The 144,179-nt window shown below is 39.5% G+C and overlaps 4 protein-coding genes across 4 annotated transcripts; 2 read left to right on the forward strand and 2 right to left on the reverse strand.

The window, feature by feature from the left end:
• Positions 1-13,117: 13,117 nt before the first annotated feature.
• mlycd (malonyl-CoA decarboxylase) lies at positions 13,118-27,091 on the reverse strand. Its single transcript, XM_086163702.1, has 5 exons — positions 26,515-27,091; positions 21,117-21,229; positions 19,782-19,938; positions 18,921-19,073; positions 13,118-15,958 (listed from the first exon to the last, which is right to left on the reverse strand). The coding sequence occupies exons 1-5, from the start codon at positions 27,073-27,075 to the stop codon at positions 15,413-15,415; spliced, it is 1,530 nt and encodes a 509-aa protein (XP_086019828.1). The 5' UTR covers positions 27,076-27,091; the 3' UTR covers positions 13,118-15,412.
• A 14,451-nt stretch (positions 27,092-41,542) lies between these two features.
• LOC147224783 (DNA topoisomerase I, mitochondrial) lies at positions 41,543-57,637 on the forward strand. The gene is made up of 19 exons (XM_086163643.1): positions 41,543-41,594; positions 43,601-43,638; positions 44,717-44,821; positions 46,099-46,203; positions 46,868-46,955; positions 47,071-47,192; positions 47,298-47,413; positions 47,947-48,068; positions 49,439-49,561; positions 49,638-49,825; positions 50,306-50,450; positions 50,744-50,887; positions 52,782-52,967; positions 54,132-54,200; positions 55,341-55,455; positions 55,909-56,036; positions 56,150-56,250; positions 56,650-56,799; positions 57,535-57,637. The coding sequence occupies exons 1-19, from the start codon at positions 41,580-41,582 to the stop codon at positions 57,635-57,637; spliced, it is 2,163 nt and encodes a 720-aa protein (XP_086019769.1). The 5' UTR covers positions 41,543-41,579.
• On the reverse strand, positions 56,506-60,612 carry hsbp1b (heat shock factor binding protein 1b). Its single transcript, XM_086163642.1, has 4 exons — positions 60,427-60,612; positions 59,203-59,269; positions 58,928-59,054; positions 56,506-58,623 (listed from the first exon to the last, which is right to left on the reverse strand). Exons 1-3 carry the CDS (start codon positions 60,469-60,471, stop codon positions 58,933-58,935), a joined length of 234 nt encoding a protein of 77 aa, XP_086019768.1. The 5' UTR covers positions 60,472-60,612; the 3' UTR covers positions 56,506-58,623; positions 58,928-58,932.
• A 284-nt stretch (positions 60,613-60,896) lies between these two features.
• On the forward strand, positions 60,897-104,706 carry LOC147224785 (solute carrier family 66 member 2). The gene is made up of 5 exons (XM_086163438.1): positions 60,897-61,005; positions 62,552-62,808; positions 62,949-63,082; positions 89,408-89,624; positions 104,463-104,706. Exons 2-5 carry the CDS (start codon positions 62,600-62,602, stop codon positions 104,635-104,637), a joined length of 735 nt encoding a protein of 244 aa, XP_086019564.1. The 5' UTR covers positions 60,897-61,005; positions 62,552-62,599; the 3' UTR covers positions 104,638-104,706.
• The last annotated feature ends 39,473 nt before the right edge of the window (positions 104,707-144,179 follow it).

Raw genomic sequence — 144,179 nt, forward strand, 5'->3', positions numbered from 1 at the left:
TGACACAAAATGACACTAACACAGTCCATATGATACATACAGTTAATAATATAGTTTTTAATATATTTATACTCGCTTAGTGTGAAACCTAGGTCTGTTTCAATGAACACAAATTGGATATCCTGGCAGTTATGGTAGAAAGATACACACAAAGCTCTTAAGCTCTTGCTCAAGCTTTACAAGCTGCCAATACTGATGTTTCTTCCACAGTATGGGACTTTTTTGATTTTGCTAGGAGTTCAGCAACAAGGTAGCAAGCTTTGAGGGCTCTCTCATTTACCTCTGTGGTTTTTCAACAAAAAAATTGCCCGTTTCTCATTAATCATACGTAAGCGTACAAAATTGTCCATCGGCTTGTTTTGAATAGAGCTTTGAATAGAGCATCGGCTTGTTTTGTTTTGATAGAGAATATATTGGTAGACGGATGCTGGAATTGGAGCTGCCAGGCAAGAGGTCTCGAGGAAGACCAAAGAGAAGATTTATGGACGTAGTGAGAGAGGATATGAAGGTAGTTGGTGTGAGAGGAAGATACAGACAATAGGGTTAGATGGAGACGGTTGATTTGCCGTGGCGACCCCTGAAGGGAAAAGCCGAAAGAAGACGATTGTTTTTGTATATCTATATGTTCATGTTTTAGGGACTTGGATGTACAAATGATTTCTTGCCAATAGCTGAGGATAGGAACAGAGATAGACTGGTAAATCAAGAGCAACACTTTTTGGCTTAGCTCTTTCTTTTCTACCACAGACCAATACAGATACTGCATCATTGCTGGCGCCACATCGATCCACCTGGTGAGGCACTGCTCCATTCTTGCCCCACATGTGAAAAAGACCCTGAGAAATTCGATCCCCTCCACTTAGAGCAGGATCTCATCCCTGAATTAGAGGGGACAATCCACCTTTAAACGGCCAATGAGCATGTCCTCAGCTTTGGAGGTAGTGGTTCTCATCCCAGCTGCTTCACATTCAACTCCAAACCATACCAGTAAGAGTTGAAGACCAAGGTTGGATGAAGGCAACAGCCCCACACCATCTACAAAAAGGAAGAGACCTAATCCTGTGGCCACCAAAACCACAGATCCTCAATGCCCTGACTGAGCCTATAACTTCTGTCCATAAAGGTTATTAACAGAATTAGTGACAAAGGGTGGCTCTGGCTGAGTCCAATGTCAACAGAAACAAATCTGTCTTGCTGTTGGCAATGCAAACCAATCTTTGACACCAGTTGTACAAGGAATAAGAGAGTCTGGAACCCCGTCCCCTTCAACACCCTCCAAAGTAGTCCCCGACATCCTTCAATGATTTCTTCAAGCCGACACAGCACACGTATAGAATAGTTGGATGATCTCCACAAACCCACCAGAAACCTGCCTAAGGTGCAGAGTTGGTCCTGTGTTCTGTGGCCAGAGAGAAAACCTCACTGCCGCTCCTGAATCTTAGGTTCAGCTTTCTGACGGACTCTCCTCTCCAGGACTCCTCTGAAAAGAACGGATCCCTGGTAAGTGAAGTGAGATCCCCTGTAGTCTGAGCACACCTTCCAGTTTCCCTTCTTAAAGAGCCAGACTATCATCCTGTGGTAGACGATAAGGGGCTTGTCACGCACCAAGCAAGACGATAGGTTTGGGTTGTGGATCGGCGACCAGATTTTGGTGCCCTGCTGTTCCTGAATTAGTTCTGTTGTTGGGTGTTATAGAATAAATGTCAAACTCAACTTCGGCCCTTGTATATGTCTTAACCCTCTTATTATGTTAAGGATCAAATTTGACCCATTGGGTCAATGGGTGAAATGGGTCAAATTGACCCTTAACATAATAAGAGGGTTAAACACAGCCACATATCTGACCCAATGTGATCATGTTTGAAGAGACAGATTATGTCTCTTTTTGGCCGTATTGCCCCAACTTTAACGGCTGTTTATTTTCAGTGCCCTGTTCCACCTGCCTTGATTTACTGCAGACACCTTTGAAACTACTTAGTCGTCGCTGCTCTGGACAAGCAGTCCACACTAAATTTCATGCAGTTGTTGCACGTGCTCCTGCAAGACGGAAAATATGCTGACTTGACAAGCTTCTGGTTTAGAGGCAAAGTCTATCTGCTGCAGATATGGCAGATAGAAACCTTTCCCCAACCAATTTTTATGAACAGTATGCTATTGCTGTAAGGTTGAGACAAGAGTGGATTTATTTTTCCACACATATACTTATGCCAGCTCCGGTCTCCTGTATGGTACTTTGAATAACTCCCAACATCTGGCCACTGGTGACCGACGGTTTAGCTGAAGATGCAGACCGGCTCCTGCTGGCTATCAAAACAATTTACTATATAAACGGTGAAATCCAATCCCAAGTGTTTCCTCAACACTGCCATTAACCCAGTCTGCCAAACCAGAGGCAGATTGGGGAGCACAAGCCTGAGTACCCAGACCACCTTTCCTTCTTGGAAAGCATGTTGATGGTATTCAGAAGTATTCCCTCCATGATCTACATCTGAATTCAAGGTCAGCAGTCCACCATGCCAACTATACACAGTGTTGCCAGTGTTCCCCAACCCAAATCTTCTTGTCCACCAGATTAAACTCCAATGTATAGGTGCCAAGAAAGAGGGCAATCAGTATGTCCAAATCTGTTTGGTGCCACTCACTGAAGGGACCTGGAGAGTAGAAAAAAATATATAACATGTAACACACACACACACACACACACACACACACACACACACACACACACACATATACATGTATGTATACATATATATATACTGAACATAGACAAACAAACAAACACAATACAATGCAACACATGAACAAATACACAGACAGCATCCTGTAAATCAATATCTGGTCGCCTAAAGTTGTTGAAAGAGAATAGTTTGCTTTAAGAATGTGAAAGAAAACACATGGCAAAATTACAGGACAGTGGATAATTTCCTTGTTGTTGAATATTATGCAGCACTATGTGTTGAAATGCATTTAACAATCGGAACAGCAGCTTCTCAAGAGTGAATTAACGTCTTGCCAGCCGATGCTGAAAAAAAGCACACTTTCAATCAATCATGTGTTTTGTGACAGCTACCACGACCTCGCTCTGAGACGTCTATCTTTGTATCTTATCTGCAGGAAATAGCACAGGCCAAGATTGTACTCTTGGGTAGGGGTTTTAAAGGAATGGCATAGCTAAAGCCACCATTAGTACTGTCTCCTGACATGTGTCCTGTCTCTTATCTAAAGCCAGGGATGGGCACAAAGGACGAAGGTGGGCATAAGACAGTTGGCAGCTCTGGGTGGGCTCCTCCATTTGGGCCTTGTTAATAGCCCTGCAACAATCAGCCTGGTATGTCGGTATGTTGGCTGCTACTGCTCATGCCAATGTCAGGGGAGTTTAATGCAACTCGAGCAAGTTGTTACAAAACAAGGGTAGCTCCCCGTCTAACTTCTAGATGAAATAGCATTTACCTCTCATCTCCCCATTTTTGAATGAAAGGAAGCCTGTGGAGCTGAAACTGTGGTGAGTTAATATGTTTAAGCTAATATTTTTCAGGTATCACAGTTTTGAGAGCTTGTCTTGGAAAGTCCAACAATCAAATCCACTGAAAGTGAAAACAGAAGTCTTCAAAAATATGCTTCTTTGATTTATTTCTTTTATTTGTGTACCAGAATTCCTCACTAGCATAACTCATTAATTGACCGTAGTTTTACTGGTCTTTTTTATCATAATGTTCTAGCACAATGTGTTGAAACACTGACTAAACAGACAGTTAAACCTTACCCGGAAAAATGATGACAACGATTGCTGTAGAGGACACTTTTACTTGAAAACTTCTTCACTTGTGCTTGGCATGGGGTTAGAAACTGAAAATAAACAATACAGACATTCACTTATTGGCTACAAATCAATTCACATTCATGAGGGTGCAGCAAGCGGCCATTATAACTTTTCTCTTGCGCACCTATGACATGTACGTAACTGTAAGCACAGCTAGACCTTTTTGATTCTGTTTCTCAATGTTGCCATAGATTTATTTTTAAGTTGATTAAGTTGATGACAACAGATGAATCCAGAGCATGGAACGCATCTACCACACTTCTCCGCAGTAACAACAGAGCAAACCCAAAGGCTACCAAACAGCTGTGATGCCACCAGATGATAGACTTCATGTAAAATGCCAACCTCCACAGATCGAACCTTTGCAGTCGTTACACCAATCTTTTGATCAATCAAGTAACAAATTCCTAAAACAAGAAACATGCTAAATACATGGACAAACACATGTTCATGACAACACAATTGGAAAAAATGATGAAAAGTTACAGTAAATGTCTATATTGCCAGTTTCTTTTTTGACCTTGAGAACTCAGGGAGTTACAAAAGAAGTAAAATATGAACTTAAGCATGCAAAAACCAAATGTAAAAATAAGGTACAAAACCAACTACCTCCTGGAAACTCCCGGGCCACATGGGAGGAGGTCATATCCATTCAGGGACCATAGTCCAGGAAGAGCCCCATCTCCTTTACTATTATGCTTGTCTCAGAGCATGCTGATGTTTGAAATGGTTTCTAAAATTGTTTTCCGATTTTAGCAATGAGCAGTTGGTACTTGGAAATGCTCTCCTGCATGAATAGACAGCTGTTGAGCTTTACATACCTCCATCCTAAATCTGTACCTTGCCTGTTTGAACATGACTCTGCCTCGACTGCTAAATGCAGCTTCCTCCTCTCACCTTAACTTTTGGAGTTTTTTCTATGAACCAGAGTTTGTCGTTATCCTATATCAACCTGGTGTATGATGGAACATGGATGTCCTCACAAAGGCTGATATATGAGGTTACACCTTCTATGTACGACATCCCAGTCGAGGCAAACACACCAGGAGGTTCTCCACGGCTTCGCTGGTCCACTTCTTTGATATCCTCACAACAGGTTCACAAAGTTTTAATTTTTGCCTATGTGCAGGAATTAGCTGGACCATGACATTGTTAGAGAGTCCCAGTGCAGCATGGGGGTGACAAGCGCTGCTTACTGTGTTGTAACAGTGATCCAGAATGTTGTTCTCTGGTCTGGCATTTAATAACCTGTCTGTATTTTGAGAGTTCATGGTTGAGGTTCTCCTTGTTTAATTTACCGAGGACAATAACTAGAGAGTCAAGGTGTGTCTGCTCTACACTCGGTATCTGGTTGGTTAGCATGCACCATGTCTCCTGCATGTTGGTCTGCTGTGGAATGTAAACACCAACCGGGATGAATGAGCTAAACTCACAGGGGGAATAAAACGGTTTGTAGATATTGAAAAAAAAGCACAAAACTCCATCTTTTGTCTTGCTGGAAAATTCTGTGTCATGAAACCCTTTGAAGAGTTGGAATCCTGCCAACGGCGGTGCAGACTCTGGCACTGATCTGCACAGCTACGTCTCTATGATGCACAAAACAGAAGATGAAGAAAGGTCATCTCCAACAGCAGCCGAAGTTCATCCAGCTTGTCAAAGTCAGTTCTGCCGTATGTTTCACACATCGAGGACTGAAATAGCGTTTTATTTCTATTTCTACTTCTCCAGGACCCACGGTGCAAAACAACAAAAACTGCAAAACTCTGCATCAACAGTTTCTGTGTGTGTGTGTGAGGACGGTCTGTAGCCCCTGCTACAGGCTGTCATTAAATGACAGATTCAGGAGGAACAGTGCAGTTTTTCCTCCTGAACAGTGGACCAGCTCTACACCCTCATCAGGGTTCTCCAGTTTAGTGCAAGGAAGTTTGCCAAACCAGTCTACATGTGTTTTGTGGACTCTGAGAAGGCATTCAAGAGTGAGAGGGAGTCCTGTTGGGGAGACTCTGAGTCTATGGGGTACCCAATCACATGATATCAGCCTCTCAGTCCTTGTATGATTGTGTCGTAGCTCAGTCCGCATTGGTCGGAGATGAGAGTTGAAATTCCTAACAGGAAAGTCTGCCAGACCTCCTCCTCCACCATTGGAGCCAGCTCACCACCACTCTTCATCCGAGTGTCCAGGACACACAGCTGCAAGTCTGACAACGCAACCACAAGGTTGATCAAGTAGGAGCGCCCCAGTAGGAGAGCTCTCTAGCAGCCCCACTAGGGACCACAAGAAGCGTAGGTAAACTTAACTGCTGTTGGGTGCATAGCCACAAACAACAGTTAGATCCCTTCCCCCCACCTGAAGGCAGAGGGAGGCTACGCTTTCGTCCACAAGGCTGAACTCCAACGAGCCGGCACCGAGTTTGGGGCAATCAATATGCCCGCACCTGCCCAGCGCCTCTCACCAGGGACAACAGAATAAAAAAAAAAAAAAAAAAAGAGTCCAGTACCTCTCAAGGGACCTGATTCCAGACCCCACACTGTGCCTCGAGGTGGGTAAAATTATATCTAGTTGGAATCTCTCAGCCTTGCGCACCAGCTCTGGCTCATTCCCAGCCAAAGAGGTGACATTCCATGTCTTCTGGCTTCTGTAGCCGAGGGTTGGACCACCAAGGTCCCCCTGTTCTGGCCACTGCCCAGCTCACACTGCACCATACCCCACTGACCCTTCCTATGGGTGGTGAGGACAGGGGAAGAGGGACCCATGACATCTCTTCGGGCTATACTTGGCCCAATCGGTGCAGGCCCAGCCACCGGGCACTCGCCATCGAGCCCTGCCCCTGAGCCTGGCTCCGGAGGGGCCCTGGTGACCCATGTACGAATTCTTTGGTCATCATGGGTGGTCTTATGAACTGCGCTTTGTCTGGGATTTAATATTTAGACCATAATCATATAGACCTTCATACAGCTTCTTAGCTTGCTTTGAAACAGCTGGTCTCATCTCATTGTATGGAAAAGGATTCACAGAAGCTTCAGACAATTTACTTGGTCCGGTGTACATGATAACAAAGCCGGCCTTGTTTACCTGGCCAGCAGAGCAGCTACCTTTACAGGGCAGTTTGCTCTCAGGTGCTATACAGGACCTCCCGATATAATGAGGAGGTTATGTGGCCAGTTGCTTTTTCAGCTGTTTTTAAATTAACTTTTTTGAAGTCAACTTTAAAAAATAACCTAATATGCCCTTAATACATGACTTTATAATACTGACTTAAGTAGGCACAGATCTTAAAAGTTTGTCTCTCTGCAATGGCTGCTAATGGAGCCATTGGTTTACATTACGAATCTCCATCTAAGCCTTGGATTTAAAGACCTTTGTTTTCCTTCTTCTTCTAAATGGCAACAGGGAGGTTGAATACATTTCCGTAATTACGGGGATTCCATGGAATCTTATATAGTCTCAACCAAAAATGGCTAAAGTTCAAGTACGATTCTTGATTGATTTTTTTTGTTTGTTTTGTTTTGCTTCATTAACGTAGTTGTTATCACAACCCCATTTGTAAAATTGTGTTTTTTTTTAATGAAAAATAATCAAAATATCTTCTTCAACTGTAGCAGTTAGTTTTGAATTAATCAGTCATTACTTAAATATTATATCTAACTCTTTTTCAAAGAAATTTAGACACAAGTAGGGAAAATGTATCTGGATTTTGTGGGAGAGTGATGGTCTACAGTTGATTGGCTGCTAAAACTGTGTTGTAGAGTCTGTTTGTAGTTGGAAGCAGCATAATGTTTTGGTTGTTGCAAGCTAATTTAGTGTCTTGGAGACAGAAAGAATATCCTGTATATGGAGTGAGTGAAATTATCAATGATGAGTCAGAGGTAGGGTGGTTTTAGTGATGGCTGTTTGGAATTCTATTCATGCCATAGCATAAAGCTTACATGTGGCTTTATTATCTAATTTCTTGCAGTGTTTCAAATGAATGACTGTGGAATTTAATTCCATTTGATTATTTCAGTAAAAATTTAAACTGATTTCACAATGCCAGAATGACAGACAGTTTGAGAATATCAAATGTAGGAGTCCATTATTTTCTGTTGTCATAGCAGTGATTGACTGCACACATCCTCCAAACTGAAATCACTTTCATCTAGACTTACTTGACTTTGACCTTAGTCGATCGGTGTTTCTGCTCTTGATGTGGCTCAAGCAGTACAATTAACTCTTGAGAGAAATCTAATGGTCATAATGCTGTTAGGTGGGAGTGTTAGAAGCATCTCTTCCACAGTGCTCTGCTCTAGCATGGCACTCTCTAGTTTGCTTTTTCAAAGGGATGCTGGGCCTATTCTTACAATGCTAAGTTACACAGCACTAAAAGCTTATCTCTAATGCACTGGGTACATTTGGGTCTCCAGTTTTAGGTGTAAAGAGTTCAGAACTTGAAAAAGGAAGGAAAAACAACAACTACTCTATTTGTCATGGTATTGCAGTGGTCAAAGGAAAAGAAAAACTTAGAAATTAAATGAAAGCTTAAATAGACCCGCAAGCTGTGAAAAAGGGACCAATCCTCTGTCATATCGTCCTCAATTTGTTAAATTTGGTGCCGACAGAGGATGCAAGATCGAAGTTGGAATTAAGCCTCCACCTCGGTATGCGACTTTTCCTCCAAATGTGATTGTAATATGAATGACTGACTGTGAAATAGCGCCACCTAGAGGTTATCTGGTGCCAAATTCACCGTAGTTTGGGGAGCATTTGGCAAATACCCCCCAAATGTTAGTAGTGTTAGAAATTATTGAGTTAAGCAATATATCCTGGTTTGGCCGCAAGCAAAAGCAGTAGGTTTTTTTTTTTTTTTTTTACATATATTTAATGTATTAACGTTTTTGGACATAATTCATGAAAAGTCTAATACGGTTCATTTACCACCTTTTGGGTAGATTAAATGTATAACCTAAATATTCTGAAGCAAAACAGTTCTGAAGCTCATCTTTTACTTGTTTTGTGTAGAAAAATTATTGCCACAAATGAATCTCACTTACACAACAACTTTTAATTTAAATAAGTCAATGTAAGAATGTGAGACTTCTAGAACACAACGTTCGTTGGTGTGAAAGAATACAGAGCATAGGGTTAGATGGAGGAGGCTGATTTGCTATGGCGACCCCTGATGGGAGTAGCTAAAAGTAATGGAATAAGATGAATGGGAGACTTTTAATGCAGAAAAGCTATATGTGGAAAAAAAGGACCAAATATATTTACTATTATTATAGCACCACCTGCTGGGGGACATTGATGCACGACGTTTGTCCAGAAATTTAGCATACTTAAAATATTTCTGTAATTGATTGATAAAAAAAAACATAAATAAGGACAGCAGAAGTTTAATTTTGTAGGAGATGATATCTTATATTAAAGTCTGATATCTCATGAAATCGCATCCATTCAGTCATTTGTCTGTTCATCCTGCCAATTACTACTGAGAGGTGTGGCAGATACAGTAGGTTCCCTACAGAACTGCCATTCACCCTGGAACATTGTAGAGCTAACCCTGCAGTTTAATTAGTTTGATGGTAGGAATGTTAAAATTAATATACGGACATACACACACGCGCACACACACACACACGGCTATGTTACAAAATAAAATTTTAAAGGGGGGTTTGAAGGAACTGTCAACAGTTACATATATAATAGATATTCCAGAGCAAGGTTATAACTGACTTTTGTGCATATAGATGTTAATTTTTGTGTAGCAAATGACCATATCATTTATTTTTATTTTTTTTTAACCACACGTCAAGCGCACGTCAGGACACGTCTAATCGATGAAGAAGTCTTCCAGTAAAGGTTCATCTTACACCAACAATGTTTTTTTTGGCTGCGGTTTAACTTGGTGTTGAGTCAGTGTTCAAAGAAACATGGGCATACTATGGTTAAAAAAAAATCTTGATGTTTATTACAGTTGTTGCTATGGCAACATAGCTGTGTCCTGTGCCGGAAGCAGTACGACTACTGCGTCGAAGGCAAATGAAGCACACAGCAGAGTTTAAGCAGAAGCCGCCAAGGTGCAAGCATTTCACACTAGCCGGGAAGATAAGCAAAGAATGGAAAACGTTGTTAAAATGCTCAGAATCAAGAATAAATACAGAGTGAGAAGGGCTAACGCTGCCGAGCACCGAACATGTTCGATCACAGACTGAATTTCACAATAAGACTTATTCCCTGATCTTCCCCAGTGGACCCATTGGTAAAAATCCCATTAGATGCACAAGAATTCAACAGAATTCAGACCTGGCATCAGCCTTAGAACCCTTCGGACTCATTAACAATACATTCAACAACAAAAACGATCATAGAACTCATCCACCTCCACCAAATTTAACCCAACCAATTAAAATTGAGGCTAAAAGAACAAATGCGATTCCAAAAAGATATGCTGCTCCAGCTAGCACACTACATCCGGTCAAACTCTTGCCCCTATATTTGGGAAGACGAGACGTTGTTGCTACAGGCCTGTACCAGTTTGTTAATAAGTCAGAAAATGACCGTGCATGTTAGCCCTCATTCACTATCGTAACTGCTGAAGATAACCTAATAAGTGGACTTCATGATCATGTCAAGAACATGAAAACACATATGCTCATGACATGTAAACAACCCTAAACTGGCTTGATACAAAGCATAGGTAAGGTTATGTTAATGCTACGCTGCACTTGGTACAATAGAAAATTTCCTGTACAGTGGCTGCACAGCTTTCAAAGGTTTTGGGGCTTGGAGATCCATGGTGCCAAGGTGGACGGCTATCTCATCGGCCTAGCATATTTCGATACATCTCAAGGAATAAGACCGATCCTGGATAAGAACGGACTTCAAGAGAAGGCTATGTCTTCTGGGTCATGCTATAAACAAGGGAACAACACTTGCTTTCCTCCAGGGGTTTGATAAACCACAAAAAGTAGTTCCCTGTAACGCTCACACGAGCCTCAGTTCATGCGATCCAACAGGTTTCACTCCTTCGTTTAGCTTTACCTTTTAACATTCAAATCCAGATAATCCCACAAAAGTTGCTCCTTTGTCCCAACGAACGACACCCTCATTATCATAACAACCCCTTTAGACCTAGTTTCTGCAGATCAACTCTTACATTTACATAAGCCGGCATAACCTTGACCCGCCCAAAGCCCTGACAGTTGTATTCGGAAACTCCCCACAGGTCACTAGAACTAAAGAAACCTCTTGAATGAGGGGTGAAACGTCTTCAAGTGAGGAAATTCAAGTCCAGTTGACCGTGAAGAAAACTGTCTTTACACAATAAACCACATCCTCATCGGAAATGTAGAACATTGAAACAAACCCATGGATGATAGAATGGCCTTCCTCAAGGAGAAAGGAATGTTTCAAATGGTGTTCCTCCATTTTCTATCCCACCAAAGGTCGTATATCTCTTATGAAACAGCTACGTACCCATCACCTTGAACTCTCGAGGCTCCTCTATCCCCACAAGAGAACAGCAGGGAGAGAGAAGCTAGGAGAAAGTTAATTAAGTTAATTTCCTTACCAACAGAGAACTTGTTCTGGCATTATGGAGACATATGGCAGGAAGGTTAAAAGATTCAAGATTGAGGCCCCGGATGGTTAAATCCTCATCTCTCATCCTTCAATGTCAGGAGATCACAAACAATTGGGCTGAGATTCCAATACCAAGTGCAGCTCTGCACCAGTGCTATCTGCACCTTGCAAGGCAAGAAGGTCAGTAAATGGAACACACAACGCTTCTTAATACATCTCGACCTGGGCTGGGATGTGATAGGGGAAGTTTGCTTGGGCAATGCATGTATCCGTAAGCAGAAAGTTAACAAACTAAATGGGATACCGTCCGTCATTCAACCCTGCATGAGCTTCATGCATGTGAAAGAAATGATGTTTCTGCAACAAAGGCTTGCATGACCCATAAGATACTTTTATACTGATGGCAAAGGTCACTGCTATCATGAATTGCAGACCCCTTCTACCCATAACTTGGGTTCCACAACAACCTCTTTCCTAATGGAGAAGTCAGGAGTTTCCCCTCCACCAGAAGAGTTCACAGATAAAAGACCTCTCTCTCTACACAAAACAATGGCAACTAGAACAGGCTCTTGAAAACAAGTTCTGGAAACTCTGGAGCCGTGATCACTCGCCTTCTTTGCAACAAAGACAGAAATGGACTGCATCACCTAGGAATCTTCAAGAGACAAGTAGGTAACCCGTACTAGCTGGAGAATAGCAATCACACATTCCCTGGGAAAGACAGTCTTGTAAGAAAGGTTGAGGTTAGGACTTTTGACCAAGGGACTACAAAAATCTCTCTGTTACAAGTTGTTTTGCTTTTGCCAAAAGAACCATTTGGAGGCCGGTGTTCATAATGGCCCCACATAGGCGAGGAGGAGAGTGTTTTGCATTCTTCAATCAAGAATTTGTCTTACATGATTGATGTGACAACAGCAGAGGCTCTTTTTGGAGGAAAATGGCTTCTTATTTTGAAGTCTGACATCTAGGAACATCATATTAATTCATTTGGAATATATATTCATGGCAATGTTTTTAAGAAACATAATTTATTAAGTATTTAAAAGAGTTGTTTACAGTAACGTTCATAACATTGATGCGAAAGAGCAAAAGTTCAACAGCTGTTGGTGATGCATATATACGTTTTAATTCATTTGTTGCAAATGATTGTCTCTATCATTTATTTTCGCTTTTTTTAACCACGTGTCAAGTACATGTCATGTCACATCCTGTCACATCATGTTACATTGTGTCAATGAAGAAGTGTTAAAGTAAAGTTCTATTTTACAACTACATTTGTCATCTTGTTTTGGCTGCGGTTTGACTAGTTGTTAAGTCAGTGTTTCAACTCAATGCACAAGGGCAAAATACTTTGAGCATAGGTGTGTTCACTGAACCTAGAACTCCAATTTCCTTTTACGTCTGACTAAATTTTATCCCAAGAGGTTTGGTTAAACTGCATTAATTATATGTATCTAATTTTCTGTAGCTATCACGGAAAACAGGTTTCATATGGTTCTGTTTTAGTAATTGATTTTACCCTGAAAGAAGTGCTTTATAGGGGCTACAGAGGGATGATAGTTAATCATGAACATATTCTTAATGAATTTATTTTCAAATCGCAACACCTGAATGAAACGATAAACGAAGCTACAAAACACCTCAGTCACATCATAAACCAAGGCAACCTCTCTAATGTTTTTCCAAGATCTACCAAAACACGCACGCAGAGAGGAGAGGCAGATTGCTTTAAGTTTTTGTTACATTTAATAGCTCAAATGAAAACAAAAATGGAGGGAAGGACTACAATGGGCATTACACATTCCTACATTTAGAGAATGGGGTTGCAACATCTCATTCATTTGATGAGTAGCATAGCCATCATTAGACTTTATTATATTTAAAGGTGTCTGACTGTTCCTTCAGAAACAGTTTGCAAAAAAGCGATCAGTCTTTACCTAAGACTCGAAATAACTCTGGAATGAATGCCGTTCAAATTTCAATTAATGCTAAAGTTTTTAAGTCACAATGGTGGAGGAGTCACCTTATTGTGGTGAAAGACTTTGCATGTCTTCATGATCATGGGAAGTGTGCTGTCAAAAGAATCAATCCCTGGTAGATTCTCCCAAGGCAAAGTTGTTCTAGATGAAAGTCAGGTCTAACAAAAAAAAAAAAAAAAATCAAGAACCCTGATGATGGCCACAGTCTCAGAAACAACACGGAGCAATCACCCCATGAGCTCTCTATCCACAGAGAGCGATATCTGGGTTGAGTGCAATACAGGCAGAAGACAAAGGTGGAGATCTTTAGCCATGTATGTATGCCCATAGCACGGTAAACACACTTCTAGAATGTTGGGTTGTTACCCCTCTGCCAGTTATTTGTACGAAGCGTTGAAGAGGATGAAGAGTGGAAAGGCAGTTTATCCTGATGACCTACCTGTGGAGGTATGGGGGTGTCAAGGAGCGGTGGCTGTAGAGTTTTTGTAAACATTATTCAACGGGATGTTAGAGAGTGAGAGGATGCCTGGGAAATAGTGAAGTGTGCTGTTGCTGATTTTTAAGAGCAAGCTAGATTTGCAGAATTGTGGTAATAGTAGCAAAATAAACTTGACGGGCCACACAATGAAGTTTTGTGAAGTAGTCGAACCTAGACTGAGGAGTTAGCATTTGTGACCAGCAGTACAGGTTTATGCCAAGAAAGAGTACTACATATACAGAATATACACTGCTCAAAAAAATACAGGGAACACTTAAAAACACATCCTAGATCTAAATGAATGAAAAGTTCTTATGAAATACTTTGCTCTTTACACAGTTGAATGTGCTGACAACAAAATCACACAAAAATGATCAATGGAAATCAATTGTATAAAACCCATGGAGGTCTGGATTAGGAATCACACTCAAAATTAAAGTGTAAAAACACACTCCAGGTTGATCCAACTTTGATGTAATGTCCTTAAAACAAGTCAAAATGAATCTGTGTTGCTTCCTGAGTGGACACTATGATTTCACAGAAGTGTGATTGACTTGGAGTCACATTGTGTTGTTCAAGTGTTCCCTTTATTTTTTTGAGCAGTATACTTTGAGCTTGTTGATAAAGAAGTAGAGAAGATGAGGTGCAGAGCTGCAGTGTAGTTGGAGAAAACATATAAGACAGTGTGACAACGGTGGGACCACTGTACCAGATGAGGAGGTCTGGAGCAGTATTTAAATATGTTAGGTGTTCAGGCCATGTATGAAAGGAGGGATAGTGAGTATATGGGAAAAAGGATGCTGAGGTTGGAACTGCCAGGATGGGAGGCCTAACAGGAAACCAAATAGGAGATTAATGGATGTAGTGAAAGAAGACACCGAGTGCGTCATTGTGAGAAGAGGATTCAGAGAGTAGGGTTAGATGGCCCCAAATTATTTGCTGTGGCGATCCCTGAATAGAGCAACCAAAAGTAAAAGAAGATTGAGGCTGTACTGTGTTCACATAAAGAAAATTATCCCCCGTGACAAAAATGTAACTGTATACAACTGCTCTAGTCATGGCATATTCTCTTCAAGATTTTCCAAATTCACTTTTATTTGTTATGCAATAGTTCTCTTTTTTTGCACATTATTCAGACATCTGGTTGAACTTATTATGACAATATAAATATAAAGTTCTAATACTTCCGAATGATTTGTATTTCAGTCCTCTGTCAAAACACAATGTAGTTCAGATTTTCACTGATGTAATACTTTTAACTTTTACATCCCGAACATGTTACTTCATATAAATGGCAAATGTACAATAATCAGAATATCGCGATCAGTCACTGTGGTCTGAGTCTTTCCGAAAACAATGTATAGATAAATTGTACTATAACCCAAAAAGTTTTTTTTTTTGCTTTGCAATAGCATGAAGGCAAAAAAGTGAAATGGTTTAAGAACACCCACCTTGCTAATGTAACAGTGATAATTGTCACTAATATCCAATCCAGACAAACATGACATTCAGAATTACAGTTGTGACAAATTTTAACGCACCTCGCTGAATAATGAGTATTTCTTTAATCTCTGTCACAATTTGCTGTTCATCTGCGACTGGGCCACCAGTCCCAGCACTTGTTCTGATGCGGTGATAACTTTACTCTGCAGGTAAAGTGTGCTGTTTTTAGACGTGTCCTTCAAGAAGTAACGATAGTTTACCATGATACCGAAGGAATTTGTCACACCCCTTGGGCTTGTATCAGCATGCCAATTGAGCCTCCACAACGTTGCCCCATTTTGCAGGTGGAAATTTGCAACTGGGTTCAAGGCATAGCCTCTCCTCTTCTCTCCATAGAGGTACCAGGCGCAGAGACGCATTAAAATAGGCTCCATGACACAACACAGATGCTCAGAACGCATCCACTCCCTGTTGCTTATCAGCTTTTGAAGCTCATCCACTGACATACTGCCAGGGGCTGAATCAGTGACTTGCTCCAGCTTCCCCCACTCATGTTCAGAGAGCAGTTCAGTCCCACGGCCCTCCTTCCGGTACTGGCTAAGAAGTCCTTGGACCCAGGAGGAAAACCCAGGGATCGGTGAAAGACTGGAGAACTGAGCCATATGAGGGAACTCACTCTGGAAGACAAAAGGGATTTTAAAAAATAAATAAATAACAGTCATGGGGCCTTTTAAAAACAAAATAAAAAAAACAAACAAATTGCCACAAATGAACAACTCCCAATTAATAAACTGCATAATTAAATCATGCATTGAAATCTCATTGAACTTAATCTGAATTATGACTGATGATATAAGAGCACATCATTTCTTTGTATTTTTGCATTTCTGATTTGATTGTTCTGAAACGGCGTTCATCATGTTACAGTGGTATATTTTGAGTATTTCCTTCAGAAATTCACTGAAAAGACACTGAGGTTGCAAAGCACACTTAGTGCTCAGACTTGGGAGAATAAGGAGTTGACTCGATGCACTGCAAGCTCTTGAATAATACAAAACTCCAAAAGGATTTGGCAGTTGAGTCCGAAGAACATATATAGAAACTGCCTACTGTTTTTATACAGCACTTTTATACTGAACTTTAAGGGAAAAAGCTTTATAAATATATTTATATCATCTTGTACGCCACCTAATTTCATTGGCTGATATTTACCTTTAGGTGGCATGGTGGCGCAGTGGTTAGAACTACACAGCATAAAGGACCCTGGTTTCAATTCTGGCCAGGGGACCTTTCTGTGTGGAGTTTGCACATTGTCCCCGTGTTTGCGTGGATGTTCTTTGGTTTCCTTTCACAGTCCAAAAACATGCAGGTTAATTGGACAAAAATGGGGAAATTACCCTGAATGAGTGAGTGAATGATTGTTTGTCTATATATGTGGCCCTGCGATTGACTGGTGACCAGTAAAATGTGCTGGGATAGGGTCCAGCATCCCCCGCGCAGGATAAGTGGAAGAAGACGGACAGATTATTGCCGTTAGCTAATTAAAAAATATAAATGGACATTTTACAAATCAATACTGTAAAAGAAAGAAATGATTGTTAGTTATACACTACCAGCAGGAATCTCTGACAAACCAGTTGAAGGCTAGCCCCTAGTTATGCAGCCATAGGCTTTCTCTGCCCAGGGATGTCCCATGGTGCTCTTCTCTCTTTCTGACCACTCTTCCTATCCTGTCTGCACATGCAGTATGTACCTTCATCAATGCATGATAGCAACTTCATATATTTTCCCAAGTCTCTGGACTCACATTTTCCAGGGTCCCGTGGGTCGTACATTAGCCTACTGCAATAGTCTTGCAAGGCAAGCTATTAATGTATCATGTAACATTTCAGCTTTTGCGATGTAACTGTTACGAGTGTTAGCACTACTGTTATCGGTAATCATTGTGCCTGTTCATTCTGGCCCCCATGGACTTCTGTCATACTCTTATGTCCTTCTCTCTCACCCTTTCTCTCTCCCCAACCAGAATCGGAAGAAGGCCGCCCACATTGAGCTTGGATCTGTCCAAGGCAGTTTTTCCTTGCCACTGTCAACAGGTACTTCCTCATGGGGGAGTGTTGAGTGTCTGTAAATTTTAAACAGTGTGGTCCAGACCTACTCTACAGGCAAAGTATCGTGAGACAACTGTGTTGTGATTTGGCGCGTCCTTCTTCTTTCGGCTTTTCCCTTCAGGGGTCGCCATAGCGAATCAACTTTCTCCATCTAACCCTATTATCTGTATCCTCCTCTCTCACACCAACTACCTTCATATACATGCATACATGTCCTGCACCAGTCTAACATACTTCTCGGCCACTCCAGATTTCCTCATAGAATACCAGAGTTCCTCTCTAGGCACCCTGTCATATGTTTTCTCAAGATCTACCAAAACATAATGCAGCTCCCTCTGGCCTTCTCTGTACTTCTCTGTTAGCATTCTCAAAGCAAATACTGCATCTGTAGTACTCTTTCTAGGCATGAAGCCATACTGCCGTTCACAAATGCTGACTTCTGCTCTCAGTCTAGTTTCCACAACACTCTCCCATAGCTTCATTGTATTGCTCATCAACTTTATCCCTCCATAGCTGCCACAATTCTGCACATTCCCCTTATTCTTAAAAATGGGCACCATCACACTTCATCTCCATTCCTCCGGGAACCTTCTCATTCTCAAAGATCCTGTTGAATAATCTAGTCAGAAACTTTACCGCTGCCTCTCCTAGACACTTCCACACCTCCACAGGTATATCATCAGGACCAACAGCCTTTCCACTCTTCATCCTCTTCCTCTCAGTGCCCATTTCTTCTTTGCTAACCGCTTTCTCTGTATATACTCCTGCACTTCCTCATTCCACCACCAAGTCTCCTTATCTACTTTCCTTCCAGATGACACACCAAGTACTCTCCTACCTGTCTCTCTGATAACACTAGTTGTAGTTGTCTAATCATCTGGAAGCTCTCCCTGACCACCCAGAGCCTTTCTCAACTCCTCCTTGAAAGCCATACAAATCTCCTCCCTTTTCAGCTTCCATCACTTTATCCTCTACTCTGCCTTTGTCCTCTTGATCTTCCTTGTCACCAGAGTCATCCTACAAACCACCATCCTATGTTGTCTGGTTACGCTCTCACCTAAAAATCAATTTAATATTAGCTGGAAAAAAAAAAATCTGATATCTGTGCAACTCATACCAACCATTTGATTTAGAATACTAAAATTTGCTCAGCTTTGTATTTTAGTTTTTGTATTATATACATTATATTATCCAAAAAAGTCCTTCATCTTCTATGCCTGCAATTTGTATTAGTCCAAAATACATTTCTGTGGTTTGCCATAGTTTGCTTGTTTAACGTTGAACTTGGACCAAAATGTTCCTGAACAGTTTTTCAGGTTTGACAGGGTACAATACAAATGATCAGCATTTTGAAATAGTTTCCGAGGGATTACTTGGTTTGCAACACTGCTTACGTAGCTGGTATGCGCAAAAGTTAATCCCAATAAATGGCAGAATCAGAGATTACACATCGGCGCACAGCAAAGTTCTGGCGTTGTGTCTGACACCTCTCTGTTATCGTAACATTCATGACCCCCAACTCACAAACCTGCAGTTCTCGCACCACTCTTTTGATAAGGTAGTTGCCCAGCTCAACCCCCTGCAGTCCAGTTTGGGTGGAGGAAATGGAGTAGAATACAGCTGCATTTATTTTATTCACGTCCTCTTCACAGTCAAGGGTGGCGAATTCACGAACAATGCTCTAAAAGAACACATACACACACACACACACACACATGGATGAATGTATATATATATACATATATATATATATACAGGACTGTCTCAGAAAATTAGAATATTGTGATAAAGTTCTTTATTAAAGTTCTTTTTCCATGATGCAATTAAAAACACAAAAATTACTTTTTCATGATATTCTAATATTTTGAGATAGGATTTTGGAGTTTTCTTAAGATGTAAGCTATAATCAGCAATATCAAAATAATAAAAGGTTTGCAATATTTCAGTTGATTTGTAATGAATCCAAAATATGACATTTTTGTTTTTGTAATTGCGTTACAGAAGATAAAGAACTTTATCACAATATTCTAATTTTCTGAGACCGTCCTGTATATATATATATATATATGACTCACAAAGACAACAGTACATGATTCTGACCAGTTTAGAAGCAATGTTTTCACTGCAGCCATTCTGGGCAGTGAGTCTAAAGAAAACACCAGTACAAAGATATAGGGAGAATGTGGAAAATTTCCCACCATAATGTCCCACGATAAAAAAAAAAAGCATAAATATCATATTGTCAACAGCAAGTCGTCCTTTGTAAGTCAAGTCTGTATTGTCACAAAACAATTATGTCAGTAAGAAGAGGAAGCACTTGTTTAACTATCATCACAGGCAGTGGATATGGAGACAAACATTACACCAGACTGTAGCGGTTATGTCTAACCTGTATATTGTCAGAGATGCCTTCAGTTAGAGCCACGTGGAGCACAACCAGAGGTTCACCTGGCATGGCAGAATGGGTGAAGGCATAGCAACGACGGTATGGCCCCACTCTGCACTTGAGATCAGCCCAATTCCTTACTGGATGCACAGCTTCATATCTGTAACACAGCTATTTGTAGGTCTTCCTTTTTACCATACATAAGAGAGCCAAAATAACATACAGATAAATCGGTTTTATCACCAACAGTTGAGATTTTGGTGACAGCATTTTAAAATCTCTGACAAGTATATGGAATAGCAATACATTTATATCTAATGTTTTTAATAAAACATATTTTGCCTCAAATACTACACTCTTTAGTTTGTGGTTCATAAAACGAAGTAAGAAAGAATTCTTGTCAAAATCTTTTTTTCATAGAAACTGGACTTGACTTTCCTTTGAAGACGTTTTACCTGTCATACGACAGGCTTCTTCAGTACGAAGGAACTGTGGGAAGTTTCTGAATGTAACCCTGCTGGTTACATTTAGTCTAAGTTACGATGGCTTGTTACAATGGCTTCTTATACAAATGGAAGAGTTGTGTAGACACTAGGTTGCTGTGTTGTGTAGACAGATACTTGGTCGAAGGGGGTTGTTGTACTAATTGGGGTGTCGTTAAGAGTGACCAAAGGTACACCTCGGGACATATCTGGATTCAAATTTGTAAGGGTGTAGCCAACATTCTCAGAAACAATGGGGAGAAACCTGTTGGATCACATGGACTGAGTCTCAGATGGTAGTTACCTGGGTCTGGCTCTGGTGTTGGATCTTTCCGGATGATTTGGACGGAGCAGATAGCTCCGGTCTGTGTGAGCTAATCTGCCTTGAGGTGAATCCCAGTCCAGCGTTGTATATAAGCAAAAGGACAAACTGCAAATCAAAACAACCTCTGGACAAATGGATGGCCCAACACAGGAGAGCCACCACTTCAGGACCGGACTCCACGGTCCATCTACACCTGAAGGGCAAGGGCCGCTCCTTCGAAGTTTGAGAGAGGAGTCAAAGAAGCCATCTTTGTCAAAACGGAAAAAAAAACACCTTTGAACACAGTAAGGGGCCTTAAGCACAACCTTTCACCTACATACAACACTGTAATGGGATACATCACCACTTAGACCAGACCCCAACTGTCCATTCGAACTAAAGAATCCTCTCGGATGAGAGGTGAAAGGTCTTCAAGAGAAGAAAATCAAGTCCAGTTGTGACGACAAGAAGATTTTGACAAGAATTGACCATGACATGGATGATTGAAAACTTCCACAGACAAAAAAAAAAGGACATATTGATGGCCCTCACTGGCTGATCTTCTGAAGGATTTCACAGGGGGACTGCCAGGTAATTCGTTCCAGGCGGAGCAGACCTACAGAGAACCACTCAGACAGCAAGCTCTTAAGTGTTGCACTCAGGTCCTGGCAGGAAAAAAGGTGAAACGTTACATTTTACACTCTCTGAATTATAGCTGAAAATAACGGCTCCTTGAATGTTACCAAAGAGTTAGATACACAATACAAAGAAAATAAAATCATCTTTTTTTTATATTTGATGATATAACAGAATACTCTTTCTATTATATAAATGCATGTAAATATCAAAAGGGCATCAGAAAAAAGTTTTTCCTGACAACAAAAAAGACGGACAATCTCAGACTGATAGTGAGCTGATGTAGGCTGTTTGAAGGACCTTTGCTACCTTAACTAGCATAGCACAGCATTGAGTGCAGATTCTGCAAAAGTTTATAGACAGTCAAACCCAGTATCATTCAAATCCCTTGACATTAAATCACTTTTATTCATTTTTTTATGTTTAGAAATGACACAGGATTCTCCAAAATGTAATACAATACACAATACGTATCATTGCCTTTCTCAACTTTTATTTCCGTTTGAACAAAAAGTGGCATGTCCAAAATCGTTCCTAACCTTTACAATAATCATTAGAAAAGCCTTTATTTGCTCAAACAGCACTTAACACTTCCGATAATTGCTGACCAGCTTTTGCATCTCTCCACTGTTCTTTTTTGGCCCACTGAGCTTTTGTGATGGAGGCCAACTATTTCAGTTGGTGGGGTTCTTACCACTCTTATGTTTAGCGTCCACCACAGGTTCTACATTGGATTCAAGATAGGACCTAAGCTGTGCCACTCCAAAACATGGATGCTTTTGTCTTTTAAGCATTTCTTCCCCCAATTTTGCTGCATGTTTTGGGTTGTTGTCTTGCTGGAATGTCCAATGGAGCCCAAGACTAACACTTTATGCAGACTACCAGATGTTGCTGAGAATCTTGATGTATTCATCTTTTGTCATGCTGACATGGTTTACTCTAATTAGATCTGATTGAACACACCTAGAGCATTAGGTTCCCACCTCCTTGTTCGACAATGGGGATGGTGTTCTCAGGGTTGAGGGTTATGGCAAATCAGTTACATTTTTGTTTCATCCAACCACAAAGCAGAAGACCAGAAGTCTTCTTTGTCCAGGTGAGCTTTTGCAAAGGCCAAGTGGCATCCACCCAGCAGGGTGCAGTGTCAGTTAGACAGGCTTCCTTGAAAATATACTGCCAACAAGGCCCAAGTTCTTCAGGACGGCCTTGGGGGTGATCCTTGGATTCTTTTTCACCCCTCTCACTATCTGCCAGGAGGAATGTCTTATTTTTTAATAATACTTGATGGAACTTGAAAACATTGAGAATATGGCCTTATAGCCATTTGCTGACTTGTGATAAGTGATTTGATTTGAAGGATACTCATAAGAGTAAACATCAGGCCCTTTGGGGCAAGATTATATAATTACTTCAAGATTTTTTTTTTAAATCAAACACAGCAAAAATGATAATGTAATGAGGCATTTTGAAATAGAACTTTTTTAGTGTTTGAACCAGGGGTGTCCAAAGTTTTTTTTAGTGAGGGCCAAATACAGAAAAATATATACACAGGGCTGGGCCACACACTAAGGGTGACATAGTGACAAATGAATTCTGTGTGTATTTCTAACTCACCTATAATGTGAAGAACATTGCACTCAGTGAGAGCAGTGATACTGTCCTTTGGATTGAAGGATGGCTGATGTGTCAGAAGAAAGTTTGGTGGTTGAGGCACGAAGGACTTCACAAAGATGGCTATCAGTCATTCTGGTTCTCAGTCTGCTTTTGTTCTGATTTAACAGAGAAAATGTTTGTCTGCATATGTATGTTGAGTTCTAACTGCAGACTCTCTTCCACTTCTTCTGCATCCACCAGGAAGGGGGTCGACAACAGCTTGATTTGTTTTTCAATGACAGAAAAATCTTGGAAACGTTAGTTGAATTCAGTCGCGAGAGATGCAATCACGGACACATATTTCTCCTTTTTAGCATAGAGGTCGGCCTTTTGGAAAAGCAGACTTGATTTTTGACAGCTTAGGGAAGTGTACAGCAATTAAGCTCCGTTGTTGTTTCTCAAACAGGCGGAGCTTTACACAGAAGGCTTTCACGTGCACATACAGGTGTGACATCAACTGTTTGCAGTGTAACTGCTTGTTCAGTGTATTCAGATGATGAGTATGATCGACTAAAAATGCCAGGTCCGCCAGCCGCAGAGGTTCACTCAGTTCACGAAAAGGTCAGCCCTTCTCTTTCAAAAACCCGTCGATTTCTGATCTCAGCGAATGAATTGCTGTTGCACAGAGCCACTGCTGAGCCAGCGCACATCAGAGTGGTAGAATACACCCCCGTATTCAGCATCCATGTCAGATAACAAAGCTTGAAATTCTCCGTGGTACAGCCCTCTAGCTCGAATTATGTTGACAGTTTTTACAACGGTGTTCATCACATCGCCCAGCTGGACAGTCTTGGCAAACAGTGATTCTTGGTGGATTGTACAGTTCATCCCAACAGCCTCACCTCTGCTCTCTTTTACCTTGGCACACACCATTTATTCCATTCTTTTGCGCTTGCCCGTCATGACCGGAGCTCCATCCGTCGTTACTCCACAGAGCTTGTCCCATTTAAGTCACGACTTTTCAACTGCCTCTGAAAAATGTCTCGACTCGTCGTTGTGCCTCTTTGCCTCATCATATCAAGAGGCTTCTCCGTACGGCAAAAATGATCATCTATTCCCGGCCAAAAACGTAACAGCTGCTGGTGTCTTTGGCATCTGTGCTCTCATCGCATGCTATTGAGTAAAAATCAAAAGCACAACCTTTGTCTCTCAGCTGAAGTTTCAAGTTAGCTGACAAGTCCTCAATTATCTGCATCACTGTATTTATGGATAGGATCATGTTGTTGAATTCCTGCACTTTTTCTGGGTACATTATTTCTTTGACTTTGATTTGGCACTGCTTTATGAAATCACGGTTTGAGAACGGTTTGCCGTGTTGGGCAATAAGTTTAATGACTTCATAGCTTGCTGTTGTGACATTTCCCTGTACTGTTAGCACAAAATAAGAACTGTTGTTGAGCTTGCAGGCAAGCTGCCATCTGCTTGAATTTCTGTGTTCATTCAGCAGTGGTGTAGATGTGTAGCTCTGATGTTTGGACATTATATTATTATATTATATTATTTGGACTCTTTCATCACAGCAACATCTTCATTGCAAATCAAACAGACACACTTTCCATTGACTTCTTTGAAGAAATATTCATTTTCCCGTCATGTTTGAAATGCTTCTTTGCTTAATTTTTTTCAGTGGAGAAACAGTTACAATGACAAAAAGACAGGAGGCAGAGCTAGAGATTGCAGAGATGAAGATGTTGAGGTTCTCTTTGGGAGTGACCAGGATGGATAGGATCAGGAATGAGTCTATCAGAGGAACAGCACATGTTAGACAGTTTAGAGAGAAGCTAGAGAAGCCAGACTGAGATGGTTCGTTCATGTGCAGAGGAGGGATAGTGAATATATTGGTAGATGCATGCTGGAACTGGAGCTGCCAGGCAGGAGGTTTAGAGGAAGACCAAACAGAAGATTTATGGACATAGTGAGAGAGAATATGAAGGTAGCTGGTGTGAGAGAGGATGATACAGAGAATAGGGTTAGATGGAGACGTTTTTTTCCACTGTGGCAACCCCTGAAGGGAAAATCCAAAGGGAGAAGAAGAAGAAGAAGAAGAAGGAGAAAAACCATTTCTGTGGCTGGCTCCATCTAGTGTTGGCACTGAGAAAGTCAACCGGGTTGAGCTCAAACTTCTTGTGTTGGCTATATTATATGTTCAGAATTTCCTGACGGCCAATAAAAACTGTCTGTAGTTTGGGCACCCCTGGTTTAAACCTTTAAATAAACATGTGTTCTGATTTGAATTAATGTCGACATATGAGTCATTTGTAAGTGAAACTGCTGAGTATTCCCAAAAACAATTTTATCAGGTTTGTGGGGGGGTGGGGGGACCCTTCCGCTTGTAGATTTCATGTACACAGACCTAAGTAAAACATACCTTATCTGGTATAAAAGTGCATATATCAGACAACACTTTTGATTTAAATACGAAGACTGAAGAAAGTTCACAGAGATGCAGCTTGAAAGCAGGCTCTGTTTAGACAGCTATTGTGCTTGCAAAATGTCTTTCTTATTCCACTACTCTGTATTTATTATAATTCATACTATTCAGGTGTGTTTTTGATGGTTTCTCTTTCTCTGTCTCTCCCAATGAACTTGCATCTTAATATCCTGTTTTGGATTTTTTTTGGTGATGTTTTGATCAACCCCAGCAGCCAAATCGCTAATGACAACAGTGAGAACTGGATTTGTGTCACATAAGACCAGAGTTGTATTCATCACACTGAGCTTTTTTAATGACCATTGTGAAATTAGGCTTAAGAAACTTGCCATGCCAACACCTGTGGCTAAAAACTATGCTCAAAAATCCCATCAGAATGAATGGTAAGTGGATTTGTAAAAAAATAACCCACTAAAAATGGGTTATTTTGGACAATTCTGATTACTCAATGTAATTCAATCATACATGCAAGTGTCCATCTATTCCCTTGCATAGCTAAAGTTAAGAAAATGCCAAAACAATATTCACAGGTTGTACTTTAGTTGACACTTTCCAAAAATAGAGCATGAAATATAAACTGGGGTGGACTGCCTTTGGCTAGCCACAGCACTGAAATACTGAGTATACATCAAGTATCCAAACATCAAATCTCTAGAAATGCCTGAGAAAAACCCAAAGTGTATACTTTGTGTGTATTCAGGATGTGGCTAACAAATAAACAAATAAATCTGAAACATTAAAGTTTACTATATTAAAATGTATAGAATCCTTTACCAGACATTGTTCCCTTGCATCTTTCTGCATAAACTATTACATTGCAAAAAAGGGGGTGGGTAAAGATGCCAGCATTACTGATCATTATTATAAATCAAAGAGAAAAAAATAAACAAGTTATTGTGGACCAATATAAAAATGTGTCCAACAGCTTCAAAACATCTTGTCAAGCACATAATACAACCGTGGTAATGGAAAGTGGGTTAAAGGTTATTGGCACTGCCATGAATGTGAATCATGTTTAAGAGCGAATCTTTGGTCATACTTGGGTCTCTCTTTCTGCGAGATTTAAACAGTATATTTTAGCATTGTCCTGAATCTATTTCACTCAATGACTATTTTTATATGTGCACTCTTTAACATTAACGCTTACATCCGATTGCTAACGCGAATAGCACCACTTGACCCATGTGAGCACCCGTACGAAAAAAAAAAAACAACAAGAAACGGTTTTACCTTAATATCCGGGCTTTCCGTAGTTCTGGACGAAATTATTTCGAGCACGTCTGCTCTCAGATCCACCAAAAACTTCACTCCTCCCTCGACTCTGCTTACATGATTTAGCATCTGTTTGTAGCGGGGAGTCAAACTGTACCGCAGCCTGTCTTCCGCTTGCAGTATGGTCGCTAGGTCACGTAACTGAGTATCAAGTAGCTTCCCAGCAAATTCCGCGACACTTTTGTGATCCACCCCAAAGTCCTGTGATAACTTCACTAGAAACTCAGGCTTTTCCTTCTTGTTGAGCGATCTGTAAAACTGCATGAACTCCAAGCTGTTTGATTCTGGTGGAAGGGGACTCTTGTCTCTTGTTTCATACGTGGGAACCGGAGCAACAACACGAGCCAGTATATCCTCCATGGCTGTGACCCCACCTCGAACTGGGCGAGAGTAACAACGCCAGCCGCAGGGGTCCGGAGAAACTCTTGCGGCAATCTGAGTTCGCCAAAGCCTCACAGGTGTACGGACCACTCTGACAACAGTATGAGATATCATTGCACGGGACGGAGCTCCACTCATCCGTCTGTTTGGAAAGTGAAACCATGAACATGTGACACGGAAGCGTTTCCGAGTTTCTTAAAGAGACAGTGCAGCTTCACAAGATATTGCTGGGCCCTTGTCTCGGCGGTTTCTCGTTTGTAAGTTCTCGCGATAGCGATGACACAAATGAAAGAAAAAAAATTACAAAAAAAAATAAACAAGAGAAAAAAATAAACGTTTTCTTATTTATTGAAAACAATATGTGTTTAAATAGTATTTTTCCTGTTCCTTCCTGATTTGCTCGATTTCATCTGTTCTGTTTTCTCTCGTACATTTCAATTTTCTTCACAGTTGTTTTATTGTTAATAATCATAACAGGAAGAAGAAGAAGAAGAAGAAAAAGACCAATTGTGCTGATAAAAGAGAATATCTTTGCACACCTTCCAAGTGAAAAAAATATGGAGATGAGCCATGCTTCTTTGTCTAACATTTGTGTACGCCCCCCAGTTGTTATCAAGTCAGCCCTTACCTGTCTAGGTATATAATCCACATGAGTTTTGAAGGTAATCATTTACGGTATCTAAAAACTACACTAACACTGTAACTTACTGGAGCATACACACAACCCAGATTCTGAACTGCTTCTTCCTTTAACCGTCCAGAACTCTTTACAGTACACCTAAATGCCGCTGCAATAATCTGTAGAATCGGCATCAGAATCAGAATATCCTCTATTGCCAAATATACAATGTACACAGGAATTTGACATGGTATGACAGGGTCTTATCGCAGGAAATTTAAGATCAAGAGTCACAAGGTATAAGAAAAGAAGCATTAACTTAGCAACAAAAACAGGGTGGGCTTAGGAAAAATAAACAATGTAAGGTAGATGTATACCCAATGAGAAAGGGCAAATGTCTTTGGGAATCCTGGAGATGCGGGATTATGAGAATATGTTGAGGAGCGTGATGGCCTGCATGAAAAAAAAAGTTCAAATGTCAGGATGTTCTTGTGCTGATGGACCTGAACCTGCTGTCTGATAGGAGGCTTGAAAACAGGGAGTGAGCTGGGTGTGATGCGTTCCCAACCATCCCTCTAGCCCGCTGCTTGCATCTGCCATCATGCAGAACACTCACAGATTCCTGTTTGTGGCCCATGGGATGACTGGCTGTTCACGGGATGCGTTCCAATTTGCGTTTGGTGCGGCAAGAGGATGCAGGGTACCACACACTGATAGAGGAGGTGAGGACTCAATGGTGGCTCTGCAGAACTGGTCGCAAACTTTGGAGGACACAGTCATCATTAAAGTCTTCTCTCGGCTGAAGCCTAGGATCAATTCTCCACATAAATCCATGAGCCTGCGCTGTTTGTGAGCCAATTACCTTTGGAGTACCTTTATTATCCATGTTTTGAGAGGAACTGATCGCTGCACACTGGAAACTTAACTGCCCTGACAGTTCAGCCTTTGCACACATTCTTGTCCTCACATGTTCATTCTGAACCCCAAAAGAATTAGTAATACACTTGTTATCATGCATCTTATGGCGCTAAGATCTCATTTCAGTTACAAATGCATCCAGAGGAGATGGGATAGATACAAATCTATCTATCTATCTATCTATCTATCTATCTATCTATCTATCTATCTATCTATCTATCTATCTATCTATCTATCTATCTATCTATCTATCTATCTATCTATCTATCTATCTATCTATCTATCTATCTATCTATCTATCTATCTATCTATCCATCCATCCCTCCGTCCGTCCGTCCGTCCGTCCGTCCGTCCGTCTGTCTGTCTGCCTGTCTATCTGTCCGTCCATCTGTCTATTTATTTTGTTGCTTTTTCATTGACCTCTTGCCTCAACCCTTTAAGAAAAATTAATTCATGTAGAAACCCCTAAAGAAAAATGAATGCAGCTAAAAAAGTTAATACAGCAACCTCCTCTCAAAAAATGATTGGATTTTGGAGAAAAACGTGAATTAAACAATTTCCCAAGCATGGAATCATTAAAGTACATCTCATCATCAGTATTCTCATCAAAAATGTCAGTTTATCTGAAAGTGCATACATTTGTTTAAGAAATCTAAAAATCCGAATACTGAATTTGATTTTTAGTCAGATTCCAGCTTTGCCGTGTCATGTTTCTTAAACATGTGTGTGTATAAAGTCATTTGAGGACACTATATCAGCAAAACTTAAAGTCTATTGATAGAATGGTTCAGAAGAAAACATCTCAGATACGCCACAGTTCTGGGGGTTCCTGAGTACAACATTGAAAAACAAAATACCTTTCATTAACCTGGTATTTTGCATGAGGCAACCCTGATTTTCCAGGAAGCAAGGTTAGAAATCACCCCTTATTGCCCTTAGACATTTATAAAATTGTGGCAGTTGCTGTATCATCAACCTTGCACTTTCCGGAAAATAAGATAAGATAAGAGAAGAACATTTTTTTTGTCCCGAAGAAAATTGTTGTGCCAGAGTTTCAAGTAAAAAATAACAGAGACACTGAGCTTCTACCAAAAAGTACCAACTGCCTAAATAAAGGCAACAGAGTCGAGCCACAGGTTAAATGTAACTAATCTGGCAACCTGGGAAAATTTCCAAACCAATCAGAAGCCACATAAACTGTACACATTTACTCAAAACTGACAAGACTAAGTCGAAAGTATTCCACCAACTTGATCGTTGTTGCGGGTGGTGAGCGGACTGCAAGACTTTATTTACAGAAGCCGTTATCCTAAATTTGATAATTGTCTTCCTTGACAGGCGGGATATGAAGAATTAGCTAGAAGCTAATTATCAACTCGCTAGTGTGATGTAACCGTCAGAATTAAAACGTGCTGTTTGAGTATGCACTTTTAGAATATCAACTGACACCTCCCATTTATACCACTGCTTAGTTAATTTATCCTTTTTATTACATGAGCCATGGGAAAACAGACGAACGACGAAAACCAGGGGAAGAACAACCGCAGAGAATCAAAACGGAAAAAGATTACTGATAATGAAGATACAAGTACCGAGGGGCCTAAAGCGATTCATAAAAGGTGAGTATGGCGCTTGTATGAGAAAAACAGAAATATGTTATTTGAAAAGCAAATAAACTAAACAAAAAAACCCAACATTTTCCGATGTAGTCAATTTGTTAGACACCAAATAAATCATAAATGATTATAAACGTATTCCTACCTAACGAAATCAAGGGCAATTTTAGAAACAAATGTTGTGAATATCTTCTGGCAAAAGCTAATTTTTTTCTTCTAGCTAGCTATCATTGTTGTCATTCAGTTTGTTGAAGTTGATGCAGCACTTCATTGACACAAAAACTAAAAGATTGCAGATGTAACACAAGATTTTGATAAAACCCTGACTTGGTTTCTTCCAAGAATCATGTCATGAACAAACAGAAAAGTGCGACTGTCCCCTGCAAAGTGTGACTTTGTAAAGTAATAAGAGACTTGTAGCTTGCTCTTGATTTTGAAACCAGAAATACTCAACTTGATTTTGGATATCATCCCTGAGGCCAAATTGGGTCTAAAGTTAAAACTGTACTATTTTGAGACATTCAGGAAGTATATTGAATATTTTGTCAATTTGCTCATAAAAACTGACATAGAGAAGAAACTTGCACATACTTTTTAAAGACTTTTGACTTGCTTGAGAGTTGCATGTTTTGACCTGTTACTAAAATTAGCCTGGACACGTGAATCCAAAAAATCAGGAAAAAAATGGTTCTCTAAAAAGGATGATAAATCTGTTTCTTGTCTAATTAAAGTAGGCATTAAATGGTTAGGCCAAAGGTGACACACAATGCTTTCTGTACTGTGGACATTGGGGAATTACCATATCTGAATTTATCAATGTGCTTTGGAAACTATTATTAATGACTAGACATACAATTGTATCCAGTGATAATTGTGTTTTTTTTTTTTAATTTAATGTTTTTCATGTCCCTCTTTATGGTAGATTTGTTCATTAATTCTATAATTGCTTAATTAATATTCAAGACTCCTCTTTGTCTCATCCTGATTTATCAACATACAGTGCAAAGTCAGCTCAGTCCGCAGAAGAATCACACGATGGAATGGATCAGATTAAGGCAAGTAATTTATCTTCTTCTTCGTAGTTTTTATTAACCCTCGTGCGATCTTAACATTGTGTTTACTCCCCTTGTCCTACGGGTTAAAAATGACAATCTTTGTACCCTAGTGGTTTACAGCCCACATGGAAACATAAACAAAAAAGAAGTATCACTTTTTCTAATTATGGGGTCTCTTTAGGAAAAGTCATAAAATTTCAAGTTGAAAAAAAAATAGGTTAAGGTGTTTTTTCGACAGCTAAACATGGTAGTGGGTCACTTTTGACCCGCAAGATAACACAAGGGTTAAACAAGCTCAGATGGGGAATTGGTAGGGGAAATGGGAGCAATTTAAGAGTAATGATTATTTAAGCAGACACTGTCTGCAACAGTAAATCAAGCTTTGGTCGTGAAGTCCTCGTATAAATCATGCACATCATTATTCAAACAACCATTTGAATTGAGTCACTAATAATGAAACAAGGTTTTATAGTTACTATTCATATGGGGACAGGCTACTTTTCAAACAAACAAACAAACAAACAAACAAACAAAAACAAGTGATATGAAGTATATACAGGAGAGGAGAGGCAGTTAAAAGTAAAATTAGAGAAGTATACATTTAAGTATTTTGTATTACTGCCCCATTGACCCTAGCTCACAAAATAATAGCTGCAATTTATGGAACAGCATGCTCTAGTCGTTGTCTATACAGGTAGTTGCTCTCGTAGCTGCTATTTGAGTCTGACATCATAGACAAAGTATGTTAACCTTGTAACAGTTAGAAATTAAAATCTGTGATTTTCATTCTTCTCTTTTTAAAATAAAATTACAATTAAAAATGGTCTCTCTGCTGTGGGTTTTTACAATATGGCATATTCAGTATTTAGAGCCAGTACCTATGATTTTCACCATCTCTGAATACCATCACAAATAGCACAAATAATGCTTTTAAAATAATCTCTCTAAAGAATCTGATTGGTGGCACAGTAGTGATGGGATGATGAGGACAAAGTTTCATTTGGAAGGAGAGCAGATAAAAGGAGATTTGGTAGCAGAATGAGTAAATACAAGACTGTATACAGAGAAAGGTTGGCTAAGAGGAAGAGGGACACTGATTGAACTAAAGAGAGTAGGCTGGAGTTCAGGAAGAGACGGCTATGGCCAAATGAAGGGTATTCAATGACTTGGCAGTAAGGAGGGAGAGACTGATTTAGGTTGGGGAAGCAGATGCCAGAATTGTGATAGGAAGATATAAAGAGTACTTTGAAGAGTTGATCAATTAGGGAATGAGAAAAATTAGTTGGAACGAAGAGTAAAATAGGGTATCGTTATGTACCATGAAGTAGCAAACATTACCAAAGAAAAAGGGAGCATGAAGAGTGAAAAGGCAGTTCGTCCTGAGGTATGGAATACACCTTTGAAGGCTTGGAAGTTTCTCATTGTCAAGGAGATGTGCCTGTTGAGTTTTGGTTATTCCACACTTAGTGAGAGGATACCTGAGAGAAGTGTGCTGGTGCAGTTCTTTGAGAACGAGGGAGACATGCAGAGTTTGTGTCACTATAAAGCAGTAATTGATGAGCCCATTCAGTTATGGGAACTGTGGTTTCATGCCACAAAAGAGTACATAGGGAGCTGCATTGTTCCTTTATAGATCCAGATAAAGCATATGACTGGATCCCAAGAGATGAATTGTGGTATTTTATGAGGGAGTCTGAAGTGAAAGACAAGCTTGTATGTTAAGAGTGTTGCAGGGCATGTATGAGAATTACAACACAGAGATAACGTGTGCTGTAGGTGTGACAAAGGTGGAGTTCAAAGTGGAGGTGGGACTGCATCAAGGATCAGATCTGAGCCCCTTCTTTTTGTGGCGATGATGGATAGGCTGACACATGGGGTTAGACTGGAATCTGAATGGACTGTTGTGTTTGCAGATGACATTGTGATCTGTAGTGAGAACAGCGAGGATATGGAGAAAAATCAAGAGACACAGAGGTGCGCTCTGCAAAAGACAGGAACAAAGGTTAGCTGCAGCATGACAGAACATGTGTATGAATGAGTTACGCAATGGTAATGTTACAGTGAGTACAAATAAAGAAGACAGAGTATTGGTAGTACTTAAGGGTCAACAGTTCAGAGAAACAGAGTGTAGAACAGAGGCGAAAAAATGCGTGCAAGATGGTGAGAATGGGTGGCAAAAAGTTGTCGTGTGTGTGTGTGTGTGTGCGTGTGCGTGTGTGCCTGCGTGTGTGTTGGGGGGTATTGGCAAGATCGAAAGGAAGGTGTGAAAGATGGTGGTGAGACCAGTCAGGATAAGGCAGGAGGCAGAGCTGGAAGTAGCTGAGATGAAAATGTTGAGGTTCCCTTTGAGCTTGACAAGGCTTTACTAGGTTCGGCAATGAATTAATGAGCACATGTTAGATGTTTTTGAGATGAAGACATATAGGCCAGACTGAGATGAGACATGTATAGAGGAGGGATTGTGAATATAAGGGTAGATGGATGGTGAGGTTGGAACCTGCAGACAGGAGGCCTCGAAGAAGACTAAATAGGAGATTTATGGATATAGTGAAAGAGGACGGAAGAGCATGTAGAAGAGTGGGTTAGCTGGAAGCAGATGATTTCTTGATTGCAAACCCTGTGGGGAACAGCTGAGTGGGAACAGAACGCGGTTCTAAAAACCATTCTTGACAGGGTTTTATTCTCTGTGTTTCAACCTATTTCAGTCACATAATATGCAATAGTACAAATATTCAGGTTTAATTGTTTTTGCTCATGTTATCTATCTTTGCTGATTTTACATTCTCCTACTAGATCAGAACACTGGAGACAGAGACAGTGGAGTCAGCCAGGTAGGCACGAGTTATTTCTGCAAGTATATAGTATCCTTTTTAAAGGTCAAAATGAGTGGTGCATTGCATTGCATAATGCATGGATTTCGTTACATAATGCCCTGTTCCTCAAATATTGTTCTAATCTTGACTAATATGAGTAGACATATCAATTGAGATGCCAGCTGGAAAACCCCTTTTTTTTTAAATTATTTTAGCTTTCATGTTTCCCTTCAGGGTTCAGAAAGGCTTTTTGTGGGGATCTCAGAAAGTTTAATTCGGTAACTATTAGTTGGGGTGACTTTGTGCGGGGAGAAAATTTTCATGTAGCATTGTTTATTTTGAATGAATTACTAAAGCTCTCAAACCATGAATGCTAATGCTCTCACCCAACCATTTTTGCTTAGTATTTTAAGGATTTTACTCAGTGGTGCACTTTGCAAGCTAAATCCGTACAAAATTTAAACATACAAAACTATCTGTGAATTCCCTTCCCGTTGAGCAGCTAAACTTACATTCCAAATGACTATCCCCAAGAAAATGGTTGTCATAACATTTCAGCATGCTATTTTTGTGAGTGTTTAAGCAGCAGCATCTTTACATATTAATTTTTGATCAAAGTCGATGGAGCTGAAACAGTATTGCAGGGAATACATACAAGATTTCCTCTAGTTTGTTTTTTATACAGTGTTACTCTCTGTTACATAATGACTGACTTGTCTGCCAAAATAATGTGTATTTTGCTAAACAATGGATAAACAATGTAAATAAACAATGGAAAATGAGCTTTAAAGCTTTTATATTCACTTTGATTGGCTTATATTGAGAAAGAAAGCTAAAACAAAAATGTATATTTTGATCTTTGCTTAGAACTACAGTGCTCAAAATTTTGTCTCTTGAAAATGCCCAATAACTAGTTACTGACTAAGTATATAGCTCATGCAAAGGGTTTACAGATAAGAAAACAAGTATCTCACTAGGGGGCAACAAAAATACAAGTTAGCCAAACTCAACATATATAATGTGTACTGTGCGATTTAGGCAGCCAGAAAATGATGACTTCATCCCAAAGAAGAAAGGACCGAAAAGAAAAAGAATTAAAGATGAATCCACAGATGCTCCTTCAGATCCTGCCGTAATGCCCACGTAAGTATTAAGTGTTATTTTTTTTGTATATGTTAATCAAGCCTATTTAAAATGCAGCCATTTTGATTCTTTTCTCTGCCTTTTTTTCATTTTTGTTAAGTGATTTGCGTCTCCTGGACTGGACACATAATCTTTAAAATTGTTTTTTAAATTTAAAATACAAAAATACAAGTCAAACATCAGTGATTATTTCAAAATACGACGAGAACTATTTTCTGGCAAATGCGATACACAGAAGTGAATGATGCAAAATTTTCAACATAATGAACTTGGTGACCATTATGTATTTCCAATTAACATTTGACTGAAAATGCCTATCTGGTTGTCAGGCTTAGCCAGTCACATTTGCTGAAACGGCTGAAGCATCTTGCCTGTTGATTGAAGGTGAACCCAAAGCACAATGACTGCTGATGGATCAACAATCTATGGTTCACCCACATCCATGATTGCTCAGATCTTTCGAGGCCCTAGAGTTAAATGAAAACACCTGTTAGGGGAATTTCCTTATCCATTAAATTATCACTGTTGTCTGTTCAACAGTAGTCTTTTCCCTGGGATTTCTTGACAGTAAGAAAACTGTCTCTAAAATGTGTTTAACAAAGGTTCAAGTACCGAGGGGCCTAATACGATTCATACATTGTGAGTATGGCGCTCGTATGAGAAAAACAGAAATATGTTATTTGAAAAGCAAATAAACTAAACAAAAAAAACAACAAATAAATCATAAATGATTATAAACGTATTCCTACCTAATGAAATCAAGGGCAATTTCAGAAACAAATGTTGTGAATATCATCTGGCAAAAGCTAATTTTTTCTTCTTGCTAGCTAACATTGTTGTCATTCAGTTTGTTGAAGTTGATGCAGCACTTCATTGACACAAAAACTAAAAGATTGCAGATGTAACACAAGATTTTGATAAAACCCTGACTTGGTTTCTTCCAAGAATCATGTCATGAACAAACAGAAAAGTGCGACTGTCCCCTGCAAAGTGTGACTTTGTAAAGTAATAAGAGACTTGTAGCTTGCTCTTGATTTTGAAACCAGAAATACTCAACTTGATTTTGGATATCATCCCTGAGGCCAAATTGGGTCTGAAGTTAAAACTGTACTGTTTTGAGACATTCAGGAAGTATATTGAATATTTTGTCAATTTGCTCATAAAAACTGACATAGAGAAGAAACTTGCACATACTTTTTAAAAGACTTTTGACTTGCTTGAGAGTCGCATGTTTTGACCTGTTACTAAAATTAGCCTGGACACGTGAATCCAAAATATCAGAAAATCAGGAAAAAAATGGTTCTCTAAAAAGGATGATAAATCTGTTTCTCGTATAATTAAAGTAGGCATTAAATGGTTTGGCCAAAAGTGACACACAATGCTTTCTGTACTGTGGACATTGGGGAATTACCATATCTGAATTTATCAATGTACTTTGGAAACTATTATTAATGACTAGACATACAATTGTATCCAGTGATAATTGTGTTTTTTTCTTAAATTTAATGTTTTTCATGTCCCTCTTTATGGTAGATTTGTTCATTAATGTATTCTATAATTGCTTAATTAATATTCAAGACTCCTCTTTGTCTCATCCTGATTTATCGGCATACAGTGCAAAGTCAGCTCAGTCTGCAGAAAAATCGCATGATGGGATGGATCAGATTAAGGCAAGTTATTTATTTTCTTCTTCGTAGTTTTTATTTAACAAGCTCAGATGGGGAATTGGTAGGGGACATGGGAGCAATTTAAGAATAATGATTATTTAAGCAGATACTGTCTGCAACAGCAAATCAAGCTTTGGTTGTGAAGTCCTCGTATAAATCATGCACATCATTATTCAAACAACCATTTGAATTGAGTCACTAATAATGAAACCAGGTTTTATAGTTACTATTCATATAGGTACAGGCTACTTTTCAAAAAAACAAACAAACAAACAAACAGAAACAAGTGATAGGAAGTATATACAGGAGAGGAGAGGCAGTTAAAGGTAAAATGAGAGAAGTATACATTTAAGTATACTTCTGATTTAGGTTGATTTAGGTTGGGGAAGCAGATGCCAGAATTGTGATAGGACAATATAAAGAGTACTTTGAAGAGTTGATCAATTAGGGAATGAGAAAAATTAGTTGGAACGAAGAGAAAAATAGGGTATTGTTATGTACCATGAAGTAGCAAACATTACAAAAGAAAAAGGGAGCATGAGGAGTGAAAAGGCAGTTCGTCCTGAGCTATGGAATACACCTTTGAAGGCTTGGAAGTTTCTCATTGTCTAGGAGACATGCCTGTTGAGTTTTGGTTATTCCACACTTAGTGAGAGGATACCTGAGAGAAGTGTGCTGGTGCAGTTCTTTGAGAACGAGGGAGACATGCAGAGTTTGTGTTACTACAAAACAATAATTGATGAGCCCATTCAGTTATGGGAACTGTGGTTTCATGCCACAAAAGAGTACTACAGAGGTAGAGTTTGCTTCGAGCATTATGATAGAGGTCTTAAGGAGCTGCATTGTTCCTTTGTAGATCCAGATAAAGCATATGACTGGATGCCAAGAGAGGAATTGTGGTATTTTATGAGGAAGTCTGAAGTGGCAGACAAGCTTGTATGTTAAGAGTGTTGCAGGGCATGTATGAGAATTACAACACAGAGATAACGTGTGCTGTAGGTGTGACAAAGGGGGAGTTCAAAGTGGAGGTGGAGCTGCATCAAGGATCAGATCTGAGCCCCTTCTTTTTGTGGTGGTGATGGATAGGCTGACAGATGGGATCTGAATGGACTGTTGTGTTTGCAGATGACATTGTGATCTGTAGTGAGAGGAGTGAGGAGGTGAAGAAAAATCAAGAGACACAGAGGTGTGCTCTGCAAAAGACAGGAACGAAGGTTAGCTGCAACATGACAGAACATGTGTATGAATGAGTTACGCGATGGTAATGTTACAGTGAGTACAAATAAAGAAGACAGAGTATTGGTAGTACTTAAGGGTCAACAGTTCAGAGAAACAGAGTGTAGAACAGAGGCGAAAAAATGTGTGCAAGATGGTGAGAATGGGTGGCAAAAAGTTGTTGTGTGTGTGTGTGTGTGTGTGCCTGCGTGTGTGTTGGGGGGTATTGGCAAGATCGAAAGGAAGGTGTGAAAGATGGTGGTGAGACCAGTCAGGATAAGGCAGGAGGCAGAGCTGGAAGTAGCCGAGATGAAAATGTTGAGGTTCCCTTTGAGCTTGACAAGGCTTTACTAGGTTCGGCAATGAATTAATGAGCACATGTTAGATGTTTTTGAGATGAAGACATATAGGCCAGACTGAGATGAGACATGTATAGAGGAGGGATTGTGAATATAAGGGTAGATGGATGGTGAGGTTGGAACCTGCAGACAGGAGGCCTCGAAGAAGACTAAATAGGAGATTTATGGATATAGTGAAAGAGGACGGAAGAGTATGTAGAAGAGTGGGTTAGCTGGAAGCAGATGATTTCTTGATTGCAAACCCTGTGGGGAACAGCTGAGTGGGAACAGAACGCGGTTCTAAAAACCATTCTTGACAGGGTTTTATTCTCTGTGTTTCAACCTATTTCAGTTACATAATATGCAATAGTACAAATATTCAGGTTTAATTGTTTTTGCTCATGTTATCTATCTTTGCTGATTTTACATTCTCCTACTAGATCAGAACACTGGAGACAGAGACAGTGGAGTCAGCCAGGTAGGCACGAGTTATTTCTGCAAGTATATAGTATCCTTTTTAAAGGTCAAAATGAGTGGTGCATTGCATTGCATAATGCATGGATTTCGTTACATAATGCCCTGTTCCTCAAATATTGTTCTAATCTTGACTAATACGAGTAGACATATCAATTGAGATGGCAGCTGGAAAACCCCTTTTTTTTTAAATTATTTTAGCTTTCATGTTTCCCTTCAGGGTTCAGAAAGGCTTTTTGTGGGGATCTCAGAAAGTTTAATTTGGTAACTATTAGTTGGGGTGACTTTGTGCAGGGAGAAAATTTTCATGTAGCATTGTTTATTTTGAATGAATTACTAAAGCTCTCAAACCATGAATGCTAATGCTCTCACCCAACCATTTTTGCTTAGTATTTTAAGGATTTTACTCAGTGGTGCACTTTGCAAGCTAAATCCGTACAAAATTTAAACATACAAAACTATCTGTGAATTCCCTTCCCGTTGAGCAGCTAAACTTACATTCCAAATGACTATCCCCAAGAAAATGGTTGTCATAACATTTCAGCATGCTGTTTTTGTGAGTGTTTAAGCAGCAGCATCTTTACATATTAATTTTTGATCAAAGTCGATGGAGCTGAAACAGTATTGCAGGGAATACATACAAGATTTCCTCTAGTTTGTTTTTTATACAGTGTTACTCTCTGTTACATAATGACTGACTTGTCTGCCAAAATAATGTGTATTTTGCTAAACAATGGATAAACAATGTAAATAAACAATGGAAAATGAGCTTTAAAGCTTTTATATTCACTTTGATTGGCTTATATTGAGAAAGAAAGCTAAAACAAAAATGTGTATTTTGATCTTTGCTTAGAACTACAGTGCTCAAAATTTTGTCTCTTGAAAATGCCCAATAACTAGTTACTGACTAAGTATATAGCTCATGCAAAGGGTTTACAGATAAGAAAACAAGTATCTCACTAGGGGGCAACAAAAATACAAGTTAGCCAAACTCAACATATATAATGTGTACTGTGCGATTTAGGCAGCCAGAAAATGATGACTTCATCCCAAAGAAGAAAGGGCCGAAAAGAAAAAGAATTAAAGATGAATCCACAGATGCTCCTTCAGATCCTGCCGTAATGCCCACGTAAGTATTAAGTGTTATTTTTTTTGTATATGTTAATCAAGCCTATTTAAAATGCAGCCATTTTGATTCTTTTCTCTGCCTTTTTTTCATTTTTGTTAAGTGATTTGCGTCTCCTGGACTGGACACATAATCTTTAAAATTGTTTTTTAAATTTAAAATACAAAAATACAAGTCAAACATCAGTGATTATTTCAAAATACGACGAGAACTATTTTCTGGCAAATGCGATACACAGAAGTGAATAATGCAAAATTTTCAACATAATGAACTTGGTGACCATTATGTATTTCCAATTAACATTTGACTGAAAATGTCTATCTGGTTGTCAGGCTTAGCCAGTCACATTTGCTGAAACGGCTGAAGCATCTTGCCTGTTGATTGAAGGTGAACCCAAAGCACAATGACTGCTGATGGATCAACAATCTATGGTTCACCCACATCCATGATTGCTCAGCTCTTTCGAGGCCCTAGAGTTAAATGAAAACACCTGTTAGGGGAATTTCCTTATCCATTAAATTATCACTGTTGTCTGTTCAACAGTAGTCTTTTCCCTGGGATTTCTTGACAGTAAGAAAACTGTCTCTAAAATGTGTTTAACAAAGGTTCAAGTACCGAGGGGCCTAATACGATTCATACATTGTGAGTATGGCGCTCGTATGAGAAAAACAGAAATATGTTATTTGAAAAGCAAATAAACTAAACAAAAAAAACAACAAATAAATCATAAATGATTATAAACGTATTCCTACCTAATGAAATCAAGGGCAATTTCAGAAACAAATGTTGTGAATATCATCTGGCAAAAGCTAATTTTTTCTTCTTGCTAGCTAACATTGTTGTCATTCAGTTTGTTGAAGTTGATGCAGCACTTCATTGACACAAAAACTAAAAGATTGCAGATGTAACACAAGATTTTGATAAAACCCTGACTTGGTTTCTTCCAAGAATCATGTCATGAACAAACAGAAAAGTGCGACTGTCCCCTGCAAAGTGTGACTTTGTAAAGTAATAAGAGACTTGTAGCTTGCTCTTGATTTTGAAACCAGAAATACTCAACTTGATTTTGGATATCATCCCTGAGGCCAAATTGGGTCTGAAGTTAAAACTGTACTGTTTTGAGACATTCAGGAAGTATATTGAATATTTTGTCAATTTGCTCATAAAAACTGACATAGAGAAGAAACTTGCACATACTTTTTAAAAGACTTTTGACTTGCTTGAGACTCGCATGTTTTGACCTGTTACTAAAATTAGCCTGGACACGTGAATCCAAAATATCAGAAAATCTGGAAAAAAATGGTTCTCTAAAAAGGATGATAAATCTGTTTCTCGTATAATTAAAGTAGGCATTAAATGGTTTGGCCAAAAGTGACACACAATGCTTTCTGTACTGTGGACATTGGGGAATTACCATATCTGAATTTATCAATGTACTTTGGAAACTATTATTAATGACTAGACATACAATTGTATCCAGTGATAATTGTGTTTTTTTCTTAAATTGAATGTTTTTCATGTCCCTCTTTATGGTAGATTTGTTCATTAATGTATTCTATAATTGCTTAATTAATATTCAAGACTCCTCTTTGTCTCATCCTGATTTATCGACATACAGTGCAAAGTCAGCTCAGTCTGCAGAAAAATCGTATGATGGGATGGATCAGATTAAGGCAAGTTATTTATTTTCTTCTTCGTAGTTTTTATTTAACAAGCTCAGATGGGGAATTGGTAGGGGACATGGGAGCAATTTAAGAGTAATGATTATTTAAGCAGATACTGTCTGCAACAGCAAATCAAGCTTTGGTCGTGAAGTCCTCGTATAAATCATGCACATCATTATTCAAACAACCATTTGAATTGAGTCACTAATAATGAAACCAGGTTTTATAGTTACTATTCATATGGGTACAGGCTACTTTTCAAAAAAACAAACAAACAAACAGAAACAAGTGATAGGAAGTATATACAGGAGAGGAGAGGCAGTTAAAGGTAAAATTAGAGAAGTATACATTTAAGTATACTTCTGATTTAAGTTGATTTAGGTTGATTTAGGTTGGGGAAGCAGATGCCAGAATTGTGATAGGACAATATAAAGAGTACTTTGAAGAGTTGATCAATTAGGGAATGAGAAAAATTAGTTGGAACGAAGAGAAAAATAGGGTATTGTTATGTACCATGAAGTAGCAAACATTACAAAAGAAAAAGGGAGCATGAGGAGTGAAAAGGCAGTTCGTCCTGAGCTATGGAATACACCTTTGAAGGCTTGGAAGTTTCTCATTGTCTAGGAGACATGCCTGTTGAGTTTTGGTTATTCCACACTTAGTGAGAGGATACCTGAGAGAAGTGTGCTGGTGCAGTTCTTTGAGAACAAGGGAGACATGCAGAGTTTGTGTTACTACAAAACAATAATTGATGAGCCCATTCAGTTATGGGAACTGTGGTTTCATGCCACAAAAGAGTACTACAGAGGTAGAGTTTGCTTCGAGCATTATGATAGAGGTCTTAAGGAGCTGCATTGTTCCTTTGTAGATCCAGATAAAGCATATGACTGGATGCCAAGAGAGGAATTGTGGTATTTTATGAGGAAGTCTGAAGTGGCAGACAAGCTTGTATGTTAAGAGTGTTGCAGGGCATGTATGAGAATTACAACACAGAGATAACGTGTGCTGTAGGTGTGACAAAGGGGGAGTTCAAAGTGGAGGTGGAGCTGCATCCAGGATCAGATCTGAGCCCCTTCTTTTTGTGGTGGTGATGGATAGGCTGACAGATGGGATCTGAATGGACTGTTGTGTTTGCAGATGACATTGTGATCTGTAGTGAGAGAAGCGAGGAGGTGAAGAAAAATCAAGAGACACAGAGGTGTGCTCTGCAAAAGACAGGAACAAAGGTTAGCTGCAGCATGACAGAACATGTGTATGAATGAGTTACCCATTGTTAATGTTACAGTGAGTACAAATAAAGAAGGCAGAGTATTGGTAGTACTTAAGGGTCAACAGTTCAGAGAAACAGAGTGTAGAACAGAGGCGAAAAAATGTGTGCAAGATGGTGAGAATGGGTGGCAAAAAGTTGTCGTGTGTGTGTGTGCGTGTGTGTGCGTGTGTGCCTGCGTGTGTGTTGGGGGGTATTGGCAAGATCGAAAGGAAGGTGTGAAAGATGGTGGTGAGACCAGTCAGGATAAGGCAGGAGGCAGAGCTGGAAGTAGCCGAGATGAAAATGTTGAGGTTCCCTTTGAGCTTGACAAGGCTTTACTAGGTTCGGCAATGAATTAATGAGCACATGTTAGATGTTTTTGAGATGAAGACATATAGGCCAGACTGAGATGAGACATGTATAGAGGAGGGATTGTGAATATAAGGGTAGATGGATGGTGAGGTTGGAACCTGCAGACAGGAGGCCTCGAAGAAGACTAAATAGGAGATTTATGGATATAGTGAAAGAGGACGGAAGAGCATGTAGAAGAGTGGGTTAGCTGGAAGCAGATGATTTCTTGATTGCAAACCCTGTGGGGAACAGCTGAGTGGGAACAGAACGCGGTTCTAAAAACCATTCTTGACAGGGTTTTATTCTCTGTGTTTCAACCTATTTCAGTTACATAATATGCAATAGTACAAATATTCAGGTTTAATTGTTTTTGCTCATGTTATCTATCTTTGCTGATTTTACATTCTCCTACTAGATCAGAACACTGGAGACAGAGACAGTGGAGTCAGCCAGGTAGGCACGAGTTATTTCTGCAAGTATATAGTATCCTTTTTAAAGGTCAAAATGAGTGGTGCATTGCATTGCATAATGCATGGATTTTGTTGCATAATGCCCTGTTCCTCAAATATTGTTCTTATCTTGACTAATATGAGTAGACATATCAATTGAGATGGCAGCTGGAAAACCCCTTTTTTTTTAAATTATTTTAGCTTTCATGTTTCCCTTCAGGGTTCAGAAAGGCTTTTTGTGGGGATCTCAGAAAGTTTAATTTGGTAACTATTAGTTGGGGTGACTTTGTGCAGGGAGAAAATTTTCATGTAGCATTGTCTATTTTGAATGAATTACTAAAGCTCTCAAACCATGAATGCTAAGAATAAGAATAAGAATAAGAACAACTTTATTAATCCCGAAGGAAATTGCTGTGAAATGCTCTCACCCAACCATTTTTGCTTAGTATTTTAAGGATTTTACTCAGTGGTGCACTTTGCAAGCTAAATCCATACAAAATTTAAACATACAAAGCTATCTGTGAATTCCCTTCCCGTTGAGCAGCTAAACTTACGTTCCAAATGACTGTCCCCAAGAAAATGGTTGTCATAACATTTCAGCATGCCGTTTTTGTGAGTGTTTAAGCAGCAGCATCTTTACATATTAATTTTTGATCAAAGTCGATGGAGCTGAAACAGCATTGAAGGGAATACATACAAGATTTCCTCTAGTTTGCTTTTTATACAGAGTGTTACTCTCTGTTACATAATGACTGACTTGTCTGCCAAAATAATGTGTATTTTGCTAAACAATGGATAAACAATGTAAATAAACAATGGAAAATGAGCTTTAAAGCTTTTATATTCACTTTGATTGGCTTATATTGAGAAAGAAAGCTAAAACAAAAATGTGTATTTTGATCTTTGCTTAGAACTACAGTGCTCAAAATTTTGTCCCTTGAAAATGCCCAATAACTAGTTACTGACTAAGTATATAGCTCATGCAAAGGGTTTACAGATAAGAAAACAAATATCTCACTAGGGGGCAGCAAAAATACAAGTTAGCCAAACTCAACATATATAATGTGAACTGTGCGATTTAGGCAGCCAGAAAATGATGACTTCATCCCAAAGAAGAAAGGGCCGAAAAGAAAAAGAATTAAAGATGAATCCACAGATGCTCCTTCAGATCCTGCCGTAATGCCCACGTAAGTATTAAGGGCAATTTTAGAAACGAATGTTGTGAATATCTTCTGCCAAATGCTAATTTTTTCTCCTCGCTAGCTAACATTGTTGTCATTCAGTTTGTTGAAGTTGATGCAGCACTTCATTGACACAAAAACTAAAAGATTGCAGATGTAACACAAGATTTTGATAAAATCCTGACTTGGTTTCTTCCAAGAATCATGTCATGAACAAACAGAAAAGTGCGACTGTCCCCTGCAAAGTGTGACTTTGTAAAGTAATAAGAGACTTGTAGCTTGCTCTTGATTTTGAAACCAGAAATACTCAACTTGATTTTGGATATCATCCCTGAGGCCAAATTGGGTCTAAAGTTAAAACTGTACTATTTTGAGACATTCAGGAAGTATATTGAATATTTTGTCAATTTGCTCATAAAAACTGACATAGAGAAGAAACTTGCACATACTTTTTAAAAGACTTTTGACTTGCTTGAGACTCGCATGTTTTGACCTGTTACTAAAATTAGCCTGGACACGTGAATCCAAAATATCAGAAAATCAGGAAAAAGATGGTTCTCTTAAAAAGGATGATAAATCTGTTTCTCATGTAATTAAAGTATGCATTAAATGGTTAGGCCAAAGGTGACACACAATGCTTTCTGTACTGTGGACATTGGGGAATTACCATATCTGAATTTATCAATGTGCTTTGGAAACTATTATTAATGACTAGACATACAATTGTATCCAGTGATAATTGTGTTTTTTTCTTAAATTTAATGTTTTTCATGTCCCTCTTTATGGTAGATTTGTTCATTAATGTATTCTATAATTGCTTAATTAATATTCAAGACTCCTCTTTGTCTCATCCTGATTTATCGGCATACAGTGCAAAGTCAGCTCAATCCGCAGAAAAATCGTATGACGGGATGGATCAGATTAGTTTGCTTTTTATACAGAGTGTTACTATCTGTTACATAATGACTGACTTGTCTGCCAAAATAATGTGTATTTTGCTAAACAATGGAAATAAACAATGGAAAAAGAGCTTTAAAGCTTTTATATTCACTTTGATTGGCTTATATTGAGAAAGAAAGCTAAAACAAAAATGTGTATTTTGATCTTTGCTAAGAACTACAGTGCTCAAAATTTTGTCTCTTGAAAATCCCCAATAACTACTTACTGACTAAGTACATAGCTCATGCAAAGGGTTTACAGATAAGAAAACAAATATCTCACGAGGGGGCAACAAAAATACAAGTTAGCCAAACTCAACATATAATGTGTACTGTGCGATTTAGGCAGCCAGAAAATGATGACCTCATCCCAAAGAAGAAAGGACTGAAAAGAAAAAGAATTAAAGATGAATCCACAGATGCTCCTTCAGATCCTGCTGTAATGCCCACGTAAGTATCAAGTGTTTTTTTTTTGTATATTTTAATTAAGCCTATTTAAAATGCAGCCATTTTGATTCTTTTCTCTGCCTTTTTTTCCTTTTTGTTAAGTGATTTGTGTCTCCTGGACTGGACACATAATCTTTAAAATTGTTTTTTAAATTTAAAATACAAAAATACGAGTCAAACATCAGTGATTATTTCAAAATACGAGGAGAATGTTTTCTGGCAAATGCGATACACAGAAGTGAATGATGCAAAATTTTCAACATAATGAACTTGGTGACCATTATGTATTTCCAATTAACATTTGACTGAAAATGCCTATCTGGTTGTCAGGCTTAGCCAGTCACATTTGCTGAAACGGCTGAAGCATCTTGCCTGTTGATTGAAGGTGAACCCAAAGCACAATGACTGCTGATGGATCAACAATCTATGGTTCACCCACATCCATGATTGCTCAGCTCTTTCGAGGCCCTAGAGTTAAATGAAAACACCTGTTAGGGGAATTTCCTTATCCATTAAATTATCACTGTTGTCTGTTCAACAGTAGTCTTTTCCCTGGGATTTCTTGACAGTAAGAAAACTGTCTCTAAAATGTGTTTAACAAAAAAGTAATGATGAACACTTTAACATAATTTTATACATTTTTTTTTCATCTCCATTTGAATCCCAGCAGTGTAAAAAAACAACGGGGTCAGAAGAAGCAAGAAGAAAGTGATAAAGGAACTCAGGATTCAAAATTGAACAATAAAACTGAAAAGGTAATTATGTGTTGTGGAATAGTCTTGAAATCAAACACTACTGACATGTAAAGTTTGTTTGAAAGCACTATCAGGGGAAGTACTTGAATTACATTCTACTTTGTTGGGGTTAAAGGAAGAAGAGGAAGAACATCCAGTCACAAGTAAACCTACTAAGAAGACAAAGGAAGAGATTACGGAGGCAAGACAGCTAAAAATTAAACAGAAGGAGGAGGAAGAACGGAATCGTTGGCGATGGTTGGGGAAACCTCTATTATAGCCACATCAAGTAGATAAAGAACTTGAACATCAGGGTTAGTATCTCAAAAGTGCTATTTTTCTATTACACCTTTTTTCTGTTAGGTGGGAAGAGGAGAAGTATGAAGATGGGGTAAAATGGAGGTTTCTGGAACACAAAGGACCTTGCTTCCCTCCTGAGTACCAGGCTTTACCAGACAACGTTAATTTCTACTATAACGGTCAGTGGATAATTGAATAGAACATGTATTTTAAAAAAACAAAAAAAATTAAAACCAAAATGAACTATGACTTGAAGAATTTTGCTAAACTATAATTTTTCTTTTTTTTTTCTCTCACAATGATTATTTCATTATCGTCTGTTATTATCGTCTGTTATTATCGTCTGTCAATAACATATAAGCTACATAAGCTAGTTTTGTTACCACCCCTTTTCCCTTGGGCTCATTATTCTGAATTGAGAGGTATGCTTAAGTTATTAAAGAAATTTTAAGCTCTTTGGCATACATGTGTGATGCATTGTACTGATAGATGTTCATCTGGAGCTTGATGGACCATGGGACCTGGGGCAAAGGATGCTCTACCCAACTATCTGCCTGGTCTGTGATTATGTAGCAAACCGAAAGTCTAATTCTATTTTCTGGATAGTCAATGTTAAATCAAGCCTCAAAAAGTTATCTTGTAATTTTTTTTTAAGCTATCAAGTATTAATCAACTTTATAATTGTTTCTGACTTGTATTTGTATTTGTGCAGGTAAGCAGGTCAAACTGAGCCTAGCAGCTGAGGAGGTGGCGGTGTTCTTTGCACAGATGTTAGATCATGAGTACACCACCAAAAAGGTTTTCCGGGAGAACTTTTTCAAAGATTGGAGGAAGGTAAAACTTTACCATGCTCCATTGAGCCTAAAGTGACTTGAAATCTGAAACATAGTTCTCATAAAACACACATACAGTACCTTCTGTCTTACCCATTATATCTTTACCTCGATGATGGTCAGATGAATAGTTGGGATATTATTTCATTTTTTAAAAACATAATTAGAGCCCTGTTTAAAAAAGAATCAAGTATAATGTCAAAAGCCTTGACTATAATATCAGAGATAAAAATAAATAAATAAATAAATAAATATAGAGTAAAACTTCTCTAGTTAATGTTAGTGCAGCATACTTACCACCTGCTGTGTTATCCTTTAGTGCAGTTGTTCTGAAAAGTGTGGCTTTTGTGTGTGCAAAATGGCAATATGTAAGCTGATGGCTATCAAGCTCTAAAGCATACCACTCATCATTAGTTTTGCACCAACTGAGGGTTCAACACACTTGAAAATATATCTGTGAAAGCACTAATGTGCTAAATCATTCAAGACACTCCTTTACACAGGAGCAAATAAAAGAGAAAAAAAATGTGGGTAAGTAATTTTTTTCTTTACTCCACTGCCTTTAATTCCTTTCCATCTTCCAGGATCAGTCATGTTTAAATATATAAACTGACTGCATGTCCCTACTGTTGACAAATGTACAGTTGTCTTTGTGCATGGACTATATGCTGATGTGAATATCGGGAAAACCCCTGTTCAGTACATTGTGTTCCCATAGTACCTCACCTAAAGGTCGAAAGTCCCTAGCATCTCAGCCTTGGAGCAGTTCCATTCTTGCAGAATAGCAGAAGGTCATTGTAAAAGAATGTTTGGTGACATCGAGTACAAAAAAAGCTTGGATGAACAATATACTCAGTTTCACTTTTGTTGTTGTGACCCCTTGTGTAAATAATTTTAAAAAAGCTGATCTGCAACTTTTGCTCTACCAAGTCAATGAAGTACAATTCATGAAAGGGCAGAGGGAAATGTGAGTGCGATGAAAATGTAATATAGAGATATTGCCATAAGTAACAATAGATGCCAGTGATCAATTTTCTCTATCACCCACAATAAAATCAGTTCCACAAGCAAGGACTGTAGCAATTTAAAAAAAACAAGTTTATAAAGCTTGTTTGGCCTTCAGATTATATGTAAATGCATCAATTTTACAACTGGACAATTAAAGCTGCAACCTGAGGCAATCAAAACTTCAGAACTCTTTGTGCAAACTTGTTTTACCGTTTTTTTTCCCCACAGAATGAATTTCGCTTTTCAGTGAAAACTGGTCTCCAAGGGAGTCTCCAATGTAAAAAACTCTAAATCCCTGTGCCTTCAGTGAAGTGTCTTCTGAACTTGTAATACAACTTCCTTCAACTTTTTTCTTTTTTGAAGGTGATGAATAAACGTGAGAAGCTTCTGATTAAAAATCTTGAAAAATGTGACTTTGGAGAGATCCATGCAATGCATAAGGCGAAGACTGAGGAAAGGAAAAACATGAGCAAGGAAGAGAAGCTGGTACGGATTGGGTTTATTTCCATCTGTTTGGCTTTCTATTCTTTCCATGCTTCACAACATTATATTTTGTTTCCAGGCTTTGAAAGAGGCCAGTCAGAAGGTTGTGGATGAGTATGGCTACTGCCTGCTGGACCACCACAAAGAACGTATTGGCAACTTTAAGATTGAGCCTCCAGGGCTGTTCCGGGGTCGAGGTGATCATCCTAAACAGGGCAAGTTGAAGAAAAGAATCCAACCAGAGGATGTCATCATCAATTGCAGCAAGTCAGTGATTCAGATTGGTGACATTAGTTTCAAAAGTAAAGTGGCTGATTTAAAGAAAACTCATGACCCTAGCTTCTGAAGAACAAATTTTCAATGATCTTATGGTGGGGTTACCAGAAAGTAAAGCATAACTTCATTATCCTTAAAGATGAGAAAATATGAATTTATTATTATTACTTATTGTTTCACAAATGTGATTCAATGGATCATACTGTGGAAGGCATGCAGATTTTGAAATCTGCACTAGCATTTTCATGCCCCTTTTAAATACATCAGAATATAAATGCTATTAAATGCTACAAACCTTTAAGAGAGTCATACTGAGCTAGTGCCTTACCATGGTTGAATTTACTTTGTAACTTGATAAATTTAAGTTTGAGTATTTAAGATGCTCTTTCTTATACAATAATTTTAAAATCACGAATGCATATTTTCTTTCATAATTTCTTCATCCATTTTTTCCCCATCTTTATCAAACAGAGAATCCTGTATCCCTGTGCCACCCTCTGGTCACTGCTGGAAGGAAGTTCGCCATGACAATTCTGTGACGTGGTTAGCCAGTTGGACAGAGAATGTCCAGGGTTCCATTAAATACATCATGCTCAATGCCAACTCGAAACTTAAGGTCACTAAATATACATACGATATATTTTATATTCAAGCAGGCACATATGTCCACATTTTTAAGATATGTTCATGATCTTTGTTAAGACAAACAACTTTCTCTTTAGTTTATTATTTACGTTTACGTTTATTATATTACATTTACGAATTTGCCTCTTCTATTATCCTCCTATCTATGGTTGGCATTGCTGTTTAACCCTCTCTCTGCCATTTATACTGACAGTTTTGACTCTTTGCTGAATGCTTGTCTTCATGCTCCATTCATCTTTCATCTATTATTATTGTGTGATTAAGGGAGAAAAAGACTGGGAAAAGTATGAGGTTGCGCGAAAACTAAAGTCACGCGTGGATGACATCCGTAACCAGTACCTAAAGGATCTTAAAGCAAAAGAAATGGCTATTCGCCAGAGAGCTGTGGCCCTCTACTTCATTGACAAGGTCAGGTGTCTCCTTAATTATACCAGGGTTGTACTGATTTCCAATGCACTGAAATATAATACTTGTCATATTTACTTAAACACATCAGTTTGTCTTGTCTATTCTAATATGTCAATTGAAGGAAATACTTTGAGGACAAAGGAGGTTTAATTGTAGATATATACATGCTTGTTATTTAAGATTATTTTAATGTAAATATTAAAGGGGTTGAGTAATTACACGTTCACCATCTTGATGAAACATTTTGAGACAAACCGGAAACTATTCCTTTACTTTAAAACACAGGGATATTTCAAAAGACAGGAATTCTTTATTCTATTTTTTTCTTTTCTGAAAGCTAAATGTAAATTGTATTGCTTGTTAAAATTGCATTGAGTATCCATTCTCTTGCAGTAATGTCAGATAAATTAAACAGTTACAGTTTGGACAGCAAAACTTCTTCTTTCGGCTTTTCCCGTCAGGGGTCACCACAGCGAGTCAACTTTTTCCATCTAACCCTATTCTCTGTATCTTCCTCTCTCACACCAACTACCTTCATATCCTCTCTCACTACGTCCATAAATCTTCTCTTTGGTCTTCCTCGAGACCTCTTGCCTGGCAGCTTCAATTCCAGCATCCGTCTACCAATATATTCTCTATCCCTCCTCTGTACAACCATCTCAGTCTGGCTTCTCTGACCTTCTCTCCAAAACATCTAACATGTGCCGTCCCTCTGACAGACTCATTCCTGATCCTATCCATCCTGGTCACTCCCAAAGAGAACCTCAACATCTTCATCTCTGCAACCTCTAGTTCTGCCTGCTGTCTTTTGGTCATTGTAACAGTTTCTAGTCCATACATCATCGCTGGTCTCACCACTGTCTAGTACACCTTTCCTTTTATTCTATCCGATAGTCTTCTATCACATAGTACCCCTGACACTTTTCTCCACCCATTCCAACCTGCTTGGACCCGTCTCTTCACCTCTTTTCCACACTCACCGTTGCTCTGGACTGTTGACCCCAAGTACCTGAAATCCTCCAGCTTCTTGATCTCCACTCCCTGTAGCCTCACCGTTCCACCTGAGTTCCTCTCATTCACACACATATATTCTGTCTTGCTGCGACTAACTTTCATTCCTCTCCTTTCCAGAGCATACCTCCACCTCTCTAGATTTTCCTCTACCTGTTGTCTGCTCTCACTACAGATCACAATGTCATCTGCAAACATCATGGTCCATGGATTGGACAGCAAAACAAATTTTGACATTTCTTGAACCTTGTTTCGGGTTTGTTTTCATTTCCATAAATGCATGTGTTACTGAGATCACATCATGTGTAAGAACTTAGCTTTTGTCGTTTGCACCTCTTTACATTTAGGAAGATTTCTCGTGATTGTAAACATGATGGTCTTGAATGAATCTACCAAATTGTTTGATTGGATGCTAAGATTAGATTTGAAACCAGACTACAGAATTCTTTCTTTACATTGATCACTGTTTAGCCCCAATTTTGTCTGTTCAGGTGAGCTACTAAGTTAAGTTCAACCCATGAACCAGCCCTTTTATCAACCTAACTAAAAAAAAAGAATAGAGGGAAAGCGAGGAATAGCCAACAAAGTGATAGTTTATGTAGTGTCCTATTACTTAATTTGCATAAAATGGTTAAGTCCTAAATGGTAAATGCAAATACAGCTGACATAAAGGTGAATGTCTCAAATTAAATCATGTCATGCTTAGTTTCAAAACCATCAAGGTTCATCGAAGTAAATTTATGAACAGAATGATGTCATCCAAATATGTACTTAACCTCATTTTCCTTTGAGTTGTTTACTGTGCCATACTATGGTATTTGAAATGAAGATTCGCTGGATATTTGTCTCCCGCGTGTGTGACTTTAATTTTCTTTTTAAAAAGCTGGCATTGAGAGCCGGTAATGAAAAGGAGGAGGGAGAGACTGCAGATACAGTGGGCTGCTGCTCCCTGCGTGTGGAACACCTCATACTTCATGAACAACTGGATGGCAATGATTGTGTGGTGGAATTTGATTTTCTGGGTAAAGACTCCATTCGCTACTACAATAAGGTCCCCGTCATTAAGAAGGTAAAATGAAAAAGAATATAAAATGCTGGATGCTTTCACATTTCACACTAATTTCACAGATTTTATTTAAATAGAAATAACTGTCTTAAAATGTTTTTCAGTTATCATTCAGTTACATGGAAGGGTAAAATCAAAGGACGGAACACAAGGAAAGATGGATATTGTTGGGGACACTGCAGTCGGTGTCTCTAACCCAAAGGGACTGCCGGGGGGTGTGGTTTACATCCTCAGTTAGAGGCACCGCCCCTAGTGTGTGCACAATATCAGAATTTCATGTAATGCTGTGTTTTTCTTTTCAAGAAAGCATACAAAACATTAAGATGATGATTAAAAGTGCATGGGCTAGGCAGATGTAAATAAATATGCCATTCCAATTGAAATTAGCAAACTTTTACTTTGGATCAACAAAACTGTTGTGGCAGATAGGGTCTTGTCTATACCCCAGGGAATCTTAGCAAATTATTTTTCAATACATTTTTCAACTAATCAGTTTTTGGTTACAAGATAATAATACCGGTAATGTGATTGCACAGGCTTTACCATATTATGGTAATCCCAGAAGTTCCTAGAGAGAGCTATTTGTATCAACATACAGATAGTCTTTAGATAGTCTAAAGACTTAACGTCTTCGATGTACTATAGAGGCACTTTAGTTTGTTGGAATGCAAGCGCTTTCATACTTTTATTTAATTGCCAGAAGTTCTCACATGTCTTCTGGATTGCATGCTCATGGTTTAGGTTATTTTTTTCCATAATCACCAATCATAGGACTATCCATTGGATATTATTTTCCAAGTCACAAAAGCTCAAATAACAATGAGCATTGGTCAGCTGGTAAAAGTTTGTGGTTCAAGTGGTAAAAGCAGTCATATTGGAAATCAAAAGTTTGTGATTTGATTCCTGAGCTCCTTCTTTATTTTTATTTAACCTTTATTTAACCAGGAAAAAAGTCCCGTTGAGATTAAAAACCTCTTTTACAAGGGAGTCCTGGCCAAGAGGCAGCAATAATAGCTTCTAGGTTGTTGAACGGTTGTTGAGCAAGACACTAACCCCGTAATTGCTCCCTGGGTGCTTGATGTATTACAATGTTGGATACATTTCATCCGAAATTGTGGGCCAACAAAATGTCTACCAACTGAATAACAAGATGTTTCCCTTTTTTAGGTTTTTAAAAATCTTCAATTGTTTGTTAAGGGTAAGGAACCTGGAGATGACGTCTTTGATCGCCTCAATGTGAGTGCTTTACATCTACATTTCTCTAGCCCTCTGCTGTGTTTCAGAAATCTTAGTCTTTAAATTTTCATGGGAGGTGAAGAGTAAATGTCTAAAGTAAAATTAGCTTACATTTGGATAAATGAAATGTGTTACAAAAAGTGTAATATTTGAAGAAAGACCCTTTAAATATATTTTCAGAGGACACAAGATTACAGTTAATTATGTCTTTGGGAAGTATAAGAGATCACATAGAATAAGAACAAGCTATTGGTGAAATGTTTGTAAGGCTAAAGTGAGAATGCAGGAAAATGAAGAAGCAAGGAGTATTGAACTAAGGGAAATTTGTGAGTGAACTTGCCATACAAATGATTATACACAAATAGGCATCTGTCCTTTCTGCTTCCCCCTATTAGGTGTTAAGAACAAGGACAAACATGTTTACAACTACATTTTGTAGTTGTAAACATGTTTTGTCCAATACAGAATAAGTTAGCCACCTAAGATAATAATGTAATAAAAGACTTCCAAAAGGTCTGCGAAACTATTATGTGGGTGATTAGATTGTGGTTCATAGTCCCTTGTTTTAAGTGGAATCACACATACTGCTGGCTTTATCAACCAAAATCTCTTCTTGTCTCTCCGCTTGTCTTGTCAAGGAAAAAAAAATTGAGATTGACCATTTTGAAGGATGTTGAAAAAAAGTTTGAAGAAGCAGAAAAAAATGCATAGTATAGCAATGAGTATGTCTTCAAGTCAGTCAGGTGTTTCCATCTGTGTTTCATTTCTGCCCCAAAATCCAGCTTTCACCAGCTATGCTTAATGAGCATACCTGTCATTTTCGTATTCGGTGTCTGGTTGAAAGATGTAAGCCTTGGGGCAGTGGCTATTTAACTATTCGACTGTGGTTGCTCTCACTATTTACCCTGACAAGTTACTGAGCAGATATTAACGCGATTATAAAATATCTCCCAGGTTTAATATATGATATCAGTAATGGTAAGGAAAAGTTTACTAATTCTTAAAATGCTGTAGTCATAACATTTGGCAGTGGTGTCTTGAGATTAGCAGACTAAATAGTTCTGTGAACTGCCATGTTCTTATTTTAATGAAATATTGGTCTTTTGTTGGATATTACCTTTTTTCCCCCACTTTTGTTAGACAACCATTCTGAACAAGCATCTAGGTTCCCTCATGGTGGGTTTGTCTGCAAAGGTCTTCAGGACATATAACGCCTCTATTACTCTGCAGCAGCAGCTCAAGGAACTCTCCAACGGTAACTACATGTACACTCCCCACATTAAATTGGCCAAGGGGGGAATCTTAAACTCCCATGATTTAGTTTTTATATTTGCATGCTCTCAGTGATTAAAGGTACCCGTATGTCAGTGTGCCTTTGACGCATACTGTTGGGGCCAGTTTAGCTTTCTTCATGGCTGCCACAGTTTTCCTGTCAGAAAAAATAAAATCATAGCACTCCTAATTTCTGAATGATATTTTGAATATTTAGAGTCTACATTGTGCAAACCCCGGGAAGAATGAATGATGCAGATGAGAATCTAAATGATAGATTTGAACAATAGCTGTTTCAGGTTCTTTGCATTTGGTTTTTGATGCTGATGTTTGCGTTGGTATAATAATGCTGATATCGCTTGATTTGTTTATTGCTGGATATTGTAATTCTCAGTATTATTTCAAGCAAAGTGACTGTTTTTTCTATCCTTGCAAGAGTCTGAAAATGTGGCAGAGAAGCTGCTTTTCTATAACAGGGCTAATCGAGCCGTGGCAATTCTATGCAACCATCAGCGAGCGTTACCAAAGACTTTTGAGCAGACCATGGCTAACCTCCAGGCCAAAGTAAGACAGCTGGGAAAGAACAGAAAAGAAAATATTTTTGTATATTCCTTAGCATAATTGATAATAACTTTAAACCTCATATAAAAATGTCTCTCTAAATTTGCTCCTCCCAGATCGATGCCAGGAAGGAACAACTAGCTCTTGCTAAAACAGAGCTGAAACAGGCCAAGAAGGATGCCAAATCTAAAGGCGGTACTGACACCAAATTGCAGACGTATGTATAACGTAAACTGCCTTGAGGTTGGGATTCATACAATTCGACTGAGTTGACTTGATTACAAGTACACCAAAAATATTATGAGTTAAGCAGCATCGTTTTTTTTCATCTGATTAACAGAGAATCTGCTGTATCATGAAGAATTTGTGATATTGTACTACTGATTTGGTTTTTGTAAGATACAGGCATCCATATTTCTTTTTTAATCATATTAACTTCAAGTTCAATAAAAACATGACAAAGGTCGTATCAACTGGTTAAACATCTTTTATGTTTTACCCATGAAGAGGGAAACATTTCAGAGCAATCAGCCAGGGTGTAAAAGTCCTTCAAAGGATCCAGATTATAAGACTGATTTAATATTGTTGTACTTGCCTCTGGACATTATTCTCTCAGGCTAGTGGAACGGAAGAAGGCAGCAGTAAAGCGCTCTGAGGAACAGCTTCTGAAGCTAGAGGTCCAGGCAACTGACCGTGAGGAAAACAAACAGATTGCATTGGGTACCTCGAAGCTGAACTACTTGGACCCCCGGATCACTGTGGCTTGGTGAGGGAATAAACTAAAATCTGATCTTAGCTGAAAAGCAGTCATTTGTATGACTGTGTATGACTTGATGATTACGCACTTTGCGCGACCATTTCATCGCCGAATCTCAAGCACAGTACGTAAACATGCATTACATGAATAATCTGTGTGGAAAGGCTGGTCTTACCCCACACAACAATTGAATTAGCATTCACAATGCACCAAAAATGGGGGTATTCTGTTAAAAATTGAAAGTTTAACATTTTATGAGCACACCTATCTTGGATAATTTTATTGGTATGAAGTATGAATTATAAGCTAAAATATCCAACTTCACAGGTTTCTAAATTTTTCCAAAAGGCAGAAGAGATATTTATATACAGATTCCCCTGCTGTAGGACTAAGTAAGAATAGTTTTATCTCTTACCTTATACAGCTTGACATAATTCAGATGCCTGTCAGATTCAGTTTGTCACACTTTCTTTTGCTGTTACTATTTTGCCTTCTTCATTAATAGTGTTGCTGTTTTGGGGATATTTTCCCCACTTATAAATCAATGTATGAATAATCTTTACATTTGTCATACCATAACATTTCAAAGATGTTATAAATCCTTTGTACTCTAACTGCATAATTTTTCTGACCTTAAATTAGTTGCCAGTTTATATAAGGGTTGTTTCTTATCCCCGCAGGTTAACTGTAACTGGATCATTTTTAACGTGTTAAATATACCTCATTTCCATGTTTTTTTTTTAGGTGTAAGAATATGAATGTACCAATTGAAAAAATCTACAATAAGAGCCAAAGGGACAAGTTTGCCTGGGCAATTGACATGACTGATGCAGACTTTGAGTTCTGAGTTCTGTTGTTATACTGATATTTCTGGAACCACTGACTTGATATAACTGAGTGCTTTCTTGTTACATTTGCAATAGATTTGCTTATGTTACCACTGATTGCATTTAAGATAGCTTTACCTTTAGTTTTTTTGGTTTCAAGAACTTGTTGGTACCTTGGAAGAAAGCGTCTAGCTTTTGTTTTGTATGACAAGACTTGTGTTTCAATTGATCTCAATAAAGGTTACAGCTCTGCAAGAAAGTGACAAGTTATCTAAATAATACATGTAACAGGACACTAGAGAACTAATCAATAATTCCATAGTCAGCAGAAAAACTGAAAGTACAAAAAGTCCAATGTGTGTAGCTACATTTTTTTTTTCAATAAACAATTAATTTAAATATGTAAATATTTTCTAGATCAGAGAAAAGAAAAAGCACTTTCAGGGTAATTACATCTTCAAAAAAAAACACTCAGGACTTGGCCAAATATTTATTATGTAATACACCAGCTATGTATTAAATACTTTTTTGATAACATAAAATCTGTTGGAATGCATCTCACACCTCAGGAAATAACAGGTAATATTTGTAAAATACAGCAGGCGTCAGATGTCCACTTTGCCCATTTCTGGCTTGTAGAAAGGGGGTTCCTGCTGGCATAATAGTCTGAGTTGTACTTCACTGGCAGCAATGGCCAGGGTTATGTCTCCACCCCACTAAAGGGACCAATCATGACATAGTTGCCAGCATAACAACACTCAGGTCTGTATACATGATCCATAAACTGCACCCTCACAAGAGCATCCTAACTTCTAGAGGGCATATCACACTATTCTAGGTTACAAATAGCGCTTACTTAATCAAGTCATTACACAGAACCGTTCATTACAATATTCAATATATAAAAAGCATATCACACAAACACCAAATCAATGCAATTTTCAAAATGGAAAATTCTGCTGCTCCCAGCCGTAGAATTAGACTCAACAGCTCATTTCCTTTTAACCTGTAAGGGAGAAAAAAACATGTTGGTTTTCCTCGGAACATGCTTTTTGCTACTTGCTCACCTAGGCAAAATTATAAGACCTGTAGCAAATTGAGTTGTGTACAATTATGTAAGAAAAAGCTAAATAAAAAACTTTATCCTGGTTATGAATGTACTGTATATGGATCAGATGTGCAATGCTAATTCCATAGACAAATATATTTTGAAATTCAATACTCTAGACAATAACTGGAAGAAACAAACCCAGCAGAGACATGAAGTGCAACCCTCAGATGTAAAAGTAACATTTATTCCCTGCTCTTACCTTCATTATGAGCCTTGACCCTCTTTAGGCTTTTCAGGTGTTGCCTCACTTTCCTCTACACCAGCTTGGGTCATCAGATCGGCGATATTCTTCTCCAAGTCGTCAATACGTGTGCTCATCTCATCAAGTGAAGGAGTTAAGGTATGTACTTAAATGTCTATAAGGATGGAAGATACTTTCAGAAAAATATGGATCTATTATCAACCCAAATACTAAACATCAACAATTTGTCAAAAAAACTAATAGACTAGAATTCTAAATCATTGCTTGGATATTCCTCCCGATGATCTGGTCTGACATGGTCTGGAACTTGTCTTGCATCTGTTGCAGCAGTGTCTGGACCTGTGAAATAAAATGTTACATAAGTTAAACCATAAGAAACCTCACATATCCATTAGTGTATTACAACTTTCCAATTCCATATAAAAGGAAATTCTTAGTGTTATCTCCATAATTTCTAAATTATCAAATTACCTTTTTGATGACTGTTGGAAATCAGTAGGATTCTAAACTAGTCTGTACACATTTTATGACTGAAACTTACAAAGTGGAGCATAGTAAATGACAGCGACTTAAAGACATTGTTTAGAACATTGTTGGAATATGACAGCAAGCAATCACTGATACCTAGCTACAACAAATTGAAAATAAGAGTGTTACATGAATACTATAAGGGGAGATTAGATACTTTGACATTTAGATGCTTAAATAGGATAAATGTGACATTGTCTTCATAGGTAGGAGTCACATCAAATAACTTCATAATATTTGCTCTATGGATCTGAGAGTTTTCTCTTTCCAAATCTTGAATTCTGTTACCACAATTCTTTGGAGAACAAATGTAAATCAACCATTTTCAAGCAGTTTCCTTGACAACTGACTACTTCCTCTGCTTTATGTGGTTTTGTTTGGACATTGAAAACTGGACAAAATTTCACCTTTTTGATAGGATAAGGCATTGGTCTCATATCATATGGGATATCATATATTATGTCTCATGAGGACATTATGACTGATTAACATGCACTATAATGCCTCTTCAAGGTCCATCATAATGACAACACCGATATACAGATGTCGAGTTACGATTGAAAACATAAAGTGCAACAAATGATCGATTTGAGTCTTAAAATTTGACTGAAAGGATTTAATGGCTCTACTAGGTAAGAAAGTTTAAGTGAAGCTCTACACAATTATCCTTTCCTGTGTTGTGTTAACGTAATGCTAACTGCGCTGATGATTATTAACGTACTAGAAATGTAGAACGCTATACTGAGCTTTTTGCAACGAGCAATTTGAATCAGTTAAGTTCAATTTACTTTACATCTAAGTAAGTATTAAATAATTTATTTTCTGGCAAGTATAACTCGCATTTCTAGCCCTTTTTGATTGTAGACGAATAACCTTAGCTTGCTAACGTGGGCATTATCGTAGCTAATGCTAGCTACGGTACATAAGCTAACGTGGATTGTGAACTGAAAGTAACCATCGAGACTTACCACATTAGTAAGATCCTGCACCGATTTGGGGTCTGTCTCTGCCATTGTTACGTGTGAATGATAATGGGTGTTTTTTGTAAGTAAGAAGTTGACTAATTGTGTGCTATCCCGTCTATAACTGCTCCAAATCCACAGCGATCTGTCGTTCTATCCACAGCGCACACAGTCAGCTGTTCTACAACATAAACTCTCGCGATGGTTCGATTATCGGGAGTTGTGCAGAGAAACGTGGGACATCGAGTTTTCGATGTCAAGCCAGTATAGTGGCTTTACTATATAAAATTATTACCCCCTCTCCTCCAACCCTCTGCGGGCAGAACAGTAACTCATACATTTCAGGAGAACCAGATTGCATTCATGCCAGTGCGTAGGTAAAAAAGTCGGTGTGATTATTATGCACATATGCCTGCCTGCGCGAGTTCGTCAGTCTTTTCCCGTGGGCGGGCCGAGGTCCAGTAGTTGTAGGTGGCGGTGCCTCCTCGACCTACCGCACCTCCGCCTGTCCTTCTTTGGAGAGCGAGGAGAAAAGTTGATTTAAAGAACGGACACAACTGATGAAGCTTGAAATTGCACGTGGAGGTTAGTATTTTTTTGTTAAAATGTACAATAATAGAGCAATGGGCGTGTTTCACCCCAAACTTTTAAAAACAACGCTTAAAAATGCCAAAATTAATATACATCATATTGCAACTCGATCGACACATTTAGACATGTTCACTACATGTTAATATCTTGGACTTGTGTTTGGGGTAAAAAAAGTTGTTTTATGCTCAGAACTTATTATTTTAAGTCTTTTGTGTCAAGTTTTGTTGTTTCTTGCAGCTGAGTTACCTAAAAGAGTAATACCTGGGATTACAGCAGCTATTTGAAATGGAAAGGGTATGTTTTATTGGTAATATATTAATTGACGGGTAAATAGTGCCTTAGTGCTCGCTTCTCAGATTAGGAATTTATTTTCTCATAAAGGTTTAAAATGCAGATCAGTTCGTCTTTTAGTTATATTATTCTTATTCATTCTGGATAAATTACTAAATCACTGGCGTTATCATCACAGTTATAATAACCTCTCAAGTATGATTGTGGACTTTTCATTCCACAAATCAAAGGGGTAACATTATACATAGCAAACTTGTCCTTGCAATACTCTAACCGCTCTCCAGGGCCACTGGCACACACTCGCCTGTGAATCAAATAATCTTCAAGTAAAAGCTTACTATCAACACTGAAAATGAATCTGCCAAATAATATAAAATATGTGAAGACATGAATCACTAAGCATGTCTGATTGTGAAAGTGATGTTCTCATACCTTCAGAGTGCTTGCCCAGACTTATACAGCTCTATTATTGTTGGGATTACAAATCTTACAAATCTTTGAATGCCAAATATAGGATTTCAGCTGACTCAATAGGATGGTTCTAGTATCTGCTGAATTTTGTAAACTTTACGTCTGAAGAACTTTCACTTTGACAGTCAGACATAGAGTTTGATTATTGTCCTTTTATTTCCTTGTTTTGGCAGCATATTAAGGATGTCCTACCCAGGTTAGTGGAGAAAAATCATTTTGATTGAAAAATCAAATTGAAAAATTTGTGTTCTGGTCAACAAATTGCAATTTTCATTATCTAAGAATGAAAGGTTATTATTTTTTTGCAAGACATATTTAAATATTATGATGTAATTTTTCCAAAGTCTGTATTAAAATTGTGAAGAAAATTATTTGTGGCATTATGGTAGAGGAATCGTCTTTGGAACTGAACAATCCTGGTTCAATTCCCAGCTCTTCCTAGTGTGTTGAGGTGTTGTTAAGCTCTGAGCCTCTAAGCCCCCCCCCCCTTGTGGACGGCAGCCAGCTGCTTATGGTTTATTCATGATGGGTTAATTGCAGAGAATGAATTTCTCCACGGGCATTAATAAAGGATAAATTATTATTTATTTTCTTTTGAATATTACATAGGCCCATAGTTCTTTCCTTAGTTATTTGATGAATTTCTAGCTTGACACATCCTATATTATTTAAATGTATCACCTAAGTATAGTTTACCACATTGTGTTATTGTAGGTTTGGGAATATTGTTCAGAAGTGACCTGGAACTGACCTGACCTGAGCATTTTGTGCTTTTCAGCAGCCATCTCTGAAGTCTCAAAACACTCCTTGATCTTGTCTCACTTTGATGGATGCAGAAGTAATACTGCCGCAGGACGACACAGACATCTTGTTGTCTGTGCTATCCTGGCTGGCATCCTGTGTCATGATATTTGGAGGAGCCCTGCCTTATGTGCCCCAGTACCAGGAGATTAAGAGGAGCAGCAATGCTAAGGGTTTTTCCACCAGGGTCTGCTTGGTTCTCCTCATAGCCAACATCCTGCGCATTTTCTTCTGGTGAGTAAGCTGATAAAAATGCTCACAGGATGTTTCTATTTATTCATCTATTCATTCATCCATCGATCAAACATTTCCTCTGATTCAAACTCTAAATTAAAACTTTTATATGCCATTACATTTTGGACACATCTTTGCAGGATTGGGAAACAGTTCGAAGTCACGTTGCTGCTCCAGAGTGTGGTAATGATCCTCACTACTTTTGTGATGCTCCATATCTGCTGCTCTGTCCAAAACACCAACTGTGCAACCTCTAAACAACACAGACTTTCAGGTAATCAGCTTTGTGCCAGTATTCTCCACACAGACAGAATGAATGCACAAAAAATGCTCTGACACAACAAAATAACTGCTATGTTGATTCATGTGTATTAAATGGCTTCAGTGTACATAGTTTTCTATTCAGTTGACCTTTCAGCATTTAGGTGCAAAATTCAGCGCTAATTGCCAAAATCGGGGGGTCATTGGAAAAAAATAAATGTCAGCATGCCCCCTGTCAGAATTCCTCCCATTTGTAATCATTTGTCATCTCTTTACACATTATTATTTCCTTATTTCCTAGATATGTCAATATTTTGTGTGTTTATATTTAGCCATAAAGTAATACAAATGGTTGGCAGATTTGAACTCTTGAAAGAATGTTGAGGGTATAAACTAGACCGGGAGCCAGAAAAGGATGACACATTTGAGCCAGTAAATGAATTATGAATAACAATATTTGGTGCGAATAAGAAATTATTTATTAGCCTTTTTTTCAAACAAACAAACACCATTTTTTTTCTGTAAAAAACAGAATCCAGTAGCTCCAGATCAGATCATTAAGTGAGAACTATGTGGTTCTGAAATAAAGCATGACCCAACTTGTTACGGAAAAGTTTTTTTTTCTTGGGATGGTGGGCCTCGTTTCTGGTTTCAGATAAGGGTGTACAGTTGGGGGGATGGTGGGGTATGGACAAGAATAGCTCAGAGCAATCTTTCATGTAGTCAAGGCCATGCTTCATATGTTCTTTCTGTTTTCTGCCTGCATTATTTCTTAATATGTGATTCTTTGTCCAATCTAAACTCACTCCAATTTTCCTACTGCGTCTTCCTCCGCTATTTATTAATCTTGCCTCCACATAGCTGCACTGCTACTATTTTTCCCCTCTTTCTCCTCATTCATTCATCCTTCATTTGCCCCCTTCATTTGTTCTTTTTATTCTGTTTCCATAAAATGCAAGAGTGCCAACTCCAAGACCTTCCATGACTCTGTCGTCCACTTCTTTCAACGTTACTGCTCTAAATTCACATCAAATCTGTCCCATGCAAATAGTTTATGATTTAAAGGTGAAACAGACAGAAACAACTTTATTACAGTTAACAGTGGCAATTGACAGGCTGACACATGAGATTTGACAGGAATTTCCATGGACCATGATGTTTGAAGATGACATTGTAACCTGTAGTGAGAGCAGGGACCAGGTTAAAGAAAATCTCGAGAGATGGAGGTATGCACTGGAATGGAGAGGAATGAAGGTTAGTCATGGCAAGGCAGATTATATGTGTATGAATGGCAGGTACCCAAGTGGAACAGGGAGCGGAAATAAAGAAGGTGGATGATATTAAGTACTTAAGGTCAGCAGTCCAGAGCAATTGAGAGTGTGGAAAAGAGGTTAAGAAATGTGTTATGGTTGGTTGGGTAGGGGGAGAAAAGTGTCTGGGGTACTATGGGATTGAAGCAAATCAGCCAGAATGAAAGGAGTGGTGTACAAGATAGTGGTGAGATTTAGCGATGCTGTATTGTTTGGAGACAGTGGCATTGAAGAAAAGACAGGAAGCAGAGCTGGAGGTAGCAGAGATGAAGACGATGAGGTTCTTTTTGTGACAAGGACGGACAGAAACAGGAATGACTATCAGAGGCAGAGGATGTTTGATGTTTTGGAGAAAAGGTCAGAGAAGCCAAACTGAGATGGTTTTTAGTCATCTGCCCCCTGTTCTTCTTTCCTTCCACATAAGTGACTAGATGATCTTCTGTCTGCCTGCGATGAGGCTCATGATTGAAACATTTATCGTGTGCTTGCTGTCCAGGTTTTCAAAAAAGAGCACAAGGATGTCAGTTTTAAGGTAATCATTAAATGTGTAAGTCTTGGATAACTTTAATCTTTTAGCTGCAGAAGTGTTCTTTGTGTGTTGAATTACACATGAATTTTAGCAATCTGGGTAGAGCAATGGCAGCTTTTCAGTAAAGGCGAATGTGCATGTATATGTGTATATGCATATATGTATATATGTGAATATATATATATGTCTATTTATAGATATACACACGTTTATATATGAATGTGTATAAATGTGTGTGTGTGTGTGCGTGCATGTATGTATGTATGTGTGTGTGTGTGTGTGTGTGTGCGTGTGCGTGCCTCATATTTACTTTGGAAGGCTTCGTTTAACCCTCATATTATGTTAAGGGTCAATTAAACTTTTTTCATGCAATACTTCATCAGGACCACCAGATGGTGTACCACAACTACAGTCAGCCGTTCTGATGTCAGGTCCCTCCTCTTTCCTTGATCTAATCTCACAAGCGCGTCACCCTGCGCACAAAATAAACAGACAAAAAAAGTTAATCAAAAGCTAGTATTGGGTTTCGACAATGAGTGGACTTCAAAATAACTTTTTAACTGAATTTAACTGAAATATAATACAGGATCCTCTATTACATTGGTAAGATTGGTAAAAAAGCGGCATAAAGATGGAATACAATATACAAACTGTACTAGCATCTCATCAGCTGAAGAAATAGCTGCGTCAGTTATTAATCTACTATTCAAGGCATCTGCACAAAAGTCTATTGGAATATAAATGAGGTAATAAGATATTAAAGCATTTGTTACCAATGAAGCAGGGCAATTAGGATGTTTTGTAACAGCTTGCACTATTTTGAATGGTAGTGGACAGTTAACAATAAACATGAATATTTTGGATTTGCCGCTTTTTGTCAAGAAATTATTTTTTCCCACAATGATGCCTCTTGTGCATTGTCTTATTAACTTTTGGGAGGGGAGAAACCTTTGTCATTTCCTATCTCTCCCAAAAATGTTTGTTCAATAAAGGAAGAAGATTAAATTAATTACAGCTCAGTTGAAGTATAATACTGGATTTTTCGCAGACGTATTTTGCATTTATCTCCAAAGTTGACCCAACACAGTCAAGAGTCATGTAACCATAGAGTGGTGCACTGCACCATATGATTAGACTTCCACTAACTGTTATCTGCAACTCTCAGGCAGCACTGCAGCGTGACAAATCGGGTATGAAAAAACTATGCATGCATATTTGGATTCACATGCAAACACACACAGACACAAAGACAAATGCTCTGCAACCCAGCAAGTTGCTGTTGTATATGAAAGAACATGGGAGAAGGTGCTTTGCCTAAATTTATATTTATATCATAAGTGTTATTAGTGGAACACCAGATAAATGTAGAGCTTTATTAGCAAATCAAACTAAGACAAGAAAGTGTGAGATAGTTTCCCTATGTTTATAGGATTAATTGAGCAAAATAAAACAAGTTAAGTAGAATGCCTCCTATGTTATAGTTTAATTTTTCGAGTGAGCTTTTTCCATATTTTTTGAGATTAAGTTGCTCATGAAATGTTTAAGAAAAAAGCGAGGGTTAAGTATTATATAGGTGAATTGCAATGTATTGCAAATGTCTCGGATGTTATATAGGTGTGTTGGTGTATGTTTGCCTGACCCTGCCAAATTACTTGAGTCAGTCAGTCTTGTTTGTCACATCACATCAGACTCCTATCAAATTAATGTCAGCTATTTGGCCTAAAAGGTGTGCATTTGTGCATTCGCGTGTTTATACTCGTCTATTACATGCATATGTTAAAGTTCACTGTGGGGAGCATCTCCGCTTGCTTTGCATAATTTTTATTGCTTATATACATAACTGTGAGCGAGGGGTGGGGGTGGGGGGTATTTACAGTTTATTGAGAGGTGCCAGAAGAGTGATGGGAAAATGGAAAGAATACAATTATGAGTTGATGAATGAAGGAAATGTGAGATTGAAAGGTGGAAGAGGTGACTATTGTGGACCAAGAAGCAGCAGCGATTATCAAAGGTGAAGTCAGGAGGGTGTTTAAGAGGATGAAGAGTGGAAAAGCAGTCGGTCCTGATGATGTACCTGTGGAGGTAGGAAAGTGACCAGGAGATGCAGTAGTATAGTTACCAACTAGATTATTCAACAGGACCTAACAAAATACACATCAGTGGCCTAAATGACTATAGACCAGTAGTACTAGCATCAGCTCAGTTGTGTTTTGAGAGGCTTGTCTTAGCACATGTTGAAGCAGCAATCCTACCCTCCCTTGATCAACACCAATTTGCATAAAGGGCCAAACAGGTCAACAGAGGATACTATTAACACCACATTGCACTCAGTATTGACTCACCTGAAACACCCAGGCCCATGTGCAAGAATTCTGTTTGCAGACAATCATCCCTAGCAGTCCTGTAAATAAGCTACTCGAACCAGGACCTGCTAGGAGCACAAACAGATGGATCTAGGAGGTCTTCTAAGACTGTCCCCTAAACCAGGGGTCAGGAACCTATGGCTTGCGAGCCATATATGGTTCTTCTGGTGATGCCATATGGCTCCCAGACAATTTTGAGTTGAAAAAGAAAAAATCAGTTTGGAACTGATTTTAAAATACCTGTGATATTTCTTCATAATAATTTTAGGGTTAGATGGAGAAAGTTGATTCGCTGTGGCGACCCCTGAAGGGAAAAGCCAAAAGAAGAAGAAGACTTCTTCATAATACTATGTCATTTTAAAGTAAACAGAAATTAGTTTTGAAGATACATTTCATGGGTCACCTGTCGGTCGGGTTGGGAACCATTGGCTTCCGAGCACGTCTGGGTCATTGTAAAGGTGAAGAAATTAATTTTATCAAACAGCCAACTACTTTGTCCGCATCAACCCTCATAACGGAAAAGATGGCGGCAAAGAAAAAAAAAGACGATGATTACCGTGCATTCCAGGCTGCGTGGACAGAGGAATTTGCATTTGGATCTGCGGTATGTCTAATATGCTATGATAAAATTGCATAGATGAAACGGTCAAATATAAAGCGGCACTTCGAGCAAATCCATGCAGCACCAGAGGTCGCATTAAAAGTAAGACGTATTTCATTTTTTGTGTGTTAAAAATACTACATGGCTCTCGATGAAATATATCAAGAAATATTTAGCTTTTGTGGCTCTCCCAGTGAAAAAGGTTCCCAACCCCTGGACTGAACTATTATACAACACTAACAAAATTATCAAAAACGCGGATGATACAACAGTGGAGGGACTGATTCAAGATGATGATGAAGTCCCCAATCTCACAGTTTGGTGCCTTAAAAAGAGCCTGCCACTGAACTCTAACAAAACGAAAGAACTGATATTGGACTTCAGGAGGAGGATCGTGGAGGATCCCAGGCACACACATCTCCCAGGACCTCTCACGGACCTCAAACACCAATGCTTTTGTAAAGAAGGCACAGCAGAAACTCTATTTGCTGAGGTTTTTAAAGTGGTCACCCTCTCTTGAGAACTGCTGCTGTCTTTCTATAGATGCTCTGTAAAAAGAATCCACCGCATCCTGGTGAGGTTTGCGTACTGCACCAAGGCTGACAAAAGACACAAAACTGTATAAACACACACAATTAAACCATTAACACAATTATATCACACCACAAAAGACAAAAAAAGATGGTAAAAAAGAAACAGTTTCATTCAAGATACTGTTGCTTGCTTTTCGACTTGCATTTCTGAAGAAGAAGAAGAAGAAGAAGAAGCTTGATATTACTTTTCTTTACTGCAACCACTTTTCTTGACTAGCCTCTGCGCTACCCTTTCAGAAAAAATATCTTTAAAATTACATTTCTGCTTGAGGTAAACTTGATGAATCATAATAAACGTGTTGTATCTTTGTGCTATGCTACACCGTTTCACAGCCTTCATTTTATTGTAGTTCACACTATGTTGCTTTTGTTAGCACACCTTAAAGCAGGAAATAATGTTAACAATTGTACTTTTAAGATTTCTTCTTTCATTATTTGCATGCTTAGCTCTGCTTAAAGAAGATTTAAGACACTGCAAATTAGATCACTCTTTATTTAGTTCAAGTTCTGATTGATAGATTGGGTTTAACCTTGAGTAAAAAGCTCCAGTTGATTTTCATCGTGGAGTGTCAGGGTTGCACAGAGCTTAGCGCTGCCTGCTTTGGCCCAGTGACAGCTGAGATAGGCTTCAGCATCCCCACGACCCTTAGTGTAGGAAAAGCGTTAGGCGGTGGATGGATGGACTTACAATGGTGCATTTGCTATTATTTACATTTGTCTTTCCTAGCTGAGGCTATCAGACTTTTTAATTCCTCTTCCCTCAGCCGCAGGGAATCTTCAAATCTTTGTACTTAAGACCTTAAAACACTTGATAGACTTGATAGCCTTAACCTTGACCATTTATATTTTATTGTATTCCTTCTTCTCCCTCCTTCCTACTATTATCTATTATTGTTATGTTTTTGCTTGAAACTCTGGCACAACAATTTCCTTCGGGACAAATAAAGTTGTTCTTATCTTATCTTATCTTATCTTAGCTTAGCTTAGCTTAGCTTATCTTATCTTACACTTGTACAGAGACACTCTGTGTGAACAGCTTTCTTTAGACTCCAGCTCTTCTCAGAGTCAATGTGTGTTAATCTTTGGCGCCACAATGTCAAGCATGCAATATGATAAATATTAGATGCTGTAGGGTTTAAACGTATTATTCCCTTTGGATGAAACTGAAAACAACAAGGGCTCAAGCCTCTGCTGATTTTCTCATGACCGACCCAGTCTGGAGGAATATAATAGAATTAAATCATACAGCTCTGTGTAAATTTGTAATAAGTTGAGGCATGGCTAATTCGTCTGCTGTTATTTTAAATCACACTACATCATCACTGCATCAGACATGTTTTTCAGAGGGATTTTCTTCATAGCATGATAGAAAATAGAGGGCTGAATTTCTACATATGTCTTTCCTAAATTCCTCTGCCGTTTCTTCCGTTTCTTCAACTTTTCATGTTTGAAAAATTTGAAGCGTATCTAATGAAAGGATTAGATTTCCTTGTGTAAGTCAAAACAGTTGGCATTACTGTTAAAGAGTCATCTAATTACCAGAGAGACCCAAAGGTCTTGCGATGGCTCAGAAAACTGTCAAACTGTTCAACTCTTTGAAGAAATACATATGGCAATTTTTGTCATCGCTTGTTTAACGGATTCCCCAAGAACATCTCTGGTGATTTGATACGGCAGCTCCTGGCATCGAAAACTTGAGGAGGGGCCCAGTCCGAGATGGGCGGCCTGGAGGAGGCGCTGGCATGAATGAACCAGCAACCAGTGAGGCTAAGATTCTCCTTTTCAAGGAGATTGCCCGTAATTTATGATAAGTAGATACAAGTAGACCTGTTATACTGTACTCGCATTTCCTTTATTTTGTGCACCCCTCAGCTTGGACTTCTGGGAGTAACTTTGCTCAAGCAATAGTCTGGGACTGAGAGTAGGGACTTTGAATAGTGGGACGATGACAGCTAAAGCTAGAGAGTTGGATGACATGATGCAGAGGAGGAAGGTCAATATACTGTGAGCCCAGGGGACCAGGTGGGAAGGTAGCGAGGCTTTCATTTTCCACAATCATCAGCTCTTCTAAGTACTCTTTCCATCTTCCCATCACTCTTCTGGCATCTATCCATACGTTTCCTTTTCTATCCTTAATCATCCGAGCCTGCTGTACATCCTTTCCATCTCTAGCTCTGTTTTGCCAACCTGTATAAATAATTATCTCCCTCCCTTCAAGTCAGCGTATGCCCTTTGTTTTGCCTTTGCTACCTCTGTCCTTGCCTTACGCTGTATCTCCCTGTACTCCTGTCTTTTCTCTTCAGTCCCCTCAGTATCCCACTTCTTCTTTTCTAACCACTTTCTATGTATACACTCCCGCACTTCATTCCCCCACCAAGTCTCTTTATCTACTCTCCTTTCAGATGATACACCAAGTACTCTCCTACCTGTCTCCCAGTCACATTAGCTGTAGTTGTCTAGTCATCTGGAAGCTCTTACTGGCTACCCAGAGCCTTTCTCAGCTCCTTCCTGAAAACCATACAACACTCCTCCCTTTTCAGCTCCCACCACTTTTGTCCTCTCCTCTGTCTTTGTCTTCTTGATCTTCTTTGTCAACAGAGTCATCCTACAAACCACCACCCTATGCTGTCTGGCTACAATCTCACCTACCACTACTTCGCAGTCACTGATCTCTTTCAGGTTACCTTGATGTCGTCTGCCTGTGCGGTCCGACCTCTGCTCTTATATGTTACCCCTATATTCCTGTCTTGTCTGGAAAAAGTGTTCACTTCAGCCATTTCTATCCTTATTCCAAAGTCTACCACAATCTGTCCCTCTGCGTTCCTATCCCAGATACCAAACCAATCTATCACCTATTCATCACATCCACTGCCTGAACAAACATGTCCATTGAAGTCTGCACCAATTACTACTCTCTCATCTCTGGGTATATTTTGCATTCCTTCATGTAACTCATTCCAGAACTTCTCCTTCTCCTTTACTCACATCCCACCTATGGGGCATAGCCACTAACAACATTGTGCATCACACCTTCAATTTCCAGTTTCAGACTCATAAGTCTATCTGACATTATTTTCACCTCCCGAACATTCCTAACAATCTCCTCCTTTAAGCTAACTCCTACTCTACTCCCTTTTTCTTCCTGTCAGTACCATGATAGTACAACTTAAAATCTGCTCCTAAGCTTCTAGCCTTACTACCTTTCCACCCAGTCTCCTGGATACACATTATATCCACCTTCCTTCTCTGCATCATGTCAACCAACTCTACTCTCAGTCCCAGAGTCTTGCCTTTCCTTTTGTCTCTCTGTTTCTGAATATGCCTTCCTCCTCTCCAACCCACAGTAGCCCAATTTCCACTGGTACCCTGTCAGTCATCGGTACCAATAGCGGTCGTTGTTAACCCAGGCCTCGACCAATCCGGTATGAGATTGTTAGGTTTGATTTGCGTGTTTGGTTTTGGCAAAAGTTTCATGGCGGATGCCCTCCCTGACCCAACCCTCTGCATTTAGTCGGGCTCAGGGATACACTGGCCTGTCCTACCCTGAGGCTGCATTACCATTTGTAATTTAGATTACAATTAACAGATCCAGTTGCTGACACAATGTTAGTGGCTGGTTTGTTCCGCAGCTAAAGAAGGAGTTTGCAAAATAGTAGATAGTTTAAGAAGTCCAAAACAAAAAACATTTTTCCACATAAATTTATATTCTAAGAGAGTAACCATGTATAGATGTTTTTCACCACCACATAAGGCTTTTTACTACATGTAAATGCAGTAAAAACACACATAAATACATGCTTAGGAAGGTCAATTGACACTTTATCTGAATAGCAACTTTTAATCAGGTGCTATTGTGCTAATTAATGATAGCTCTGACTGGGAGACAAAGTCATTTTTCCTCAATTAAGGAGATGAGCGTCTTGTGGGTTTGTTTGTGTGCATGTGTGTGTGTGTGTGTGTTTATAAGCATGTCTCTTTGTGTTTCTATGCATTCCTCATGCAGAAAATTACACAGCTATTTTCTATGTAAATTTATGTACGTGGTTGCTGACAACTATGTGCAACCAATAGTGTTTTTCTCTGTCTGCAATTCAAGTTCTTAAAGGAATGTTTTTGTCTTTTTTGAACCAAGGATTCACAATGCTTTGCAAATATTCGTCATTTTACAATTATTTTCATTCTATATTGAATCCTAAAGCTAACGTTGCTGTTCATTCATTGTCAAATCTTTCAGCGCCTGATGGACTTGATTTTCTGGGAGATTTCTTCAGTTCCAAAAGACTGTGAGGAGTTTTCGGTAGGGATTAGGAGTTGGGCTAAGTTTAGATGGCTTGTTATGTTACTGGGTGATTATTTTTTGCACTAGGTGGACTGAGATTGTTGTTAATGTGGGCGTTGTTCGGGGGAATTAAGGGATTTGACTAAGGGTCACCTGAGTTAGAATTTTAAACCTGGTTTTGGTTTTGGATCTCTCTGTTTGGTTTGGGGTGTGTCAATGGATCTGGTGTGTTTGTTGATATGTCAGTGTTATACTGACTGTGTGAAAGGTTACTTACAGGTCCCCTCTTCTGTTCCGATGCAGATTTTCTCTTTTGACAGGGATGGCTTCTTTGAATTCCTCTCAAACTATCTGTCGCTGGCCAGAATGCAGACATTGCTGTCTTCTAATCTAGGTACAAACTCCGTTCAAACAGATACTCTAAAACAGGAGAGTCACCACTTCCGGACAAGATACTGCAGCTCACCTACACCTGAAGGGCAGGATTTACAATGACCTGGGTGAATGAGAACCTCCCTTGACACTATTGCTTAAAAGCTGAAAAACTCACGAATAACACTATTTTGCATCAATCACATATGTACTTTCGGAACAGTGGTTAGTACTTATACCATACAACACGAAGGACCATCTGAGCAACCTGGTCTGATTCTGACAGGGGACATTCCTGCATGGAGTTTGCATGTTCTCCTGTGTCTGCATGGGTTTCGTCTGGGTTCTACAGTTTCCCCCGAAAACATGCATCAGGTTAATTGGGATAATCGCCCAATGTAAATAAGGTCGTGCATGGTTGTCTTGTCTCTATAAGTGACTCTACGATTGACTGGTGACAAGTCCACGTCGGCAACTGGGATAGGCTATAGAATCTTCCGTAATCCTAAGGAGGATAATTGATGGATAGACAAGTGTTCTTTAAACCATTCTTCAGGAGTCAAGGTTAATATACATAAAAAGAGTACCAACCAGAATGAAAGATAAGATCCACAAGATAGTGGAGATCAGCGATGCTATATGTGCAGTGGCACTGACAAAAATACAGGAGGCAGAGCTGGAGGTAGCAGCGATGATGTTCAGGCTCTCTTTGGAAGTGACAAGGATGGATAGGATCAGGAATGAGTCCATCTGAGGGACAGCACATGTTACATGATAGTGTCAGGGATGCCAAACTGAGATTAGAAATGGTAAACTAGTATATCTATACAAACCCCAGTCCCAATGAAGTTGGGACGTTGTGTAAAACATAGATGAAAACAGAATACTTTGATTTGCAAATGATTTTCACTCAATATTCAGTTGAATACACTATAAAGACAAAATATTTAATATTAAAATTGTTCCATTTGACGTTTTTTTGCAATTACTCATTCATTAATGAATTTGATGCCTGCAACACATTCCAAAAGAGTTGTCATTTTTACAATTTTTACATCACTTTTACTTTTAACGCACTCAATAAGCATTTTGGAACTGAGGACCGTAGTTGTTTAAGCTTTTTAAATGGAATGCTTTCCCATTGTTGCTTCATGTACAACTTCATATGCTCAACAGTCTGGGGTCTCTGTTGTTGTATTTTGCGCTTCATAATGCACCACACACTTTTAATAGGAGAAAAATCTGGACTGCAGGTCCGACAGTCAAGTACCCGCAATCTTTAACTTCCAAGCCATACTGTTAGAATGTGTACAGAATGTGACCTGGCATTGTTTTGCTAACATAAGCAGGGATGGTGCTGAAAAAGATGCCTCTTAGAACACAGCATATTCTTCCAAAATCTGTATGTATCTTTCAGCATTGGTTCCTTAACAGATGTGCAAGTTTCCCATGACCTGGTCACTAACACACCCCCATATACCGTCCCAGACGCTGGCTTTTGAACTTTGTGATAATAACAATTCAGGTTGGTCCTTTGCTTCAGAGGACATGACGTAAATTATTTCCAAAAACAGTTTGAAATGTAGACTCATGAGGTCACAGCACACTTTTCCAATTCGCCTCAGTCCATTTCAGATGAGCTTGGGGCCAGAGAAGCCGGTGGTGTTTCTGAGTATTGTTTATGTATGGCTTTCGCAGTGCATGGTACAGTTTTATGGTTTCCTGAAGGGTACCTGAGCCCATGTGGCAATATCCTTTTCACAAAGATGCTGTTTTTTAATGCAGAACTGTCTGAGGTATCATAGGTCACAGGCATTCAATATTGGTTTTCGGCCGTGCCGCCTGCACACAGAGATTTCTCCAGATTCTCTGAATATTTTGATGATATTATGGACTGTAGATAAATAAATTCCTTGCGATTGCGAAAATGTTGTTAAACTGTTGGACTATTTGCTCATGCAGTTGTTCACAAAGTGGTGAGCATGCTTTGCTTGAGAACAACAGAGCCTTTCAGAGATGCTCCTTTTATACCCAATACAACACTCACCTGTTTTCAATTCACCTGTAGAATGTTCCAAACAGGTGTTTTTGAGCATTCCTCAACTTCCCCAGTCCTTTGTTGCCTCTGTCCAACCTTTTTTAGAATGTTATATAGGCATCAAATTCAAAATGACTGACTAGTCCCTCAGTTAACATCAATTTGAACATTGAATATAATGTACTTGAAGTGTATTCAACTGAATATAGGTTAAATTTGATTTGCAAATCATTGCATTCTGTTTTTATTTACCTATTACATTGAATTGGGGTTGGTATACAGTACTTGCTGTATATATACACATATATTTATATATATATATATATATATATAATTATATATATGTGTGTGTGTATGTATATATATATGCATAAATATATATAATTATATATATGTGTGTGTGTATGTATATGTATATATATGTATACGTATGTATATATGTATACATATATACACATATATGTATACATAGATATATATATGCATATATATACGCATATATATACGCTTATATATATACGCTTATATATATATGTATATATACATATATATATATATATGTATATATTAGACACACGCATACAGAGCATATACACAACTGTCTCTTACAATTAAAATTTTGTGATAAAATTCTTTATCTTCTGTAATGCAATTACAAAAACAAATATGTCATACATTCTGGATTCATTACAGATCAACTGAAATATTGCAAGCCTTTTATCATTTTAATATTGCTGATTATGGCTTACATCTTAAGAAAACTCAAAGAGCCTATCTCAAAATATTAGAATATCATGAAAAAGTAATTTTTGTGTTTTTAATTGCATTGCAGAAGATAAAGAACTTTATCACAATATTCTAATTTTCTGAGACAGTCCTGTACATAGACAAAGGTATATGTAGATTGACTTTGTTTTTTCAGATACCATTGTTATACAAGTTAATCCCAACTGTCTGTAAAGGAAATTTGGGCTGATAACAAGTAGTAGATGAGAGCAGGGACATCCAGATAAAGACGACAAGGCTCTTAACATTTTTTTGGTCTAATATTGTGGACAAACTATCAATTGTAAGCTTTCATCTTACCCTGTTAAGCAGGTACAGTATATCAAGCAAATGTATTGTAATTTGAAAACTAAGAAGCATCGTTTGGACTATTATTAGCACTGCATTAACATGTTATAATGAATCGAACTTTTTCAATCAAGCCATTATTAGAAAAATGTAACTGTGTCTGCGTGTATTATAAAATGTTGGCTATTGGCCAGTGATTAATAGTTCATGTGTTGTTTCAACATAGCCATCGACATCCAAGGAAATATATTCAAGACCCATGCTTTGTAGTAGACCGATTGTCGTTAATTGAAAGCAGTTTTCACAAATGATTACTTTTGTGCATGATATAATGGGACTGCAGGGTATGATGACATATCTGTTAAGGGTTGAAAGCAACCAACTTAACCTCGCAGAAGAATGACGTTAAATGTATGAATAACCAATTTAATTTGATTTCATATGACAATTAGCCTCACCATATAAGGAGAATGTTGAATAATTAGAACATTTAATAGTTAAAGAGGTTACTTGATAAGCATCATTAGTATTATGATTGAAAGGCTCAATAACTTGTAAGCAGGGATAGACTGATTTACCATTTTCTGAAAAATTGCACGTGCAAGTCGTCACTACAGATATCACAACTGTGATCTCAAGCTCACGTTAGATGAAATGTAAAATTGATGACTGGTTGTCTTCATGACGAAACAAGAGAAGGACTAATGTTATTGTTCAAAAGAGTCATCTGTAATGGTTTGAGAAGTGGTTTTATTCACAGCAGGGGAAACTTTTATTACTGTGAAAGGATGATTAATGCTAAGAAGCACATGCAGGTGTTGCCTGTCTGTCTGTCTGTCCGGATGTGAATGTATCTGCTTTTAAAGTAGCAGCAATGATGCACTCTTTCAAAGTAGCAGTGGGGATGCAGTTCCGTTTGTGCTCGGTTTTCTTCAACTTTTTAGTTTGAAACCACATTACTCACAGCACATTTGCATATTGTCTTTTCTATGCCGTTGGTATAAGAAAGTATATGAGGCAGACCGAATGAGTCAAATCTGACAAGCATATTGTAGTTCATCATATCACCTTCTCTTCTGTCCTACATACTCTTCTAGCATGTGTCAGGATGTTCAGAGTATTCCAGTGATCCACTAATTGAATTCTGCCCTCTCGATTCATCTACTCACTCATCGTCAGCACCATGGTCCTATCAACCTACAGTACCTCTGTGAGATATGCTTTTGTTACAGCTCAGGCCCTCGGGACCAAGGAGCAGCAGATATAGTTAAAGCAAGATGACAATAATCTACAGTATGACAGCAACTTCAATTTCTATGCTTTTCGGCTTTTCCCCTCAGGGGTCGTCAAAGCAAATCAACCTCCTTTAACTATCCATATTCTCTGTGTCCTTTGCTCTCACACCAACTAACTTCATGTCTTCTTTCATTACATCCAAAAAGCCTCTCAGTTCCAACCTCATCGTCCGTCTACCAACATATTCACTAGCCTGCCACTGTACATGATGAAACCATCAGTCTGGCCTCTCTGACTTTATCTCCAAAACATTTAACATGTGCTGTTCCTCTGATGGACTCATTCCTGATCCTTTTCATCCTAGTCACTCCCAAAGGGAACTTCGATGTCATCCTACCTTCGCTCTGCTTCCTGTCTCTTCCTCAATGCCACTGTCTCTAAACTATACAGCATCGTTGATCTCACCACTATCTTGTATACTTTTCCTTTCATTCGGGCTGATATCACACATTACTCTTAACACTTTTTTCCAGCCATTCAAATCAGCCTGAATGTATTTCTTCACCTCTTGTCCACCCTCTCCATTTTGCCAATCTGTTGACCTTAAGTACTTGAAATCCTTTCTTTGGATCCACTCCCTGTAACCTTGCGATTCCACTTTGGTTCCTCTCAGTCACGCACCTACAGTATATTCCGTTTTGCCGAGACAAACCTTTATTCCACTGCGAACTTTATTCTCCGCTTCTTGCCTTATGACAGCTGGGATAGGCTCTAGCATCCCCCCGATAGATGGATGGATTTAGCCTCACAACAAGAGGTGTATAAGAGATGGTTTTGATCAAAATGAAATCTGCCCAGAACCAGTATTTTTTTGTCCATTCAAATTAAACACGTTCATAAAATTGACCACCTGCTGACACCAGACACATGCTTGTCAAGAAGTTAATCATTGTCAATCAAAATGAGAAGGATGTGCATTAAATATGACAATTACACTGCCTGTATTTTTCCATGAAGTGCAATTCATTGAATTATGTTGTTTTTAAATTGACTAGATATCATATATTAGATGATAGATATAATTTGCACCGTATGACAAAACAGACATTATGAATTCTTATGTATGCGGCTTACTAAAAATAGCATTGTTGTAAACTGTCACAAGAGGGGTTATCATTTTGTTTATATTCCTTCAAGTAAACAGGTAAGTTGAATGTTTCCATAAGATCCAAGTTATTACTTTTTCCTCGTCAAATGAATAACAGTTAACATTATTGCAAGTTGTAGTAAAAGAAATAAACACATAGATTTGATCAATTAGTCAGCTGTCCCTCAATATTTGTATATATTTAGAAATTGTGAAAATATATAGGGTATAGTTTTGGTTGTCTCGCATATTTGGTTTTGGCAAAAGTTTTACGCCGGATGCCCTTCCTGCCGCAACCCTCTGCATTTATCCGGGCTTGGGACCGGCACAGGGAGACACTGCTCCGTGCCCCCCCAAGGCAGGCTTGGAGAGGCACGGGCCAGTGCCGCCCTGAAGCTGCATTCGTGAAAATATATAGGGTAAACATCAGAATTTGCTAGAACTTGATTTGCTTCACAAAAATCACACTTTCAAAACCAGATCTGTCTATCCACACACTCAGCTCATAAGGCTGTGAGAGGACATCAACTCCAGTATTAGATTAGCATGGTGATAAAGATAGTTTCTTATGTTGACAGTCAGTTATGGGGACAAATTGCAAAATGAATATCTATTTTCCACAGTTTTAGAAAAAATATTCTAGCATTATTAAGTAATGAAAACGACTCCTCTGAGGTTTGATTTGCCCAATTTGCTAAGCCGTGTGGGTATGCACTACATGATAAATCAAACTAGAAGATTCATACAGTTCCGCATCTGTGCCATTCTACTAGATGATGTACAGTGCTGAGCTAGCATATGTCGAAGCTTTTTAGCTGTCAGTTTGCATATTAGTGAGTGCTCCCTCATCTCATGATTCCTCTGTCAACGTAGCCTGATGGAAAAATGCCATTAGTTTTCTGACTAATGGCTACTCATTCCGGACTCTTTGCTTCTCTGTGGGTCTGTCAATGAATATCCTGGCTTGAGTGAAATTATCTTTTTGTTGCTGACACCATTCCACCTCATTTACACCTCTTGACACTGCCACCAGGATGAATTCACAACTGATGAAACCGGCACAGACACTAACTAACATATGCGTGTAAGTGACTAATTTTCCTCATGTGAGCATCTTTACTTCACAAAGTAACCGCAGATACAGTTATTAATGCCGACTAGGTGTCTTTTGGCTGTAAAAGTAACTGAATTGTTTGATCTTCAATTTGGGGTGTGTGTGTGTGTGTGTGTGTGTGTGTGTGTGTGTGTGTGTGTGTGTGTGTGTGTGTGTGTGTGTGTGTGTGTGTGTGTGTGTGTGTGTGTGTGTGTGTGTGTGTGTAGTGATGGAAGAGGCTTTTTAGTCTGCAAGGTAGATGCTAAAAGGAACTGAAACACTAAGTGAAAGGAAGATAAGATATGTTTGATAAGTTTAGGGGAATAAGGGTTTGAAATTATGCACAATGAGAGAGGAAAAAAAAAAATCAAGATTTAAGACTTATTACACAGAGTGCAACGATATTTAGAGATAGCAGCTCTCAAGTTCGGTGGAATCAAAAACAGACAAAAACAACCTTAAAAAGCCGGGAACAGCACAACAATACCAGCATCTCTGGGTAATATATATATATATATATATATATATATATATATATATGTATGTATGTATGTATGTATGTATGTATGTATGTGTGTATATATATATGTATGTATATATATGTATATGTATATATACACATATATATGTATATGTACATGTATATGTATATTTGATATGTATAGATATATTTAATATGTGTTTGTGTGTGTGTGTGTGTGTGTGTGTATATATATATATATATATATATATATATATATATATATATATATATATATGTATGTATATATATGTATATTTATTTTAGACTTTTGGAAATTTTTTTGGTAATTTTTTCTAAGCAGAGCAGCCTGGCATAGCTCCCTTGATGTTCCAGATGGGTGAGTGTAGACTGAAGGGCTGAAGCAAGGTCGTCTTTATTGGATCTATTTGCCCTGCATGCAAACTGGTAAAATGTGGGTGGCAGGCTTGTTGTGATGTAACTCCTGATCATTTTCTCAAAGCTCTTCATAATAATGGGTTGACATTGCTGACAATGGTGACATTGGTCTTTTTTGATGGGGGCGATGATGGTGGAGGACTTCAGGCAGTGTGGAACTGAGTACTGGGCAAGGGACTGGTTGAATAAGCTGGCAAATACACCCTCCAGCTGGTCGGTGCAGTCTCTCCGAACCTTACCAGTTACTCCATCCAGTCCGGCAGCTTTGCAGGGCTTCACTGATCACTGTCTCTGTAAGGATTTGGACTGTAAGGACTGTAAAGATTTGGCTGCCAGGGCGTGTGTGACCTTTCCGCCGCTGGTGGCCCCGCCTCAAAGTGGGCAAAGAAGTGGTTAAGTTTCTTGGCCAGTGCGGTGTCCCCATGAGCTACCATGAGGCTGTTGGTGATATTTTGGACTTCTTGCCACACCGCCTGCATGTCAATGTTGTACAGATCCCTGATTCTCCTCTTATATGATATTTTGGCCTCTCTTATTCCTCTCCTCAGATTGGCTCTGGCAGCCCTGTACCGAGCCTTATCCCCAGACCTAAAGGCACTGTTCCTTTCCTTCAGGAGCATTTTGACCTCTTTTGTCATCCACAGCCTCTGGTTAGGGTACACTCAAATTTGTCTTACCACTGTGACAGTTGAAAAACAGTGTTGGATGTAACACAACACAGTGGATGTGTACACTTCCAGATCCTGATCTTGAAAAATGTCCCAGTTAGTGTTTTCAAAACGGTCCTGCAGTTGCTGATAGGCACCATCAGGCCAAATTATGACTGTTTTTGTAATGGGAAGGTAATTTTTCTTTAGGGTTGTGTATGTAGGTAACAGTAGCAGGGACATAGGCCAAGATGGGGTAGCTGTATGGCTCTGTAGCTGTGCTTGATGTTTATATGCTTTTCACTTCTGGCGGCACATTTAACATGTTGATGAAATTTAGGGAGCACTACCCTCAAATCAACATGGTTAAGTATAATAATATGTAATAATATGGGCTGCCTCTGGGTGGGTGTTCTGTTGGTGGCTAGTGGCATTGTGCCGCTGGTCAAGGGCTATGTTAGCATTAGCACTCGGTAGAATGTACACAGCAGTCACTATGACAACAGTAAACTGATGGTAGATATGCGGGTCTGCACTTAACAGTCACATACTCCAAGTCTGGGGAGCAGTGGCTATCGATTTTTGCGTTGGTGCACCGGTTGTTATTCATGTACATACAAGGTCCAAACTCCCTTACCGTCTCTGTTATGGCAGTGTGTTGTGCGGCCAGCCAGCTCGATCGCTGTGTCCCGAATAGATCACTGGATCCAGGTCTCCGTTACCAGTAGAATACAGCAGTCCTGGACGAGTCTGTTTGCAGCGATTTGTAACTTCAGCTCGTCCATTTTATTTGTAATGGATCTGGCATTTGAGAGGAAGATGTTGGGAAGTGGTAATTTGTGTGGCCATCGTCTCATCATTGCGAGGACACCATCCCTGGAAAACTTCTGTTTTCTCTCTCTCCGTCACCTCCTCCTCCTCCAGCCCACTGGAATGATAATCCAAGGGCACCCCGGTGTTCGAGCTATGTCCGGCAGTAGATTGTGCCTCAGGATAAAGTCGCTGCTCACTGTTAGTTCATTCCTGAGTCCAATGTTTTGTAGACCAAGACTCATAGACAGGGTTCACATGACTGACTGGGTGAGTAATAACAAAAATAGCAAGTAATAGCGAGTAAAACACTTAAAAAAACATGTAAAATCACACTGAGAGTAGTTCTGAACACTGAACACGAGAGGAGCGACAAGACGCTGCACCTGTGTGCGTCCCCATCTTGGGATTACCACATTGATAATTTATAACAGTCTTCATTATTTTTTTAAAAGCTATTTGATCAATTTCGTTGCGTTTTTGAAATGACCGTAAAAGGCCATTCTTCATCATACAGGTAAACATAACAAATGGGATAGAGAATAAGTGGTATATAGAGCTGGGAAAATAGCAGAACTAAATGTGTATTTGTGTATATAGAAATAGATTGGATTGCTTGGAAAAATGAACAGGATAGTATTTGAATGTCTCTGTTTTGGTATATGTTTTAACACAAGAGGTTTAGAAGTGAAGAAAATCAAATTGGAAGTCTGAAAATTAGGTTTAGGGGGGGCATTATTTGCTGTGAAGTTTACAAAAGTTTTGACTAACTACTATGATTGTCGGTGATGTCAATTTTATATTCACCAACTTTGGCCCTTTCAAAATGAAGTCAAAAGAATTCATGTTGCTGATAAGAAACAATGTCTTTTTTCCACTACTGGAACCCACTACTAGCTGCCATGTCTAAATGGTTTGAAAATGGTTTCGCAGTAAAAATGACATCAGGACTGACACTGAGCTTGTGCATACATGCTAAATTATGCCAAGCTTTCCAATTCTGACTTTTTGGTTGCTTTCACTGCAATATTTTGTCAAAGCAGACATGAGTTAGGCCCTGACACTGCAGTTGTCATGCAAGGTTTGTATGTGATCTGTCTTCTCCCATGTTTTTGTCTGCTGTTGGTTATGTATCCTTTGCCACTGTTGAATATTGAGCTAATTATTCATGCCACACAGGTAGGAGAACATATTTTACAACATCTTTTAAAAACAATGGGGTTTTTTTGACTACAAAGTTGTAGTAGGTGGAATTATAGCCAGACAGCATATAGCGGATGACTTGAGAAAGGTTCTGGGTGGTCAGGGAGAGCTTCCAGATGACTGGACAACTACAGCTAATGTGATCAGGGAGGGAGGTAGCAGAGTACTTGGTATGTCGTCTAGACGGAAAGTAGATAAGGGGACTTGGTGGTGGACTGAGGAAGAACAGGAGTATATTTAGAGAACGAGGTATTTAAAGAAGGAACGGGACAGTGAGGGTATTGAAGAGAGCAGACAGGAGTAAAGGGGGATCTCAGAGTGTGAGAGGGTGCTTGAGTGGTGATGGATAGGCTGACAGATGAGGTTAGACAGGAACCTCCAAGGACTATGATGTTTGCAGATGACCCGATTTGTACTGAGAGCATGGAGCAGGTGGAGGAAAATCTAAAGAAGTGGAGGAAAGGAGAGGAATGGAGGACACTCACGCAAGGCAGAATTTATGTGTGTGACTGAGAGAGACTGAGGTGTGGTTACAATGGAGAGTGTGGGAAAGAGGTCATAGAACACGTTCAAGCAGGTTGAAACGTGTGCAGAAGAGTATCAGAGGTAATGAGTGATAAAAGACTGTCAGACAAAATGAAAGGAAAGGTGTACACCACAGTGGTGAGACCAGGAACACTTTTTTGTCTTTTCAGACAGTGACACCAGGTAAAGAAAGGAAGCAAAGGTGGAAGTCGCAAAGATGAAGATGTTGAGGTTTGCTTTGGGAGTGACGAGGATGGATAGGATCAGGTATGGGACCATGAGAGGGACAGCACGTCAGATGTTTTGGAGATTAGGTCAGAGAAACCAGACTGAGATGGTTTTGTTATGTACAAAGGAGAGATGGTGAATATATAGGTAGAAGGATGCTGGGGCCATAGAGGAAGACCAAAGAGAAGATTTAGCGTTTTGTAGTGAAAGTTGGCATGACAGAAGAGGATATAGAGAGTAGGGTTAGTTGGAGGAGGTTGACTTGCTCTGGCGAACACCAAAGAAAGTAGCCAAAAGGAAAATAAGAAGAGTCAATCTTGCCACATTGTACTTGTTGGAAGCTCACTCCACTGTTTCTAAACCCATGTAGTTAACAGGAATGTGTAGGGGCACTTCCCTGTGTGTATTTGCATGCCTGCATGTGTGTCTGAGCAGCCAACAGCAAAACAAAAACAAATTTTGGATTTTTTTTTTTGTTGGCTCATATTCATAATAATTAGCATATTTTAGTAAAAAATGCAATTTTTAAAATATTGTGGGAAAGGTTAAGTATTAAATCATTTATTGTTGCAAAAACTTTTCTATTTGAGCAGATATAGTAATATAAGTTGATGGAATATAGACAGATACATCGTTCTTAATGCTCAGAGCACTTGTGTATGACTACAGCGGAAAAAGGGTTTGAAAACTGTTGCTTTATTTTTGTCACTCACTGGCAGCTTCGTCTGCTGCTGCTGCAACCCGTCCTCCGATAAGTGGTAGAAAATGGATGGACGGTGGAAAGGCAGACATGTCAGCAAAAAGATAGATCTACTGCATCATATGTCATGGCCCTGATAAACAATATTATCTGGACTTAGATATGTGAACAGATTTACACTGGGTTTGTTTTGGATTTATTTACCAAGCACTTTCTTTGAAATTATTAGTATTTTAGTAAATGGTTTGAGTTAAATCTACTCCCCATGAAAGAGACCTGTTTAAAGTGAGGAAGGTACTGCCTTGGTGAAGATGGTGAGGGGATGATAATAGGAAGTCTGGGGGATTGTTGAGTTGGCAGAAGATCCAGAATAGGTAAAAGCTAATAACAGAAAACCAAATGTGATTTTATGTGGCCCACGAGAACATCTTAAAACACCAATGTCAAACTCAAAGCCTGCAAGTGGAATAAGAGCTGGCCAGCCGATATGTTGTTTAATACTACAAGTCCCACAATGCACTACACTTGCTGTGCCGCATCAATCGAGTGCCGACAAACGCGAGCCCCACCTTCTCATCAGCTGGCCTTGCTGAGTCACCTGTTGTCAACAGTCAGCTACCCTTCTCCATCAAAAATAGGTAAACGAAAGGTGGATTTTGAAAAAAGGGGGATTTCAATACAGGTGCCTTGGCAAAGTAAAGTAAAGCACAAAAGTTCTGATACTGCGCAGTTGTTGATTTTTATTTGTGGACTGGACTCAGATCTGTGCGTAAGAGAGGAACTTTTGGGGTTAAGATCAATGCATGGCGCTACAGGAAATTATATCTTTGTAGCAGTATGCGGATGCGTAAATGAAATGGGCCTGCCTTGGGATAAACTTGTGATACTGACAACAGATGGAGCATCAAAAGAGTAGACTGGTGGGCAGGATCTGGGAGAAAATGTGTTACTCAGTAAATTTCTCAGAAAAAGCTTCTTATAGCAGCCCATTCTCATCCTAAAGCGTCAACCACCTGACGAATGTTGAAGGCTTCCTTTCGCATCACATACCGACGCGTTAGGAACTTTTTTTTTTGTAATTTTTCGACAGACCTGGAGCGTCATGTTTACATCAACACTCTCTTAACCAAACTAAAATAAAAGCGGTGTTAGTATTTTGCATGTTTCTGTTGCAAAGGAGAAATCACATTCCTCCACTGACACGATACCAACGAGAAAGGGGTGCCAATGCGCCGGAATGTGATGCGTGGGAATGTGTTGTTGAAAAACTAAACTAAAAGTAGATGCTTTTCCAGGTTTGTCAAAAACTTATGAAAAAGAGGGTGCCTAATGCATCGGTATATGTCTCTAAGGGAACTTTCACGTTGGGAGGACAATATGTTGCTTATTGAGCCGTAAGAAATAAATGCAACAAATTTTTCTTGTTTTTTCTGGTCATTGTACAAGAACAGTATTCTTTGTCAATCTAAAATGTTAACAAACCCTCAAACCTGAACATGTAAGTAGTGAAAGTGAAGTTTTGGCTTTCTGAAGAGAATATCTATATGTACACCATTATTAGGCAATTATTAGTGTGCAGAATTATTATGCAACTAAATGAAAAACGATTTTCCCATTTCACTTGTTTTTCTAGTGTTCAGTTAAAAGTGAGAATAACAAATAAACTCAAAATTGATATATAAACATTTCTGAAATTAAAAAAAACAAACCCTTAGCAACCAATACAGCCACCATTCTTTTCGATAACAGTCACAAGCCTTCCATTCAAGGAGTTGGTCAGTTTCTTGATCTGATCAGAATCAACTTTTGATTTTGAGACCATTTTCAACCCAAAAAGGTACATTTGGCTCATTTTTAATAATATCTGCCCGTACCAGTACCCCACCTCCACCTTGCTGGCGTCTCAGTCGAAGTGGAGCTCTGTGTCCGTTACTGATCCAACCGTGGGCCCATCAATCTGGTCTGTCAAGAGTCATTCTCATCTCATCAGTTCAAAAAACCTTTGAAAAATCTCTCTTCAGATACTTCTTGGCCCATTCTTGACGTTTCAACGTACTGTATCTGTCTTGTTCAGCGCTGTTTCCGGTTTCAGCCTTTCTTACCTTGGCGACGTCTCTGAGACCTGAAGATCTCATACTTCTTGACATGGAATATGGCAGCACTGGAGGATAATGGGTTCCTTGTTGCTTCATGTTTGAGTCTTCTCAAATCTGTGGCGGTTAATCTGCGTCTTTTCTTCTCGACACGTTTCTTGTGACCCTGTTGACTATTTGCAACAAATCGTTTGATGGTTCTGTGGTCAGGCGCCATTATCTTAGATTTTTCAAGAGTGCTGCTTCACTCAGAAAGACTTTTTATAAGTTTTGACTTTTCAGAGTCACTTGAATCTCTTTTTGGCCCATTTTGCCAAATAATTATACATACCTTGATATAGGGTGTTGATCTCCCTAGGCTACACCATCCCTTGTTACACAAATTCACATCACCTGATATGCATTAAATCCAATAAGCATTCATGTTTATACAGCCTGGAGATGGAAATCATGGATAGAATGATGATATGGTCAAAATAATCACTTGCCTAATAATTGTGCACACTGTGCACACAGGGCCGCACCCTGGATAAAGAAGCTGCGGATGCGCATGAATGGTTACGCACGGGGATGTAAGTGGAGAAATATAAAGTAATGCATTCCTTGAAATCACGTGATGTGTTCTCGCAGATAAATTTTAACGTTACACCACTCCATTGCTTTCATTGATCTGCAGCTCCATTACATAAGTGCATTTTCACGCAAAGCAAAGAAGCTTATTTGTATGGATTGCTTAATTATGCAACAGGACCAGAATGTGAGTGTCAGCAGCTCTTAGTTCTTCTTTTTTTTGGAGGTATATTTATCGATTCATTTTACAGATTCAATGTAGGTTTCAGTCCCTGAAAGAACGATATTGAAAAGACCTCCCTTCTTCCTTTCCCATTACTATTATGCAACGCTAATTGGCTGCCAACCACTCATGGTTCAACTTTTCTCCACCCATTCCAACCTGCTTGAACATGTCCTCACGTTTTTCCACTCTCTCCGCTGCTCTGGACTGCTGGCCCCAAGTACCTGAAATCATCCAACTTCTTGATCTCCACTCCCTGTAACCTCACTGTTCCACTCTCTACCCTCCTCCACCCTCTCATATGGTGGCGGGGATGGCATGGCATAGGAGGCAGGGCAATCGTCTTTGGAACTGAACATTTCTGGTTTGATTCCCGCCTCCTCCTACCGTGTCAAAGTGTTGTTGTGCAAGATGCTGAACTCCTAACTTCTCCCCTTGTGCTGATGGATGACAGCCTACTGCTCATGGCTCATCCATGATGGGTTAATTGCAGAAAACAAATTTCCCCGTGAGGGATTAATAAAGGATAAATTATTATTATTCACTAGCATATATTCTGTCTTGCTGCAACTAACCTTCATTCATCTCCTTTCCAGAGCATACCTCCACCTCTCAAGCGTTTCCTCAACCTGTTGCCTGCTCTCACTACAGATCACAATGTCATCTGCAAACATCATGGTCCATGGAGATTCCTGTCTAACCTTATCTGTCAGCCTGTCCATTCCCACTGCAAACAAGAGGGGACTCAGAGCTGATCCCTGATGAAGTCTCACCTCTACCTTGAACTTCTCTGTTACCCCTACAGCACACCACTCCACTGTCTTACAGCTAGCATACATGTCCTGCACCAGTCTAACATACCTCTCTGCTACTCCAGAGTTCTTTGCCCCCTGTCATATTCTTTTTCAAGGTCTACAAAATCACAATGCAGCTCTCTCTTACCTTCTCTGTACTTCTGTGTTAGCATTCTCAAAGTTTCAGACTCAAGTCTATCTGACATTCTTTTCACCTCCCGAACATTCCCATCAAGCTCCTCCTTCAAGATAACTCCTATGCTATTTCTCTTCCTGTCAGTACCGTTATAGTACACCTTAAAGCCTGCTCCTAAGCTTCTAGCCTTACTACCTTTCCATGTGGTCTCCTGAACACATGGTATATCCACTTTCCTTCTCTGCATCATGCCGACCAACTCTCTACCTTTTCCTGTCATAGTCCCAAGTCCCGTTATCCCTGCTGTCAGCCCCAGACTCTTGCCTTCCCTCTTCTCTGCCACTAGGGAGATAACATTAAACTCAAAGTATTACACTTTCTAAATCAATGTCCCAGTCTAACCAGAGGCCAGTTTTTTTCAAGTAATCGAAATTTGAAACCTTACCAGTACAGTATTTGTCTTCATTGAATTGACATATGCATGTTTCCATTAATGATTTAGAACTGCTGTCTTTGCAGAATTTGTATGAATCATCAATTTAACCCCTAGTCTCTCCTTTGGTTTTTTCCACTTCAGTCTATGCCTGTCACTGTTGCTCTTCTTATACCGCACACATAGTTAATGAATGAAAGGTCATGAGATTGAAACCCATGACCTTGCGCTCATGGGTTTCATTCCACAGTTTAAATGGCCACACTTAAATATTTCATAATATTTACCTCACTTGTCATATCCTGACTCCTCTATCATTGACCTTGACTTTACCTCAGCTTTAAGAAACAAGTACTGATGATGACAGTCAATAAGTTAATTTGTGTTTCTTGTCTGCTTTTTTTCTTTTCTCCTCTTTCTAGAGTTGGACATCCGCTACTTCTGGAGTTGGAGTGCACTTGAAGACTACTTGCTGATCTGTTTCGTCTTTGCGGTGCTATGTGCAGTGGTAACCCTACTCCTGCTAAACTCTCCCATGTTCATAGAGATGCTGGGCTATCTTGCTGTGATGTTCGAGGCCATGCTTGGCCTCCCACAGCTACTGCAAAACTTCTACAACTGCTCCACCAAGGGCATGAGGTACAGTAACTTTTGAGGTCAAATGCAGCTTTCAGGAAGCTCTCAAACTACTCATTTAGTCATGCAAAGGCACATTCCCTTGGGACTTGAGTTTGACCATGTACTCTCATTAACCCTATTGTCCAACGAGTCTTTTTATGATCAATTTATTTGAAGGAGGTCATTTACTTTCATTGAAGGTCACATTCAAAAACAGTGAAACAGTCTTTGGACAAACCAACAGCCCTGTTTAATAAAGAATGTGTGCTGCCATATATTTGCACATATTTAGCAACCAATTTGCCAAGTCAGCAGTTCATTGCCCAATTAGAGCTTGACTTGGGATTGAAGTCAGGACACAACCTTTTCGTAAAAGAGCACTCTTGGCAGCAGTTCAACCGACAGATTTCTGTGAGATCATTATAAAACATCTACTCATTTGCTTCACTCCAGAAAAGACATCTGGCCGTCACACTAATTATTACTCGGAAATATGTATGAGCAATGACAGGGCTAAAAGCAGTCCAAAAAGTGAGAGGCAAGGTACAAAGAGAAGTAGAAAGACACAGCAGAATCAGCAAAGTAAAAATGTCGTTAAAATTGATTGTGTGTCATATCCTGCTTTAATAACCACAAAACAAAATGTATTTGTATTTGATTTCTTTTTTTAAATTTAACCTGACTTCATAACTGGTTTTGGATGCCTAGGAATGTTTATAATACATAAGATACTCCCACAACGGGGAAATTCAATGTTAACAGCGGCAAGGTCAATAGAGATAGAAGAAAGAAACAAGAGCTTTTGTTTGTCTGCACAAAAGCTAATATTCAGTGGCTGTACATTTGTAGCTGTTAGTGTGCATGATTGTCGTGAGTGCGTATCAGGAAAAACAATGCCAACTATTTAGATGAAAGGTATTATTTTAATTTACTTTAGTTAGTGTGCACAAAAGAGGGGCTCCCTCACTAAACGTACAATTTTATATCAACGTGCGTGCAAAAAATGTACGACTATAATCGTAATGAAATTATAACTCGATACGGACATCATCATCCAGAAAATATACATGAACTTAATATTTACAGTGTATGCAGCAGTTGCACAGGAGTTATTGTAGATACTTGAGATAATTGTCATATTGCATATCATGTGAGTAGCGTTGTTGTCCATGATGAGCAGTCTTGAACAGTCTTGAACAGCAGAGAGGAATGACCTGTGACAATGCTTCTTCAGATGTTCCGGGTGTTTCAGTCTGATTTTGAAGGAGTTGCCAAGTGCTGTGAGGGTGTCCTGCAGTGGGAGGGACAGGTTGTCTATCAAAGATGATAGCTCAGCTATCATTCTCAACACCTCCACAGAATCGAGGGCAGTGTTGTTTTTTATGGAAGCATTATTCATACTAAAAGGCTTTTTCATTTTTAGAATGTGGCAGCATTTTTTTTAACCCACAACTAAATTCAGTAATTAGTAATCCTATCTGCATTTTCTTTTTCTTCTTCCAGAAGAAGTCGTGATGTCATTTTGTGACGTAATCCAAAGTGAAAAAGCAAAAGTTATGTCAGATTTTCAAAACATACCCCAGCAAATTGTGATCAAATTTCAATTAAAAATGCCAAATTTGAAAATTAAATGAATCAGCAGAAAGCTTTTTCATTTTCGGGATGTGGCAGCATATTTTGACTCTTAACTAAAAGGAGTAAAGCAGTCGGCATTTTCATTTTCTTTCCTCCTGTGCAAAAAAAAAGGTATCAAAATTATATTTGGAATCACAATCCCAAGCGGAGCAGGAGAGTGACATCAGTGGCTAACCTTCTTCTTCATGACACTTGTCTCCAGCAAACACTTAGCTGATCGCTGATACTTGTTAGCATGGCACTCTCTAACGCTGTTGCACAAATCTTCCAATTACAGGACCATTTGGAATTGCCGACAACTTCTGAATCAGATGCCCCAGACAGATGTGAGCAGATGATAGAGAGCAAGGCCATCCCATTCAGAAGTTGTCTGCAATTCGATCTGGTTCTGTAAGTGTGAGATTTGCATGATACTGTGAGGGAGTGCCATGCTAATAAGTATCAGCTATCAGCTAGCAGGTAAACAGCGAGATGTCACTCTCCTGCATTGCTTGGGTTTGCAAATCCAAATTTGATACCTTTATTTGCATGGCGGGACAAAAAATGAAAACGCAGTTTGGATTACTTATCACGCATTTTAGTCATGAATCAAATATGCTGCCACATTCTGAAAATGAAAAAGCATTCTGCTAATGCATTTTAATTGTCAAATTTGACATTTGTTATTGAAATTTTACAACAATTTGCTTGGGATGTTTTGAAAATTTTATCTCAGATGTTTTTTGCTTTTCAATTTGGATTTAGTCAGAGAATGAGCAGTATGGAAGAAGAAAATGAGAATACTGTTTGGATTAGTGACTACTCATTTTTGTTATGAGCCAAAATATGCTGCCACATTCTGAAAATGAAAATGCATTCTGCAAATGCATTTTAATTGTCAAATTTGACATTTGTTATTGAAATTTTACAACAATTTGCTTGGGATGTTTTGAAAATTAAATCTCAAATGTTTTTTGCTTTTCAATTTGGATTTAGTCAGAGAATGAGCAGTATGGAAGAAGAAAATGAGAATACTGTTTGGATTAGTTACTACTCATTTTTGTTATGAGTCAAAATATGCTGCCATATTCTCAAAATGAAAAAGCATTCTGCTAATGCGTCTAAATTCAAATTATGATACCAATATGCTTCCATAGTTTTAAGCAGCCATTTTAGATTTGGTCCTAGTCCTCTGGACTAAAATTAATATTTGTTTGATTTCTATATTTGAATTCAGGATTATGCACTACTCACAGATTAGATATTAGTGGAATTAATTCTCTTTACTCAAAAAAAGCCAAAAACAAATTTTGGCAACCGTTGCTTCATTTCTGAGAATTTGCTAAAGCGCAATGAACACATACATGGCCAAAATATGAGCAATGGATGGGAAACAGGGTTCTCTCCTGGGGACTGTATTGACACTGTGATGGCATTGGCCATTTTCTTTGGAATAGTCTCCTGGAGTAGCAATCTGTCAGCAGCTGACAGGAAGAGACTAGACAAACTGCTGGAAAAGGCCAGCTTTGTCCTGGGGGGTCCAGTGGACTCAGTGCAGGTGGTAAGAAAAAGGATGATAGCAAAACTATCAGCTCTGATGGACAATGTCTACCATTCCCATGCAGAACATCATTGCAGCACTGAGCAGCTCCTTGAGTGTGTGAAGGAGAGATTTCACACGTCCTTCCTCTTCAACATCTTTATCTTTGCTACCTCCAGCTCTGTTTCCTGTCTCCTCCTCAATACTTCTTCTTCTCCTTTTGGCTTTTCCCTTCAGGGGTCGCCACAGTGAGATGGCATGGAAGACATAGAAATTAACGAATAACCCAGCAAAGTGAGACCTAAAGCTCCGGCGTTTAAGCCCTCACTGATTGCTGGTAACCGGCAATCTTAGTGATTATATCAGGCACAAATACTTCATTTCCTCTTCAGAATTCAATAGATCCAGCTTTAAGTCTTCAGTCCCCAGCAGTGAGCTGATGCTGACCTTCACAGAGAAGGTAATGAGCTTAGCGTAGAAATAGACCTTCTGTTTTTCATAAATGACTTTTAAAATGTCACAGTGCTGTAACAGCTCCTCCTGTACAAAACGTGGTGCATTGACTTTGCTAAAATAGCAGCAACAAAGCAGGTCTGAAACAAATCAATAGATGGCATTGTAAATATTTGTTGCTGGTAGATCACGTTTCCCTTTTCTTTAGGCAAAGTTGTTTTTATTCAAATTGCAGAGTTGCAGTTCCCACAATATTGATATTAATATGAACTGTTTTAAGTAGTATGCATTGAATTTTTACCCTTACAAATTATTTACAGAACAAATAGCTAAGAGGTGAAGACGATATTACCTAATAATGAAAACGGTGGGTTATTTACCCTCCTAATGCCTGAAAATGTTAAGTATTCAAACCACCTCTCAATATATGTTTCATCATATAAATAAAACCTGCCCTTAGTGATCTAATAATATCAGTGGTACAAAATTCCTGGCTACTCTTGTAATTTAAGCCTCCAAAAGCCTGGTTGTTTAACGCTTATAGCAGAAATGCTCAGAGTGCCATCATAGTTGAAGTCTTGTGCTTATTCCAAAAGCATGAGCAAGGTGGCACAAAATCATTAGGAATTCCAAAACTGTATAAGGAAATGAGTATGATATACAGTTTTAATTTTACAAATTGAAAGTAACAGAGGAGTGCATAAATCAAAACCCTCAGGTCACCCACTCCTGTTTTATTTTGCTTGAGAATCATTGGGGTTAAGTTCAAAACCCACATGATATGCACAGTATTAACAATGCATTGAAAAAGTACCATCCACATGTTTGTTACTTTCTGTAGAAAACAAACTCCACTGTTGAAAATGCAACCATAAATGCAGGTACACATAAAGTCAGACAGATGCATGATTCATTGTGCACTGCACTGCATGCCACACCATGCATACATGTGCATAAAGAAACTGGATAATGAAACTGTCAATATCAGCTCTTGTTCTTTCATAATGTTTGCTGATATAAAGTTGTCAACTTTTTGGTCAAATTACCTCAGCATATTAAAACAATTATACTGAGGGTTTTATCCTACAAACACCCCTAAATTATGTAAAACTTTCTTTCAGTTAAACTGAAACATAGTCATGGAGGAGAATTCAAACATCTGTTAGAAATTTAGCAAGTTCAGTTGCAGTGATCCTATTTATAAGCAAATTCTGACCTTGCTGTGACCTGCGTGAAAATGTTCTGGCTAAAAATCTCCATAGACAAGAAACTCTCTGGCTTCTTTTGTCAGCTGGTTATCCTGCATATCCCTCAGTCAAATATTTGCCCAACAATCCATCCATCAGCAATTCTCATGGGACAATGTGGAAAGGCAGAAGAGGAGAATGGGGCAAAAGTGATGTTGACAGGACTCAAGGTTACAGGGGTTGAGCGAAGCTGTGGATGACGATGTAGTGGAAGTTCAAAAGAGAAGGGCAGCGTGAAGGGGCAAAGAGCTAGAATCAGAATCTCACCAAATGTACAATGTACAAAAGAATTTGACATGGTATAACTGTGCCTTATAGCAGGAAATTTAAGATAAGAGTCATAGAAATACAGTTATGAAAGCATCCAGCAATGTCTGGATGCTCTTTTCAAAAGGTACTAGAATGAGGAAATGACAGAGTTCAAATTTTTTACCATGAAATATGCACACTTCAACACCCTAATTTATAGACCAAATGAAGATTATATCGTTACCTCAAAACATGTCAGTGAAAGTATCTGTATTGACCATCTTAAATTCCTTTCAAAACCTTAATTGAGATGCCTGTTTACAAATGAGAAAGAGTACATTTGTTGTTCAGTAATGCCCTCAGTAATGCCCTCATCCTGCAGACATCAAATACTAGCATTCAAGCTAGTTGGAATGTTTTGTTGAATATTGACTGTATATTAATCTGGAAATTAGCTATTTATTTCCTAAATGAAAGCCCTAAAAACAGTGCTATATTTGCTTTAAGAATGCTGTTCGAGAAGTACAGAGAAGGTCAAAGGGAGCTCCATTGTACCTTTTTTGACCTAGAAAATGCATACAACAGTGCGCCTAGAAATATCTTATGGTATTGTATGAGGAAGTCTGGAGTGGAGTTGTTAGACTGGTGCAAGACATGTATGCTGGACGTGAGATAGTAGTGAGGTGTGCTGCATGTGAACAGAGAAGTTCAAGGTTGAGCTGGGACTACATTAGGGATAAGTTCTTAGCCCCTTCTTGTTTGCAGTGGTGATGGACAGGATGACCATGATGTTTGCGGATGACATTGTGATCTGTATTGAGAACAGGGAGCAGGTGGAAGAAAATCTGGAGAGGTGAAGATAAAGGAGAGGAATGAAGGTTAGTTTCAGTGAGACAGTATATATTTGTGTGAATGAGAGGGACCCAAGTGGAACGGTGAGGCGACAGGGAGTGGACACAAAGAAGGTAGAGGATACTTATACGTCCAGAGCACTGGAGAGTGTGGCAAAGAGGTGAAACCGGTTCATGCAGGTTGGAGACAGTAGAAAAAAAAGACAGGGAGCAGAGATGGAGGTAGTAGAGATGAAGGGGGAAGGTTTTTCTTTTCAAGATGGCTCTGGAAGACGGCAGCCTATGGCAGCAGCTCCTACTATTTTTACCTCTGTCTCTTTAGTTTCTGGACTTATTTATTTACCTATCTACTTTTTTGAGGGTGGGCTATATACCGTTTCTCCTACGCACTGTGTTGCTTGCCACAGTGTTCCCCCTACAAAAACTAAGAAAAATCATAAAATACACCCAGGAGGAACTTCTCCAACGTAGGAAAGGAGCCTGACTCTTGACTGTGCGCATCCCAGAGGAGCTATAGCAGAGCACTTGCCAGGGGAGGAAAGCCAGCGCGAAAGTGCGAGAGCAGACCGAGAGAGACAGGAGGATGCAAGCCCTTCCTGCCCTCGGTCATCATGGGGAACGTGAGGTCGCTTGCCATCAAATCCAACAAACTGGCAACCCTCGTCAACAACCAGCATGTCTTCAGGGAATGTAGCATGCTGTGCTTCACAGAGACCTCGCTACAGGTGAATATACCGTACGGCGCCATTGATCTGCCCAGCTTCACGCTGATACACGCGGACGGGGGAGGCAGAGCGGCAAGAAAGGTGGAGGAGGGCTTGCCACCTACGTTAACAGGAAGTGGTGCAACCCTGGTCATATTATCCAGATGGTCTCTGTGTGCACCCCCAATGTGGAGGTCTTGGCGGTAGGACTTCACCCCTACTCCCTCCCGCGTGAGTCTTCACTCTCCATCCTGGTGCTCGTCTACATTCCTTCATCTGTGGCCGCAGCCAGCGACGGTGACGTCATCCACTCGATGATCGTGGACTTGCAAACGCGCCAACCGAGCGCTCTCATCCTGGTCAGCCGGGACTTCACCCACGTTCCTCTCGCTCCCATTCTCCCCATCTATCTGCTTCCCTGGACCCTCTGCAGTTTACAGGCAGCACATGGGTGTGGAGGATACAATCATCTTCCTCACTCATAGAGCCCTATCCCATCTGGAGGGTACAAGAAGCACTGTGACAGTCACCTTCTTTGACTTCTCCAGAGCTTTCAACAGTGTCCAACCTACCCTTCTCAAGGACAAACTGCTGAGTACGTAAATTCACCCAGACATCACTGCCTGGATCCCAGACTCCCTCACAGGATGGCTGCAGTATGTCTGAGTGATTGGCTGTGTTTCCAAGTCTGTGGCATGCAGCACAGGAGTGCCCCGGAGTCCGAGGTACTGTCCTATCTCTATTCCTCTTCATCCACTTCACATCTGACTTTGGTACACTTGGATTTGATATACTCTGAGGCTGAGACTGCATTGGTTTTGAGATGGATGTAAACCAGGGTCAAGAAAAGTTGTGGGAATTCTATAGGGAGATAGAAGAGGTACAGGGTACGCTAGAAGATCAATAAAGCATCTCCCTGACCACCACTGTCTTACACCGCAGGGGGTTAACGTGGAGGCAGACCCCCACTGCCATGGTATTTCCGTTGTCCAACAGTGCTCTGGTCTAGCCTTATGGGATGAGCGAAACCGTCTATGTGTAGTGAATTATCATTATTGTACTTACTGTTGGGACCAGATCACTGCCTGTGAGCTGATAACGCTGGTTGCTTCAGTTGCATTGGTTGTCAGTTCGGCGGCTAATGAAGTCCTTGTTTTGGTAGGCCTATTGCTAGTCCGTCGGAGAAGAATGTCTAATGCAGCGGGAGGAGAGGTGAAAGAGGAGATGCCCGAGATGAGAAGGAGAAGAGCAAGGAGTAATGGAGGATATATTTAAAAAAATAAATAGAAAAACTAAGCTAATAAACATGGCAAACAAAAAAAAAGTTTAAAATGCTACTCCGTGCACCAGCAACGTTTTCACAACAAATTATACCAGTTCAAATATTTAGGTGTCGTTTATTTTTTTAGGATGTGAAAGTCCAGTAAAATGGAACAGAAAATAGACACTATTTGTTTGGTCAGTGAAAGAAAAATACAAGGGAAGAGAGGAAATAGACTATGCCAGGGAACCCCACTTTTTCAGCTTGTGAGCTACTTATAAATGACCATGTCAAAATGACCCACCTACAAATTGCAAAAAAATTGCAAAACATGTATTTATTAATAAATATATTGAGTATTCTTTACTGTTTCTGTCACAAAAGAGATTACAGTTTGGCAGCACTGACACTACAAAGCATTATCCAAATGCTGAAAAATGCTGAAAAGATCAAAGAGATAATTAAACCTGTGCTATTTGGGTCTGACAAGGAAAAAAATGAAACTGAGTTTTTATCTCTTTGCATGTTAAATAGCATCTTTTATCAGCAACACAATATTTGATGTGGATTACATTTTCATAACTACATGAACCGTAGTTTGTATGAACAATCCTGCTCCTCATTTCCCTTCTTCAGAATAGCAACGGTAGACTAACAGATGAGACTAACACACTTCAGATGACATTGTGGAAAAAAAGACCTCATCCCATTCCTTGGAAAGTGGCAGGTTTTCAGCTTCTCCTGTTCCCCCCACTCATTTGTGAATGCCCTCTCAAGTTTAATATAGATAAATTGGAGGCTAATTGGGCAACTCGGTCGCTTGCTAGAGTGTTCCAGTAGCTGGTGCGGATGAGCGGACATGCTTCGGGTGGTAACCTTGTGTCAAGAAATGATCAGATGTCAGAGTGGCAGCCTCTTATGTCAGTCAAGGGTCAAATGTCATAGTCAGATGGATGATAGCCTATCGTCCATCCTTTTTTTTTATACCGTTTTATCTATCAACGCTACCTTTGGAATCAACCAGTAGATTGTAATCAATGTAATGGACAATGCAATGCCTCTATGATGATATTACCGACATACAGTCTACCTCTTTTCCTTTTGGCTGTTCAGGGGTCAACACAGTGAATTATCTGTTGTCATAAAACATTTTCAATAAACATATTGTCCCCTTTCACCACATCCACAAAGTTCCTCTTTAGTCTTCCTCTAGATCTCCTGCCCTGCAGTTACAACCTCAGCATCGTCCTCCCAATATATTCACCATCTCTCCTCTGCACATGTCCGGATCATCTCCGTTTGGCTTCTCGGACTTTATCTCCAACTCTTTCCTGATTCTATCCTTCCTCATCACTCCTAAAGAGAACCTCAACATTTTCATCTCTGCTTCCTCCAGCTCTGCTTTGTGTCTTTTCCTCAGTGACATCTGCTTCCCATACAAGATCACTTGTCTCGCCACTGTCCTTAATACCTCTCTTTGTTGCTTTGTGAGCTACTTCTCAAATGACCATGAGAAAATGATCTACCTATGCTAGAAATGCTGAATATACATTTCTTTACATATCTAGTGATTATACTTAACACAATATATATTAGTGCACCTTGCATAAACCTTGCATGAACCCTGATGGCACACTGCAACAGAGCACATTTTGTCCAGATAGTAGGAACAGTAGTTGCCGGCAGCCGGTCTCAAGCTTTTGAAATTAGCCCTGAGAAAAATGACTGCTGTCTGGAAAACTGTGATTTTAATTCCCTCCCCTTTCTCCCTCTAATCTTGCTTTTCGGAGGGATATTGTGACAGATCAAGCAAATGCACTTTGAATGTGACATTGTGGGGAAAAAAAGTCTTCCTCCAATTTGCACATGGAAGTGGTAAGTTTTCAGTTTCTTACTTAATTCAGCTCCTGCACTCATGTTTTACCCTTTCTGTAGAGCAGGGGTGTCAAACTCATTTCTCATCGCGGGCCACATACGGCCTAGGTCACATATGTCAAAGTCAAGGCCCGCGGGCCGGATCTGGCCCGTGAACAAATGATCTCTGGCCCCTGGGATGAAATTGATTATTATTAGAACCGGCCCGCAGGCCACAGCCGCCTGCTGGTGTTTTGAACGCACCAATACTACATTCCCCACAATGCAGCGGTGCCCCGCAAACTCACTGCAGGCTTTGGTTTTATTCTTCATCAGCAGTCAGAGCACATGTCAAATTTCAGCTACCTCCTCCCCAAAAATGGCTAAACAAAAGGTGGACGCTGAGAACAGGGGATTTCAAGGCAGGTGGGAGGCAGAGTACATGTTCACGGAGGTAAAACGCAAACCTGTGTGTCTTTTATGCGGAGAAAGTTTGGCCGTAGATGCAGATAGAAAACTTGAGCCACTTTCCCAGCTGCCAGACCATGAAAGAGAAGATCTCTGCTGCTACGTTCCCGAGTCCACAGTTTGCCGATAAACTCAACATACTTGCTGCCGACGTCTGATGCCGATTTGCTGACTTTGAAGCCCAAAAAAAGCAGGTTTGCACTGCTCGGCAATTCTTTTGCAGTCAAGGTGGTAAGCGCACCATCAAACCTACAAATAGAGTTAATAGAGCTCCAGTGAAATGACACACTGAAGGAAAAATATGAGAGTGGGTACTGCTGAGTTTGCACGTTTCATCCCCGACACGATGCCCCAGCTGCGCATCCAAGCTGCCCAGACACTCTATGTTTGGCAGCACATACCTGTGTGAACAACTGTTCTCTTTGATGAAACTAAACAAAACATCACACAGGAACTGTCGTAATGATCAGCACCTTCACTCAATCCTGAGGATTTTCTCATCTCAGAGTCTGACCCCGAACATTGATGAACTTGTACAAAAGATGAGACACCACCAAGTATCAGGCTCAGCCTCAAATAACTGAGCATCACAGAGCATGAATGTATTTTTAGTTTTTAATTCAGCTCAATTTTTACATTTGTTTCCACAAGACATGTGATTTTTCTTTGAAGAAAGTATTGTTTTGTCCGTGTGCCATAGATTTTTGTGTTTTAATTTATTATATTTTATTCATTTATAATTATTTTTCAGTTAATGGATTTAATTTTTCAGTTAATGGACTAACTGCAGATAGGAGCCATCAGAAAGAATACAACTGATTTGATTTATTTATTTTTATTTTCTCATTTTAGTATTTGAAAGCAGTAATTGATATGATCATAGAGCAGCATGATAATGCATTTTTAGTTTATACTGCATGTAATTTCATTTATGCCTTTAGGTCTTGGTTCAATAGGCTATGTTCAGTAAGTTCAATATGTTTTAATAAACACTGAATTAGTCCGGTCCTTGGCTTGTAACAAATTTGTTACCGGTTTCGGCCCGCGGGCCGTATGTTTGACTCCCCTGCTTTAGAAGAAATAATTTGAAAGGTTGAAACTTTCAATTGCTTGTACACGGTGGACTGCATATGTGTGGTGTCAAAAAAAAAAAACGGGATCTCAGACTGGCTGCCCTTTGTCTCTCGTTTATCGGAATGGTAACGTTCCAGAACCTGCTGCGATAAACAAAATCAGTGAAGCAGAGACCATGTCTTTATTTATTATTTGTAAATAATTTAAAGCTTTATGACCCTTATTAACCCTGTCCCATACTCTTACAAACACTTCCTACACTCTTAAACAATTAGCGATTGGAAGGATGTGAAATTTACAAGGCGAGATGCTGAATGCTGCTATGTGCAGGAGATACAGAGAATTCAAAACAACATGCTCTGGTTGGTGGTAACCCCAGAAAATGTTTGTTTTACCAAAAAAAAAAAAAAAAATTGAAATAATAAATATGTAAAAATATTGTAGCTGCCCTGCAGTAATGATAATAGTAATGTACAGAGTTCTGTGATTTTCTGCTATCTGTGAATGTGAGAGGAGCAGAGGTTAATATGAGTTACTGTTGTTTTTTTGGTGTAATTGTTCTAATAAATGAAAGGTTTGTTAACTAACAAATCATTATCCTTGAACACGTCCGGTTGAATGTTACACTACATTTTTACCGCAAAAACCTGTGGTATAGTGACAAAAAACATGCTATAAAACTGTACAACGATACAGTAAGACCGCGAAAGGTGACCTGCGATATAGCAAGTGACTACTGTATCTAAACAGCTGGCAAGTGCCGCAGGGAGGATGGATGGTAGACTGACTGGCATGCAATCTACCAACATTACCTTCACAATCCACCGGTCGATCACGTTTGACATATTGGGCACCCCTGTTCCATCTGATACTCTTCATCACACATCCTTCGTGACACTTTACTACATCTGCTCCATCCTGCTCACCTCTTTTTTACACCCTCTGTTAATCTAGAGTGTTGACTTTAGGTACTTGAAATCCCGCCTAATCATATGTAACCCGACAGTTGTACTTGGGACACACAAATATTCTGTCACAAAGTCATCTGCTAAAGTTGACAGCAAATATAAATACTGCAGTATTGTTTAATAGAAACTACTGGTACACAAGCTGTTGTTAGTCTTCCTTATCTGGCAAATGTACTCAGCTTTGGGTGCTGAAAGCTAATGCAAATGTTATTAGATACAATACAAAAGTTGGCTTGTTTTGTTTTTCTGTCTTGGTTTTAAATGGGTTTTATTTTATATCCACTTTTTTCCTTCTTCAGTGATTTGCCATTTCATTTTCATTTTCAACTTACACTGTAGAAAGAAAACTATCCATCTCACCATGTACCAGGGCTTATGCAGGGTCAAATAGGGTTATCGGCATAATCAGAGGCCCAGATTTCCCTCTTTGCGGCCACTTAGTCCAGCCCTTCCAGGGGAATACCAAGGGTTTCCCAGGCAAACCAAGAGACACAGTCATTCCAGCGTGTCCTGGGTCTTCCCCAAGGGCTTCCTTCCGCTGGGATTTGCTTAGAATGCCTGAGCAGGGAGATATCCTGGAGGGATTCTGAATAGATGCCCAAGTTCCTTACTCAGGCGCCTCTCGATGCAGAGGAGCAGGGGTTTTACTCTGAGATTTACTCCCAGATGACGGAGCTAGTCATCCTATTTTGCATAACTTGTTTTTGCAGCCTGCATTAATATTTGATATATCAATATGCCATACCTTTGGCAGTGTCTAGATTTGTTGCATTCTTTGAAATGGTAAATAATTGTGTAATTAATGCAGTTTTAGCCGGTTTTTGGGGGCCTGAGGGGAACCCATGGGAGAGCTTAGAGCTCCACATTATTGTACAAGGACAGATGAAGGATAGTTCAAGACAAACCTGTCCCCAGACCCTTTAAGCTGCTTTCACAGCTTTTCATAGACATCTCTTCCTCCCTCCCTTGATTGTTTTTGGCAAAACCTTATCTCTAGATTAATGGTGTCCACTGCAGTCGCTTTCACTTTCCTCCCTCTCTCTCTCACCCTGCCATATCCTTCATTATATGTCCTGATATGTGACGATTTCAAGTGAAACGACTAAAATCGAAGTACATTGAACCAATTCAGGCTCCCTTATCTCAGAATACGGTGCAGGACAGAGGGGTTACCAAAGAATGGGTAGGAGTTACAAAAATGAACCATAAGAATAAACAAATAACTGATGTGAGGCAGCTCCTGTAAAATTTAAAGGGACGGATACAAGGAATAGAAAGAAAGAAAAACAGAGATGATAAAAGAACAGTGATGAGTAATATGGGGGACATTTTAAAAAAGGAAGAATTTAGTTTGTATGTATGATAAAGTCTCTTAAGGCCACTGGACTGGTGCATGGCTGCCTTTCTCTCTGCAACGTATTACTTGTCAGCTCCTCTGTCCCGCAGATAGGAGGGTTTCTTGACTCTAAGCGAGATAAGAATAAGAACTTTATTTATCCTGAAGGAAATTGTAGGGGATCAATCCGTTATCAGCTTTGGCAAAGTTTATTGATTTTCACTTGCCTATTTCTTGATAACAGGCCCATAAGAGATAATAGAAGACTCAGTAGAGGTCACTCTACTTTATGAGAAATTTCCTTTTTTTTTTTTTTTTTTTTTTTTTACAGTGTTAAAAGACACACTGGTATTTGAACTCATCCTTATGGGACCATTTGTGGTTTGCATGATAATGGATGTAGAATACAATAATGACTGTCATGTCAGATTTTTCATGCCTCATTTTTGAAAATTCAAAGAATTGCTTTTGTTTGGAAAAAGCGTTCTTGTGACAAGAAATGAGCATTTGACCTCAAGAAGCTTTTCATACTTCAAGCTTTGTATCTGGAGATCATGTTGTTCCGAAGAGAAACTAGCTGTTTGACAGCTTCACTTAAGATTTACATTTGGAAAGACAGTTATTATCATTTTAATTATTCTACGTTCAAGTCCATCATAAGGATATTAAGATATTTCACTGGGTGCAAAATTGAACGTTTCCAAAATTGTGCAGTATGTCACATTATTACAGCAACGCCGCTCCATGTTGCAACCCCCCCCCCACACACACACACACACATAGACACACTTCTAGTAGCTGCAATTCTTATAACTTTAAACCATTTATCTTGAGCCATAATTTGATATGATCTGGACTAAACAGCAGCCAAAGACTGATTAAAAAGAGCTGATACAAATCATGAAAACTACGCCACTTCAGAGACCAAATAATACTTGGGAAAGCAATCCTTCTAAACTAGTGGTACTTGATAAAGATGAATTAAACTGAATCTGACAGTTTTACTGACATAAGGTTAATTTAATGAATGTCTTCACATAGTATAACTCATCTTGTGCTGAATCATCACAGATATTTGAGATACATTAATAATAAATGCCAATACATTAAAAAAAGAAAGGATCAATTTTGCTTAAGCTCTGGGATGCACTGCATTTAGTTCAGGGGAAATTATGTACAACTCTGTTTTGTCCTATTTTACATCTTAATTCTGTGCTTCACTGTCTCCCAAATGCTACAGTGTGAAAATGGTGCTACTGTGGACAGCCGGTGACGTCTTCAAGACATCCTACTTTGTCCTGAACCAAAGCCCTCTTCAGTTCTGGTTGTGTGGTTCAATCCAGATTCTCATTGACGTTGCCATCATGTATCAGGTTCTGTATTACAGTCACAACACACGTATGAAGCTCATCTGAAAAAGGCTCGGGTAACCATTAAGTTGGAAATTAAACAGGCTGAATAACACAAACATTTAGAATTGACTAAGCGACTGTTACAATTATCAGCGCAGTGTTTATTACTGTCATTGATTTTTGATTTGCTTTGATATTTTTAGGGGTTCAACTTCATACTCCCTTCTTTTTCAAAGCATGCACATTCAAATTTCCTCTATTTTTTTTTTAATACCAAAAACTGAACAAGTAAAACAGCATCTACCTTCACCTTAGATTTTAATGACATTAAACAATAGGGATATTTTGCATTTTGTACAATTTTGTACTATTTATAGCATTGTATGAAAAATCACTACATTATCTTGGGCATGGAAACTCCAGTAGGAAGACATAATTCATGTTGGCAGCTTAGTAACAGAAAGTTGCAAGTCTTTTTGTGTGTGGGTGTGCTTGTTTGTGTTTATTTGATGTGAATATGACATTGTTATTGATTTTTGTCAATGATATTCAGGAAACGCAAAGGTATTAGTAACTAATTGTTGCAACAGAGGCCATCAATCTTCTTTGTGGTTTGAATGATAAGAAATGCAGCCCATAACACATTAAAAATTAAGCATTTTACACAGAGTGGTGAAGCATCAGACCATCCACAACTTTTTTATGTCTTCATGATCATATTTATCATATATTGCATGACAATACACTGTGTGCACAATTATTTGGCAAGTTGTATTTTTGAGGATTAATTTTGCTATTGTACAACTACTGCGCTCTTGGTCAATCCAAATTGTCAACGAACCCTCAAATCTAAACATTTAAGTAATAAAAGTGAAGTTCTGGCTTTCTTAAGAGAATATCTATATATACACCACTGGTTATTTTCACCTGTTAAAGTGAGAATAATAAACGATCTCAAAATTTACAAATAAACATTTCGGAAATTAAAAAAAAGAACAACCTCAGTGACCAACATAGCCACCCTTCTTTTTGATAACAGTCTTCTGATTCTGGTTAGAATCAAAAGTTGATTTTTGATTGGCGGTTAATTTGCATCTTTTCTTCTCGACACGTTTCTTGCAACCCCGTTGACTATTGGTATCGATGGTTCTGTGATCACGCCCCAATATCTTAGATATGTCAAGAGTGCTGCTTCACTGTGAAAGACATTATATAATTTTTGACTTTTCATAGTCAGTAAATCTCTTTTTTGGCCCACTTTTCCAGAGGAGAAGAATTTGCTTAACAGATATGGACACCTTGATATAGGGCATTGATCTCCTCAAGCCACACCATCCCTTGTTACACAAATACACATCACCTGATATACAATAAATCAAATAAGCATTGAAGTTTATACAGCTTAGATTTGGAAATTCTGGATAAAATGATGATATGTCAAAATAATCACTTGCTTAATAATTGTGCACACGGTGTATAATAAATTATTGCCATGCATCATGGCATTTAGTGTAGGCCTCAGAAAAATACTTTGGCTCTTCTAGTGATATGCAACTGTAACTGCACTTTCTGTAACATAGAATGACTGTTAAAGTTGGGATTGTAGCACTTGTGTGCTTTCTTAGCGTGCGATGCTCTGTAACAGCACAGCGGCAATCAGGGAGAGCTTAACAGTTGTAGCTTTGGTCTCCATGGCTGCTTGATCATTTGCGCTTGCTCCGTTCCAGTGTCCCGTGCATTCCCATTTGTGTTTGCTCTCTTTTCTGTTTCCTGTACATTCGCAATCCCTCTATCGCGACCTCTTAGTCTTCTCAGACTCCCTCACTCTTTGCTGCATCCCTTGTCTATCCCTACTGGAAGTGTAAACCAGTGCACCCTCCCTTGTCGCCACTCTCCCCCATTTCGCATGGGTATCCGGTCCTCCCCATTGTGCACGTATGCCTTCGCTGTACGCTGGTTGCCTGTCCCCGACCAGCTCACATCGGAAGACCTTAGATGCCAGGAACCTTGTTACCATCGGATGCCCAGCCTTATCGCGTTACCTGTTCCAGGCCAGCAACCCCCTACCTGCCCCCCCCTGTTCCAGCCCAATGTCCAACTATTGGCCCCATGTTCCTTTCCAGCCCAGCATCAGCCCACCTGTTGACATAACTGTCCTTCCCCTGCTCCCTCTTGCTGAGTAGACCTGGTTGTTAAATCATATCTGTTTGGGTGTGGACTCCTGTGTCTGCATGTGGGTCCGACATTGAACCATTATAGAATGACCTGGCCATCACATGTACCCAGTGACCACAGACCTCCAGTCTACTGGAGTTAATGTATATTTTTTGGGACGTCCCAGGGGTGCTCTCGCGGTACATGGTGGTCTGTGGGAGCACAACTGCCGGGGATTCCTGTGCTTAGGAGGTGCACAGCGGATGCTTCTTAATGGTTATCAGGGAGAGCTTAAAAGCTGGAGCTTTGGTCTCCCTAGTTGTCAAATCATCCACACTCACTTTGATTCATTTTCCCATGTATTCCCGTTCGGCCTCGCTCCCTTTTCTGTTTCCCTTATATCCTCACTCGCTCCGTCATGCTCCCTCGGTCATCTCGGACTCCTATGCTCTCGGCTGCATGCTTTGTCCTTCCCACCCGGCAGTGTGAACCAGTGCACGGTGCCCACCTTTCACATCCCAAAGGTAACCCTTCCCAGCCGCCACCCTGGGTTTCACCTCGACCTCTGTTCCTCCCTCCCGGTGGTGTATCCCAGCGCCTTCCATTCAGCCGCTTGACAGGCCAGGACTATTGTTACCGTCCAATGCCCAGGCATGTAGTGCTACCTGTTCCAGTCCAGTGTCCTCCTACTGGTCTCCCTGTTCCTGTCCAGTGTAGGCATTAATTGATTCATAATCCAAGTTCATTGTGAGTTACAGCATCAGAATAAATTATTGAATTCAAATAATTGCTTCAAACCTTCTGACATACTGTATTACTGCAACACTGTGCCTTGAAGTTTAATTGGTTATTAAGAAACCGTTGGAAGATTAGTAGCAAAAGATGAATATACAAGTAATCATCTAAGTTGCTGTTGTCTGATTTAGGAATAGGTTTATTTGTCAAATGTACTGATATACAGTTGCACATTAAAGTACCATGTACAGTGAAACATTGTGTTATTGTACCTGCAGTTAGTAGCAAAAAACAAAGCACACAGAATTAAAATAAAAATGCATTTTCAAGATATAAAAGTATTAAATTAGTAAATGTAAAGACAGAGTGGTAGCTCTTGTTATTGCGCCAAGGGCTTGAGTTAAGGGATATTATATGTCACAGTATGTTATATGAGCACAGCAAACTCCCAGGGAACATAGGAGTATCTTGGGATGGCATGTTTGATAGATATCCCCGTCATAAGACTCTATAGATTCTAAAATGTGTCTCAAGCTTGTGCAATGTGTCAAACGATTTTATTTTTAGAAGCGTTAGGGTTGCTAACAGATTCTTTCTGACGAGTGGCTGATACTGCAGTTTTGTTGATCTGTGACATTCCAATGTGAAATTGTCCTCTGCTCATATCTATATGTGCATGCTAAGGCCCAGTGCATTAATAAATTCTCCAGATATCAGATATCACTTCTTACATCTTGTCCTTGTATATGTCTTATCTCCTGTGGATAAAATAACACAGCCAGAGCCAGATTCTTATACCAAGGCTCAAATTTTTGCACGGGCTGGATATAGTTTGACATTGGCATGGATTAGCTTTTCATCTTTTGGGGGGGGGGGGGGTGATAAGCACACAAAATATACCTGTGACCAGTGATGGGCAGTAAATAGAGGCAGGGGATGCAGGGCCTCACCTGTCATAATGGAAGAAAAAAATGCAAAATGAAAAAATAAATGGTAATATTTATTCTGTGATTTTTATTATAAAGTTATTTTCCATGTAGCTTCACCATTTTTAGTTATTTATTTTCAAAATCGCTAAAAAAAATCACATTTACCGTTCAAGTATGAAAAAGAGAAGTGCTGTGATGTAACATACAGCTGAGCCCACTATGGATGCACAATGATTCTGCTCGCTGTGCTGCCATGCTATGCACTGAGACCGCATTGCTTTCTCTGTGGATGTCACTATTAAAAGACACACTTTTAATATATTAACTAAATTTCCATAGTTTTGCTGATGTGTTGAATGTTTTTCGTCAACAACTGTCAAGTGTTTCTTATAATCATAAAACAACTGCGAAGAGACATTAAGTGAGGCACGCAGTGACGGTGCCTCACGGTAGGGGGCACCGCTGTCCCAGAAGGATCTCATTCAAACTGTTCCTGATGCGACAAAGTTGCTCCATTCCAGCTACGACAGCATCGATAGAGCGCTCATTCTTGGCACTGAAAAAACTCAAAACATACAGTCGGAACAGGACTGATCAAGGACCACTGTCTTCACTGGTAGCAATTTCCATATAGACAGAGAGACTTTTAAAACTGAAGAAAGAAACAGAAGACTTCTACAAGCAAGCTATCGATGCTTCAGAAGGAGCGGCGCATGGACTCCATTTATAAGTAAAGGTAAGAGATAATAACGTTTTTTTACATGTGCTTTTTTATATGCTACAGTTTGTATATGTAAAGAATGCTGATATGAAATTTTAAACAAAACACGTCAACTGCTGCCAATAAAACGGTAAATAAGTCACTCCGTAGGGTTCATATGTTTGTAAATCTGACGGTGATGACGTCAGTGCCTCACCAGCCATCAACCTCACTGCACGTCACTGCCTGTGACAATATTTCATGCATAAGAATTTATGAAATACAGAATGAAGCCTCTATTGTGAAGTCTATTGTGATATATTTCATATTGAATATTTAAAAAAAAAAATTCAGGGGGAAGTTTAACATCATTTGAACATATCTTTATAGATAATGGGTGTTCTCCCAGATTGTTGGATCACTGAAACAACTCAATGGCTATTGATTCTTTGTGATTTTCAAAATCATTAATTGAATTCATGTGGATTCACCTCTCGGACTCCAGTGTTTCCAGCTGCATCCCTTGACTTTCGCTCCCAGCGGTGTAAAGCACCGTTCCTTGCTTGTCTTCCACTCCTCAAAGGTACCTCCCTACAGGCAGTGTAACCCAACACACTCTGCCCGGCCGCCACCGGATTGCCTGGATCCCCATTCCTTCCTCTTAGCGATGTCAACCTGCCTGGTCAACACTCTCCCTGAATTGGCTCCCACCTGTTGATGGACCTGTTCTTCCCTGTTCTCTTTTTTTTTTGTAAACCTGGCTGTTAAACCATATGTGTTTGGATGTGGAGTCTTATGTCTACTTTTGGGACCGACAACAAACCACAGCGAAAACTTGAGCATTTGGGGAGTTCAGTGAGGTCATTGGGAGATCTTTTGAGCTTTTAAGGGAATCTGGCGAAGTGTCCAGTGGCTCAGGAAGGGCAAGCAGTGCACTGTCAACACTGTATTTGGCAGGGATATTGTGCTACGGACGTTGACTTGAGACATCGTGGGTTGGTGGAATGAACACCTTGAAGACCTCCACCCAAAACCCTTCCGATGAGGATGCAGAGTCAAGAGATTCGGGTGTAAGCTCCCCTATCTATAGAAAAAAGTTGCTGAGGTGGTTAAAAAGCACCTTGGTGACAGGCCCCGGTCATATACAAGAATTGCTACCTTGGATGACACGTCTCTGCAACATTGCTTGCATCAGGGGTAGTGCATTTGGATTGATGCCCCTGCTGCTGCTCCTCCTCCACATTGAGAGGAACCAGATAAGGTGTTCCTGGACACCTCTGGTGGGGTGTTCTTGGTATGTCCCACCAGTGGGAGGCCCTGGGGAAGATCGAGGATAGAGGAATAACTTTGTTTCTTGGCTGGTCTGGAAATGCCTCCCGATTCTTCCCAGAAAAGTTGCATCATTTGGTGGATTATTTGCATATATACATTATTTGTATATATATATATATATATATATATATATATATATATATCAAATTAACCACCGAAAGGAGAAACCCGTCTTGGAGCAGCTCTGGCCCTTAGAAGAACCCCACTTGTACCCCTTACAGGTCGCCTACCAGCCCCGACTTGGAGTTGAGGACGTCATCATCTACCTGCCGGACTGTGTCTTCACCCATTTGGACAAGACGGCGAGCACTGTCATGTTTTTCTGACTTCTCTAGTCCTTTCAACACCATTCATTTGGCTCTACTGGGTGAGAGGATGACGGTGATGAAGGTTGACACCCCCCTCGTTTCCTGGATTACTGACTACCTGACTGGCAGACCACAGTATATGCACCTGCAGCACTGTATGTCAGACAGAGTTGCCATCAACATTTGGGCCCCACAGGGGACTGCTCTCTCTACCTTCCTCTTCACCCACTACACCACGAACTGCACAGACATCTCCAGAAGTTTTCTGAAGACTCTGCAGTGGATGGATGTATCATGAGTACAGGGCTGCTGTGGAATACTTTGTCACATGGTGTGAGCTGAACCATCTGCAGCTCAGTGTGGCAAGGACAAGGGAACTTGTGGTGGACGTTAGAAGGACAAGGGTGCCGGTGACCCCTGTCTTCATCAAGGGGGTCATTGTGGACATTGTGGTTGACTACAGGTATCTGGGGGTAGTCATTGATAACAAACTGGACTGGGGAAAGAACACTGACAAGAAGGGCCAGAGTTGCCTCTATCTGCTGAGGTGACTGAGGTCCTTTAACATCTGCAGGATCATGCTTAAGGGTTCTATGAGTCTGTGGTAGCCAGTGCTATCTTCTGTGCTGAGGTGTGCTGGGGCAGCAGGCTGAGGATAGTGGATGGCAATAGACTGAAGTTATATTGTGGTAGTGAAGCTGGACCTTCTGATGGTGGTGTCAGATAGGAGAATCCTTCACAAGGTGAAGGTCACCTTGATACCATGACCAACCCACTCAACGACGTGCTGGTCAGGTACAGAAATTCTTCCAGCACCAGACTGATCCCATCACAATGCACCACCGAGCACCAATGGAAATCATTCCTACCAGCAGCCTCCTCACTCCCAGTGTCACTTGGTTTTCGGTGGAGTCATGTGCAATAATTCTCCATATGTGTCACAGTTCTATTGTTTTCTGTGCAATGGCAGTTTCCTGTGTAATAAACCTGTTTTTATTACACATAAATATTACAAGTAATCATATACATGTAATTGTAGATACACATGTAAATAAATTAAATATATTTTTACAAAACCTTTAACTTTATTTTTATTTCTTTCTTTTGATCTTTGCCATTTTTATTTTATTTTTGGTATTCCCTATTTTATTGTTTATTTTAATGTAGAGTTCTATTTTGATTCTTCACCACTTTGGAGCAAGAACTTCTTTCAACAAAAAGCAATTTTGCCCTTAGGGATCAATAAATTCTGATTCTGATTCTGATATACAACTTACCAAAACAAAGAGAAGCAGCTGAATCAAAAATTACATAAATACTGTGATGCATAATATGCAAAGCACAATGTTAGTAAGTTCTGTAGTTACAAGTTATGGTCAAGATTTACTGGCCAGATACTGTCAACAGATGTTGTGATACAAAATTATGCATTAATATGTTTTTCAAAATCAATTGTTTTTATTTTGCATATGGAACTGTGACTTCACTGGAACTGTCATCATCATCTGAACTGAATAGAATAATAGAAATATGTGAAGTTAAACTGGAGTGACCTTAACTTAAAAAACACAGGATTTATCTGAGGGGAAAAAAATGTCCTCTTGTACACCAGGGCAGAAATAACTGCAAACAATTTCACTGTACATTTTTCTGCTGTTGTACTGAAGAATGACAACGAAATATATTTCTATGGTCAAGATTCCGGGAGTACCTGGGATTCCTGAATTTGACAACAATTAGAGGGTGTAATAGTGGTCATATAACTAGTGAAAAACTTGCTGATGCCTACTGTAGGTAATGTGGATTGATTAATGGGGAGAAACGGGAACACCTATGCCTCCCAGTCCCTTCAACCATTGCTTCATCTCATAGTCTCACACACACACACACACACACACACACACACAAAACATCACTACTACCTCTCTGCAGAGCTGTCAGCTGCAGAGTCAGATGCACTGCAGCACAGATGGTAAAATATTTAAGTCGATACAGCAGATAATGGGAGTCACTATGATTTATAGATAAGAAATGACTATTTGCTGCACCTGCTGGTGACTAGACTTTACTTATCCATCAACTTGGCCTATTTCTCTGAGAACCTAATGGGACAAGAAGTCATACAGAACCCTGTCTTTGTGGTTTTCTGTCAATGTTGTAGTTTCATGAATCTTCATGAAAGTGTGTTACCAATCATCTAACAAAGCATCTCAATTTAGCAAGTTAGCCAACATGGGAGCTTCATAATAGTGAAATAATATTAATATTTGTAATAATATAATTATATTTGAAATAAAGAATATATATAACATTTTCCTCCCCTCTCCTATCAGATGAATGAAGTTACTCTTTTGCCTCTTTTAAATAATTTAAGTAAGGGATGTCTATTAATTGGTTCTTTTTACCGATCATATTTTGAATTTTAACAAATATCATTGACTTAATTACGTTTACATTACATTACAGTCATTTGGCAGACTCTTTTATCCAAAGCGACTTACTGTAATACTGTCCCAAAATTAAATGGATTTTATGGCTTATCAAAGAAAGAGTCAGCCTGCATCCATGATCAAGCAGGCATTTCTGCTCATGTATTATAAGTTGTAGGTTTTATTACGACTCAACAGTTTGCTTGTCTAAAAATAATCAAGTATTTTCTCTACGTAACTTAATAAGTACTGAGCCTACTTGGTGAAGAGGTCAAAAGCTGCTGCAGGATCAAATCCAAGATTCACATGAAAATACAGGGTTACTTGAAGAATTTAAGAAAAATCGGAAACAATGAATAATTTAAAGGTCAGCTCAATTATATTTTTTCACTTTTTATGTGTATACACACCAAATTAAAAAGCCATCTTGTTTGTTTCTTCATGCTTTTATCAATTAATGTAATTATTTAATCTATTATTTGTTTTTTTTTTTTCGTTTTGCTATCTAAATTCTATACGGTTATAATGTGTTCAATTGTACTTTTACATAAGTGAATATTGTCCCAACTGTTGTACCCTCTTAAGCAGTATTTCATAGTTAAATTACAAAGTAAGTGGCTATTTCAAAGGGAATACTGTTATAATGGACTTGTATTGCAACCCACCTTGACTACCTAGTTTTTCTTTCCATCCATCCGTGTGGTATTATCATACATTTCACAGCAACATCTTTTATTTATGCATGGGACGGACAAAAATAGTCAAACTGCACTCTACAATGGATGGGCTTCTCAGCTGTCCGGTTACCTTCAACCATTATGCTGCAAGATTGAAATTGTGTGTACTTTGTACAATAAGTTTTTGAGTTTTTCAAAGATTCTCTCAACAAGGGAATTACCTTTCTAAATGCCTCAAAAAATGATACATTTATTTTGATTACTTGTTGCTAAATCATCTCTTTAGGTATGCAGATAATGTTGTTATTATTATTCATATAAATAATAATAATAGCAATAATAATAAAAATAATAATAACAGGGGTGGCACAGTGGTTAGCGCTTCAGCCTCACAGTACAAAGGACCCCGGTTAGTTTCCAACAAGGGGACTTTTCTGCATGGGTTTCTTCCGGGTTCTCCAGTTTCCTCCCACAATCCAATTGCCCCAGATAAAGTTATAGAATGTTGTCTGTATTTGTGGCCCTGCAATTGACTGGTGACCAGTCCAGGTTGTACAACCGCCTCTCACCTGATGACAACCGGGATAGGCTCCAGCATTCCCCACAACTCTGATTGCAGTATAAGCGGCATAAGATGGATGGATGGATGGATATTAGTACTAATAATAATAAGATTTTGAGTTGAAAAAGCCCCTTTATTCAAATGCTGGGATTTGACAGGAATACATTCAGTGAGAACACTTAAAGATACTCAGTATAGCTCAGTGGCAGGGGGTCAATTTAGAATGACGACATCAACTCGCCATAGTCGTTTACAGAACACAACCCCCCCTATTGCCCAAGTAGAAATAAATTCCCCCAAGTCGTCGGTTAAAGAAAATAAATCAAATTCCACTTTTAGGCCAGTCTTAATCAATGCCTTTGGGACAGACACTGGACTCTTGTTCCCTTGATCATGGGCCTTCTTTTTCTGGTTCAACCACATGGCAAATTTGGCAGAGCCCAACACAAAGTTTAGCACAACTGATACCCTCTTGTTGTGCTTTGAATAATTTGGACCAGAAACAAATAGATGGGAGGTAAAGATAACCCTCAAACAAAAAAAAATTAACCCTTCAAGAAACTAAGCAAAAGCAGCAACTTGTAAAGATAAACAAATGAGGCCACGTGTCAGTGTGAACAAAACAAACAGTCTTTGGTCATCCCTGGCCCAAATTGCGTCCCGCATGAGGCCGTGGCTTTGGCACTGGAGGTCACCTGCCCACTTTTCCAATGGCGACTTGTACAGCGCCCACCAGCTCCCCTTCAGAGGCATCCGGTCCGCAGAAATTGTCTGTAGTCTGAAACACTTTCAAGCATGGGCTTCCAAAAGTCAGCAGCAGGTTGTTTTTCTCCTCCTACTCCCCAATCCGTGGCAGGATGGTCAGCGAGGGAAACTTGTAGGCGCTGTTCTCACTCTGCCTCTGGCCGGAGCGATCTGACACAAAGTGCTTCAGGTAGGGAGGGAGAGCGTCACTGATTTCCTTTGTAATTCTGCTGATCAGCTTAACAGAAGCGGTGTATCTAGCATCGCATAGTGAAATCCGTGAAGAGGGAGTTAGCTGCAAAAGTTGACCCAGCTTAACACCCGCCTAGCTCAGGCTGAGACACAGGCGTTTTGAACACAAGGACTGGGACTGCACACAAATTTTCCCAAGCGGCTCAGTACTGCCTCCAGGTTTTTCAGGTGATCAGCATCATTATTTCCCATTATCATGATGTCCCGATTGGGAAGGCCCTGAAGCACCTGATCCATGATTCACTGGAAGATGGAGGGTGCTAACATGATGCTAAAAGGCAGAGCAGACCTTTGTGTCTTGTGATGGTGAGGTATTTGCGCGAGATCTCGTGAACTACCACTTGCGGGCGAGGCAAACAGATCTTTTTTCCTGGGGAAAAGGATAGGCTTCTGCACAGAGCGTGGGGTTGATGGTAACTTTGAAGTCCCTGCAAATGCGTACACCCCCCTTTTTTCTTTGTGATGGGCACAATGGGGGTGGCCGATTCACTGGACTGCACTGGGGAAATCACTTCTAGCTGCTGAAGGCGTTCCAGCTCTTCCTCCATCTTGGGACTGAGCGCGTAAGGGACCATCCACGCCTGACAGAACTCGGGCTAATGATCTGGCTTGTAAGCACTGCCTCACAGCCCTTTAAAGTTCCCAGATTAACTTCCAACAGCTCAGCATGGCTGTCTAGAATTGTTACCAAGGTGTCATCTTTCCGCATGCAATGAATGGATTTGGCTGATGCCACTGCTCTCCAGTTCAGTCTCACACTTCTCAACAACTCACGGCCATATCGGGGGGTGCGTTACCTTTGAGCACATACAGGGAGAGCCGTGCATTTTGTTTATTCATCTGCACCCTAACTTTCCCCACCTCTACTGGGGCAATAACTTGGCTAGTGTATGTTTTCAGCAGGATTTGGTTATGGTGCAGATAAATCTGGCTGAATTGTGTATTATACAGCTTCTCTTAGATAATGGTGCACCTGTGTCTAGTTTCGTTTTGTTTGTTTGTCCCTCAACTTCTGGCCTTACTCAGATTACTGCAGAAGCTGAGTTATCCTGCCGCGCAACGTTTGCTCTCTGTGTTCCCCTATTGGCTACATCTGTATCAGAATCAGTGGTATCTGTGTCACTCGGCTTATCATTGGTGGCAAGCTTATTTACTTGTCTCTTTGAATTTTCCCTCCATTTGTTGTCATTCCACTCCCACATTGTGGGCCCATTTTTATTTCTCGGCCTGCTCTCTTCGCATGTGTGTGCGATTTAGCCTTTCTTTTGCAACAATCCATACATTACCAGGCCTATCACACTCAGAAGTACTGGACGCTTCCTGTCATCCTCTACGCCTCTATTTGTCAACACAAAGTGTTCAAATCTCTCCACATATGTCGACCACTGCTCCGTCGCTTCACTAAAAACCCCGACATGACTGACGATCCCCGCCATCTTCCTAGCTAATCGTCAACCGTCCCTTACAGCTGCTAGCCATGCTAATATTAGCTGCCGCCAACTAGCGCCGGATAAAAGTGCCGGGTGAATCGTCCTTGTCGCCAATTTGTTATGTTCCTCAAGTGAGTGTGCTTAAATACTTAGACTGTTGGGATTTACCTTATCCAAAAATAACAGGGGCAAAGCCGTGATATCATGTTGCCAAACTGGAAGTGTTAAAATCCTAAACCACGATCAAAATGCATTATGCTTTTGTCATTGTATATGTCTCATCTCATGTAATGGCTGCCGGGCCAGAAGAATTTCCCTGCACCATTGATCAAACAAAAACATGTAACAAGGCCAGCAGGTTTTTCGCTCCACTCAAGTTTACATTTTATAGGACATGTAGTTTCTCTTATCACTTACTAAGTTTATATTTTTGTATAACATGAAGTCTTTCATTCTACATACCAGGTTTATATTTTGTGTTAATGTGAGGATTCTCACGTCAAGAGAGGGACTTGCAAAATTCCCTACCTTAATTCAGAATTCCTGTGTTATCAAGTGTACTTGCAAAAACTGTTAAAATTCGCGTGAGATTCACGCGCGGGAACACATCACGTGATGGCAAAAGTACAACCAACTTTGTATTTTTCCACTAACACCCCCAGTGCACTAGCAATGACATATCCCGAAGGCCCGGAGGCCCAGTCCAAGACACAGCCTGGTACCTGGTTGCCCACTTCCAAAGAGTGTGAAAAACAACTCCTTATTAGGAAGTAACCTTGACCATTGAGATAGTGGTATAAATCACTGCCACTCCCTGAGAGTGGGGCCAAAACCTCCTCATTGTCACATCCGACTGGACGCACCCCAGCGGACGTCTAGAGAGGGCGAACGATCCCCTCGGGGTGACATTTACACACCGGGACAACAAAGTCCAGTCCCGTGGCGGCAACCAGGGGAAATGACCAGAGCAGACATATACAGCCCAATGCATCACATCTTTTGTTTAATTACACAAGATTTCTTGCATATTATATATGAAGACATGGAGGCAATATAGAAAAAAAGCATTAAACATGTTTACACATGGAAATCCAAATCCAAACCAGACAGACAGGCTTAGTTTACTTGTCTGTGTTATCATAATCAACACTTTTATTGAAAACTTTGCAAAGGCTAATTTGGTCCATTATATTTATCATTTTATTGTAATTAGATTGAGACTTGATTGAATATAACTTTGCCATGGTCCCAGCCATCATCAATGCAAGCCTAAATATTTTACAAATTATCAGTTCATTCAGAGCTGTTTCTTGGGCCTGAAGGTCTATTAAGTTCTGTCTTCAGAGCCAGAGAAAAGCATCAACCTGCTAAGAGACATGTCAAAAAAAGTAACTTGAGCTGCAAAAAACGTGACATTTTTTTTCAAAATGTATTTGATAAATTTGACCTTAGGATTGTATCTTATGAATCTTATGACATATCAAACATTCAGCCTCTGCAGAAGCGGAGTCACGGAATGATTACAGGAGGTAATGTTTTGGACTTTTACTTTACAACATAATAAAACTGTTTGTCTTTCGGCAAAACCACCGTTTTTTTAAATCAGATGATGGGATAGTCAAAGCTGTATGAAGATAAATCTTTTATGATACACAGAAAATTGATAATGTGAATGAATGGCCACAACAAAGTTGAGGAGGAAATAGGATTTTCCTTTAATTCACAGATCATCTTTCCATCTGCCCCCTTATCAGTACTTTCCAAATCTCCCTTTAAATAGTGTTGAAGTATTGTAGAGTAAACCAGGTCTATAGAAACCAGGTGATACCTGGGGCTGTTTTATGTGGGCGGAAGACTGACCACAGAAGGACTCGGGGGGTGTTAGGATCAAACGCTTCAGTTTGATTTCTCACCTGGACAACCAAGATAAGAGCAGAGCATACCAAATGGCATTTGAAATCAAGAACAAAATATAAACAACATGTATATAACAGCTGAGACAATTTGTACAAAAAAAGAGAAATTGCTCTAACCTTTGTGAGTTCAACACTGATGCCAGATTTTTTTTAATAAAATCGCTTATTTGGCGCTCTTGTGGCCACTTTTCCTTGAAAATACGGTTCCCCCAAGGTCTACATTACAAACTGCCCTGCAGTATATCACTCTTCGTTTTTATTGTTGCATCCAATCTTTATCGCTCTGATCTATTTTTCAGTTATCGGCCCATTTTGGGTGATACCGCATCACCGCCATACAGGGACAGCTCCGCCACAACAAGTGGAGCTGGATCAACTTAAGGTAGACACATCCCAATCATATGTCTCTCGTTACAACAACCAAAGTGTTGTGTGGAGACGTTGCAAACAAGATGTAATTAAAATCGTGGATCTTGATTTGTGCATTGACAAGAACGGTGTTTTAGGAGCGGTGATTTAGGTAAAGAAGCAGCTTTTCAAACCCGTGACATCATCTTTCCAAGTCTGGACAGCTCTCTGCTCAGGAATTCATCACTGATGAACGCTGGCACATACAAACTTAATTTTCTTTACAAACGCCACGTTACACCACCGATAACCCAGATTCCACCAGCCGGTGATCCTGCTTCACCTTCTCCTCAAATAAAACTACAGATCTATTCATCCACGGACTGGATATCACAGATCAATGGCAGATCAAGTTACCCAAATTTTATTTTGTGGTAATTATTGAAATGATCACATTCACACCTTGAATATTCCGCAATACTTCATAGCTGTTGGACGAGTTTGATGATTATTGTGCAATGGCATCAATCTTCTTCTTCAGGAGTCGCCACAGCGAATCAACCTTCTCCCCTATTCTCTGTATCCTCCTCTCTCACACCAACTACCTTCATATCCTCTCTACGTCCACCAATCTTCTCTTTGGTCTTCCTCTAGACCTCCTGCAGTGATGAATGTGCAAGTTAAATATGTGTAAATGGAAATGCAAAAAGTCATACCACAGTGAATGTTCAAATTGAAGAGGAGGAGGAAGTTGAAATGTAAACAGTTACGCGTGGCTGATTGTTCTGAGGTAATCCATGATTGTAAACCGCTGTCTGATCGCAGTGGGATTGTAAAAGTATTTCAATCTCGAGTTTTTACATTTCATACTTTTGTACTGCCGGCCTGAGGGTAGAAGTGTGAACAGTCGGCGCCAGGGGCCATTGAAGATGGAGGCATCTCTCCTGTGGACACTGTAGTGGTAGATGCTCGACGGGTACTGGAGTTTGGTGTTTGATCTTTTCTGCAGTCTTCAAATCTTGCTGCAGGCATTTGAGGTCCAAAGTGTTGGTGCTGCAAAACCTCATGGTGATGCAGCACCGTCCGAGTAGAAGTTGCTGATGATCTTCGGCGATATGCCAAACTTCCACAACCTTCTCAGAAAATTCAGCAGCTGTTAAGCCTTCGTGAGTATAGTCCGCGTTGCATGGCGTGCACAAGTGAATTCCTTGCTGATGTGTTGTGCCTGTTGGAGTCATTGTGCATTTCTTGTGCTCCTTTCAATGAAGATGTTGTTGATTTGTTCAGTTGCTTTGTTGCAAATAGCTTGCCAGGGTGGTCTGTGAGATGCTAGTGCCTCGAGGTGGCCAGGGTCGATGTTACAGCGCCTCAGGAGTTCTTTTGGCCACCCGCTTAGAGTTATGTAGTTTTCCATAGAGAACTTGGCGTGGGAGGCGATAGCCAGGCATGGGAATAGTGTGGCCAACCCGGCGTAGACGTCTGTTGGCCAGAGCTGCTTCCATGCTGATGGTGCCAGCTGCAGTCAAAATGTCACTATGGGGGTTCGGTCTTCCCAGGACAGGTGGGGAATTTTTTTGGAGACATCTAATGTGGAACATTTCCAAGATGTTTATATGTCGCCTATATGGAGTCCATGTTTCAGCACCATAAAGTAGGGTGGAGACACAGACTGCGTTGTGAACTGCCACTTTGGTGCTGATTGTCAAGTTTCCTTTTCGGAAAGACCCAAAATCTGATGAGGCTTTGCTGATCAGGTAGTGTATTTCAGTCTGTGGAGAGTGTGGGGCCTTGGTAGATGAACTAGTGGACGAGATTGAGTGGATTCCCATTGATATGGAAGCTAGCGCGTGAGGGGAATTTGGTGCTGAGTCGAGCCATGACTTCAGTTGTCTTGGTGTTGGCTTGGACACCGAAGGATTGGTATAGCGTTGAGATGGTGTCCAGAGCGTGCTGCATGGAGTCCGGGCTGTGTGCTGGGACGGAACAAGTCATCTGCATACTGGAGCCCATGGATCTGGCAGGTTGATGCCTTGTTGTGAGCCTGGGGCTGTCGGATGTTGAAGAGGCTACTGTCGAGGCGGGATTCCAGGTCAACATCATCAGGCAATTTCAGTCCAATATACATAAGGCATAACCCAGTGAGGATTATCCCAATGTGAAAGTGGCGAGTGCAAACAAAAAGGCAGTTACCGCTCGAAATAAAATGTCACAGACTAAAAAAAATTGAACAGTATATCTATTAAGGCATTAAAAACGTCGCACAATGGCAGATATAGTTAATGGGAAAAGCCAAATAAGGCTCAGTGTTCAGTGTTCTGTTTCCTGGCTGCTCTATGTATAACTGTATGTGACAATAAAAAGTACTTGTTCTAGAATATTCAAGAGGTGTAAAAGTAACAGCTTTGAACGGCTTTCATTGTGTTTTTTTTGAAGTAACTGCGCTAAAAGGAAAGGTTTGTTTACTAACCACTTGTAATTGTTGAGCACGTCCGATCGGACGCTACAATATTATTTGATCTGAAACTGATACAAGAGAAAAACATCTTTTGTATTCTGTCTGATGTTTATTTTGTGTCAATAATTCATGACTAGTGATATAATTCTATCAGGACATGCTACAAAAACTATTTTTTAATGAGGAATTAAAAGGCAGAGATTCATTAGCGCAATGATTTTCAGAGCTCAATTCCAAAATATCCAACTTTCCCTGATTCTTAAACATGTGAATAAGATGTAAGCATCTGTAAAAAAAAATTACTTCTGAAATAAAACGCTAAAAGAACAGAGTACATAAATTCTGTAGGTGCATTGTATTTGCAGCTTTTTGTGGCGGATGATGCATTAAATTAAATCAGTCGCAGGGGAGACCCGGGTTGCCCTCAGCACCTTCCTTCCTGCAATGATAGCACAAGTTAGTTTAGTAGAGGTGAGAGGCAGTGAAACATTCAGCTGGTCACAGTGACGCAGCTGGACTGAAACAGAACAACCTAATTTGTTGTGAGTGTGTGCATGTTTGTGTGTTGCTTCACACCGTAGTACCACATGGCATGTAAGGTCACATTGATTCCCCATCGCACATACCCACCGGCTGTTACATATAAAAGACAAAGCACCAGAGCAAATTAACAATGGTAACATCCACAACATATTTAACAGAAATTCCTCATCCTTTACTCTCGTTTTACTGGTTCAGATTAATGCTAAAGTGCTGTTTGCCCATCCGTCAATGGCACATTTTGTCCATTCTGTGAGCTATTAGCTCTGGATTAGATTTAGGTCAATAACCTTACCTCTTTTGGGTTTCCATTTTGTGAAACATTCTAATGAATGTCTTTGCCCTTTAAAACCAGTTGATTTTTCACCTCTCTGTCCTTTTTAAGCACTTTAATTTAAAGTCAAATTAAACAATCTCTAACCTGACACTTTAACTGAACACTGGGACTTTATTGTAATTGTTTAGGACCATTAATCCTCAGGTTTAAGCAATTTTCTGTTTCTGGGTGAGGTAATTAAAAAGTCGTTTTAGATGGAAGGAAGTTTATGACACAAAATAGCCTATAAAACAGACCAAGCATAAAAATGATGTGAGGAGGAGGTGATGCATGAAAGTTTTGAAAATGATAGCATCTCCCTCGTCGTCATCAGGAAAAAATAATTCACTCCCACAGAAAAGAGCCATTGGAGTGCAGTATTTCACAGTTCACAGAGATTATACACCGTTACTGCGTATGACTGATGTGCACTAAACTCTGTGTCCTTTGCATCTAAGTGGCTGATGCCAATTTAATCAAAGGTCATCTGTGTGATTTACATTAACTCTTTTAGCTGTCATTCTTTTTAGGTCCCTTATTTTATTAAGTCCCTGATCATTTTTGTCACAAGGTTTACATGAAAGTGTTGTAGGTCTTATGTGATCTACTTTAAACTAATTTAAAACTGATAATTTTCTAACACACTTTAGAAGTTGGATACTGTACGAGTGCTGAATGTAAAATCTCAAATGTATGTATCAGTGAGATGAAACATATAGTAGTGTTTAGATGTGTGAGATGGAAATTCACAATAACTTACTCACAATAAAGCATAAACGCGGTCTATCATTATTGTAATGTTGAAATGAGGCAACATTAATTAATTTGATATGCACACGTAATCAATTTTTTAGGGGAAAATTTGTGTCATGAATATTTTGTGATACACGGGGTATATATCTGATTAAGCTGTTGAAGTGTTTTATTTTGTCTCTTTCCCCAATCCTTCATCTCTTTAACTGAAGTGTATCTTTACTATATTATAACCTATTTTTGCTACCTTTGATCCTTTGAGAGTTTCAGTTATTGTTAATCTCTTGGAAAGGTGTGCGAAAACCGGTTAAAGTCCTCTAAACTACTGTCTTGTCATGTATTTAAGACATGTTCCCAGTTTGAAAATTTTGAACTAAATCATACCTATTAGTATAATTTGGATTATCCTCCACATTTGGGTCACATTGAAGTGTTGAATCTTTGTCCGCATAAAAACCTAACATGTGGCCTTGGGATTGCACTGAAGTAAACCTTGGTAGGTGAAAGATAAATAGATGTCATCGATGTTTTTACATGAGTGGAAGTTGTATTTTCTCTAACATGAACCATAGTTTAGATTTGAGATGATTTTCCTCCAACTTTATACAAACCTTTTTTGGATTCAAAAGTTTCAGAGAGAATTTTGAAATGAGGACTTCCCTAAATACCATACATAATTAGTAATATTTTGCAGTTTTAGTTTCTTGTTGTGCATGTGTGTGGGGTGGAGGGGGGGTGCACAGGTGCATATTTTTAGCGATCCACGGGCGGGGAAGTAATCCAGGTGCAGCTGGTGGGGCTCCTGAGATCCCAAGGCAACAGTGAGCAGAACTGTTTCCTTCAGCCTGAGGGAAACAACTAATGGTTGGTGACGGTGGGCGAGAGGAGGTTGGTGGATGAGTTAAAATTAAGAGGACTAGTCAAGATGCAGGTGAAGCAAAATGTAATGAAAAAATGGTGTTGTGTGTGTAGCTTCAAATAGTTATTTAAAATAGATAGCTAACCTGTCTCCTCCGTATTCTGAATGTTTCTGTTTCCTTGTATGTGTTTATGTGTTTATGCTATCAGGCACGAGAAAAATGTCTCATGAGAGCTACTTATAAAACGACCAAGTGAAAATGATCTACCAACAACAAAAAAGTAAAACATTCTTTATATACTGCTCAAAAAAATAAAGGGAACACTTGAACAACACAATGTAACTCCAAGCCAATCACACTTGTGTGAAATCATAGTGTCCACTCAGGAAGCAACACAGATTCATTTTGACTTGTTTTAAGGACATTACATCAAAGTTGGATCAGCCTGGAGTTTGTTTTTACACTTTAATTTTGAGTGTGATTCCTAATCCAGACCTCCATGGGTTGATACAATTGATTTCCATTGATCATTTTTGTGTGATTTTGTTGTCAGCACATTCAACTGTGCAAAGAGCAAAGTATTTCACAAGAATATTTCATTCATTTAGATCTAGGATGTGTTTTTTAAGTGTTCCCTTTATTTTTTTGAGCAGTGTATATACATTGTATGTTGATGTACCTTGCATAACCGCATGAGCCAATATTGCACAATACAAAAAAATTATGTTAATTTTTTGCCATTACCCAACTTCACTGATGACTTGCACTGAATTGAATCAGCCAGGGATGCACAGCCCGGACAGTAGCTGCTTACAGCCGGCCTTATTAACGGTGACATGACTCAACCGGAATGATGTTTCGGTCGCGGCTTACGCTTTTGAAGTACGTTGTGTGAAAAGTGACTGCTGTCTGGACAACTGGGATTTTAGTTCCTTCCCCTTTCTCTTTCTCAGCTGGCTTTTCGGCTTTTCGGATGTCCGCGTCGTATTTTCCATGAACAGTCCGAAAATGCCGCTCGACATTGCCCTTCTTTGGTATTGCGATGTTAGACTGGCAGATGAGGCAAAAGCACTTTGAAAATATCATTTTGAAAAAAAAAAAGCTCCTCCAATTCTGTGTCAAAGTGATAAGTTTTCGTCTTCTTACTTGGTCCAGCTCCCCCACTCATTTTATACCCTTTCTTAAGTTAAAGAGAAAAAAACGGGGACTTAAAATTGGAGGTAACTTGCTGACAAGCTTGTTAGTTTTGCTGCATTTTGCCGTTTTTTGTGACTGCAGTGTCAGAAAAAATCAGATGTCACCTGACTGGCTGACGGAATTGATGATAGGCCAACCTCTATTTTTTTAATGTCATGCGATTTACCAGAATTACCTTTGCGATTGACTGGTAGAACGCGATTGACGTATTGCGCACCCCTGCTCAACAGTAATTTCTTTTCTGGGCTCAAATTGATAGGGTTACGAAAGTTTTTCAAAAAAAAGAGTCGTCGACAGAGTGAGTACAAACCTTTATAGTCATGTGATGGCACAGCACTTATTAACTTCTATTAATATTTATTGATGCAATCCTCAATCCTCAGCATATTCAAAGTTGAATGACTTCTGCATTATGCCTTAAAAAGCAACATTAAACCATGAGTATGTTTAAACAGTAGAACCTGTGCTTACGAATTCAATTCCTTCTTTAACTCTTTGGGAGTTAAATGGGAATCAATGTTTCCCATTGAAGTCAATGTCACATCAACCTATTCTCATGCCCCCAAAACATACTGCTGTATGGATGAAGATGAGGAAAGATAGCAGATGAGTTTGAACCAAAACTGACAGAAGAAGACATTGTATCAGCAAAAACTGGGGATGTAATTCATGCCCCCCAGCTTACAGTCCTGTTGACTGTCAAAGTAATGGACCTCACAGGTATGGGATGGACAAGGTGGGCCAGGTTAGCTGGACAGATTCAAGCATCCAGTCAAAAGTTTTTTTTTTCTTAACCCTCATATTATGTTAAGGGTCAATTTGACCCATTTCACCCATTGACCCAATGGGTCAAATTGACCCTTAACATAATATGAGGGTTAAACCACAGAGCCCTGTAAAGTTGCTGAAGGAGGCGGGCAGCACAAGGGAAGAAACGGTTATAAAAATTCATCATGCCCCAAAACTCCTGCAAAGCCTTGACAGAAGCTGAGCAGGGAAATCCCGCCAGTTCTTGCACCTTAGAAGGTAATGGGATTGCGCCTGGTGGCGAAATACGGTTAACCAAGAAGTCAATCATCGGCGATCCATACTAACACTTGGCCGGGTTGACTATCAGGCCCTGTTCATCTAGGTGGTGGAAAACCTGTGTCAGGGGCTCCAGGTGCTCTTCAGCTGATGGGATGGCCACCAATATGCCACAGAGAGAAACCAAGGTCACGCAAGACGGAGCCCATCGGCCTCTGAAAGGTTTGTAATGCCGCCTGCAAGCCCAAAGGCATGTGCATGAAAACAAAACGTCCAAATGGGGTGATCTCTGCATTCTTAAGCACATCCTCTGCATGCATGGGAACCTGATGGTGGCCGCGCACCAGATCCACTTTTAAGAACATAGTTGTACCTGCGAAGTATGTGGATGGAGAAGTCACTGGTGGAACAGACACTTGGCGTGAGCCAAAGCTGCGTGCACTGGTAGAGGCAGCTTCCGCAGGAAGATATATGGGAAAAGGAAACCACATTTGTCCAGCACCTCAACAACCAAAAAGTATGAGGAGTCGTCTTTGAAACTTCCAGGAAGTGAAAGAGCACTTCAACAAGCAGGAAACAGGGGTCTGGGTCCCTCTGCCAGAACCCCAGAAGCATCGCAGTCATGGCGACGTGGCTGAAACGGGGTCACAAACTGAGTTTGACATCTTCAATTCATATTCAATATTGGGTAATTAATGTGGCGGGATGAGGAAAGATAACCACAGGAAAGATAAGGGGAGTTCATACTTTATGCCTCAACACCTTAACCGAACTAACTAAGGAACACATTGTACCACAAAAGACCAGGGACAGAAAAAATAGATGTTCGAATCAGTTTGAACATCAGTCTAGTCTGGGACAGGCTCAGATTTAGGTCTTACATGTAAAACTAAACTCTTATGCATCAATCTCTAACCATCTTGTGTGCTTCCTTGTATGACTAAGAGCATTTTTATTGCCTTAGTCACATCTGGCCCTGACCTGGTCTTTGGTTTATTACACATAATCTTCCCATGCATATCAAGAATCAAGATTTTTTAATAGTTGGCACAGTGAAATTTTGCGATGTGAGCTCCCGGTTCGAGGCATGTCCAAGTTTTTTATAAAAATAAAAATAAAAAGACAAATTATTTAAAAGATGCGCAGTTATATACATGATGCGGGTGGCATGAAGGGTGATATGAATGAGTTTAAAGTGCAGAAACTTAGCGGAAGGTATTGTCTCTGCAAGGGGAAGATGGCATGGTTTTCAGCAGCGGGGGGGGGGTTGTATTTGTGTGTGTGTGTGGGTGTGTGTGGGTCCAGGTGTGAATGTGAGTGCTCTGCTGGGGGATGGTGTGTGGTAGCTTGTAAGGGGGGGGAGGGTTTGGGGGAGAGATTGCTTTTACAGCTCTTGGGACGAAGCTGTTTTTATGTGTGTGATTGTCCTGTACAGCTTTCCTGATGGGAGCCGCACAGACAGGCTGTTGCCCGGATGGGTGGGATCAATTGCAATGTTCTTAGCTTTCTTCTGCATCTGAGCATCGTAGATAGAGCCCAGATCCGGAAGAAGACAGCTACAATGCCCTGCGCTGTTCTCGCCACATCGTGCACGCTCCTTTCTGTGCCTGTAGCTGCCAACAGCAGCAATGTGGTTTCTGGCTCTATAAATAGCATTTTGTCTTATTGTTAGAAATTTACCCGCTTTTCCGTGCACCCCCCTATCAGCAAGATGTCAAAAAAGAGAAAAGTGGACATCTAGTGTAGGGTTTTCTGAGAAAAAATGACCACTTCTTATTTGTTGATAAGGTTAATAAGAGACCTGTATGCTTGGTGTGTGTGCAGCAAGTTTTGGTGTTCAAGGGATGTGATCTTCAGCGCCATTATGAGACTTGAAAAATGCAACAAAATGCACTGAGAACTGAGAAGACAGAAGATAAATGAATTATTGGTGGGTTTGAGGAAACAGCAATCTCTTTTCACCCGGAGCCGACAGGTCAGTGATGCCGCAGTGAAAGCCTGCTACCTGATTGCTAGAAAAATAGCATTAGTATCGAAGCCGTACTCTATTAAAAAGTTGCATGCTAAAGGCTTCAGAAATCGCTTGTCCTGAGAAGTAACAAGCTTTTGCAAACATTAGCCTAATGAGGAATACGGTGGCAATTTCAGAACTTTCGACAGATTTGGACAACCAGTTGAAACGCAAAGTGCAGCCATTGGTATCATTTACTATTGCTATTGATGAGAACACTTATATTACAAATGTTGCTTAACTGGCCGTATTCATTCGTGGAATTAATGAGACTTTGACTGTCGCAGAGGTGTTTTCTTGAGTTGTTCCCCTCGGTTTGACACCACAACAGCCGAGGACATGAACCACCCTGTTGTTTGTGCGCTGGACAGGGTTGGAGTGAACTGGTCCCTCGCTGTCAGCCCGGCAACATAAGGTGCGCTTCAGTGATCAGGAAGATGGCGGGTGTTGGTGAGTGACAAGTTAACTTTTTCTTAATTGTCTGTACAAAATAGCTGTTATTTAAGATTCAAAGGTGTGCTGTTAATTTAGGTTCAGATTCCAGAATTGCATCCAGATGTGGTTAATTTTTTTCTTATGAGTCTGATTTTCTTCCAGGACTATGTACACTCCTCAAAAAAATAAAGGGAACACTTAAAAAACACATCCTAGATCTAAATGAATGAAATATTCTTATGAAATACTTTGCTCTTTACACAGTTGAATGTGCTGACAACAAAATCACACAAAAATGATCAATGGAAATCAATTGTATCAACCCATGGAGGTCTGGATTAGGAATCACACTCAAAATTAAAGTGTAAAAACAAACTCCAGGCTGATCCAACTTTGATGTAATGTCCTTAAAACAAGTCAAAATGAATCTGTGTTGCTTCCTGAGTGGACACTATGATTTCACACAAGTGTGATTGACTTGGAGTTACACTGTGTTGTTCAAGTGTTCCCTTTATTATTTTGAGCAGTATATTTAAGTTCCACATACCTGTGACTAAATATTTTGTGTCATTGTAAAATCACTGGGATCAGTTGTAATGCACAATGCACACAAATAATGTTAAACTGAGGCATAGTGTTGTTGAAATTGCCCTATTTTTCTTAATGAATCTCAGGTCACTTGTAATGTATTTTTAAAGAAACAGTAATTTACATATAAATATTTTTATGATTTTTATAATTTACCTGTTCTCCTAGTATTACTCCTAGGTAATTACGCTATGATTTTACTTGACATCAAATTATGTGCCCCCCCGGACCAAAATGAGTTTTATACTCCTGCTCTATACTTTTGTTTTTTGTTTTTTAGAATAAGTATAAATTATTTAGTGCACATGGATGGTGCATTACAAAATTGCTCTATCTGTTGTCTCTTGCTGCTGTAAAAGAAATGTACCGTCTTTCTGGACCAAATGCTGTATCTTCATATGCATCTCCTGGTGTGTGTGTGTGTGTGTGTGTGTGTGTGTGTGAGAGAGAGAGGGAGAGAGAAGTTGGCTGATAAGAAATGAATCAGAAATCTAAATACTTCATTAATCCCAGAAAAGACTGAGTGATCATGGTTTCGCCTTACAAATAGAAATAGAAATAAATAAAATCAAACAAATGTAGACAAATGCACAAATATAAAAAAAATATAACTAGTGTCAAGAAAAAAGATAATAAAGTACAAGTGATGTTAAGGTTTAAGATTAATAAGTTAAAATAGAAAAATAAAACCTGATAGATAGTGACAGGAGAAACACCTATAACACTGGTGTCTTAACCCTGGCTCCATAATGGAGGCGCCATCATAATGTTCTTTAAATGACAGTTGTTATGATGCTAATAAAAATCTTGGCTCTTACCATTTACTGTGATGTCAAGTAATGTAATGATTGTATAGTCGTGGACTCATTATGCCAGATTATCCTTTTGTTTTTAGTAATCTGTACTGATTTACAAGGTCCCTCAGGCTGAATTGACTCTGTTGTTTGCTTGAAATACTAATCTGAAATCAAAACTATTACTTAATTCTGATGGTTAATCTTAAGATGCCAGACACATCTACATTGAAGTACAGTACAACCTCAGTTTACGGACAGCCCTAATCACAACCAAATTAGCCGATGAACAGGATTTTCAAACAAGAGTGGTTGTGTACATGGGACCTTCCACTTAGAGTCGACTAAGAAGTTGGCACCCAGATTTCTTCGCCCCCTTGAGATCCAGAAGGTCATCAACGAAGCAGTGGTTCGATTAAAGCTCCCTATGTGAGATGTAAAGTGAAGTGGGGTCAATCCTGAGATTCTGTGCTGGCACCTAGATCTGGCTCTACATATTAGGAGTGAGCCATTCCAAATCTACTGCGGGTAATATATATAGTCTCAGTATGTGCCACACATCTTTGAATATGTGTTCCACCCTGACAATACATATGCATTGAACAATTTATGTTACGGTATACCCTTGTTTTGCACGGGGGTAACATTCCAAAAAGAACCCGTGAAAATTATTATTCAATTTAATACTCTATTATACATTGCTGCCGTCGTCCTTATGTTTTTTTCTTCCTTCTTTATGGAACGAACGGAAGATTCATTCATTCCGTGATGCCGACCTACAGCCGCATAGCTTTTACCTTCCCTTAGCATGTCCAGAAGTTTAACTTTATCTGCGATAGATAGCATCCTTTTGGGCCCTGCCGCAGGTGCTTTTGTCGGTCCAGAGCGTTTTGTCAACATTATGGGTTTTAGAGAAACTCGAAATTGCAAGAGAATTTGCTCGTACGTAATGTAAATTTGGCAAGCTGTTTTACGTGCGTGTACATATTAAACTGCAACGTTATTGACGCACAGGAAGAGAAGAAGGGGAGTGACTTTTTAGCCAATCAGAATGCAGAACACAATGCACGATGCAAATCCATGAAGTAGCAAAACCGTGAAAAGTAAACAGCGTTATAGCAAGGGATCACTTTACTTCCTAAGGAAAGTAGTAGAGATACAGCATGCTGGGAAAGAATAGGTAATTGTACATTTTACTCCTACACCTGAATTAATTGGGCACTTGGCGGCAGGAGCCATATAGTGGAAACATCATTTTCATTAAAATGCTTCATTATGTTAAATGTAGCTGGCTACATAACAGCAGTACATTTAAAAGGTTGCTGCAATCAGCAAGTAAGTAAACACAACAGTTGTATGTGTGTGTGTGTGTTATTGATCGACTGAAGTTTTCATCAAAAAATCGATCCATTCGTACAGTGTGGGTTATGAGTCTTGAGGATTTCATGTGTTATTCTAGTATGGTGCTGAAATTGATTTAAAATTGATAATATCAAAAGGTATTTTTCCAGTGTATTTGATGCCCTCCGTGAAACATGCAACTATAGAGATTGTAAGCTGAGGATCCATCTATTTGTAAGCGAGACTAAATGACATGTAAAGGAGAGGGGGAACATGGGAACATGGATGAAGGGATATAATGGGGTAAATTGAAGTTTTACTTCAGACATAGAAAGAAAGAGGACTGTTGAAGGATATCATGTTTCGTAAATACATTATCAACGGTATGCCTCTTTGAAAGTGGTATTATTTGTATTTTTTTGTTTGTTTGATTTGGTTGTTCACAAGGCGATGAACAAAAAAAGACATTTTTTTGCTTTACTTGTCTTTAAATGTCTACCAGCCAGATGTACATGGATAGGCAGATGCATCATAAAGAGATACGTGTACCTTCATTGCAAAATTTAGTTTTAAACAGTATGGTTTGTTGAAACCACAGAAGTCCATAATGGTGAATCATGCTTATGCATAAGAGCACTGAGATAAAAGTTGGACATTACAACCACATGCATACCTGGAAATATATACAGTGATACTATTTATGTGTCATAAGACTTTGCAGAGGAAAGTGTGTATTTGTATTATGTTTGGAGTTCTCCCTCTCCAGATTGTAGGTGTGTTTTGGGCTTACATAATTTCAATTATTCACCATTGCATTTACAATTGCAGCAGATGCACTGGCACCATTACAGACACATTTATAATCTTTATCATCATCATTGTTACAAGAAAATTGTTTTCACACAAGACCCAGGTGTATTATTATGCTCTGGGTTTATACATGTTAGGGGGCATTGCTTGATTGCACTGCTTTAAATGATATTAATGACTTGGAAATTCTGCAGCTTGACTTTTCATCACTGAAAGTGTCTCTAACTGCTGCTGTGTAACCTACGTTCTTCTGTCATATTTATTTCTCAGTCAGGTGTTTAAACAGGAACTCTATCTATCTATCTATCTATCTATCTATCTATCTATCTATCTATCTATCTATCTATCTATCTATCTATCTATCTATCTATCTATCTATCTATCTATCTATCTATCTATCTATCTATCTATCTATAATACACTTCTACAGCCATTTGTGGATAGATGATAGATAGATAGATAGATAGATAGATAGATAGATAGATAGATAGATAGATAGATAGATAGATAGATAGATAGATAGATAGATAGATAGATAGATAGATAGATAGATAGAAACTTATAAGAGTGGAGGTAGGAGCACGCAGGTAGACGACATCTTGTATAGACGAGGTAACCTGAAAGAGATCAATGACTGCAAAGTAGTGGTAGGTGAGAGTGTAGCCAGACAGCAAAGGATGGTAGTTTGTAGGATGACTCTGGTGACAAGGAAGATCAAGAGGACAAAGGCACAGCAGAGGATAAAATGGTGGAAGCTGAAAAGGGAGGAGTGTTATATAGTTTTCAGGGAGGAGTTGAGAAAGGCTCAGGGAGAGCTTCCAGATGATTGGACAACTACAGCTAGTGCTATCAGGGAGACAGGTAGGAGAGTACTTGGTGTGTCATCTGGAAGGAAAGTAGATAAGGAGACTTGGTGGTGGAATGAGGAAGTGCAGGAGTATATACAGAGAAAGTGGTTAGCAAAGAAAAAGTGGGACACTGAGTAGGGCTTTAAAGAGGATGAAGAGCGGAAAGGCAGTTGGTCCTGATGATATACTTGTGGAAGTATGGAAGTGTCTAGGAGAGGCAGCGGTAGAGTTACTGACTAAATTATTCAACAGGATCTTAGATAGTGAGAAGACGCCTGAGGAATGAAGAAGTGTGATGGTGCCCAGTTTTAAGAATAAGGGGGATGTGCAGAATTGCGGCAACTATAGAGGGATAAAGTTGATGAGCCATACAATGAAGTTATGGGAAAGAGTAGTGGAAACTAGACTGAGAGCAGAAATCAGCATTTGTGAACAGCAGAATGGCTTCATGCCGAGAAAGAGCACTACAGATGCAGTATTTGATTTGAGAATGCTGATAGACCTAGAAAAGCATATGACAGGGTGCCAAGAGAGGAACTCTGGTATTGTAGGAGGAAATCTGGAGTGGCAGAGAAGTTTGTTAGACTGGTTCAGAGCATGTACGCAGAGAAGTTTAAGGTGGAGGATGGACTTCATTGGAAATCAGCTCTGAGTCCCTTCTTGTTTGCATTGGTGATGGACAGGGTGACAGATGAAGTTCAACAGGAATCTTCATGGACCATGATGTTTGCAGATGACATTGTGATCTGTACTCAATGCAAGGAACAGGTTGAGGATAATATTGAGAGGTGGAGGTATGCACTGGATAGAAGAGGAATGACAGTTTGTTGCAGCAAGACAGAATATATGTGTGTGAATGAGAGGAGCCTGGGTGGAACAGCGAGGCTACAGGGAGTGGAGATCAAGAAGTTTCAGGAGGATTTCAGGTACTTGGGGTCAACAGTCCAGAGCAACAGAGAGTGTAGAAAAGAGATGAAGAGACGGATTCAAGCAGGTTGGAATGGGTGGAGAAAACTGTCAGGGGTACTATGTGATAGAAGACTATCAGCCAGAATAAAAGGAAAGGTGTACAAGACAGTGGTGAGACAGCCTTGGTGTATGGACTAGAAACAGTTATAATAACAAAAAGACAGGATGCAGAGCTAGAGGTTGCAGAGATGAAGATGTTGAGGTTCTCTTTCGGTCTGACCAGGATGGATAGGATCAAGAATGAGTCTATCAGAGGAACAGCACATGTTAGATGTTTTGGAGAGAAGGTCTGAGAAGACAGACTGAGATGGTTTAGTCATGTACAGAGGAGGGATAGTGAATATATTGGTAGACGGATGCTGGAATTAGAGCTGCCAGGCAGGAGGTCTCGAGGAAGACCAAAGAGAAGATTTATGGACACGGTAGGAGAGGATATAGATAGTTGGTTAGTAGTTGGTGTGAAAGAGGAGGATACAGAGAACAGGGTTAGATGGAAAAGGTTGATTCGCTGTGGTGACCCCTGAAGGGAAAAGCTGAAAGGAGAAGAAGAACTCTAAAGTTCACAATTGAAGTTTTTTTTTACACAGCTGAAGTTGTTCTCTCCCACCTTTTTTTTTTAAATTGAAAAAAATATTTATACTGTACTACTTGTAACCAAGTTTAAAAAAAAATGGAAAATAACAACAAAGAATATAACTTTCTAAGCAAGGATCAATGTTAATGTGTATACAACACAGATACACAGGGGGTGCCCACTGCTGGTAAACAACTCCTGAACTTTTTCCATCCTCCTGAGAAAGCGGGATAGTCCAGACTTTCTTCCTCCCATAAACCTATCCTTTTAACAGAAGCTCCCCTTCTCGTTCCTGCTCTGCTGTATCGTCACAATCCTTTATTGACCTCTTTTTCCTGGTGTGAATTATTAACTATAGCTCTGCAAGCCCGGACAGGCAAGTAGAGATGTCATCTGTCACAGTTAAAAGAAGAAAACTTCAATTTTGTTTTTAGCCTCCCTCCAACCGCCAAGGCTAGAACACACTCAACACTGTCCGCTGCTACCATTTTTAGGGTATCAAAATACAACACTTTTAACAACAATAAGCATTTTGGAACTGAGGATACTAATTGTTTAAGCTTTGTAAGTGGAATTCTTTCCCATTCTTGCTTTATGTACAACTTCAGTTGATCAACAGTCATCTGTTGTCATATTTTGTGCTTCATAACGGACCACACATTTTCCAAGTGGAGACAAGTCTGGACAACAGGCTGGCCAGTCAAGTACCAGCAGTCTTTAACTTCCAAGCCATGCTGTTGTTTTGTGTGCAGAATGTGGCCTGACATTGTCTTGCTGAAATAAGCAGGGACGGCCCTGAAAAAGATGCCGCTTAGAAGACAGCATTTCTTCTAAAACCTGTGTGTATCTTTTGACGTTGAAGAATTCCATGCCATGGGCACTGACACACACCCGCACCATTACGGACACTGGCTTTTGAACTTTGCCGTGATAACAATCTGGATCAATCTTTTCCTCTTTGGCCCTGCGGATATGATGTCCATTATTTCCAAAAACAATTTGAAATAAAGACTCATCAGACTACAGCACACTTTGCCAATTCTCATCAGTCCTTTTCAGATGAGCGAGGGACCAGAGAAGCCAATTGGATTTGTAGGTGTTGTTGATATATGCATTTCTTTGCATGTTTTAAATTTGCAAACTGTATTAGTTGAGAATGGTTTAAAGTGTTCCTGAGCCCATATGGCAATATCATTTACATACAGCTGCTCATTTTTACTGCAGAACTGTCTGAGGGATCGGAGGTCACGGGCATTCAATGTTGGTTTTTAGCCTTTCTGCTTGCGCAGAGATTTCTCCAGATTCTCTGAATCTTTTGACGTTATTATGGACCGTAGATGATGAATTCTTTAAACTTCTTGCAATTGCAAGTTAAGAAATGTTCTCAAGCTGTTGGACTTTTTGCTCATGCAGTTGTTCACAAAGTAGTGAACCTCGGCCCATCCTTGATCGGGATAAACGGAGCCTTTTAGGCAATTACGGCACTCACCTGTTTCCAATTCATCTGTGGAATGTTACAAACAGGCGTTTTTCGAGCATTCTTCAACTGCCTCAGTCTTTTGTTGCCTCTGTTTCAGCTTTTTTGGAATGTGTTGCAGTCATCAAATTCAAAATGAGTGAATATTTGCTAAAAAAAACAATGACTTTTATCAGTTTGAACATTGAGTATGTTGTCTTTGAAGTGTATCAACTAAATATAGGTTGAAAGTGATTTGCAAATGATTGTATTCTGTTTTTATTTACATTTTACACAAGGTCTGAATTTAATTGGAATTGGGGTTTGCAATTTAAAAATGCAAGTTTCATTTCGAACCTAAGTGGGTTATCTTAGAGGGATGATAAGTTATTGATTATATGGATCCGTACATTTACCTTATCCCATATGGCATTTACATAATGTAATTAACTACAGAATGGGTCATTTGCAAGAATTAAATAATTTAGCTAACTAATAGCTAGCCCTATCAGCTCTTTTTAATGTTACATAAGATGAACCACTTCTGTTTAAAAAACAGCTTCAGCTCAAACAGGGAGTTGATCTAGCTGACAGATTGAATATAATTTTGCAATGGATCTATGATTATTTGAGAATTATTCATAGTGTTCTCAACATCAGCTGACTTTGTGAAAACCCCCGAAATGAAGGAATTACATATCCTCAGTAAAGAGTATATTTGGGTTTGCTAATAATTTATTACAATTGGTGAAATACTCTTTAATAATGTTCACTGTTAATGACACATCAAACATATATGCGGTAAGCAAAACAAACAAGCAAGCCTCCACAGCAAAATGAGAAAGATACATCATTATGTACTTTGGCTGTACATGAGACCGCTCATAGTATTTAATAAAATCCAGATATCTTGCCTGGAAACCACAAGTGATTTTAAGCCAAAGTCAAATCACACAGAGGATTGAAATTGCATTTCTCTTAGACCCACGGTGCTGTAATGACAACAATCATAAATATCACAAAAAAGTTATGACAAAGGCAACAAGCTTATTAACAAAGTCCCAAAAAAGTTGAGGTGTAGAGATTTAACGTGATTACTTTGTTTTAAACGGACAGCAGTAAAAAAGTACAGATGCAGAGTTTAGTGTACAGTGCAGTTTGTGGATGATGTAATCCCTGAGTCGGTGTGTGAGCGCACATGTGTGTGTGTGTGTGTGTGTGTGTGTGTGTGTGTGCGTATGTGTGTGTGTGTCCATGAAAGAATTCTTGTGAGTGACTAGTGACAACCTGGTGGATGAGGCTGTCCTTAGGTCTGCTGGTCCTGGCCTACAGATTCTGCAATCTTGTATTGCCTTGCAGCTTCTTAGTTGCTCTCACTAGGGCAGTGGTTCTTAACCTTGTTGGAGGTACTGAACCCCACTAGTTTAATTTGCACATTCACTGAACTCTTCTTTATTGGAAAAAAAAAAAATTATATATAATAATATATAAAATATATAATAATAAAATTATTTTCTCCAAATCAAGACATAGGTATACGTTTTACTGGTGCACAAAATGAACCGTGCATCAATGTCACTGTATTCAAAGAAAAAAAACAAACAGCAAAATATGATTTTCACACAAAAGCAAAACCATAATAATGAATACTTACTGCAAATCAGTGTGACTTCTGCTGTTGCCTTTGAGCGACCGCTTCATAAATGCACTGCTTCACCTTGGCGAGTGCCACTCTTGTGTCATTTTCGCAGCAAAGTCTGTTCCTTTTCTTCGTTTTTCTGCCCAGCATCCACAAAAAGGATTGCTCTCAAAGATATGTTGTAGCAAACGGTATGAAAACTTCCAAGGCTTTCCTAGCATGTGTAGCATGTTTCTTCATGTGTATAAAGGAACGTTATGCATGAATTGTACATATTGTACATATTCGTCCGACCACTTTTGCTCGACATGAAGGGATTAAAATGTTAAGAAAACACACGGCGTTCCATCACGACAGTCACACGTCGATTACTGAGCACTTATAGGATAAGCTATGTAAGCGTGATCACCTGCAACCAGAGATGGCCAAGTGGGGCGCGTCATCACGAATTATACGAATTGGGTGTTTTGACCTCCGCCGAACCCCTGAGACTGACTCGCCGAACCCCTGGGGTTCAATCGAACCCAGGTTAAGAACCGCTGTTGCTCTCACTGTGAGGGTCTTGCATCAGTACACAGTACAAGCATCATAACACGCTGTGATGCAGCTGCTCAGGATACTTTCAATGTGCCGACAGAGGGTGGGGCTCTGGTTCTCTCTCAGCTTGAAGAGAAAGAAGAGATGCTGGTGTGCTTTCTCGGGCAGTGATGCAGTGGTTCGGGCTCTGGAGGGGTCCTCTGACAAGTGCACATCGAATGTGGATCTGCTCATCATCTCCACAAAAGCACCTTTGATGGTCGGAGGAGTGTGCTAGGTGTGCTCTCTCCTGAAATCCACAACAATCTCTTTCATCATATATATATATATATCATACATTAAATATACTGTATTTTGTTTCATAATCAAATAAAAAGAAAAGTTGTTTTGACATGTTAGTGTAAGGGGTTGCACATATAAGGAAAGAAATGTGGAATGGTACCTATCTTCAAAACTGGTGTGAGGAGATACCGATCTCCAAGTCCAATGCAGGACCTTGGGATGAGTTAATGGGGGTGAGAGCATCAATGGGAGGGTGTCTTAGAGAGAAGTGGAAAAGTACAGGAAGAAGTGGAAAAATATAGGGAAATCTTCAGACAATAGGATGGTAACAGAAAATTGTGTGAAACATGTGTGGCCCTGTGATTGAATGAATGAATGAATGAATGAATGAATGAATGAATGAATGAAGAAATTCTTGGAGTAAGGAGTAAGTTCAATAAACCTATAAATAATTTAATAAAAGGTAACAAGAGAAATAATTGAACCATACTGACATAACCAACATCCGTATCATATCTTTGATGTTCAAGAAAATGAACTTTTTCATGATTGTTGAAAAATATAGAGAAAAATAATACAAATCACATTTTCGTTATACATTCTCACCTTGTGTGTCTGTAATCAATGAATAGCTCAAGTGCAAACAAAAAGGAACCCTTAAAATAATTTTAAAAAAAAACTTACAAATGTAGATATTAAGGTTGTTACAGGAGATTTCGTTATTTTGTATATTTTAACAATATTTTTACTGCTATGTTGCGTTTTCTGAATAATAATGATCTAGAAGCGAATGAACAAAAACAGCATCAACCATCCTTCCGTTATGCACTGGCATCCTTGCCTGCAGCATTTTCTTTCCTTGTTCAGTGTCTTGTGTGATAATTAGAGAGAACAGTTGGCTTCTTTGTATCCCAGACCAGTTCTAACAATCCATATGTTGATGCATTGTTAAAACACCTCTGTATGGTGAACAATACTTGTGATTTAATATGCCATATTCATAATGTCATTTCAGTAAGAAGAGAATGGTAGAACAAGGTAAAACAGTGAGTGAAGGGTGGAAACAACAGCTAGAAAGAGAGAAATAAAAAAAAGAACAAATGATAGTAAAAATAGTAGAAGAGCAATACAGGGGACTTACCACTGCATTACTGCGTGGGATTTCTTTAGCTGCCTAGAGATTTCATATGAATGCTCTTCATGTTTCAATTCCCTCTTTCTCTTCCCTTCACACACAAACAAACAGAGAGAGAGAGAGCGAGCTTTGAACTTGTTTTCTTTATGGCATACAGTGCCTGTGGTCAAGCACACTGAGATAAAAGCCTATCATCATTCCCACACACAGCTATGGAGATGCATGTAAACACAAACAAACATGGATGCATTAAAACATTTCCAAAAGGTGGAGATTGATGTGTACTTAAGATTAGCTTTCCCATGGTGAAAAGATGGGAAAAAAAATGCACGGAAAATAGTCGTAATCGACAAATAAATCGGTATTGCTGTGTGAGTATGCATATTTTCATGTTGATCAAATTCTAATCCTTAAACCTAGTACAGTTTTTTCATGCTAAAAACAGACATGCACAGTGCAAAAAAAAAACCTAAAGTACAATAACTAAGGAGCTTATCAGAGGAAAAACCTGCATGCTTCAGCAGATTCAATATATACATTTGACCCTTGGATCAAATGTTTCTCTTCTCCAGTTTCCTCTCGGGGTGGTTGGTTTGCTCCATTTGTCTGAATCAATTCAGAATTATCTACACTGTAGATGCGAGATATAATATATTTTTGATGGCCTTCTCTTGAAGACACATATATTCAGCTCACATGATGAGCGTATACACTGACAGTGTATCGTGCGAGAGGTTCATTTCATTTCATAGCTATGGCTGATCAAACTGATGACTGGGCTGGTGCAAACCCTCAGGACAATAAAGAATTAAAAAAAAAAAAAAAAAAAAACTTTGTGCTTCCTTGGTCCCTTTATTATTTTGCTTGAGGCTGACACATCTCCCCTTGCTTGTTCCACTTCACTCCCCATGCCATATTTAAGGATGGGAATTAATTAGTGCTGTGGCAGGAGCTCAGGATCAGAACTGGGAGCCAGAGATATAGAAGGGGAATCAGAGAAGTAGATATAGATCCTATTTGCTAGTGAGCACTCATCACAAGTCTAACTTGACACTGCCCTGTATCTGATGAAGAACTGTGAGCTGTACCCTGGGTCATGCTGACGATTTCACCAGGACTTTAATAACTTGTTCTTTTTATACATTCTAATTATTGAATGCAAGAGCAGTCAGTTATAAAATCTGAGTTCTCTAAGGATATTTTGAATTCCCTATCTTGCTGCGTTCCACTGCTACGCAATTCAGCTGGCCAGGCCACTTTCAGGCCACTTGCTAGATGGTACAGGTCTCTTTTTCCTTCCTTAGTGTCCAATTTCTCATACAACTTATCAAAGGCTTTCTGAGGCAGCTGTGGCCAGAATGTCTTGGGTCTTATGTCGCGGCTCTATTCTGAGCCCCTCCTTGAGGTCTGAGCTTTTCACCATATCTCCAAGAGAGAGCCCCTTTTCTATTTAGGGGAAACTCATTTTGGCTGCTTGTATCTGTGATCTTGAAGTTTTTTGAGCGAGACGCTGAAGCCCTTTCTGTCCACTTGCACTGTTCAGTCGCTGCCTTCTAATCATGGTTCATCCATGGGTTAAATGCAAAGGTCAAATTTCGCTGATGTTGTGCTCTGCGCTCTGTGCTCTGTTACAACATTCAGTTTGTTGTAACTGAATGTGACAACAAAGGTCTTTCTTCTTCTTCTTCTTCCTTGACATGGACTTAATGACACTTGCATATAATGTTCCCCCACTGGAGTCAACTCATCACCAGATGATAGGTTGACAGCTCAATTCCTCTCTTTACCTGAAAGTTCAAGACATATGGCCATAAATCTGACAATACAACCATGAAGTTGGTCATCAAATTTCCACCCAGGGTGTCCCGGTACAAAGTGCACATATGGACATCCTTATCTTTGAACATGGTCTTTGTTATGTATGGTCCGTGAAAGGCAAAGAAGTCCAAAAACAAGGCTTTGCTTGCGTTCAGAACAGGGGGACCAGTCCTCCAAATCATAATGCCTATAGTGTAACTGTTATTGCCCACATAAACACTGAAGTCCCCCAAGGAGACTCCCAGCAGAAGCACTCCCAAGGAGGCCCTCCAAGGACTCCAAAATGGGAGTGTACAGTGAGCTCCTATTTGTTACAATCGACATAAGCAACAGTTGGAACCCATCAATCCATAAAAGGTAGAGTGAGGGTACCCTCCTGCACACTAAGGTGAACCCTTATGTACAGGGAATCAAAAAGTATGCCCACAACTGCTTGCTTCACAGGATAAGACTCCCAAAGCCCCCACCTTCAGTCCATCACTTGATGTCTCTTTGGTTTATGCATGGCTGGATCCATTTTTTTTTAGCTATTTGTCTATATCAACTGGATTACCAGGGCCATCCTCAGTTGGAACAACTCTAGCCACCAGGTCTGCTTCAAAGACACCTTAGTTCTGTGGTGGACTACGCACCCCAGTTCCTGTCCTGATTTGATCGGAGTTCCTGCCAAGTACCATGGTTTCCAGGAGGTGTTCAACAGGGCTAGCACAATTTCATTACCTCCTCAGAGGACCTCCCACTTTGGGTTGATTCCAAAAAGCTTGCACCAACGTTTCTCTGCCTCTATGAGATCCAGAAGGTCTACGACCCGGTAATGGTTCGACTGAAGCTCACTCGCTCCGTGAGGGTCCATCCCACCTTCCAAGTATCAAAGGTCAAACCCGTTGGTGAGAGTCCTCTGGTACCTGCTGCCAAGTCCCTTCCTTCCCCCACCCTGCCTCATTGACGGGGGCTTATTATGCAACGTGTTGCATTATCCGCCTCCGCCGACATGGTAGAGACTGCCAGTACCTTGTCGATTGAGAGGGCTACGGCCCAGAGGAAAGACCCTGGGTTCCGAATCAACACATTCCAGATCAGAACCACATCCGGGACTTCCATCGCAAACATCTGGGCCAGCCCTCTCTCAAGAATAGCCCTTTAGTCCCGCCGGGCTTGCAGGAGGATGGCTCATTGAAAGAAGAGGCGGACGCCTCAGAGGCACCGTATCCATTAGCAGGCTTGCCACCCTCAGCGTCTCTGGACATGTCATTATTAGGCTCTCGGGAATTTTAGCCCACCTTCCAGTTTCCCCCTCCTCCCAAGCAAATTCTCTTTTTTTTTCTTTTCTTTTTTTTTTAGTGACATCAAGGGCCGTTCCCGGTAGGATGGGTTTGTCATGATTCATTCATTGTATCGCCGTTTGTTCCCGCTTCTTCCCCCTCATTCTGCAAGGCTCACTAACTTCATAGTCACCTCATCTGGATATACTGTTTAACAGTCAAGTTTTATGTGCATAAGTTAACGAGGAATATTCATGCATTCCTTTTAAATTCCTATTCCTATTTATGCATTTATCGATTGCTATATTGGCTAGATTAAATATTTAAAAGCGGCAATGTAAAAATCCTTTGGTTTTTTCCTTTTTTTTCAGAACTACAGGAATGTGTAAGCAACTAATGCTAACATTAGGTAGCTAATATCAACATTTTGAATGATGGAATTTTGGACTGTCTTGGTTTTACCACCTCTTAACACACACTCCTCACTATTTTCCTGTTTCTCCCTCACAGAGACTGATGGCCTGTCTGCCTTTGGCATTGAAAAGGGATGGCAAAATGTTGCCTTTGTAAAAACCCAGGGACAGCTGATTTAAAAAAATGACCACTCAACCTGCATCATTACATGCTGACTTCTTTAGAAGGGATGCTCCGATTAACAATAAGGGCAGCTGGCTGTTATACACCAGGCTGCCCGCATTAGATGGAAAAAATGCAAACACACCACTGGAAAGACACAGTGGCACGCATTGCAGTCACTGGTATGATGCAACATGCAGAGCCAGAAAAATGTTTATTTCACATTTCAGGACAAGAACATAAGAGAGTGGATTTTCAAAAATAAACCTAACCTTGCTTGAAAAGTTCTGATATTGCATTTCTTCAAAAAATAAGTTGCTCATAAAAATCTCTCTCAATTGTGGAAGTGCAAAAGATGTCCCTTGGAGTCCTTTTTTACAAACTTCATATCGAAGATCGCACATCTGCAGATTTGTCTTGTTGTAGTACAGCACAAGTCACCAAGGTGAGTGTGACTGGTCTTATGTGACGGCAGTATTTTTCATTTCCAAACTAACACATCAAACACTTCTGTTGACATGATTAATGAATCGGAGCACAGGGATATGTGATTCAACACCAAAACAGAGATGGAACATGCCACTTGTGCTACGTTGTACAAATTCAAAAAAACAAAAACTGAAAACACATTGCCTCTGAATGCTGTGGGACATCTGGAAAACACATTTCCCCATAGAAGAGTCATGAGGAGTATTTTCATTTATCAAGTGAAATAAATAATCCAATCCAGGTCATTTTGTCCACTTCGAACGTCCAGGTCAGTGCTATGAAAACCTTGTTGTAGCAACTGGTTTTGTTCAATTTATTTGCTGTGGGTTTCTTGTTTTGCTTTTTTTGTTTGTTATTTTCTCATTTGAAAGGTTTCTT

This window comes from Fistularia commersonii, chromosome 17, assembly GCF_037954325.1.
Source record: "Fistularia commersonii isolate RoL2024-O1a breed Wild chromosome 17, RoL_Fcom_v1.0, whole genome shotgun sequence".
NCBI classification, from domain to species: domain Eukaryota; kingdom Metazoa; phylum Chordata; class Actinopteri; order Syngnathiformes; family Fistulariidae; genus Fistularia; species Fistularia commersonii.

Coding starts and splice junctions, on each gene's coding strand:
- mlycd (XM_086163702.1), bottom strand. CDS start 27,075: ATGAGTGGAGCTCCGTCCCGTGCAATGATATCTCATACTGTTGTCAGA. Junction 19,939..21,116: donor ATCCTTCAGAAGATCAGCCA/GTGAGGGCCATC, acceptor GCTGTGTTACAG/ATATGAAGCTGTGCATCCAG. Junction 19,074..19,781: donor GCATCTCTGACAATATACAG/GTTAGACATAAC, acceptor GTGTTCTTTTAG/AGCATTGTTCGTGAATTCGC.
- LOC147224783 (XM_086163643.1), top strand. Junction 50,451..50,743: donor ATGCCAACTCGAAACTTAAG/GTCACTAAATAT, acceptor TGTGTGATTAAG/GGAGAAAAAGACTGGGAAAA. Junction 54,201..55,340: donor ACGTCTTTGATCGCCTCAAT/GTGAGTGCTTTA, acceptor CACTTTTGTTAG/ACAACCATTCTGAACAAGCA.
- hsbp1b (XM_086163642.1), bottom strand. CDS start 60,471: ATGGCAGAGACAGACCCCAAATCGGTGCAGGATCTTACTAATGTG. Junction 59,270..60,426: donor TGCAGGATCTTACTAATGTG/GTAAGTCTCGAT, acceptor TTTATTTCACAG/GTCCAGACACTGCTGCAACA. Junction 59,055..59,202: donor AGACCAGATCATCGGGAGGA/ATATCCAAGCAA, acceptor TAACTCCTTCAC/TTGATGAGATGAGCACACGT.
- LOC147224785 (XM_086163438.1), top strand. CDS start 62,600: ATGGATGCAGAAGTAATACTGCCGCAGGACGACACAGACATCTTGTTG. Junction 62,809..62,948: donor ATCCTGCGCATTTTCTTCTG/GTGAGTAAGCTG, acceptor ACATCTTTGCAG/GATTGGGAAACAGTTCGAAG. Junction 63,083..89,407: donor TAAACAACACAGACTTTCAG/GTAATCAGCTTT, acceptor TCCTCTTTCTAG/AGTTGGACATCCGCTACTTC.